The sequence below is a fragment of the Malaya genurostris genome, chromosome 2, assembly GCF_030247185.1.
Source record: "Malaya genurostris strain Urasoe2022 chromosome 2, Malgen_1.1, whole genome shotgun sequence".
Lineage (NCBI taxonomy): Eukaryota > Metazoa > Arthropoda > Insecta > Diptera > Culicidae > Malaya > Malaya genurostris.
This window is the reverse complement of record NC_080571.1, coordinates 265,060,990-265,167,859: the sequence shown is the minus strand read 5'-3', so window position 1 is coordinate 265,167,859 and position 106,870 is coordinate 265,060,990. Positions and strand designations below refer to the sequence as shown.

The 106,870-nt window shown below is 36.9% G+C and overlaps 5 protein-coding genes across 9 annotated transcripts; 3 read left to right on the top strand and 2 right to left on the bottom strand.

The window, feature by feature from the left end:
* Window positions 1–11,249: 11,249 nt before the first annotated feature.
* Window positions 11,250–20,621, top strand: LOC131429215 (uncharacterized). Its single transcript, XM_058593265.1, has 5 exons — window positions 11,250–11,371; window positions 11,437–11,615; window positions 19,248–19,349; window positions 19,409–20,334; window positions 20,399–20,621. The coding sequence occupies exons 1-5, from the start codon at window positions 11,250–11,252 to the stop codon at window positions 20,543–20,545; spliced, it is 1,476 nt and encodes a 491-aa protein (XP_058449248.1). The 3' UTR covers window positions 20,546–20,621.
* Window positions 20,622–25,761: 5,140 nt separating this feature from the next.
* Window positions 25,762–28,262, bottom strand: LOC131429854 (zinc finger protein weckle-like). 2 transcript variants are annotated; one of them, XM_058594267.1, is made up of 6 exons: window positions 28,043–28,262; window positions 27,615–27,969; window positions 27,068–27,551; window positions 26,649–26,844; window positions 26,231–26,583; window positions 25,762–26,173 (listed from the first exon to the last, which is right to left on the bottom strand). In XM_058594267.1, exons 1-6 carry the CDS (start codon window positions 28,154–28,156, stop codon window positions 25,831–25,833), a joined length of 1,845 nt encoding a protein of 614 aa, XP_058450250.1. In that variant the 5' UTR covers window positions 28,157–28,262; the 3' UTR covers window positions 25,762–25,830. The 2 variants fall into 2 exon arrangements, with proteins under 2 accessions (XP_058450250.1, XP_058450249.1); XM_058594266.1 differs by having other exon boundaries at window positions 27,068–27,969.
* An 11,583-nt stretch (window positions 28,263–39,845) lies between these two features.
* LOC131429852 (zinc finger protein 501-like) lies at window positions 39,846–43,141 on the top strand. 2 transcript variants are annotated; one of them, XM_058594262.1, is made up of 5 exons: window positions 39,846–40,038; window positions 40,102–40,422; window positions 40,480–40,912; window positions 40,975–41,170; window positions 41,232–43,141. In XM_058594262.1, the coding sequence occupies exons 2-5, from the start codon at window positions 40,197–40,199 to the stop codon at window positions 41,613–41,615; spliced, it is 1,239 nt and encodes a 412-aa protein (XP_058450245.1). In that variant the 5' UTR covers window positions 39,846–40,038; window positions 40,102–40,196; the 3' UTR covers window positions 41,616–43,141. The 2 variants fall into 2 exon arrangements, with proteins under 2 accessions (XP_058450245.1, XP_058450244.1); XM_058594261.1 differs by having other exon boundaries at window positions 40,095–40,422.
* A 499-nt stretch (window positions 43,142–43,640) lies between these two features.
* LOC131429853 (uncharacterized) lies at window positions 43,641–99,209 on the bottom strand. 3 transcript variants are annotated; one of them, XM_058594265.1, is made up of 8 exons: window positions 99,034–99,209; window positions 84,986–85,164; window positions 46,094–46,127; window positions 45,683–45,918; window positions 45,235–45,371; window positions 44,639–45,174; window positions 44,322–44,581; window positions 43,641–44,266 (listed from the first exon to the last, which is right to left on the bottom strand). In XM_058594265.1, exons 2-8 carry the CDS (start codon window positions 85,073–85,075, stop codon window positions 44,168–44,170), a joined length of 1,392 nt encoding a protein of 463 aa, XP_058450248.1. In that variant the 5' UTR covers window positions 85,076–85,164; window positions 99,034–99,209; the 3' UTR covers window positions 43,641–44,167. The 3 variants fall into 3 exon arrangements, with proteins under 3 accessions (XP_058450248.1, XP_058450247.1, XP_058450246.1); XM_058594264.1 differs by lacking the exon at window positions 99,034–99,209 and adding an exon at window positions 98,570–98,639 and having other exon boundaries at window positions 84,986–85,120; XM_058594263.1 differs by having other exon boundaries at window positions 43,642–44,266; window positions 84,986–85,120; window positions 99,034–99,208.
* Window positions 68,960–72,262, top strand: LOC131429851 (aminopeptidase N-like). Its single transcript, XM_058594260.1, has 6 exons — window positions 68,960–69,664; window positions 69,725–70,450; window positions 70,517–71,171; window positions 71,236–71,729; window positions 71,783–71,861; window positions 71,920–72,262. The coding sequence occupies exons 1-6, from the start codon at window positions 68,991–68,993 to the stop codon at window positions 71,974–71,976; spliced, it is 2,685 nt and encodes an 894-aa protein (XP_058450243.1). The 5' UTR covers window positions 68,960–68,990; the 3' UTR covers window positions 71,977–72,262.
* Window positions 99,210–106,870: the final 7,661 nt, after the last annotated feature.

The following is a 106,870-nucleotide window of genomic DNA, read 5'->3' as shown; positions in this document are numbered from 1 at the left end:
CATTTTAATCCGACTTCCGGTTCCGGAATTACAAGGGGATATGCACCAATGTGAAAATTATGCATTAAAAATGTGAAAATAATGTCACTCACTTTTCTCAGAGATGGCCAAACCGATTTTCACAAACTGAGATTCAAATGAAGGCCTCACGGTCCCATACAAAGTTTCTGAAGTTCATTTTAATCCGACTTCCCGACTTCGGAATTACAGGGTGATATGCACCAAAAATGTGAAAAGCTACCTCTTCATATTGGCTAGTGATTTTCTATAGTTTGCAGACCATGAGCCTCTGTAACCAAATAAACCATTAAGGTGAAATGTAGCGTCAAAAAATGCGCGAAATTTTATCCGCTTCAGTTGAACGAACCGTCGCACAAAGCATACCAAGAAAAACGGACACATAGAAACAAGAACTTTTTTCAATGATTGAGCGCAGTGGGTTTACCTCTCGTTATATTGGCTTGTAATGGATAATGGCTTGTAATGGACGTAATGGATTTTTGAATCCTTCACACTTTGAATATATGCTAATTCATTCGTTATTGTTAGTGATTACTCTTACACTAGAGCTATAAATCATGAGTAATTATGAATTAGTAACATGAGGTTATATCAGGCCCGTGCGCAGGAATCATCCATGGGGGGGGTTTCAAGGGGAGAGGGGGGTGTCCAAAAATGTAAAACGAATTCTGACAGGATCGTGCGCGGGGGGGGGGGGGGTTCAAATTTTGTGAGTTTATAAATGATAAAAAATTTATAAAAAAATATGAATTGTCAAGTTATTTGCACTTTAATATAATAAGTACTCCATTGTTCATGAAACTTAATTTAAAAAAAATTCTTCATGGGGGGGGTTAAAACCCCCAAACCCCCCCCCCCCCTGCGCACGGGCCTGGGTTATATGTATATGTATTGAATAACTTGCTAACCATGTATATGCCTGAGCTTAGTAGCAAGCATGGATTCTTCTTCAAAAGAACGATTGAAGACAAGAGAACATTCAAGTATTTTCGATATCTTTGTCAGTAGTTCACCAGGCCCTTCCCGCCGATGAGATAGAATTAACGTAAAAGTATTTACTTGACTCGCATGAGTTCATTTTACCATGCAGTTAAAATTATTTAGTGAATCTTTTCTCAAGCACATATTTGGGGCACGAAATTAAATATAAAGTTATTTCGTAGTTCATTACTGCAATCTAAAATAATACCTGTTATACGATATTACACAGCCAAGCTTTATTGCTTCAGCAACATCAATGCATTGAACTCAACAGAATAGGACATTATTAGCATTATAAATGACAGTTACTTAGAAAATAAACGATTTCTTACAATACCCATTTTATTGTATTCAACTCGTTTTTATTTCAATACAAAACCCAATGCTGCATAAATTCGCGTCATTATTTGATATGTAATTTTTGCTCACGATATAATGCCACCGTGCCCACCGTGCATTTCTCACACCACCTCAATACGAAACAGCAGCGCGCAAGCAATAAAAAAATGCGGAAAAGTTTATGTAAACTTTTTCAAATTTCGGTTGTTTTAGCTAATATTTTATAATTTTGAGTTGCATTTTTAGATTCTTTGTGAAATTCTGCTACAAACACTACTTTTCAGTTCTAAAATCATCCCCGTGGAACGGAACAGTAACCGTTTATACATTTCAAAAACCAATTACGGCTCGGCAAAGCAAAATTTCAAAATTCTAAGAATACTTAGTTATGATAAATTTGATTTCGAAAACTGGAAAGTGTTTTTGGTTTTTCGAAAATCGGTCTAGTTTTTGAATAATTGATTTGCTGAATTTTATCCAAGTTCGACTACCAGTACATTTTTTTCCTAAATTCAAATCGTCATAGAGAATCGTAAGAAAATATCTAGGTCATATTATTGCATGGTTGAATGAACCAAATGTCTTTTGCCGATATCCAGCTTTCGGTTCCGGGAGTACCAGCAATAATAATCAAATATGATAAAATGAAGCTCACTTCACTTTCTCACATATGATTGAATAGGTTTTCACTAGCTTAAATTCAAATGTAGTGTATCAATGCAGTAGTATTATGCAACAGAAATCTTCAAAACTATTTTCTGAACTTTTTTAAATTGTAGTATTTCGGTTAATTTCTTCTGTAATATACAAGAGAAAATGAAATCGAGAAAGGCATCATTACACCACTAGGTGGATTAAAACAGGTTTTTACCTATCAATTTATTCTATTCTCCTACGAATCGGTTCAGCAACCATTCATTAATCGATTTATGATTTATTCTGAATTCCCACAATCGGATATCGGAATACTAGGTGACCAGTCAATTGGACATCAATGCTTTGTGTTCTGATTCACCAGCGCATTTCATAACCGACCACACCAAACAACACGTAACTCAGGAACCAGAAGTCGGATCTGGATCGCAGTCTCAGGCGCATTACGATTTTTTAAAGAATCAATTCGAGCGGCTCCGCCGATGATCACAATTTCTTAATTTTAGCTTTTGACTCTGATTTCGAATAGGGAAGACCGGGGATAAACCGAACAACTTAAATATACTAACAACTAACAATTATTTCGATGTATGGATTGACTTTGTAAACGAATTTTCACGTAACAGATAGACGTCAGTTAGCTGGATGACACTAACTGAACTCTGTTTGGCGTCCATCGTATTCATGTCAAAACGTTCACGATTTTTACTGCGTTCTTTTGCAGTTTTCTGATATTTTGGTTTATTTTTGATTTCTGTACTTCGTAACGGTTAGTGCTTTTAAAAGTTCATATCGTGCTGAATTCAGTGATTATCAAGTGTTTTCGATTGCGATGAAAATAAAATTATCATTTAGTCTTGAAAATGCATTGTCTGTGTGAGACTAAACTGGACGAAAAGTGGGGCTAAACTGGTAACATAATTTACGACTTGAAAATCATAACGGATTCTTGAAAAAAGGAATGGAGAGTGTTCTGGCAAGCAGTTGTGCTTTAGAATACTTTCCCCTAATCTTTAATAAAGATTGCCCGGGTTGGCGGCTCAATGCAGAGGGCACTGGTCTTACAAACTAGTTGTGGTATGTTCGAGCCCCAGCCTGGAAGGGTTCATAGTGTTAGTAGAATCGTAGTACTAGCCATGAAATGATTCTGTACGCTAAGAATCGACTGCGAACTCTGTTGAAACAGAAAGGCCAAATTCTACAAAAGGAATGTTATGCAAAAACTTTGCTTTGCAAAAGGCTCTAAGGTCAGTTTCAGTACCAATTATTTGGTACAGTACACGGAAAAGCCAGCGACCGCAAAACAACTGAAATATTAGTTGTTTTCCTGATTTTGATTGGTTAAAATTTGGTACAACTAATCGACTGTTGTTTTAACTAATCTGTCATTGTTTATGTATCGTGCTGGCAGCTTAGCAACGACACCCACCAAGTAACAAACAAGTAATGAAACGTTTCAATTGAGCAATGCCAAACACCCTGAGCGAACAATGAAACGTTTCAATGAGATGTCGCTCGTGCAATTGAGCAAAGACACAATCCCAGCAAAGTTACTTGTATGCATGAAAGCAAAACAATGTCTCAGTTGTTTCAACCAATTATTCAGTTATTTGAACTTAAGACGTCAATTGCAATAAATATGTTTTACTGTTAGCCTCTTCGGGGGGCAGCTAATCGTTCACTGCTTGAACAACGAAATTTTACCTAATTAACTGCTTATATCTTTATCACTAAACTCACAAAGGATATAGAAATGAACCAAAAGATTACAATTCTAAAAAGGGAGCTCACCAGAAAAAAGGTCACAGGGAATTAGGAAACTTTTCCTTCACTTGCAGAATGGCTCGCTGGTAAACCTAATGCTACAGATACACTTTCAAGAAAATACAAATAATACCACTTCACTTTAGCAGCAAATTTTTAAGCATTAAGCGGTTTTAATAACATTGACATGAACTGTCCTAGAATACATAACTCTCAGATGAAATTAAAACATTTATACTGTAGGAATATCTATTTAACACATGGAAAACTTGTTTTACAATTAACTGTTATATTCTTCTGCTTTCACTGTTATATTATTCTGCTTTGTTATATTCTTCTTCTTTCACTTACATAAAACGACCACTACGTAACTAACATAAATGACGTTCATTTACCATTGAAAATTTTCAATATGAAACGTTTCTGGTGAAATGAAGAGGTTTTTTGTTCCGCGTTTTGCTGTCTTCGTTCTCCGCCAAGTGACAGTATTTGAATACAACAATTTCGGTTATCTGTCATAACCATGACAAAATCAACAGATATGTTAGTTAAATCAACAACATTTTAGTTGAAACAACCAGGGCGTGAAACAACAATTGCAATATTGAAATTTTGTGGTCTGCGGGTTCTCCGTATAGGGCATCAAGTTTCGAGACAGAACTTATATTTTCAATTAGCAGGATTATATCTTACGAAAGATTCAAATCAACATACAATTTTGTTTGTGTTCAAGGTATCTCGAAATTTGGCGCCCCATTGTGTTCGTTCTTCATTTTTTTGTGAGACTTTATAGTCCGGTTTAGCTCCACCATTACTGAAACTTTAAATTTAGCGTAGATAACTTCATAGCACGAGGTTCGAAAACTAATACACATTTTTCCAAAGCACGAATTCAGAATTGTAGCCAAAGGTTACAGCTACATAACGATATGAATTACTTGGGTAAAATCCTAAATGTATACAAGGAAAGACCTAAATCAGCATTTTGGCGAAAAAATTAGTTGATTTTCTGATTTTAGTTAGTTATTTTTTGAGCCAATTAAAATATCCTACTTTTTCTAATTTAGATTTTTAAATTCTCATTCCCCTAATAATAGTAAAATATTAGTTGAAATAACTATTTTTTTAGTTGAATTCACCTATTTAACGTGCTGTCATTTCTTAGCTAAGGCACACTCCATTTCCAATCAACTAATTTTTTAGTTGAATTAGAGAATTAAAACGTTGTTTTCAACCAACATAAAGAGTTGAATTGGCTTCTGCAATTTGCAGCTATATGGCGCACTGTCACCGAAAAAACGTTAACTCCGTAATGACTACTAGCCACTAGATGGCACACTACTACCGAAAAATTTCACTCGCGGCTGTCTTTTGTATATTGGCAGGTATAAATACGATTTTGTTCTGGAGAAAAAGACATAAACGAAACATAAACTTCTTTTTGAAAATTTTTATTCTAAACCGCTATTTTCTTCATTCGACTTCGCGAAATCGACTCTCTCACTGAAAACTCAAATGCGCACAAATTTTGAATAAATCCACTTTCTACTAAGAGTTTAGGTCATTTTTACACATCGGTTTAGAAATTTATATATAGGTATATAGTAACACATGTGAAAAACTTCAAAACAATTTGCAAGCAATTTCAAGACTGTCCCTTTTAGCTTTCTAATGGATTGCTTTGCTTTGACACTTCTCATAATTTTTTGGCTAATAAACTTGTTAATTAAACCAATTTCATTTTTGTTTTTTTTTGTGCTGTCCTTCAGTAATGATGGTGATAGATAAATATAAACAAATTTTCTGATTTTAATAACAAAATTAGTCAATGAGAATTTCGTGTTGGATTGAAATATTGCTGGTTTGTGTCCAGGATATTCCCCAACTAAACACATTCTCTAAAAATAACAGTTTTTTTCAGCAAAGTAAATTCTAAATTTTAACTAATTTCATAGTTATTTTTAAAATTTTGTTGTTAAAATCAACTAATTCAAAAACAGTAATACGAATTAGACGCAGAGCTAATTTCGGTCGTTCCGTGTAATGGATGTATTTTTCATTGTTCAGTGTCACAGGGTCCGATTTGGCCCTCATTTTCTCCAAAGCTTTCTTCATGACCAGAAAGGACAATTCGCCTTTTTAATCATGAATTTCACTTTAACCTTACTTTTGGTTTTGATACAAGCCTTACTTTTGAGAAGGATCCAAGGTCCTTGGAAAATTGATTTAGTGTGTTCGACAACGTTTAAGTTAAAAGTTTAAAAATTGAATCAAAAATAAAACAAAGCTACCACATTCCGATTAAAAACCTTTTTCGTGATAACACATAGACACCATTTTTAAAAATTTCCTAAATTTTTTTTCTTTTACCCTTCTCGAAAGCTAGAGTCGAAATTGGGTACTGATGCTACAAATTGCCCGTTTTGGTCATGAAGAATGCTTATGCAAAATTTGAGTAAATACAAAAATACAAAAACAATCGACCTTCGAATTCAAATGGAATCGCTCAGGTATGTAAAGCTCGATGCAGCCATCTTCATCATCAGTGTTTTTATGAAGAGCTATTTCTATTATTTCCTATACTTTTATTGTAGTTAAGGGGCGGGTAGGGTCTAACCATTTTTAAAAATCTTTTATTTTTTTCTTTGTGTTTTCTTATAATAAAACATTTCAAGAATATTTTGTGAAATTTTTAAGCCTGCCAGAATATAACTCAGAAAGTTATGGTACTTTTTCTTTTCTTATCTCATATTGCGAACAAGTGAAAGCCACAGGCCCAAGATTTCTGATTCGATTCACTTAAAAACTTGAAAAAATGTTGCAATGTTTCATTATAAAAAACTATAAAAGAAAATATGTGATTTTTTGAAAATGTTTGACCCTACGGGCTCCTTTAAGTAACAAATTGTTTCCATTTATTTTATAGAAAAAAAAACTTTGAACGCGTTTTTCTCGAAAGCAGATTTTGAAAGTCCGTGTTCATCGGCATTCAAAAACGACTGTACCAATTTTTTGCAAATTTTGAACACACTTTTTACATATAAAAACCAGACCCCAGCGTTTTCGTTTTCATCGTTTGTTATTTCGGGGAGGTTTTACACCTACGTAATGGCAGATTTTCCATGAAAAATCGTAGTTTTCACTTTGAATAATCAAATTCAAAAAATCATACAGAAACGTTGGGGTCTAGTAAAACATCCACTCTATCTATGCTGCTTTAATTTGTTCACTATTGATTAGTCTGCGCTGAGATACAGAGGACACAGGAAATCATTTTTGAGAAGCGTCCTCAAAAATACCTATTCACCGACTTATTTCTCAATATTTTTCCACGAAAAACTTACAAAATGTTGTTCGAATGATGTTTTTTCTCATGCAAAATATTTTAATTAATTTTGTTGAACGATAATTCCAAAAAATGATTTAATTCGTAGGCTATATTAGTTACTTACTAAACGAACCGACCTCGGCTATACTGGCTCCCAGCTCCCGGTTCTAGAAGTACCGGAAGTAGTTGTCAAAACTCTAAAACGAGACTCACTCAATTTTCTCAGAGATGATTTGATCGATTTCCACAAACTTTGGCTCAAATAAAAGTTCCTATAGTCTCATAGGTTGCTGTTTAATTTCATCCAGGTCCAACTTATATCCTATAAAAGTGTGTTTAATCATTTAGTGCGAGGATACACAATAAAGAAAAATTCTTATTAAGTTGACATAACTGTTTACAAATTGAAAGTTTCTCATTTCATTCAAGATTGAATAAAAAATTCTTGGCAGAATCTTCTAGTGATATTGTTGGAAATATTAAATTAGGGTTTTCTACTGCATTTGATTGTAGTCCTTCTTAATCACAAATGTTGGAAGCCAAATTCAACTGAAATAAATCTTTTTTAAATAACACACATATCAGTATAAAAAACCTTCAAAATCTTGACGAACTGAGTTGAGTGGTATATAACACTCCGTTAAGAAGTCAGTATTTCACAGTGATTACATATCCTTTCCTTACGAAATAGGCAACAATTCGTATACTACTCAAACAAAGAGCCTAGCTGCAACAAAACTCATTTTTACACTACCGAATGAAGATCACCAATAACTTAATCGAATGACTAATTACCGAACGATAAGCTGTTGGAGGCTTTATGAAAAAAATTACCGAATACTCGCGTGACTGAAACTATATAATCTTTTAGACACTGGATGAACTCTTTTTTGCAAATGTTGGTAAATGGCTTGAACTTAGTAGTATTATACACTTAAACACAAAATTGTAAATTTAAGTCTCCTGAACCAGATATAATCATTTACTAAAAATGATGTATTTTTACGTTGTATTTAATACATACAAAGAATATCATACTGATTTTCGTCCCTGGATCAAATGCTGGGTATGTTGGCTACAATGTGAAGTCATTTTTTGTAAAATTCAGCCATCTGACAAAATAATTGTTTAATAATTATGTCACATGTTCAAATATGTCTCCGTAATGTGTAAATTCATTTGTTTTGCGATGTAAGCACTTAACCACAACTTGCCGATTTTTGTTGTACTGTCTCGGAACGGTATTTAAAAGCAACCGTATGGTACTGTTCCGGAGAAAAAAACAGATGCACTAGCCCTAGATAAGAAGTGTGCGCTTCTACTACAAGTACATGACCATCGACCATTCCACAATCGTCACCTTAATGACATCAAATCCGAATCCGAATCTGTCTAGACAGCAATTTCCGCTGCGAAAATTGCTTTCCATATCGGAATGGACTGACTAGAACACCATCGTTGCCGTAGATAGGTGCGGAATGAAAACGTTATTCCCGTATGCAGCGCAGCCAAAATAGAATTGGTAAATTGGGAAACGAATTGACTCTACCTCATCAGCATCGCTAAGTAATGGTTTGAGCCGTCAAACGCTGCGAGATTTGAAATGACCAGGAGCGAATGTAAAGCTGTTGTTTCGTAAATATTTGAGCCCGATTTTTCTGAATTTCGCAGGTTAGGGAATGTGCTGATCTCGCAAATCAGTTGTTAAAAATTTGAGACCCGATCAAGAACGGTCCTTAATTTCACGAAACACATTTAAATGCATTTGAAAAATTTCACATTCTTGATGTAAAATAGTATTTCAAACTCTAGAATTTGATGTCAGCTGAAAGCTTGCTTTAACTAAAACTGCCTGTATTTTGAAAATGCACCAATAAATTTGTACCAAATGTGACTTTTAATGTCAACTTTTAAGTGTGTTTATGTTTATGTGTTTTTTCTCTGATGATCCTACTAAATTTACTGTAACTTATTTTAGGACTTCATTTTTGTACAATAAATAGTTTTCGAATTAAAACGATTAAAAGTAAAATGGAACAATTCTGTGAAAACTCATGATTATTAAATCGACAGTACATCTATCTGTTTTAATCTGTTCAAATAATTAAATGTATTAGTATTCAAATGTCCATTTTCAACAGAAACTTGAAGTTTTTTTAGTGTCTTTGAATTGTTTTAGGTGTAGCTTTTCCATGGTTTAAATCAAAGTTTTCATTTCTTTTTTCAGTTATTTTTCCATTTGCTGAAAAAGCATGCAACCTTCTCTTTTGTGTATGAGTTGTTTAGAGTGTCCAATCGATTTACTGTAGCTTATTTTTGAACACTCTTTTTGTACAATAAACGCTTTCCAGGTTACTACGATTTGAAGAAAGTGCAGGAAATAAAGCATTCGTTCTTGAGTCGAATCAATCTCTTTATTCGAGCAAAATTATTGGTTTGCCATACTGAAAACATGTACAACGTTTAATCTAAATGGATCCTAATTTTACTTATTTTTCTCCTGGTAATTTCAAAAATTAATCGGTATTTAGGATGTAATTTAAAAGCTTACCTGATGTATTAAAAGGAAGGGATTGGTGGAATATTCTCTAGCTTCTAAGGAAAGAACAATATTCTTACTGCCTGTTAATTTATTCAGCAATAAATAGTATAATTGGTTTTTTGATTGATTCAATTTTCTATAAATTATGCAATCAACGAGGAAAGACTCGACATGCAATTAACCTCTTGGGTAGGTGGATTCCATCCATCAACGTTGAAGGTAAGTGCAGAGTACCTGCCAAACAAGAATTTATTTATAGGATTTCAACCGTTTCTTCTGCTTTTGGTTTTCAGAACAACGACCCTGGAATTGACGACGTAAAACTTTTTCCTCAGTATCTTTCTGAGTCCATGCAGTCTAGTACGTGTGCCTTCAACAACTTTCAGCCCAGAATGCTTTCTTGCGGTTCCTGCTGCTTGATCAACTGATGCTTCTCGGATTCATTTTTTTTTGTCGTTCGTCATGATTCACTGTTGTTCTGGAAATTTTGTATAAGTTTTCATAATTTCTACAAAGATACAAGCGCATTTTGATCACAATCTTCAGTAATAATTCAATGTTCTGTAGAGTTAAATAAAAAGCTTACACCTTAACAGTTCTGGAAATCATTCTCAGAAGCCTGTTTAGATTATTCTCTGCAAAACCTGTTAGTAATAAAAAATATGCATATGACACATCTGTTCAAAGACCTAATACCAATCATACCCCTGATTGATTGAAAATAGTATCGTGGATCATTTTACTTGGATTATTTATAAAATAATTGATAGAAATTGAACAGAAACAGTGGTTTGAAGTAATCTAATATGATATTCATAGCATAGATAAGATGGATGAAAAAGTGTCTAAGTACCAAAAAATCACGATAATTATCCGCACGGTGATACTATTTTTGTATGATCTTAATTTCAAATTCTTTTAAAAGCAGAGATCGAATTCCAACGAAACACTTCCACTTTCGAAACATTAATTTTTACATCACGACAAGTCACGCCCTTGCACGCGAATCGAATACCAGCAATCTGTTTGAATAAACTTTCTAGTTAAATAAATCACGCTCGATTTACAACGTGCCCTGAACAACGTGGTCATATTCGACCGGGTGAAATGTTCTAGTTAACCAATGGTCCATTTTGTAAAGTAGTAGTAAAACTGCTAAACAGTTCATTAGCACCTATCTCATTGAAGAAGCGCCGTAGTTTCGCTTCAGATATGAATCGATTTTCTCAATTTTCGTCATTCCTTCCGTCTGTACCGTTGTTTGACCGTCGGTCTGCTGGCACCTTACACCTAATACCAGGACACATACTTACTACCAATACCTGCGACGACAAACTTTAAGTGACACGAATATCCAGCACGGCGTAGAAGTCATGCTTAACACTCTCGAACGGGGTGAAAATGAAATTTCTCTATTTATCTGGATCACCCAGATTCGGAGTCTTCTTCGTGTGTATTCTGGTGCAATCGATCATTAAAATCAAAGTTGACTAACCATACAGACGTTGTTCGGATCCCCTTCAAAGCCGCACTAGCCTGCACCGAAAACGGATTACAATGCACTACTAGTGTAGTGCCGGACATTGATTTGGGTTCGTCATCAAAGGAAGGAAAGTGAAAATGATAAGTGAATATCTTCTAGGAGCGCTTCTTGTGGTCTGTGTACAGGCAATCGAAATAAGTTCATATGCACGGGTTTCCAAAAGTGGCGATTTTCAGCAAAACTCCAATGCTACTGACAGGTGAGTGTTTCACAAAGCAATTCTACCGGATCAGTCTGCACATAAAGCGTCCTGCCCAATTTCAGCACGGCGAACCAAGAAACTGGACGATCATCAGGTGGCGGAGGCTTTCAATTCCAACATTTTCTCACAAACCCTGTCAAGTACAGAACCAGTAGTTACCAGGAGAACTACAAAACACCAAAATATATTGTTTATCCCAGCAACAGTCAGCAGATGGATTCTTCCAGCTCCTCAAGCAAAGGTAAGACTAACACTCAATAACTTTTTTAGTATCGAAATTTCGCTGCGATGAACTGCAAAAAAATATTAACTTAGTGTACTTTCCTTAACGGACCGTTTATGTAGTACGCAGACCAAAACTTTGTCATCTTTTTCCAATACCCTTTCATTGTGATCAGATTACACTTTTCAAAAACTGCCTTCTGTTCGAATTAAATCTATGAGACACTACAATTGGGTAAGAACAGTTTTACAAATTGCACATTTTCCAGTTTGATTTCTGCTGCTGGAGTATAGAAGTTTTTATTTTCACAATATAATTTCTGTTCCGAACCTTGCTATCGCCGGATATTGAACTTAAGCCTACACCTTCGGGTTATACTCCGTTACTGATCAGGATCAGCTATTTTTTTTTGTAAAGAGAATTTCTAGATGATCAGTCCTAGTAATGCAAATCATCATAGGAAGGATTGTTAGTTCAACACCTGGTCCTATCAGAGGTCGTAGAAGTTTCTGCGCCCAGGGCCATCGAGAGAAAATTTAGGCCCGGGGGCATTGGAATTTTCCCCTGTCTCGCTGAGCAGACGTAAAGTTTCTACTATTTGCAGAACATTTTTTTGTTTTGCATCGAAATGCAATGTCTATACTGACGTGCTGAACGAAAACGTGTTTTCGACTATTTCTGACCGATGCAGACCACTGATGAGTCAAAGACGAAACGTAAACATATTGAGGGTATGACTTGCAGGAAAGCTTTACTTTTTTACGGAACGTCGGAGCCTTGCACAAAATTTGGCTAATCCCTGAATGAAGCCATACCCTTTTCCAAAAAAGGCAAAACTGTATTTTCAATTGAAAAATTTACTAGGTTCTACAAAAGATCCTGCGGATATTTTGAAAAAATCTGGGGTATACAAAATCTCGTGTTCTCATTGTGATAAATTATATATATTGGACAAACAAAGAGAACTCTAGACATTCGTTTCAAAGAGCACGTCGCTGAAATAGCGAAAGTATCTAAAGAATTAGAGAAAGGACTACCACATCATTTCAAGTCAAAAGTAGCTGAACATGCCTTTTCTGAAGATCATGAACTCACTACCAACGACATAAAAATCATAAGACAAATTTCCAACCCATGGAAATTAGACACAGCCGAAAGTTTAGAAATCTTCAAAAATAACTCCATTTCTTTATTGAATCGTGACCAAGGAAATAAGCCCTCCTGGCTATTCAAGTTATTACCGACACATAAGATACGAATAGATCTAGGAAATACTTAATCTCTTAATATTCCACTTCTTCAGTTTGTTACCCTCCGCTGACAATCAAACTACCGTTCTACCCGTTTGTTACTACCTATCTCTTCCCGTTTTTATCCGTTGACAATAAGACATTTCGTATAAACGGAGCAGCATTACAGCATTCTTACAAACAAACTTATGAAACCGATACACTGAAGAAGGATGTAAATAACATTCCGAAATACGCGTATCTGTATTGTAACGTTTGTTAGGCTTCATTAAAGTATAGTGACTTTGTGAAAGCGTAATAACGTGACAGTGAAATAGTGCAATTAAATGGTACATAAATAGTGCAACTATTAAAACTGTATGTTGAAAGAAGAAATAGTTTAGAAAAAATGGGGACGGGTATAGCGTAATAAGTAAGTCGATGCCTTTCACGCAGCCCGCCTGGGTTCGATTTCCAACCCCGCACATAGGGTTAGAAAACTTTTCTAGCTCGACGCTAGGACAGGACCTGACAATTGTTAATTCACTTCGAGAAACAGTTTCGGACCAGTTCGTGATTGGTTGAAATTGACATAAGCAAGTACAAGTTGTTAAAATTGATATTACTGCAGTGTTGTCAGTATCGTCGGTAACAATGTACCTTAATATTGCATATAATATCTTCAAACAGGGTTGCAAAAGTCTGTATATCCGAAAAAAAATCTGCAGTTAGCAAGTATGTCTTTATTTCTCTATAAAGTATGTTACGCTAAACTGACTTGGCGAGCAAAAAAAAGGTCGCGGCAATTACAAAAGTCTGTAAATTGTGACGAAAATCTGTGAAAAAAAAGTCTGCAAAAGTCTGCACAACATAAAAAAGTGTCTGCAGCACTATGTACGAAATCTGCAGATCTGGCATCACTGGTCTTGTCAATGTGGAAAGTTTACGAGTACATTTCGATAGTCCCATGGCAAAAGGGCCTAACTGCAAATGAGAGCCTCTCTTTGGTTACTTTCTCTTCTGATTATTACGGAGCTATTATTGCGAATTCTCTAAAGTTTCCAATACAAATCGAAATCTTGTAGTTTTACCTTGACAGTTTTGCGAAGAGTAAAGCGTCAAATATAAAATCAGTTCGGTAAATTCTGGAAGAAAAAGTAAATAAAGAGAAACTGTCATTTGCAGTTAGGCCCTTTTGTCGTTGGACGGTCGATTTAACAATCACTGGATGATACAAAGAGAAAACCTGAAATCACAAAGTGTGATATGGATGAGAATATTGATTATGTTGGTTGTAGGCAGTGGCGTACCGTACCGGAAAGATGACGCAAAAAAAGGTCCCAAGCATTACTTTGCCGCCCCCCCTAAAATTGTTGCGCCCGGGGCGAAGTCTTTTACGGTGACCACGATTTGAACGAATAAAATAATAACATTACCAATCACACAAAAAATAATAAACTAGCTTTCCTTAAGCTTCAAACTATTCGATTCATTGATTTTCCACTTTATACGGTAAAATATTTTTCACAAACATAGCAGAATATGTTCAACGCCTTTAAATTCATTAACTTAACATTCTTACATCAATCGAAAGATAAGAGTTACATTTGTCGAGCCATTGCATTTCAACAATCGGTTAGTTCAGCGGCTCCCGACCTATTTATATCGCGGACCTCTTTAGAACCTTAACGGTTCTTTGTGGATCCTCACAATTAAAAATAACTTTGTGCACACTTTATTTCGAAAATTACATAGTATCAATGGAAAATCAAAATCAAGTTTGAGTATTACATTAAATTTGAGGCAACACGAAAATGATTCGCGGTCCCCAAAAATACACTTCTCGAATCACCAGGGGACCGCAGACCATCTGAAATTCAGAAGTGAAATATCACGTTATTTGATACCTTTTTGCACAGAAAACAGATATACAGGCTTACATAGGAACTGTATGTAAAATTTGCTCATTCAGCGTGGCGAATACTTGCAGATGTCACCACGATCGACACGAGGTACCACCACAATTTGGGTGAAGCTTTCACATGAGCCACACACAGCCAACCCAAGTGGCATGTTAAGTTACTGTCCTATATATTTCTACTGGTTGTGCGATTTATCAAGTTGGTTTATATCACTATACTAGTAACTGTTGTGTTATGGAAAAAGCGCAATTTTTCTGTGTTGTGCAACATACTTTCAAGTTCATCCGTTATTACGAACATCGATCACAACGATTGTGCAACTGATACAAAAACCCATGCGTCGATCCCATCACAAAGGCAGTAATAAAATCAGCGAAAAAACAATTGTGAAACTCGTGCAATCTACTACGTAATGTAAACAAAAAATGGAATGACGTTTACAAAAACATAACAAACATAATTTCTAATAAATAAGTTTCACATTTGATTTTCAATACAACTTCTCTCAACACGAACATGGATCTTGTAAAATAATCTGTACATGAAAAATGATAATGCTACATATTGTAGAATTATTCTTTTGTGTTTTTGTAAATGAAAAAACGACAACGAACTGCATTTTTATGGTGAAACATGTATTCGTACGCCCGAAATTTTCAAGCGTCTTAGAATTATCGTGTTTTGATGATTGTACACAAATTTCTGCGAAAATAACAGTCTATTGTTTTTAATGAGAATCTTCGGAATGTTGTTTAAAATACGTGTATTCAAACATTCTTTAAAACTCTCAGACGATTTTGATCAAACTAATGTGTAATTAAACCTGAAAAGACTCGAAATGATTTTTTCTTGAATATTTTCCAACATGGCATCGATTGTAACAGTGAGTTGAATAGAAAATGATTCACCCAACGTAATGACATATATTATCTAAACAACAGGAAACATTAACATGTTAATATTTCGGAAAGAAATTCTCTACGTGTTGTTTTTTATCACACGGAACGACCGAAATCAGCATTTTCGCGAAAAATTTAGTTGATTTGCTGATTTTAGTTAGTTATTTTTTGAGACAACTAAAAAAATCTTACTTTTGCTGATTTAGATTTTTTATTCTCATTCCCTTAATAATAATAAAATATTTGTTGAAATGACTATTTTTTTTAGTTGAATTCACAAATTAAACGTACTGTCATTTCTTAGCTAAGGCACACTTCATATCCAGTCAACTAATTTTTTAGTTGAATTAAAGAAATATAATGTTGTTTTCAACCAATATGAATGGTTGAATTGGCTTCTGCAATCTGCAGCTATATGGCGCCCTGTCACCGAAACGGTAACACCTTAATGACTACTAGCCACTAGATGGCACACTACTGCCGAAAAAAATTCAGACGCGGTTGTCTTTTCTATATTGGCAGGTATAAATACGATGTTGTGTTGGAGAAAAAGACATAAACGAAACGTAAACATCTTTTTGAATTTTTTTTCTTCTAAATCACTGTTTCTTCATTCTCACTGAAAACTTTGAGCACTCGGAAAACAAAAACCGAATACAAATAGTACACCGGACGGCGCAGCTCGGAAGGTTTGAAGATACAAAAAAACTTCATCTCAATTAGAGTGAAACATTCGAAATTCACTTCACTGTTCCGCGTAAAAACATTATTACGCACAATCGCTTCAAGTGCGCACAAATTCTGAATAAATACGATTTCCACTAACAGTTTACGACATTTTTACATATCGGTTTAGAAATTTAAATAAAGATATATCGAACACATGCGAAAAACATCAAAACAATGTTCAAGCAGTTTCAATAAGACTATCCTTTTTAGCTTTTTAATGGATTGTTTTGCTTTGACACTTCTCATGAGTTTTTGGCTAATAAACTTGTTAATAATACCCATTTCAGTTTTGGTTTTTTGTGCTGTCCTTCAGTAATGATGGTGATAGATAAATAGAAACAAATTTTCTGATTTTAATAACAAAATTAGTTGTCAATGAGAATTTCGTGTTGGATTGAAATATTGCTGGTTTGAGTCCAGGATATTCACCAACTAAACACATTCTCTAAAACTAAGAGTTTTTTCAGCAAAGTAAATTCTCAATTTTAACTAATTTTATAGTTATTTTGGAAATTTTGTTGTTAAAATCAACTAATTCAAAAGCAGTAATACGAATTAGGCGCAGAGCTAATTTCGGTCGTTCCGTGCAGTTTTAATCTTCTAGTTGAATTAAACAACAATACAGTACAGTCATTTATCTTAGAGGGCCCGACTTTTGTGATACGCACTGTAGGTATTATTTTGGCAAGTCCGTGTGCTGGAGTTGCAAAAATAAGTTGCACAAGCGGTAATATATAACTATGGGAGTAACTATGATGAAATTAACTTTTTGTTCAATATCTTTGAAAAGTGATGTCAGGTCTGCTTATTTTTTTTTCGCGAGATGAAAACCGAATACAAATTATCTCGCGTGATAAGTGTTAAAATTGTTGTAGTTGGAATATTTATGGCAGAAGGATTTTGTTATCGTTCCGGAACGTAGTGGAACGTTTTGAAAGATCGCGGCGAATAGTCGAGTAGACGGCAATAGTGTTTCCAACATATAGCTAATTTGCAATTTACACAGGATTTTGAATATTTTTGTTCGAGCCTGTATAAATGTTATCTGTGCCTTAGCTGGGTGGTTTCGTATTTCAATTTAAAAAAAATCTCTGCGAAGTACAAGCCGCTTTCCAAAACGGTATCGGTGGTGATTTAATTACCTGTTGTTTAGAAATCCAGACAGCTGTGAACGCAACTCAAATCAGCTCAGCTAATCATCTTCTGTAAAACTTTTACGGGTTCCCGTCCATCATGATATTGTTGTAGACAAACGTGCTGGAAAATTTAGAATTTAATTTTTAGAACGAACTTCGAATCATCCGATAAAATTGTGAATGTAGTATAGTGCCAACTTTTCTTTTGTTTCTCTTAAATCTAATCTCAATTGAAAGGTTCACTATTCTATACGTATATGAATATTTTTGTTGTGGTTATTACCATAGAGAAAAGTAAAATGTCATTTGGTTCAAGTTGATACGTGCAATAGTTATGGATTACGATTGACACCCAGTTAAAACTAAAAACAGTTTAAAAAACCGAACAGTTTTTATTCGCAACTAATCGTGCCTGGGCACGCACCGTTCCCTCTTTTTCTACCAACTTCTCGGTCGCGTGTATCCTCAGGACTAATTCTATATCATTTCTAAAAGTATTTTCAAGCAATTAACGATTTTTTTAAAATTGTTTGGTGAAACCTGGTCATAATATTTTGGAGTTTCACTCGATGTGAAGCAGCCCGATTTGAAGAGCTTCTCAGTAGTCATGATTCCAACTCAAACTTTCCGTATCATGTTTATTTAACATTTATTGACAATGTTGATGATGAAATCCGTAGATTTTCGTAAAAATATCTGGTTTTCAAATCCGTAGATCCTGGGCATTGCTGTGTAATACTAAAGTTCTTTGGTTTGTACGGCCAATTAGAGTGGCATTTTCAAACGAATATGTGACGAGTAAACCACCACAACGTCCTAGATATTTAGTAGGCGAAACAACACTGACACTGCTCGCTATTGAGTGAAATTTCATTCTTCTATAATAATGTATGGTAAATGGTCCTAACTAATCAATCCGATACGAAAAATATATATGTTAACCCTTAATCACATTGAGTCCCAAATATGGGACACACATTTCACAAAATTCTACAAAGCGTTGTACGCGTGGACGCATTCTCAACTCACAAAAAAAAATCATAGAACTCCCTTCATATCGAGAGAAGTTAGCGGCATCTACCTGACACAAAACGAGAATTTTGTACACAGCTAATTTCTTCTAATTTCAAAAAAATCCAGGAGCGCTCTATACTTATGAAATAACATTAAAATTTTTTGTTGTTGTTTTGAAACTTACCATACTAATAATTTAAAAAAACAAACTTGATTTTCGTGATTTTCAGAAAATTTAATGCACAGTGTCCCATATATGGGGTAGACTGTTTTTTTCACCCCTGAAGGGGTAGTTTTGTCGGGGGATTTTTTAAATATTTTTCCCGTGTTCTGGACCATTTAAACTACTAAAAATAAAATTTCCGGCTGTTTTTGAAAAATCATGCAATTAAAGGTTAAGAACAAGCAAACCCGTCATAGAAAGAAAGATGTGTCTCACATAAAATATGAACAAATTGGCACCCATTTTCCTCAGAGAAGACTTAACCGAATTTTTCAAAATTCGATTCGAACGAATTCAATTGCAAGACGTAGGCAATATATTTGTAAGCTATTTCGAAAAGTTCGCTTAATGTCAAACGTTTAATTGGTTGTATTAATAGTTCAATATATCCGCCACAAGTCTCTAGTCCAATTTATTGAGATGAAAATAATTTCAACAGCTTTTTACGGACTTCAGAGAATTTCCCTGGAACGAATAATACGCACAATACCTTTTCAGATGTTGCTATGGATCGATTTGCACCAGGGGAAGCGTATGGAGGCACGATTTATAAAATATTGAAAGCCAAACAGAAAGGCTACCAGTACCAAAAACCAAGCAGTAACTCATGAAAACTTTCTAAATCGATAAGGATAATTAAATGTTATGTCCAATTCCAGACCCTTTGGATGACTCATCACCCCCGCCACCGCCACCGCCACCGCCACCACCATCTCCAGCACCGCCACCTCCACCACCACCGCCACCAGCTCCATCACAACCATCAATGACTCCACCCTCGCCTACAATGATTATAGTAGCACCTACTCCTGTTCCTTCTAATAGTGATTCTAGTATGAACTCAGTTCCAAGCTCCCCATCATCAAACCAATACATTCCTCCTCCCGATCTTTACAATTTTCCACCGAATGTAAACTCAAACTATTTGCCTCCTCCGGTCAATGAACAACTCAAGTTTAATGGTGTATCAAGCTATCTTCCACCTCCAGCCGGGTCATCGCCATCCGATTCTGGACCACCACCACCAGATGCCGGACCACCATCAGAATCTGATGACATGATCGGAGCTATACCGGTTGGTCCCGATTATCCCAAATATCTACCACCGAATCCCTCCTACCTGCCTCCTCAATCAATGATGAATATGCAACCCGAACCAATGGACATGCCTCCAATGATGAATACCATGGCTGCGTCACCCCCAATGATGAATGACATGGGTCCTCCAATGGTCCCTGAACACCACCACTTCAGCGGATACGAACACTATCACCCTCATGACCATTTTCCAGAGTATATATACGATGAACCCCATCATCATCATCATCATCATCATCCTCATGACTATGAACATTATTTGGAACATGATCATTATCATCATCATCACGATGAAATTACAACGGTAGCTCCTCCACCACCACCTCCACCGCCGCCACCACCACCCCCGGATGCAGGTACAGCACGTGTCAAAAATTACAGCTACTACTACATTAGCCGAACGCTTTGGTACGTTCCACTGTACTTCACGCTGTATTTTTGTTTCTATGTGTTGATTTTGATTCTACGATCCATTGCTCGACACAAGGTGAGTAGATTCCACAGTGTGAGTGTTCGCAACAACTCCAACTCATTCTATATTTCCGGTACAGGTGAACATCCCTAATCAATGGGTTGGTACGAGATCGCTGGAAGCAATGCCAACTATGACGAATGCACAAGTAGCCGAGAAGGTAGACATGCTGACAAATTTCGTGATGAGACAAATTGAGGATTTTAAGGACAAATATGTTGGATAATGGTGGTTGCTAGGAATTAATGATTGTTAATGGGCCTATAGCAACCGCAACTGGGGTTTTTTCCATATTGATCTCTAGACATTGCTTCGCAACATGTCGACAAAATCGAAATTCGGTACATTTTAGCGTCGAATGTTTACTGACCAATGTGTTTCCTGACTTATTGTATCAATAAAAAACTAGACTACAAATTAGTCTTCCTAGCCGAGAAATCTTCCATGAGAAATTTCTTTTCTGTCTGAACGCTGCAAAAACAGGTTTCATGCACTCATTTTGAAACTACACTTTGCTGAAAAAACCGACACTTTTGTGAGTTTCCTGAATCAATCTGCTATCACTTAACAATACCAATTAATTGGAATTATTTTCAGCCCAATTTAGAAGATATTTTAAGTTTTTCACTTCATCTCTTGAAGTGACGACTTGAATTTGTTGTACACTCAACACCCAATAATACCGGAACCAGAAGTAATTCAATAGAAGACCATGTTAGATCAATCATTTAAATCTAGGTTTGGGAAAATCCAGTCACCTGTGGGAAAGCCTATCCACGTTAATGTTGGGACTCTTTTGTTTCTGTGTAGATTTTGAATTATTTCACGGATCGCTGAAACGTTTCATTTATATGACCACTGAAACTCTTCACTTTATTTCGTGGTACAAAATCCATACATTCTTGTTACATTAAGTAAAATGACGCTCTTGCCAAGAAACTAAAACTACCGAAAAGTACCGTGTTTTGTGTTTGCAAGACACTCGATCAGCGCTTGTAGTTGTAGTTGTCTGCAATGCTACATAATAAATCTTGCATTAAAACTACAAACTCCACGAAAGCCTACTGAAAACCTATATAAGAGCATGTTCCTGCCAAGTGGACCATTTTTCATTATGTTTATGAAGTAAAGTAAAGAATCAGCATAAACCTGCGCTAAAACTCAAAATTCAAGAAAATTTTGAAACCGGCTTTACGTTAAACATTAAATTTATTCGGATGAAATGAATTCCGCTTTGAATAAACTGTCGTTTTGATATTTTTCTTGACTATGTGTGTGTCTTGTCTGCTTTGAATGCAATCAGTAAGAATATATTAGATTTTATTTACAAGTTTGAGGCTTTCTCTGAACGTAGAACCTTCATGCGCTTTTTATCGTGAATGTATGGATAAAAATAAGAATTATAACTAATCACCATGAAATAAATGCGGTTTAAGCGAAAGTCGTCATGATTTATGAAAATTATTTATTTGTGATTCATCGTAATTTTTGTATAAAACTATTTCGTGGCGTAAAAACTTGAGCAAGCGTTCTTAAAATGAATCATAAAAGTTCATCATATTTCCTCGTTTTCGCATTTCGAAGTTTATTTGATGTCAATAAAGGCTACGGCAAATAATATCATCATATATACTATATATCAATATGGATCACTCTTGCGAATCTCGAGGGACATCACAGTAAAATAAGCTAAGCCTTGGTATTACATTCCTGTAGTGGAATTTGACCTTCTGTTTCAACAGACTTCGCAGCCGATTCAGAGTGTACAGAACCAGTGCATGGCTGGTGCTACGATTCTACTGACACTACGAATTCTTCCAGGTCGGGGCTCGAATATACGACAACTGGTTTGTAAGACCAGCGCCCTATGCATTGAACCGCCAACCCGGGATCACAGTAAAATGCGGTGGCAAAAAATTATTTAATGCACATATGATAGTTCTCCCAATCAGTACACTGAACCAAACTACTTCAAATATATGGAATATTTGTTTTTTTTTTTGTTTCGATTGTAGAGGTTTCAACCTTAAGGTCATTCGCCTCTTCGGACCAGAAAAATTTCTGACCCTATGTGCGGGGTTAGGAATCGAACCCAGGCGGGCTGCGTGAAAGGTATCGACTTACCCATCACGCTATACCCGTCCCCATGGACTATTTGTCGATATACACTGCCAGAAAAAATAAGCTGTTAATACTGTTTAGAATTGCAATCTGATACTAACTCGGATGAGATTTTGTTTTTTTTTTATAAAAATCCCTATCAATTGAAGTAAAAGTAATGAGTATAACTTGTTCTTTTGCTTGCTGTATTATACTTATCATACTATTTATTATCATTTTTTGAATGCTCAACAAACTTTCTATTTGCCGAATTTAGCAATGATTCGTCTGTTGTATGAAATTCAATTACTTTTTAGAAAATAAATATCGAAATTTCACATTTTGACTAAACGTTTAAATTATTATCAATATCGTATTATATAGTAATTCATAGACAATTTACAAAAATGACAATTTTCTTTTACATTCTAATTTTCCCTGAGAGGAAAGATAATGTGCAGTTAATTTAAATTCAATGTCATGAACGCAATGAAAAAAATATCGCAATCAAATTAACTTGTAATCAGTGCGGTAAAACTTCATCTCAATCGAATATTATTAGATGAAAATGAAATTTTTGGTCGTTGACTGTCAGCATAGCCATTCTCATTCATTTTACTTTTGTTGCCGAAGCTCCCAGAATTCATTGTCAATTGAATAACCGTCACTTGAAGTTTTGCTTCCTCAGTTTATAGTGGCAAGTAGTCTACCTGTTTCATTGTCTTCCTTGTCTTCACTGTGAATAGTGAACAAGTGGGAATGAATAGGCCTAAACATCAACTCGATAAAACAAAATTTGGGCCGCCATGTTCTTGTGACCATCATCTTTTCCGCAAAGATGAAAACAGCGAAGAAGTATGTAAACATAAATAAAAGTTGCTTATGCTAAATACCTGTGATTTGTTGAAACGAAGTTGATTTTTATATGCTTGATTATAAATAATTATATCGTTATGAAAAGTGCGGTGCCAAATTGTAATATTGACTTTCACAATCTACCAAACATTTCCTTCACAGCCTATAGATTTCGTCTTTTTAGCACTATTCATAACATTCATAATCAAAGTTAAATACTACTTCATAACTCTTGAAAGTAAAAACGATAGGTCTAAAAGAGCGTAATTCTACATTATTTATAGGCGATATTTACTTTAGTCAGAAAAAAACACATTTATATATGAAAATGGTAACACCTCTACGTAGGCATCATTCTCAATTATTTTTGACATTTCACTTCTGGTTGCACGCTAAACGCAAACTATTAACCATGACTAAACTAATAGCCTTTTCCGTCACGAGATGGTGTTACTGTGATGTCTTTTTCGATTCGTATTGGATTCGTTAAAGTGATCCATATTGATATATAATATATTTGATATCATAATGGCGGTCATGAATTTTTGTTTAATGCAAATTACACTTAATCTAAGAAGCAATAAATCAAATAGCCCACAACAAATGTGTGATAAATGTAGAACACTCAAATTTTCTCTGAGTAAAACTGTTATCCAATGAACACGCACACACACAAAACGAGATTTATGAAAGAATTTAACTGACTATAATGTTTTAAAGAAATGTTTGAAAACAGTATTTAAAGCGTTCGCATGGTTTCATTGTGGTACATTTTGTTTTATTTTATGGCGTTTTTCATTGAGAAATACTGGTGCCGTGGATTGCTCTGGTTTTGCACTTTCGAGCAGAAATGGCAATGAAACACCGCCAAAATATTGCATTTCTGCTCGAAAGTGCAAAATCAGAGCAATCCACGCCACCAGTGTTCTTCAATGAAAAACGGCATTAGTCAAGGGGAGGACGCTTAGAACAATGTGCCAATCACACATTAACACAATGCGTTGGCGCATTTATCAATATTGGCACTTTCGTTTTCATACAGTTGCACAGTTGCGGCACACAAAGGGCTCAGTTTTGACAAGTAGCTGTTTCATGGGGAACAGCGTGGCACACTGAGACTCACAGTATATCACATGGTTTTTTAGAGGCACAATATAGTTTGTGTTAAGCGACTCTCCCCTTGGCATTAGTCCAGTTGTTAGTCTAGGTAAATTGTTTTACAGAAGCTTAAAAAACTATGATATTATATGTCAAAAGAGACACTTATTATAGTTGTCATAAAACAGGTACTGATTGAAAAATCAATTACAAAACTCCTATAAATTATAATCAAAACCATAAGGCATTAGAATTGTTAAACCCCAATCCTTCGGTACAAAATGTGGCTTACAAAGATGGGATGTCAAAATCATACTTACAAATCATGCAAAGGAACGCCGTTGCCGAATATTAAAAAAAAGGTATTTCAAAACTACCGAAGAAGTGTTTGATTTATGTAGTTGTGGTCGAAAATCTAGAAGTTTCGTTTCTACCGGCACTATCATTAAAGATGTGTACGAGAAAGAATGTCTGCGAAATCGGTTACTATCCTACCATTTATCAGAAGTTACGACTCTCCAGCGCTATTTTGGCCTAATTTGGTTTCTTTTCACTATGCGAAAAACGTCCTGGAATGGTGTAAAAGTACAAGAGATCAATTATGTGCCAAAAATAGCCAATCCACCGAACTGTCCAGAACTTAGCCCAGTAGAGAAGTACTGGGCTCTACACTGAAAATCATGTTTACCTATTTTTTTGAGGAGAAATCACTCATTGTCGAGCTCTTCTATTCTGCTTTTTTATGGCATAACGCTTTGGGCAAACCTACATTTACCTTAATTTTGAGGTCATCACTCGTTACCTAAAATTTGGGGGAAGCACTTTAGTTGATTTTGACCCAAAATTAGGCAGCGGCTGGTAAGAGTGTAGTGTAGCGGGAGCTCTTCGAAACTAAGAAGAAAGCAAATGGTACCGACGATTTCAAGATGGAGAATCGTCACCGCGGGCGTATCTGAGGATACCGTACGGAACCTAATGGCGGGTATGGCACAGAAAGTTCGAGAATATTACAGTAAGGAGCATTAACATCTTATTAAACTGTTCCTAATGTACATATAACTCTGAAATAAACAACCGTAGGTTAAGTTGAATTATGGTAAATATGTTTTCTACTAAATTTTGGTGTCAAATTTTACGTTGACAGGCTTTACGACGTCCTACCAAAATATTTTCATTCGTTCGAAATACTTTATCTGGTTAATATTCCAGAGACATGACAATATGCAGCATCACAATAAATAATAAACTACAGATCAAATTGTGTGATATATTTATTGAATTTCAGTACACTGTCAGAACCTACAGAATTCCAAAACTATTGTGAATGTTCACCGTTCGTTATGTTACCGAAGTGAGGTATTTCTTTCGTTACGTATGACTTAATCGAAATATTACGTCAAACTATATTTATAAAACGTACAACAAAACCTTAAAATAAAACCAACAACGGACAGTTCACTACTTATTCGTGGTAATGAGCTGCAGCGGTGGTAGAGTAATCATTTCAGATATCGTTCCAGTGGGTGTTTCATGTGTTGGCTGCCGAGGTACTATTGTTGAGGGTTCGACACTGCCCGGTTTGCATTTGACTGCTGGGTTTATAATGTTCAATGGCGGAGGTTCACTTCGCGATTGATAAAAGGCTGTTACTAAACGAACGTTACGCGGAAGTGGCAACTCTTCTGTCGGTTCGGGGCCAAATGTTGCTTGTGGTGCAGCACCAATTATGGTCGCAGTAGGTTGCGATATGACAGTCGCGCTGGTTACAGAATCATCCGCGTTGGTACTCGACTGCAATTGCCTACGGAACATGAAATGGGTTTACATTTTTAGCTAACGGCTACTGAGCATTACTTACTTTGGCTGTAACTGTTCTAGCTTAGGTATGTTGGTGGCCCGTGATTGCTCGCCCGAGGCTTCTAACGCAGCCAGTTCCTTCGGGTGAGCTTTTTTCTTATGACTTCTACAATTAGACCCGTTGGCAAAAGTTTTCTCACAAAATGGACAATGGTAAGGGCGTAGACCCGTGTGTAATATTAAATGGCTTTTCAGTGCTTTTGAACGTTTATACTCATTACCACAGTACTGGCATTTGAACTTTTTTTGATCCGAATGTACAACCAAGTGCATTTTCAACGTTCGCTTAGTATTCAACTGCAGCCCACAGTGAGGGCAAACATACAACGTGTCGTTGTGGATATCTTCATGTGTCTATGAAATTGGTAACAAGAAAAAATTGTATTTGAATTTATTTCACTTGATACCAAAAAATGTACCTTGAGCCGCGGTAAATTTTTGAATCTTTTTGGACAATGGATACACTGAAAAGGTTTTTCATCACTATGAGTAATTTGATGTTCTTTCAGAGCTCCTTTTGTGCCGAAAGCTTTCCCACATTCTTCACAAATATATGGACGTTCTCCAATGTGTACCGCCTTAATATGAGCTTGAACATTCACTAGTTTACTAAATCTAGAAGGTATCGAAAACAGTGAATATAATCGCATTGATTCTTATGGCGTTTTTCATTGAAAAACACTGGTGGCGTGGATTGCTCAGGTTTTGCACTTACGAACATAACTGCAACGGAACATTGTCAGAATGCATTTTCTGCTCGAATGTTCAAAACCAGAGCAATCCACGCCAACAGTGTTTTTTAATGAAAAACGGCATTGTTTGTGAGCAAAAATCTTACTTTTTATCACAATAGCTGCAGGGGTGAACCATCTTTTGATCGCTCGGCAAATGCACATACTCGTGAAGTTTAGCTTTCTTCTCTGACGGAAATCGCTTCGGACAAATCGAACAGCCATGCGAAAGTTCCGCTGAATCGGGATGTTTTGACTGCAGGTGATAAACGTACATTGAACGCGTACGAAATGATGCATCGCAAGACTCACAGCTAATTAAGCCTTCTGTCTCCTTTCCAGTTTCAGCTAACTGGGACACAAATTTTTTCCTAGTTTTTCGCTTTTTTCCTGTTTTGATTTTTTTCTTTATTTCCTCTCCCGACTGACTATCCTGTTCAAAATCTTCTTCACACTGATAATCATGATCCTCGTCTTGTTCATTTTCATGCAAATCCACACATTCTTCCTCTGGTTCTTGCTTCGCTGATTTGTTATGTTTTTCTGATCCTATCGTTGACACTGTTTGCTCCTCTGAAGACTTGTCACAGTCTTCGTTATTAAACCGAAAAATATAGATTTTTATAACATAAAAATACATAAGTTCTAGCTCACCTGTAGACACTTTTTCGATTTTTAAACCAACCAATTCTTGCTCAATGAGATCACTGGTATCTACTCCTTGATCAAACGTCGTCGCATTGCCATATCCTAGTTCCGAAGTCGAAGGAATCATTTTAATCAAACCTTTCTCAAATTTCTCATCTTCGAGTACAACAATTGAGTCGCTTAGGAAGCGGAATCGCAAATCCTGGACATCGCTTTCTAGCAATTCCTCATCGTTGGTCCCACACAATTCCGCCAACATTCTACTAGTCTGCGAACAACGCTCCTTGAAACGCTCCAATTTATTCACGAAATTATAACACTCCTCACAAATGCAGTTGCACACATCGGCCATTTCTTGAAGCTGAAAACGATCATCATTGGAAAAGTAAAAATTATATTGATTTTTGCTAAGTTAAAAAGGTTTTCAAATGTACCGAAAAGTGGAAGTGTCTCATAATAATCTCATTAAGCTCCTCGAGAGACTCTAGATTGAAGATAGCACACTCGTTGGCACACAACCGGCACCAATTTCTCCAATTACCCAGCATAGTGATTATAATTTGTATTACGAATAATCAGAATTTAAAAATACTTAGCACTTAGTCTAACATTACAATTTTTTCTAATATGCAGAACAAAACACAGTTTTTATACTCCATGTCAAACAAAAACAAAACGGGCTAAGTTAGCCCACGAATTAAACAATACACAGCTCCACAAAATTATCCAAAAAATCAAATCGAGCTCACTTTTGATTACCCAAAATTGAGTTGAAAGTGATCCAATATGTTTGAGTTGAAGGTGAATATGGGTGGGCTTTTTGTAAGATCTCGGTTCACTTTTCATTAGGGCCGTTTATCACTCAACTCTTTGTATAAATAATATTATGTTAAACAGTGTTTTTAAAAAGCTCTTGATTCGATGATATTCCCAAGCTCATAATGATCTTCTAATTCTCATATTTATTGCAGTCCTCTCGGGCCCAAATTTTTTTCGGCAGCCTTGGTGTTATCGCATGAAAAAAGATATGAACACTGCTTAACACAGCGAAATAGAACCAAAGATCTTGAAATTGTGGCTTCAAGCAGAGATGTCTATCTCCTCTGTGTGACGAAGAGCAAGCAAAATTTCTCCCCTCACACTAACAACTTCAACGAGAGCTCTTCTCTTTCACATTTATACACCACTGTTGTGTAAAATGTACACGCATCATGAGTGCGTTTGTTTATTTCCTTTTACCTCTTCCACTGAATCGCACCAAAGTGCTAGAGCATTAGCTAATAAATTCTCTGAGGTGGATGCAGATACTTTCACAGAGGTGTACACGCCGGTGAGCACTCTGCTGTATGGTTTTCGTAGATGAAGCGTGGACACGCAAAATCAGCAAAATAAAACAATTTATCGTAAAATTTTCAGTTTTCCTTGCGAATTTTTCATAACAAGGCCAGATCTACTCTCTATTAATTGAAGTTCACAGAAGTGTTCGCTCACCATCACGCGCCAGTGGTCACTTGGGTGTATTTAGACGAGAGCGCGTGTGAGCGATTCATGCGAAGAGAATGTGTTTCACTCGCGCCAGCTGCTTTAACCACAAGCACACACTCAAATGCTGTCTATTCGACACTGAGAAGAAGTGCGCTTTCCTCTTTGTGCGGTGCTTCGTTTTTTGCATCCTCGGTGTGGCAAAAATCTGACTCTAGCGTGTATCTCTCTGGTGAAATGCCATCTCTGGCTTCAAGCAATGAATGATGATGACAATCGTACCGCCGGGTTGGAAATTACTCGCTTCTGTTGACATTCATAACGTGAGAGGATGACAATCGTGACATCGGAGTGGAAATTTCTCGCTTTTGTTGATACTCAGAAAATGATATAATGAATAATGAAATAGCTTGGGTCCCGGCTCATTGCTCTCCATTCCAGGCAATGAAAGAGCAGATATTTTAGCCAAACGTGGTGCTATTGAGGGTGAATTTTATGAGAGACCGATTGCTTTCAACGAATTCTATACCGCGTCTTAAAAAAACACTTGCCAGCTGGCAAGCTTCTTGGGATAGAGATGATCTGGGTCGGTGGATGCACTCAATTATTCCTGAAATATCGACGAAGGCATGGTTCAGGGGACTGGATGAGTGTAGAGATTTCATTCGTGTGAAGTCCAGACTCATGTTTAAACACTACACGTTAGATGCACACCTTCTTCGAATTGGACTTTCCGAAACTAATCATTGTGCTTGTGGCGAAGGTTATCGCGATATTGATCATGTCGTTTGGAAATGCATGGAGTATCGTGGTGTCAGATCTCAACTAATAAATTCCTTGCGTACCCAAGGTAGACTATCAAATGTCCCAGTTCGCGACATTCTTGCTTGTCGTGACCTTCCTTACATGAAACTTCTTTATCATTTCATTATGTCCATTGGAGTTCCAATTTAAATTTTATTTTATGTTAGATAATATAGCCAGCTATATTATATGAATAAAAGTGATGAACTGATACAAACAAACCTAAATAGTTGTAAGATCATGAACAAAATAAATGTATATTATTTAATGTAATTTATAATAGAAAATCGCTTGATAAAAACAGTGTTTAGATTAACTAATGAAAACCAACATACTAATATGATATTCGAAATGTATTAGGTTCAAAGTATTATATATTGTGGATACCACGGCGAAGAAAACCTTAGGGAAAAAAATAGAATGTATAGGTTGTTAAGTATCAAAACAATTCAATTCATAAAATTTTCTCATATACTTTTTCTAGGAAAACAATCAAATGTACAGTATGCACGACAACACGACCAGGGAGTCCGAAGAAAAATCGAAATAATAAGTGTTCGTGAGCGATTTACCACCAGTTATAACAAATATAGCGACCCCCTGTTAATTATTGAAACACTATTTCCAACAATATTTTTCTGGTTGCCACAAACTCGTTACCAAGAAACCTATTTTGTAACACAAATAAATAAAAACAAGGTATTATTCCATTAGATAAGAAACGTTTTCGCTTGGCATCGCTAGAAAGTCGATCCTAGATCGACGGAATCGTATATTTCGTTAACTAGGCAGTGTTTACATTATTTTAAAATGTTTAGAAATAGCAGAAAAAAAATGTTTCTCTGTATGTGGTGCTCCGGTCGGATGTGGTATCTGTTAGATGTTTACGACGGTCTGTATTGAATTCTCGGATATCTGTAGCGACCCCGCTCGCTGAACTCAAGCGAAGACGCTGCCATTCTCGTTCGGTAGAACTGTTCGTAAATGATCTGCTTCGCAAAAAGACTTGATCTATTCGAACGGAAGCATTATGGCTGCTCAATTTCAATGTTCATTCTTCCCGATTATTCACGGCAGAACATGTACGATGCTGTATAGCAGTACGATCATAACGACCGGTAGACTCTTACCAGTGACAAAAAAAACGATCGATGTATCGGTTCGGCGTGGCTCACGATTCTGAATCTGTCAAACTACCATACAATTTTTTGTGATTTTTTTCATTAAATACTCTTAATAACAAGTGACTTTCTTTTTGTGTATTGTCTTGTGTTTTTTTTTTTTTTGTTTCGATAATAGAGGTTTGAGTTATAAGGTCATTCGCCTTTTTTTACCAGAAAAACTTTCTGACCCTATGTGCTAGGTTGGAAATCGAACTCAGGTGGGCTGCATGAAAGGCATCGACTAACCCATCACGCTGCACGCGTCCCCCAGTCTTTTGTATTAATTACTGAGCCGTTTCCACGTCTACAATTAATGATTCCTGGAGCCTTCGAATTTCAATAAGAACTGGAAAATTATAGTCATTCACCCCTATTCTATATTTCGATCGAATCGGATTTTGTCGAACGAATGTAAAAATCTGCATTCTCTAATTCGATCGAGTGATGCTTTTGTAAGGAAAACTCTAACTCGATCGAGCTACAGAATGCCAAATTTCGTATTCGATCGAAACAATCTGATTCGAACATTCGTATCCGAGCAGTCGTCCGCGATACACTTGTTGTTTTTTCGCTCCGTATCGGGACGGTATCGATTACAAAACCTCGAGTGCGAAGGTGTTTCCCTAGCAAGGGCTGGAGGAAACATTTTTTTGTTCTCTTAGATCCAGTGGTTGATCGAGTGATAAACACCGGCAGCAGACAGTGGTATACACACTTGCTTGCGACCATTTCTACCTGTCGCTTCAATAGCATCGGCACCAGCAGTGAGTGACTGGATCATCAAGGTCACGCGAGAGAAATAATCCAAGCAAAGGACCAACTCACCCATCAGCTCAACAAACCATACCGGTGAAGTAGTTTTTTTCATTTTATATTTCAACTTTTTTCCTACTTCTCACTATCCTATCTATTTTTTCTATTTTCCTTGATAGTGTGGGAGACTTTGTTTCTCCTGCACAGAAAATATGTCTTCCGATGAGGGGAACCTCGGGGAAGATGATGATAAACCTAGAGATGAGGAACGTTTGGATGAATATCCTGATAGTGATACATCTGAAATGGATATTCCCGCTCCCCCTCTGGGAAAACCACCAATCCGTCAGAAGGTCTATCAGGATGACGGATCGGATGGCCCGTGGGTGGTTTACTTCCGGCCCATAGCTAAATCCCTCAGAGTCCTCAATATTTCTCGAGATCTGACTAAACACTACTCGGCAGTAAAACACATGGACAAAGTATCTCCGAACAAACTGCGCGTTGTCGTGACTGATCTAAAACAAGCAAACGACATTGCTACCAATGAGATTTTCACGAGGGAATATCGCGTCTACGTACCTTCTCGGATGGTGGAGATCGACGGTGTGGTCCACGAAGAAAGTTTAACCAAAGATAAATAATAAAGACATGTATGTGCCAACAATAATTTAAAAAAATCTGGTTCGTACCCGGTACTTTCTAAAATGATCGCACTCACCGCTTGGTGGAGCGCCATGCCATGAGTAAGGCAGAATCAAATGTCAACATTGTCACTCATTTCGATGCCATAATAAAAAAGACAATTGTTAAAAATAACCAACAAGATAAGCAAAACGAAAAAGCACGAAAAATGGGCATCCAAAACCAGGACATCATGCTCATTTTGAATTTTTAACATTTATGCAATCTACTATGACTTTTTCGTAGTACATAATGGAACGTCGGAAGTCTACTGTGTTAGCACTTGGAATTCCGAGCTTTCCGCTACCTTTACTTCCAACGCGAAAAGTATATAAGTTATCATTCTCGGTTGATTTTTCATTAGGGGGTATAAGCAAGTGACAGTTTCTCTTTAATCACTCTCTCTCTTTCGATTATTGTGATGTGATTAAAAAGATTTTCTTTGATATCACTATTCTGTTTGAAAGTCGAAAGTTTCGGGTGTCATTTCATGCAAAGAGTTGAGTGATAAACGTGGAAATAGCTTGGTAATTAATAGAAGAGAAAGTAAACAAAGAGAAACTGTCACTTGCTTATACGGCGTTGTGAAAAATTAACCGAAAATTGTGATGATGGGAACTCAACAGTGCAACCAGTTTTTCCCCATTGTTGCCAGTTTCATGGAGGACCGTGGATGTGCATCAAAAAAAGATCGTGACTGTCATGTCTGGAAATTCGTTTGTGGTTTAACTGTCGAAGATCTGATGAAGGATGGGATTGGCCGCTTCAAAAATCCCGACCTTCAACCAGTGAAGATATTGGAGTGCAAGCAATTGCACTCTAAATCGACACAAGATGGAAAGTATCATCCATCAAACTCTTTTCGTGTGACCTTCGCCGGTTCTGCACTTCCGAATTACGTTGTAGTGGGAGGGGTTCGTCTACCTGTTCGGTTGTATGTACCGAAAGTAATGCACTGCTCAAACTGCAAACAGATGGGACATACGGCTCAAGTCTGTTGTAACAAACCACGATGTGGTAAATGTGGTGAGGGACACAGAGATGACTCCTGCAGGAAGTCAATCGAAAAGTGTATTTACTGTGGTGAGAATCCGCATGCTCTTTTTGAGTGCTCTAAATATAAGCAACGCGAGGAAAAGCTCAAGCGAACCGTGAAGGAGCACTCCACTCCACGATCTTACGCGGAAATCCTCAAACGAGCTACTCCACATATCTCTGACAACCCATTCGCTTTTTTGTCGACTGACGCTGATGTTTCAAATGACCCCGACGAAGGACCTTCTTCTGTTCAGCTAGGAACAAACAGGAAACGACCAATTATGTCCTCTCCTAAGCTTCCTCGCAAAGGTCTTAAAATACTAGAAACTAAAATATTAAAACGGAACCAAAACAACAATGTCACAGAGCCGAAGCCAATACCTCCTGGATTTCGAAAATCGAATTACAACCAGGAATTTCCAGCACTTCCAGGGACACTGAAAAACCCAAGTGATCCCAAAACACAACCAGAAAACCCGACAAACGTTGGATTACTGAAACTCTCTGATATCGTGGACTGGATATTAACAGCCTTCAATATAACTGATCCTCTTAAAAGTATTCTAACGGCTTTATTACCAACAGTAAGAACATTTTTAAAACAGTTGACTGAACAATGGCCCCTCCTTACAGCGATCGTATCTATCGATGGCTGAAATACCTACAGAAATCGAGAATATGATCACTATACTCCAGTGGAATTGCAGAAGTATCATCCCAAAATTAGATTCTTTCAAATTTTTGATAAATTCGCGTAACTGCGACGTATTTTCATTGTGTGAAACATGGCTCACTTCAAATATAAACTTTGACTTCCACAATTTCAACATTATACGCCTGGATCGAGGAGACTCCTATGGAGGGGTTCTTTTAGGGATCAAAAAGTGCTATTCATTTTATCGAATTAACCTCCCCTTGATCCCGGGCATTGAAGTTGTTGCTTGCCAAATCAGAATTAGAGGCAAAGATCTTTGTATAGCTTCTAGCTACATACCTCCCAGAGTCTCGATAGGGCATCGACGACTTGCAGACATCATGGAGCTTCTTCCCACTCCGCGGTTAGTTTTAGGAGACTTTAACTCGCATGGTACGGGGTGGGGCTGCCTATATGATGATAACCGTTCTTCGTTAATTTATGATCTGTGCGACAACTTCAATATGACAATTTTAAATACGGGTGAAATGACACGCAATCCAAGACCGCCAGCCCGCTCTAGTGCGCTGGACTTATCCCTTTGCTCGACATCACTACAGCTAGATTGCAAGTGGAAGGTAATCCCTGATCCCCACGGTAGTGATCACTTGCCGATTTTGGTTTCAATATCCACTGGTGCACAAACACCGACATCAGACGATATGACATATGATCTCACGAAAAACATCGACTGGAATTCCTACTCGATCGCGGTATCCCAAGCTCTTGAAACGAAACAACCAGATTCGCTTGAAGAAGAATACAAATCCCTAGCTGACTTGATCCTCAACGCCGCGATTCAAGCCCAGACCAAACGAGTACCCAAAACTACAATCACTACGCGACCTTCAACCCCATGGTGGGATAAAGAGTGCTCGGAAATATATAAAACAAAATCATCCGCGTATAAAAAATTCGGGAACAGTGGCAAGCGCGAAGACTACGAAAAATATGCATCATTAGAAAAGACCATGAAAAATCTGATTAAAGCAAAAAAAAAAGGTTACTGGCGTCGGTTCGTCAATGGCCTATCTAGGGAAACATCGATGACCACTCTGTGGAATACAGCCCGTCGTATGAGAAATGCAACCACTAATAACGAATCCGTAGAATATTCAAACCGCTGGATATTTGACTTCGCCAAGAAAGTTTGCCCGGATTTTGTTCGGGAATCGAATACCTATTGCGTCGCGTCCTCTCGATACACTGAAAATGATACCCCCTTTACGATGACGGAGTTTTCTCTTGCCCTCTTATCGTGCAACAACAATGCCCCAGGGCGTGATAAAATTAAATTCAATTTGCTTAAAAATCTTCCCGATATCGCGAAAAAACGTCTGTTGAACTTATTCAACAAGTTCGTCGAACAGAACTTTGTTCCTCAAGACTGGAGACAAGTGAGGGTTATCGCTATTCAGAAACCGGACAAACCAGCCTCCAACCACAACTCGTATCGGCCGATTGCAATGCTTTCCTGTATTCGGAAACTGCTGGAAAAAATGATTCTGTTTCGTCTCGATGAATGGATGGAAACAAGTGGCTTGCTTTCAGATACACAATTTGGCTTCCGTAAAGGCAAAGGAACGAACGATTGCCTTGCGCTGCTTTCTACAGAAATTCAAATGGCATTCGCTCACAAGAAGCAAATGGCATCAGTATTCTTGGACATAAAGGGGGCTTTTGATTCAGTTTCCATAAAAATTCTGGAGAAGCTGCACAAGCATGGTCTTTCCCCACTTTTCAACAATTTTTTGCACAACTTATTATCGGAAAAGCACATGTTTTTTACACATGAAGACTTGACGACCTCACGAATTAGTTACATGGGCCTTCCCCAGGGCTCATGCCTCAGCCCCCTTCTTTATAACTTTTACGTCAATGACATCGATGAATGTCTTGAAAATTCTTGCACGTTAAGGCAACTTGCAGATGATGGCGTGGTGTCTATTATAGGATCCAAGTCTACCGACCTGCAAGGACCATTACAAACTACCTTAGACACTTTGTCTACATGGGCTCTAAAGCTGGGTATCGAATTCTCCACGGAGAAAACTGAGTTGGTAGTATTTTCCAGGAAGCGTGAACCTGCACAACTACAGCTTCAACTAATGGGTCAAACCATAGCTCAGGCCTTCACATTCAAATACCTCGGAGTCTGGTTCGATTCCAAAGGTACCTGGGGATGTCACATTAGGTATCTGAAACGAAAATGCCAAAAAAGAATCAACTTTCTACGTACAGTGACCGGGACTTGGTGGGGAGCTCACCCAACAGATCTTATAAGGCTGTACCAAACAACGATATTGTCAGTGATGGAGTATGGATGTTTCTGTTTCCGTTCAGCCGCGAAAATACACTTTATCAAGCTGGAGAGAGTCCAGTATCGTTGCTTGCGTATAGCCTTGGGTTGTATGCAGTCGACTCATACGGGGAGTCTCGAGGTACTGGCGGGAATTCTCCCGTTGAAAAACCGTTTGTGGGATCTCTCATATCGACAACTCATTCGATGTAGCGTCTTAAACCCGTTGGTTATCGATAACTTTGAACGGCTAGTCGAGCTTAATTCTCAGACCCGATTTATGACATTGTACTTTGATTTCATGTCACGTAACAATAATTCTTCTTTCTACAATCCTCACAGTGTTCGTTTCTATGATACTTCTAATTCTACGGTGTTTTTCGACACATCCATGAAAGAAGATATTTATGGAATCCCGGATCACGTATGCCCTCAAGTGATCCCAAATATTTTTAATGACAAATTTAGAGAAGTCGACTGTAATAAAATGTTTTACACTGACGGATCACATCTCGACGGGTCCACTGGCTTCGGTATTTTTAATGAAAATTTCACCGCCTCCTATAAACTCAGTGATCCGGCTTCAGTTTACGTCGCAGAACTAGCTGCAATTCAGTATACCCTTGAGATCATTGAAACTTTGCCCACAGACCACTACTTCATTGTATCGGACAGTCTCAGCTCTATCGAGGCTCTTCGCTCAGTGAAGCCTGGAAAGTACTCGCCGTATTTCCTGGGGAAAATACGGGAACAACTGAGTGCTTTATCTGAAAAATCATACCGGATTACCTTGGTTTGGGTCCCATCACATTGTTCCGTAAGGGGTAATGAGATGGCGGACTCACTGGCCAAGGTGGGCGCATTACAAGGTGAAACCTATGAAAGACCAATCTGCTTCAATGAATTTTTCAGTCGTTCTCGTCAAGAGGCACTCGTCAGCTGGCAAACCTCCTGGAATGATGGATATCTAGGACGGTGGTTACATTCCATTATACCGCAGGTATCGACGAAAGCTTGGTTCCGAGGGTTGGATGTGAACCGGGACTTTATTCGCACAATGTCAAGACTTATGTCCAACCACTCTTTGCTCAAAGCGCATCTTCATCGTGTTGGCCTTAGTGAGAGTAATCTTTGCGTTTGCGGAGACGGTTATCATGACATCGAGCATGTTGTTTGGGTGTGCTCCGAGTATTGCGACGTCAGACTCCAGCTAATTGATTCCCTTCGGGCCCAAGGTAGACCACCTTATGTTCCAGTCCGTGACGTTTTGGCAACCAGAGATCTCCTTTACATGACCTACCTCTATAACTTCCTCAAAGCTATAAACGTGCAAATCTAGTTCTCTCTCTTTCTCTTTCTTTCTTCTACAGTGGTCCTACCCCAAACGAACTAAACACTGGTCAAGCTGAATTGCTGGAAACCATCCATAAATGACACACCAACATCAAAGTACACCAACAAAGCATCCGAGTTTAGTATAGTCTCTTCCTCGTTACAATCTGGAGAACGTCGAGAACCCGGAAATGCAAAGTGTGTTTAAAAGATGCAAGCTATTAATGAATGATTTGTAATATCAAAATATGTTCAAAATCAATACAGTATAGGTCCCACCCTCCTGACACTCCTTTACTAACTCTAGGGGAGCAGGTCGCCCCATAATACGGCTTCCACTCTTTTCCACCTAACAACAAGACAATCGGCCACGTTAAGCTAACGCAAATGAGCCCAATAAAAATTTTATTATAAAAAAAAAAAAAAATCTGATTCGAACGAAATACAGAATGTGATTATGTCGTTTATTTAGTTCCGTTTAACCGGAAAGTTTGATACAAATCGTTATAATTTTTCCACACTAATCAGAAGTGAAAGGAAACAGAGGAACAATAGTCACTTGCTGTTAAGATCGATTGAAAAAATAATTGAGAGGCGTCCATTTTATTTTAGTTTCACTATGATCTGATTGAATCTAACAATATATATATATATATATATATATATATATATATATATATATATATATATATATATATATATATATATATATATATATATATATATATATATATATATATATGTATATATATATATATATATATATATATATATATATATATATATATATACATATATATATATATATATATATATATATATATATATATATATATATATATATATATATATATATGTATATATATATAATATATAAATAATATATATATAATATATATATATATATATATATATATATATATATATATTTATATATATATATATATATATATCTTCTCTTTATAAAATATTACACTAGAATGAAGAAACTTTTGTTTTCAAATAAACAAACAATAAAGAACGAGATAAGACCTATGTTTCCATTCGTAGCGAAGTATATGATCTACAATTGAGGTAAAAAAAGAGTTAATCTCCGTTGCAAAAATGATGATTCAAAGCCAAGGTTCATTCGATTGAATTTAATATTTTCTGCCGGCCGACTACTTGTGTCATGCACATTTCGTCTGACAACTACTCTATGCTGTGCATCTTCAGCCTTTTTGGGGTGCACTGGGTCCAGCTGTTCCGAGGAACAATGATAACCTTGAGCAGTACGTCCGAGTTCGGTAGTAACCCAACCGTACATTTATCTTCCGGTTCGCGGAAATCACATTTTGTTGCAGCTTTGAGGTTATTTATATGTTGCAATTAAACAACATTCGTAGTCATGGATAACTGTTATTTAAAATCAACAGCTTTCGACCTTTGTTGCCAGTTCAAGATTTTTTCAAGCAATTTCGTTTTGACATTACCAGTTACTGAGGGGTAGTTAAATTTGCGATACAGTTTTGATAGACGAGTGGCAGGTCGTGTCGTCGGTATGCATATTGTTTGAAACACCACGTGTACAATAAATTCAATTGTGAATATTAAAAACAATATATTGAATCGTCGCAAATGAAAAAAATCTTGTCAAGATACAATAAAATGTATTGTAACCCATAGATCTAATCGTGAATCAATTGTTTTGTAACCCATAGATCTAATCGTGAATCAATTGTTTATTCTGTAAAATCAACGGTTTTTTATTGTGGAAACGAGCATCTCCAAACGCCTCTTCATTTAATTTCAACGAAGATGTGCCCATTGCAGCTAAGTGCTTCAGCGACAATAACATTGGTAAAGCTCATTCTTTTCAGAGCTTTTCGTATAGCGAGGGTTTCGATCGACAACTTCACAAAAGTCGAATACGCTTTGACAAATTGGTTGAGGTTAGCTCTGTTATCATTTGTTATTGCTCAATGTTTTTTTTGTCCACTTGCACGTATTGTTCTACGGTTTTAGTAAATACAAAATTTTCCAGTATTATACTAATTAATTCGTTGCCGTTTTTGTTAGCAGCTAACAATGCTCACTATGTGGAAAAAATGGTGCCGATTGTGCGCTAACGAACAACCCGGCAAACCCCTCGAATCACTCGACGAGTTGAACAAAATTGTTTTGAGACATCTCAACTTTTCGGTAAATTATTTTCATGTATTTTGTAGTTTTGTTAAGTTGAATTGTTAAATTTTCAGTTACTAGAAATAGCTAATTCAAGCTGTTGCGTCTGCGATGAATGCTACGACTTTGTACACAAATTGGATAATTTCAAGGAACGTTACCAACAAACGCACAATATGTTAGCTGAATTGTATTCCTTGAACGAAAAAGATCTCATAGAAACGAAATTACAAGAAATACGATTTAAGTTACTAGGTGATTCAACAATTGTACCAGTCAAGGAAGAAATTTTTGTGCAAACTTTTAACTGGGAATACAACTCTCTGAGATCACAATCTGCTGAACGGAACGAGCAAAAAGAATGGATAAACAGTGAAAAGCCACCGCAGGATGCACGAAAAGGTGAATTACTGCTTATTTCTACTGCTCTATAAAAGTAAAGTTTTGTCAACATTCCAGACAAAAACAAAAAGCAATCAAAGGTATCTTCGCCCAAAGACAATCATTCCGATGAAGACTCAGATGAGTTCAACGTTTTGAGTATTTCTGAATATGATCATCCATCAGAATCTGACTCAATCAATGGCACGGTAAAAATCAAGAAACAAGTAAAGCGGAAACATCAGAAGCATCTCACGGTAGAAAATTCACCAGAAAAAAGGAGAAACATAAAAAGATCATGGAAATGTGAACCATGTGACTTAGACGTTCGACACAAATCAGCTTATATGGCCCATCTAGAATCTAAACATCCTCATTCGGAAGAACTTTTATTTGTTTGTTCTTCATGTCCCAGACGATTTGCTTCAGACAGACGAGCAAAGTCACACGCGGAAACTCATCTTCCGAGTGACGTTAAAAATATTCACCCCTGCCGGTATTGCAATAAAAAGTATATACGTAGAGGATTTGATTGCAAACTGCATTTTAACATGATGTTTTGTTTTCGCGCAGATTCAGCAAGGTAGCGAGTGTTGTTTTACATATAAAAGCAATCCACATCGGTGAACGGCCATATATTTGCGAGGAATGTGGTAAAGATTTTACTACTAATGGTTCACTTAAAGAGCATCAGACAACACATAGCGACGAGCGACGCTTTATGTGCACCCAATGTTCAAAAGGATTCAAGAATTTGCCAGCATTAAAGGTTTTTTTAGCGTTGGCACTCGAATAAACAATGTTACATTGCGTAATATATTTCATTACAGAACCATATCGACACACATTCGGACACGAAATACGTTTGCACTCATTGTGGGTTAAAACTCAATACGAAACGAACCCTGCGGCGTCACATGGTAGTACACTCGGATCAGAAAAAGTTCAAATGCCAGTATTGCAGCAATGAGTTCAAGCGATCCAAAACTTTGAAGAATCACCTAATGCTTCACACCGGTCATCGACCATACAAATGCCCATTCTGTGAGAAAACCTTCGCCACCGGTCCGAACTGTCGTCAACACAAGAAGATCGCACACCCACTAGAACTACACGCACTCGAAGCATCGGGCGAACAAACCTGGGCTACCGATATCCCTAAGCTGGAGCAACTGCAACCGAAACATCTGGTAGTTAATAGGGTAATCGAATAAGAAATCGATCCCTTGAACGTACTTAAAAATTGTTGGGTATTCGGGCTGCATGTTAAAATGGCTCTAACGTGAAATTGAAAAAAAAATAAACGCTTTTACATGCCAAGTATCCTAAGGGTAACATAAACAATTATTCTCTATTACGTTTCGTTTTCGGATTATCAGCCTATTGCAATTCAAGTTGGACTGGTAGTGTACTACACACTTCGAAAAACTTACATCTTTATATAGATGCACATAAAAGGAGTGTCGCGATTCACTTACATTCACAATTCAAAGCATGTGAAGATAAGTCATATCACTAACTTCACAGTTAATTTCACCGAAGCTTACATCGATGCAGACACAAAATTTATTTTTACATGTTAATAGCTGTAATATTGTGTCATCACCGAAGAAATTACGGCATGTTTGAATTTATGTCAAGTGTAAATTTCATTTTTTCATGATCACTACAACTACCCAGTCAAATTGATTTTAATCCAATTCTATTCGGAATCGATTCAGAATTCGTTTTAAAATACAAAATTCCAAATTTAATTTCTGACGATGGATATACAGCTACGAAAATCGAGCACTGCCTATCAGACTCGATACACCGTATGTGCGGAATGCCGGCAAAATAGTCTGGCTAATGCTGCCAGTCGTCTGGGAGCACCAGATCGGAAAAAAGCGGCAGTCTGCAGAAACCAGACTAGATTCCTGATGATGTCCGGCATTATTTTAGCATTGTTGCTAGCCGTTTCCCGAATGTTGACAGACGCAGTCGGCTGTCTAGGGGTAATCCGTACCAGTAAATCTGAACTAGCGTAACGGCACCCTTATTCATTTCAGCTCTATTAGTCATTTCATATATGAAAACCTTTAGCACAGACTAACAGACAGGACACTCAAATTAGATTCTTCAATCATTTTAACGGTCATTTCGAATATTTCTTTAGTTGGGACAGTACTCGCATATGGCATGATGGCGCCATATTACCCTATCAAAAACATCCTGTCTGTCATCTAGACTGTGGTTATTTTTTTCATTTACCAACAAAGTTGCCATTCATACAGAATTACCTGTAGTGTATTGATTTGTATACGTCCATGCGAATTTCATGCAGGATACAGATTTAATACATATTGCCAAAACTATACACATAATTGTGCCTACTTCTCAACCTTCAACGCAATACAAAATCGAACCCGTTTTGATACAATATCTACTTACTTGTGGTCTGCCGCCACTTAATTTCGAGTGAAAATAACCAACACAATCAAAAATAGTCTAGATGAACAACGTTGAGAAAAATATATGGTTACCTTCCAACATCGTTAAAAAATGTTAAATATATTATCAACGTGATCCAATAATTTATTGTGACGAATCATTTTCAAATATTATGATGAAATCAGGCATCCCTGTAAGCAGCTGATCGGTGTTGACAAACGAGGGGGAACCAACTAGTAAAAAAACTTTTACATAACACAAGGGGTGTATCGATAGAAAATAGTTCGCGCAGTACAATATAGGTGGAACTAGTGCATCGCGAAAAATTATTTTTATAAGAATTTACTCATACTGTCATGTCTGTTAGTCTGTGCCTGTAGTAAGAGTGAGATCTGTTATCTCTCTTCGATCAATGGACTTTAAGGGAAAATGAAAATAGATGCATTCGTTTCGAGTTTTCGCTTCGCTATAACATCAGTGTTGAACAATTTTCGAACTAGCAAAGATATTCTATTCGATTTTATCACAATTCGCTGATTGAAAGTTGAATAGTCGGACAAATAACATGGTGACTCTATTAATTGGTATAATAGCCCTACATAGTTTCAATCGCGGCGTCATTTGCAAGTGTTCGCCAAGCTTACATACGTATCTAATGCAATCCAGTAAAACTGTTTTCAATGATTCAATATTGAATTGAAATTATTCATTCAGTCTCCGTCTGAACTAGGTCGTAATCACAATAAAGGCTCGTCACATCGGCTCATATCAATCAAAAATCAATTTTTTCCAACTACGTATTTATTTAAAATCACTGTACATAGACGCCGAGTTGTAAAGTCTCCAAACGAGGAGCGTATTAATATAAATTAATTACAAAATCAATAATTTAAAATAATCTTACAATTTGCGCGTTTCATAATAAATAAAGTTAACACTAAATGCTCTTCAAAATACGCTTTGTGAACAACTTTCATATGTATCTTTCGTTTTGATTTTGTATAAAAACTAATGAAAATGCAGTCTAGGTAGCAGCCACTAGAAAAGTGGTGCCTAAAATTCGTCTTCCGGTTTGGCTCGCATTTCGTTCGGTAAGCCCAACTTTTAAAATGTTCAACTTTTTAACAAACTGAAGCTTTTCCGGCAACTTAAAAATTGGGCTTAGTACGCTATATGGTGATCGGCTAAATTCTATCTTAAGCTACAAGTATTTGTTTTGTCTAGCTTCCTAAATTTACAAATTCTGTAATTATATCTTTGACGGTTGACGGTTGATCGATGTGACATTCAACGATTCATTGAAGTCGGTTGATACACGATTTCTTTGAGCCTTGCGTTACTGGACGATTGCTCGACCAGAGTAGCCTTTCACGTTCAGTTCATCAATCGAAGATTTCTTTCCATTGCCTTGCATTCTCGATGCCAAACCGCAGGTCTAAAATAGATGGTTGATTAAATTATAAATAGTTCAATGATTGCTTTAAACTTACTATAATGGTTGATAACGCCAGTAGTCCAGCTAGCAGTCCTGATATCATAACAAAGTTTTTGCACTGATCTGGGACTTCTTGATACCTCAAATCGTCATATTGACCAGGCATCAGAACGGTATATTCGATGTTCTCATTGAACTTTGTGAACTCCGTTGTATTGAGAGTACCAGAGGACCTTCGGAATCGGTCATGCCCTATCATTGACAAGAGATTACTATAAGCAATATCCCCAACGGATCTTCGGCGCCGTCCTAATCCTAGAATAATTGATTGTTTGAAAATGACTCATTGTTTTATTTTGTAAAATATTCTACCCTTTCGTTTCGTTGGTTCGTAAAGATCGAGACAGAAATCTGGTTGGCAATCCATTGCATCCATACAGGCTTTAATTTGCGAATGAATCCACAAGGTACTGCGTTCCTTCATCGAGCTCAACAGAAAAGCTTCAAAATCTAGGAAAACTTCATTCGGTTTGTCACGGTAGCGTGCCGGTTGATGCGGTATGATTGATGCGAAGTCTCGATTGCGGCAGCCTTCGCGGACCAGAGAAACCGATCCTAAAGCATGCGGATCGTCGGGATCCGGCGAAACGGTCACCTCCAGTAGTTTGACATACTTCCAAACACTCTGCGCACTGATGCGAGCTCTCAGCTGAAGTTTCGTCCCAATCGGAACGGCTTGATCCACGGGGACTTCATTGTTCGTTAGCGCCGGTAAAGATCCCGACGATGAATGGTTCTTCATTCCTGCTATTCTAGCAATTGGAGGAGCTTCCTTATACAGGGCAACTTCGTATTCCAAACGACCGGGGGTCTCTTCTACCACACCAGAAACACGTGCTCCATGAGGGCTGGAATGAAATTGACTGTTGTGCAACTTAAGCAAAAATCATTACTCAAATTTTACTCACAAACTACCGGCAAATCCTGCCGCCTTGTTCTGAATGACAGTCGGTTCCGGCGGCTTGCACATGATAATCAGTTCCTGGTCGGATTGCATTACCACCGATGGGAACTGGGGGAACCAAATACGCACGTGGACAAAACCCTGGGATAAGTTAGTACAAAGAGTAAATTATATCAGCTATGTTCAATTCGTTAGTTTAAGAATACTTTGCAGATCGTTTGCAAAAAGTGAAACTGGTTCTGACTTATGATGAATTTTGAATGAATGAGTTTTAAGTAAACCAGAAAATACATTAAAACACTTATAAGACATAACAGTGAATCGTTGCGTGTAAACAACGCAACGATTTTAATTATGTTCTGAGCAACAGGAAACGTTTGTTGACGAAAATCGTAAACCTAAGCAGGTTCCTAAATATAGGTCTACGATGGCCAGACCATGCAAGTTCTTACATTCCTCTTCAGCACACCGCAGCGTGAGAAGTCGGTGATCTTGAGGTCAAAGCTAAGATCGCTGGGGTCTTTTCTGTCCTGCTTGATAGAGCATGCGAAATCGGCCTCCGGGTTTACAGCACGGTCGTCGGCAAACAGGGGCGCTCCCTTGAAGCCGATGGGTTTCTTCAGTTTGGCCGTTATGATGTCACCCAGGTTGGAGCCCTGTGATGCAAACGAGCACTGAATATCAGTCACTGGAACAAAGTACGGAAGTAAAAAAAAAAACAAATACATATCTATCAAACGTCTGTTGATTGTTTCATTATTTAATCCAACTAAACAGGTCGTAATTTTTTACGCTTTATTATCATGCCCCTATGGGCAGTTGGAATATTAGCTACTCATTAATAGACGTCTATTGTTGCTTACCGTCGTAATCTTGCGCCCTGACCGCTGGTAGAAGCTACGGAAAGAAAAGAGAAGGTACAAAGATAAAGAAAGATGAGAAGGGAGGCAACACATCAAATCAATTTGCTTAAGTAATAGTATAATGATGCTCAATTATCGAAGATGAATCGTTTCTAATAACAAGAATACCGATCAGTCGGCTACCGGAGCGGCTCCGCAATGTTTTAGTTATTTGATTAATAAGTATAGTTTCAACCAGCATTTCGACAAATTGAAATCAATGTTTTTAATGTTGGCCAGTCGGCAGCCGAATCGACCCTAGCCAAATGATTTTTTTCAGGTAACAAAGTCAGAATACTACATTCCGATGCGAAACTTTCGGTTCCAACAGACTTTGCAGCTGACTCATAACTATACAGGATGATCCTACGGAGACTAAGAATCCTTCAAAGTCATGACTCAAACATACGATATCTGGCTAGTTAGACCACCATCTTATTCTATGCACCGCCCACACTCAATTTTCTGGTACATTGATGAACACGAATGATACATAATGAAACAAAGATACATTAGATTCCAAGAAGTGTCAATATTGGAAACATTTTGTCGAGGGTCTGTCTAGAGAAACCCTCAATGAGCATTTTTTGGAATACGACCCGACAAATGAGGGATCGTGACGTGGTCAATAAATGGGAAGATTACTCGATCTTATAGATATTTGACTTTGAAAGGAAATTTTGTTCAGATTCTGCCCCTACTTAGAGAATGATTTGCTAGCCTTCTACAAATAATGATCTAACTGATTGCACATTTTTAATGATGACATTTCCAATAGCATTCTTGTCTTGTAACAATTGTGCTTCTGGGGTAGACGAAAGCAAATTCAGACATAAGCAAAGACACTTGTAATTATTCAACAGATTGAGGAGATGCCATACATCCCCATTGCAATGTTGTCCTGCTGTCGGAAATTGGCTATTTTAATTAACAAAAAAAATCTCAACCTGTGATATAGCAGATTCAAGCAAAATATGATTGTTTTGAACTAGAATATGGTTATTCTAAGTAAATGTTAGTTGTATAAAAAGACATTGGTTGAATCAAACCAAAATTGTTATTGTCACTATATAAACAAAAGTAATCGTTAGAATTGTTCGGCTTTTTTATATTTAAAATATTTTCTCTGTGAGGTATTCGCGTAACCTTCTATCAGAGTAGTATATGATTTTTACACATGGTAATTTCGCTATATTCAGTATTAGTTAGATGAGTCTCCCATGAGTCTCCATTATAATTTTTACGTGAATGTCTTTGCAGGGGCTTTTGTTACTGAAACCATTGCATGATATTTTTTCAAGAAAGCACGATCCCTTTATAGTTGAAAATTCTTCATAGTTTCATTCCACTTACCGCTCAAACTCCAAACATTGACGTGTATCAGGATTTTAGATAAAAGAAATTCTTGTAGTAGTTATAATTTTTTAAAGTGCAGAAGAATTCTGATAAAATGCAAAACCACCTAGTCTTTGAAATTTATTATCTCCAGTTCTACTGGTCGGATCAATTACATTTTTTACACAATCTTCCTTGTTACAATATCTTACTACAGTTATTTAGTAATTATTATGATAATTTTTAATTTGGTAATTAATTTGTTGTAATAATAATTCAATTGTTTAAACAATATTTTTTCATTAATAACTCCAATGAAAACAAAGAAGAAATATAGTCGTATAAGTTGTTTTTGCCTTTCTCATATAGAAAGGCTATGCAATCACTGTAAAAACCGACTTTTGTACGAAGGGCCGAGTGTCATATGCCATTCGACTTAGCTCGTCGAGATCACAAAATGTCTGTGTGTATGTATATCTGTGCGTATGTGACAAATAATGTCACTCGATTTTTGCAAAGATGGCTGAACCGATTTTCAGAAACTCAATGAAAGTTCTTATGGTCCCATAGCTCGCTATCGAATTTCATCATTATCCCATTTCCAATTTCGGAATTACAATTTGGCAAATCTATGAGAAAATGCACACTCAATTTTCTCAGAAATTTCTCAACCGATTTTTACAATCTAAGATGCAAATAAAAGGTCTTGAAATAAGTCCCGAAACGTTCTTCCAGATCGGACTTCCGGTTTCGGTATTACAGCGCGATAAAAGAAAAATTTTCGTTTTCGTGAGTATTTTTTCACAAGTGAAACGAAACGCTTCTAAACTTGATCTGAACCCGATGCGTTTAAAATAACAAAGCGGGCAGTAGATTTTATTTCTATTAATTTCAAAGCTACTTCCAACATTAACAAAGAGATCATTGTTCGGGACCGCCGAAAGAAAATTCGGGTCCGGGGGAACTGCAATTTTACGGACCCTTGAACATGAGAATTTTAAAACATTGTGAGCATGGGAATATCATCGTATCAAGAGTTTTCTGAATATAATATTTTAACAAAATAATTCGCAAGAAAAATTTGTTTCGATTTTTGATATTTTGTTTTGTTATGAAGAATGAAAAAACAATTTTGATTCTTCGAATTTCCGGGCCCCCTGAAAATTTCGGGCCCGGGGAGACTCCTCCCTTTCCCCTTTCCCTGTCGGCAACCCTGTCTCTGTTAAATCAAAATATCAACAAGATCAGTTCAAATCGTTTTATGGCACTTTTTGCCTTGCTGCCTAGCAACAACCTACCTCTAGCATGTTATACGTAGGACTGAAACGTTAGCTATAATTTCACTTTTATTTATAGATTTGCGTGCTTCCAACAGTTTCGAATTTACATCGATTGACCAATCAGAGCGATGCTTTCCCTTTGATATATTGCTTACTCCTTCAAAACCGTCGATTATGGCAGGGAAATCCGATATGCCGGAGATTTTTTGCAGACAAAATAGGACACTGCTAGCTATTAATCAACATTCCAATGATACATAATTAAAACTACATGGCTATGAACATTCAAATCAATTCGTAGAAATATTTCCAATCAAATGTTGACATAATATTGAGAATTGATACAAAATTGACTGAGCTGTAATTGTTCAAAACCTGACCACATATCTACATGTATTTTTCTTGAGTTTATAATTTGCACCCCTATATAGAAAACAAAAATGTGTTCCACATTAAAAGAAGAAATTTCTTCTACTTACACAGAAAAGAAAGAAATTTCTTCTACTTACACAGAAAAAAATAATGAAATTTACACGACATGTAAATCAGTATCGACATGGAATAGACATGGGTTGAATCAAATATTTCATTGGAACCCATCATCGATGCAAAAATAAATTGAATTGCATTGAATTTTAAATGAATAGAACTGTATCTTTCAATTAACGCTTAGTTTTGTGAATAAATTGTATTGAAACGTATAGAATTGTGAAGTAATTTTATGTTTAATTGGCTGCTTCAAATATGTGCATGAAAATAGATGTAAATTTACAAAATATTTTTATCTGTGTATTTCTTTTTATTGGCACTTTTCAACAATCCAAGATTTCAGTTCGATTTTAAATCTCATAAAAGTCAGTCGATAAAACAAAAACCGCTTACGCTCGGGTAGGAAGAAACCAAGTACAGTATTGTGTAATGAACAATAGAACGATCTCAAAATGAGTGAAGCAAACGAACTAAAGCTACCACCACTGCGAAAGAATATAACTATTATTGACTTCAGGCAGTGTAAAATACGACCTTTGATACGAGAACTTGAAGTTTTGCTTGATGAGCAAATGCATCTTGACATTAAACGTGTGCATTTACTGCAATGCAATAAGACAAATAATGCTGTTTACATCTAGTTTTATAAAGAGTTGGGTGCAATTCAATTCGCAAAAGACAATAACAATGTGCACTATTTGGAGCACGTAAACATTAAGTACAACATTGCAGTATATATGCAAGATAGTGCTATTGAAGTGCGTGTACATGATCTTGCCTCAAGCGTCATCGATCCTTATATTCGCCAAACTATGTCGCAATACGGAGAGATTCTCTCTATTGAATAAGAAAACAGTGGAAGAACTTTTCTCCGGTATTCTAAATGGCGTACACTTGTTACGAATGCGCTTGAAGAGAGCTATACCTTCTTATGTGACTTTCGGTCAGGATACAAGAATCACTTGTTACCTATGACAAACAGATGGCCATATGTCAATATTGCCAAAAAGCCATTCACTGCGGTAAGCTATGTGATAAGGTGAACAAGGAAAGAACTACACTAAAGGACAACGGTGCTTCCTTCACACCAACCCCAAGCAATCCCATTACACCTGTGACAGCCACTACCGACCCAATGGACGGGAGCGTGAAAAGCGAACTACTGTTCCCCCTTCATTCGCTAGATAACAGCGAAAGCGCCTCTCCTCCAAGGAAAAAATTACAAGATCCAGTAAAAAAATAAATACTTTTCATTGTAAAACGGCCGCGTTAAGCAGAGTGCAAAAGAGCCATAAAAAAAACTTAAAAAGAACAATCTAAGTTTAAGTATTTATCATTAATATTAAAATCTACATAAAATTACATAACACGTTTTCTTTCAAATTATATTTGATGTGGAAAATCTCTATCTAGGCTATCTAGGCTGAAAAGGCTGGATACGACAAAAAGTAATATACCAGGGCTTGATTGCTGTATGTAAATAATTGGAATTTTAGAAATGTGAATGATTGGAATTGCTAAAAAATATATAAATCGAAGACATCGTTTTTTTTTTCAAAAACAAAATATGTATGGTTTTTATAACAATATCGTAAATTGAAATAACTAATCATCTAAGACTCATACCTCATGAGCTTCACTTCATCGTTCGAATTTCGCCCGTCTAGCTATCCAGCCTTGCCAGACATCCGACAAAAAACCTCCGAATCACAATAAGCAATGTTTTCACACCAGCCGACACAACCGGCTTGTTGATCTGTATCAACCCGACGTATCGGTTTTTTCTTCTTCTTCTTCAGTTATCATAACCTCTTCAGACTGGAGATCAAGGCCAAACCGGGCAACAACACACAAATAGCGGAAGTGTAGACTCGCCGGATTTGGTCGTATCATAATTGCATAATCTATAATCGTACAAAGTAGGAGGCATATCGTTTGCCCCTTCCGGATCGCTACATTGAAGAAGCGGCGTCGAATAGAGATCATGTTCGCATATGCCAGTCAGTGATGTTGTCCGATAACGGGCACTATGTTTGGGTCAGCAAATTGGCATACTTTTCCGGTGAAGGTATTCGGAAAATATAGCCTCATTGGGGTGAGTGTTACCATTAGAAAGGTCTACAGTCATGTGTAAAACGCTTTTCGCGCAATGCGTATCTGACTCGAGAAGCTTTTGTATCGAGGCTAAACACTTTCAACATTTTTGCTTGTGTGGTTGCTACATTATGAACATAAGGTGATCTTTTCCCAAACTTTATCATTCATAAGAATTTCGATCCCTTGCGTGACGCTGTCTAGATATGGATAAAGTAAGATTTTTGCACTCGCAGTTTCTGAAATGCAAAAGAAGTACGCTTCCAAAGCACTCGAAAAGAGTACAAAAGTATTTAAAGTATATTATAAAGTATACACCATAGGAATTCGATGAAGTAATTTTGCACGTAATTTCAAATCGAAGTTGGATTTTGATTTTCTGCAATGAATGAAAAAGCACACAGAAAACTGACAAATTGGGTTTGCTTGCTTCACACTATTCGCTGCACTCGAGGTAATTGTTCTGATTCGTTGGTTGAGATTTTTATGTTATTGGTACTTATGCGCAATGCTACGCCGTTACACACATTGATGTTGAAAGTAGCAATCGATGCTGGAGAGAATCGTATAAAAATTTCTCCTATTTTCTGGAGCATCTGGTATGCTACCGATTGACATACTTTCACCCAACTACGAAATCGGTGGAGTAGATCAAGGTGCGTTATCGTAGTTAGCCCGGAAAGGGTAAAGGAGAGACCGAATGGAAGAACAGTTGAACAATTTCACGCATCATCACCTGTTGTTGTCCGCAATTGTATAGACAGTTATGAGCGATGAATTGCAACATAGTATCGATAAAAGAGCTGTGATTATGCTGACTGTTGGTAAATGCATTGTTATGTCTACTGTTTGGCTTGAAGCTACGGATTAAGAGTCGAAATAGCGTGCAGGTCAGATATGTACCAAAAATTTACTTGCTTTTTCGATCTAGATTGTATGATCATTATTGATCGAATCACCATTTAGGACACTCATGGTTTTATAATACTAGAAACGGAAATATTTGGATTCAGAAAAAATTTAAGTTATAAGACTATGAAGTCTTAAATTGAATCTAAGCATATTAAAATTGGTTAGGCCATTTCTGAGTTCCGCTTTGGAGTTTACGAGCACTATTTTCAGTACTTCGTTTGTCGATCAACTAACAAGACTTATATGTTATTGATGCAGTTTTTAGCACAGTTCTGAAGAATTTTTATGTGCTTTTCATAGCATCTTTGAATGATGTTCTGAAATTTTTAACTAGTACCGGAACCGATACTTCAGTCTAGATAAAATTCAACAGTCATCTATGAGACTTAAGATATTTCATTTGAATTTAAGTGCGGTAAAATTTCATTTTCAATCGAATAATATAAGATGAAATGGAAATGTATGGTCACTGACTGTCAGCATATTCCTTCTCATTTATTTTACTCAAGTGAAGCTCCAAGAAATCATCGTCAATTGAATAATCCTACCTAGTCATTTGAAGTTTTGCTTGTTCAATTTCAAGTGACAAGTATTGTCTTGGCTGTTGGCAGTGAGCAAGTTCGAATGAATAGGCATGTGCATCAACTCGAAATCAGAAATTCTTTCCGGCAGAATTATAGCCTGTTTGCACTATACCGGGACGACCGGGACGGGACAATCCACACGGAGAACCCTTCGATCATAAAATTGCGATATTGCAGTTTTTGATTTTTGCGATAGTTGATTTAACTAATTTGTTTTTGATTCAACCAATATGGTTTTTGATTTGCATATATTCAAGTAGTTGAAAAATATGTTGTTTTGAATGCTGTCAAATGCAGGAGACAGTTGAAAGCAAAACAATAATCGCAATGCAAAATCAACAACTTTTTTAGTTGAAATCTGTTCGCGTCGCTTCAAAATGTCAATGAAAACAACATCGATGATTAAAGTGTTTGGTGAAATTGTGTTCATTCGATTTGAGAAATTTATGATTCCATAACAAGTGTTTATCTAACAGCGGTGTTGTGATAAAGTTAACCTTGTTTAAGATGAAAAAGATTTGATGACAAATTAGAAAATGTTAATGTATGATCATCTCTTAATCTTTCAGGTATGCGCAAAAATTTTATGCTTCAAATTCGATCATTGATTTACTTCCAGCAGACTGTTTTACTTCCAGCTGTTTGATACCGATGATGATGTTCATGCATTAGCAATAAAACGCTTTTTGACATGAATTTAATTTATAAAAGTAACAGAAGCGAAGGGTTTCAAACACACAGAGCGCGCTGCGATTGAATGGCGCGTTTGAATTGCCATCGCAAAATTCCAATTCCCAGCGGTTGATGCACCCAAGCTCATATAAATGGACTAAAATTATCAGTGCATAACTTTAGTTCAACCGTTTGAAGGCATCATCTTTCAATACTCATTTTAGGTAAATTTAATAATTTTGCTAATTTACTCGCCCCTCCGGGCACTTTCGCTGATTAAAAACGTTTTTCTACATCAATCATTTCCGATCGAATCAGAAGTATTCGATTTGACATGATCATGATCATACAAAAATCAAAATCACTTAGAGATCAGATCAGTTCTGATTTCGTAATGATAATTTATTCCTTGGTTAAGATCACTTGAAATCAGCAGTGATCGATGGTTTTCCCAGCCCTAATGATATTACATGTCAATATAAAATACTGTTTATATTTTAACAACGATATTTATTTCATGAATCTCCATACCGAACTTATTTCAAATAGATCATGACGTGTATCAGTAAGTATATTTTGATTATTTTCGCCCATCAATAACATTGTTCGAGTTGATTCAATTATTTGCAATGTCTAAAAAACCGATTTATTTTTCAACTAACAGAATTTTGTTTCAATAACAACACCAGTTATTTCAACTAAAATATTTGTTGAAATTGAAAGGTTTGTGTCCTCACTAATTGACAGCATTTTTTTTCAAACAGTTAAATTAGTTGTTTCAACCATCGTTTCTGCTAATCGAAAAATAAAAATGACAGTTTAGTTAAAACAACAATCAATTAGTTGTACCAAATTTTGACCAATCGAATTCAGAAAATCAACTACACGCAGAGAAATTGAGCTTGTTTAAAATAACAAAACAGTCAGTAGATTTCAAAATATGATTTCTGTTGATTTCAAGCTAGAATATGATTATTTTGAACCAATTTCTTCCTTCTACATCAACAATTATATCTATTTGATTCTCATCCTGGCTAACGAAAAACTGGTTTGTTCCGGCAGATTTTATCGTTGAAATAAATCAGTCATTTATTAAATGTCAACTAAAGTTGAGTTGAAGTTATTGGTATTTGTTGATTAAATCGTGTTATACATTTGTATCAAGAAAAAAATTGGTTCATTTTATCTATGATCTTATTTGTGTAATGACAACTAAGTTTATTGTTTGAATTACCCGTATCAGTTTTGTTTCTTATAAACCAGAGAATTCTTCCCCCGTGGATAATCAAAAAAATTTGCACGTGTTTTAGAAGGAAAAGTTGAGTGTTTTTTTCGTTTCCTTGGGGTCTTTTAATAGTTCAAGTGTATGTGATAAGTGTACGATAATTTAAAATACTACTAGACTTGCATTACATTACATAACACGTTTTTTACAGAAAATATTTGATGCAGTAATTCTATCTTGACCAGATTAATGGAGCACCGAATAATTGATTATGACATGCGAAAAATTTGATCGTGCCGCGACAAACGGGCCCAACAGCTCGCTTGATAAGCTATTATAAATTACATTAAATAAAATACATTCATTTTGTACACGATCTTATACCTAGTTCAAGTTTGTTTGTATCAGTTCATCACTTTTTTTCAATATAAGATAGCTGGCTATTGGTTGAACGCATGGAAGGGAAAACAGTCTAACATAAAATAAAATTTAAATTGGAACTCCAATGGACTTCATGAAATGATAAAAAAGTTTCATGAAAGGAAGGTCACGACTTTACCATAATATTGTTTGTCAAGAAATTGACAGGAACGCGCAAATAAAATATTTGTTATTTTTAACAAAATATTTCTTGAAACAAACAAATGCACTGATCAAAATCAAATATCTTATTTTGTAATTTCAAATCAGATTTTCTTTTGTCATTATTTCAACAAAATAAATCGTTGCGTGAAACCAAAATTTAGTTATTTCTACAATATTTTTCTCTGTGTGTAATATTCTGGTTGAAATGGGATCGCGGGTGGTTCCGTGCGGGACTATCCGGGACATTTTTTTTCCTCATCAGCGATGACTGAGCTGCCGGCGAGTTTCTCGCACCGTCGGCGCTGGAAAAAACTTGGCGAGGAATATCGGTGGCAACCAAATGGATTTTATCCCGGATCCGGGATTTTAATACATACACACGCCGGCAGCTCAGTCATCGCCGATGAGGAAAACAACGTCCCGGATAGTCCCGGACGGTTCCGTCCCGTTACGGTATAGTGCGAACAGGCTATTATAAATATAAGGTGGCGATTTATATTTCAGTTTTGGATTATCACCAGTAAGTTTAAATCGAACTCGAAGCTATCGGGGGAACCTTTTTGTGTTTCTTTTTGAACCGTTTTTTTTTTGTTCGTCAAACCGATTCCCCCTTACGATGAGGGGACCGGCAAATTATATTTTGCCCCGGGTACTAATTATGAACTACGCCACTGAACCCAGTAGTCACCTCACATATTCGAATCCTAACATGATAGGATTATTAGTCGAAGTAGGTCAAGTTTCACTTTATATTTAGCTCAGACTTTTTTATGTTGAAATTCCTTATTAATTTAACGGCCTATTAATAGTCAAAAGCGAGTTTTCAAACTAGAACATATTTTTAAAACAATTTCATTTCTTGTGAATGTCTAATCCTGCAGTAAGTGAAAAATTTCAAAAAACACTTTGAAACAATTTCGTTTCTGGACAATTTTTAATCCTGCAGCAAATGTAAGATATCAACTGTTATCGTAACAAGCTTCTTTGTATTTCGGCTCCAGTATCACTGGAGTCCGAGGCAAGCTCATCGCGGTAAGTTGCAAGAAAATCGCTGTGTTAAGTATCTAATCTTTTTGTGTGTTGTTGGTTAGCTAGAAATGGTTTCACGGACAAGTAAATACACGAAGAATAGACTCTTTAAATAATGAATAACATTGGCAGAGAGTCCCAAAGCTTGCGGCAACCTTTTGAAAAAAAGAAAGATGAGAAATGTGCTCGAGTGACTGGATTGGTTATCCAGTGGGAAACAAGTAAAGCACCCTTCATTTAAGTTTTTTTTTTGCTCTGCTTACAAATAGCGCCAAGTTTATGCAACGATTTAGGCGATCACTTGCATTAGAAACTGTTTTACTAGCATCTATTGTTATAGTCATTACATTTGCTATTTTAACACCGTAACGGTTATAACAATAGGTTTTACTGTTTTACTTGTTTAGAGATGATACTTTCAGCAAAAGCTGTCAAATCGTCAGGAAAATTCCTAATTACTCCACCTTTTCAACGATTTTTTATGAAAACGGGCAAATTCATTTGAAAAATCATAGTAGAAGTTGAAGAAAAAGTTTTTACTCTGAGGTGGTAATGTTGATCTTAGTTCATTGTGCGAAATCTACCGTTTATTCAGAATAGAGCATTAAACTTGGTTTGACACCATTTTTCAAATGCCTGGAAATAACAAAAAAAAGTATCCAAAATAAATAGTACTCGATCGCTATACATTCTAGTACTCGAGAAATCAACATTACACTGGTTTCTGTTTAAAAAAATGTTGATCCGAAAAAACCTAACCTTACCCAATTGCACACATTTCTAAAGATTTTCCATGTTTAATCGTAGTTTACACTAAAAAAAAGTAGTAGTAATCACTTGAAATCGATTTTCTTCTACTCCGAGTGTATTTTTATTGCTGATAATTGTACTATTGAATAAACGATAAAAATGTTGCAAATCACTACTGCCGATATGAAAATTTCCGAAAGAAGCCTCCTTTTCTAGGTTCCAGTTTTTATTGGCAGGTGTCGCTACCGGTAAATCAGCTTTGCGACAATGTGCCAATTGTGTCCGGTTCTGACTTTCGGCTCCAGAGTAACTAATATATTAAAAAAATAGAAATAAAATAAAGTACTCTCGATTGATTAAAATGTAAGATTGTATGGGGACATAACAATTCCACCGCAGATGGCAGATTTTTTTTTTTTGAAATTTTATTTTTGTATTTTTTTTATTTGGCTCAAATTTTGAATAGGCGTTATTCATGGCCAAACGAAACGATTTGCATAATCCATTTCCCCTTTTTATTCTAGCCTTACTTTTGAGAAGGGACTAAGAAAAAATCCCATGAAAATTTTCAATAATATATGTTTCAGAAACTGTGAGTTCGATCGGTTTGGTGTCTTCTGCAATGTTTTAGGACTATGTACAAAATTTTGAATTTTATTTCAAAAGAACACTTAAAATTTAAATATCTCATAAACGGATTCTTGATTTTCTTTTTATTTTTTGACATGTAGTAGCTTATGTTCAAAGTAAAATACTGTCAAATTTCTAGAATGGAGAAATAATATTTGATACAGTTGCATATTTACTAAATAATGAAAATTTTTGAAAATCATGACAAACATTTTTTTTATCATTTAGGGGTTAGCCAAATTTTGTGCTAGGGCACATAACCGTTTTCATTATTTTTACGTTTCGTCTTTGACTCATCAGTGCAGAGCAGTTCAAATTGAACTGCTTAGTGCTAAACTCGGCAGTTCAATTTGAACCGCTAAGCAGACGTAAAGTTTCTGCTACTTACAGAACACTTTTCGTTTTGCAACGAAGTGCAATATCTTTTCTGACGTGCCGAACGAAAACGTGTTTTCGACTTTTCTGGCCGATGCAGGTATGGTCATTTAGGGGTTAGCCAAATTTTGTGCTAGGGCACATAACCGTTTTCATTATTTTTACGTTTCGTCTTTGACTCATCAGTGCAGAGCAGTTCAAATTGAACTGCTTAGTGCTAAACTCGGCAGTTCAATTTGAACCGCTAAGCAGACGTAAAGTTTCTGCTACTTACAGAACACTTTTTGTTTTGCAACGAAGTGCAATATCTTTTCTGACGTGCCGAACGAAAACGTGTTTTCGACTTTTCTGGCCGATGCAGATTTTTTTTATATTTTCAAGCAGGTTTTATGAAAGAATGCTAAATTTCTTATGAAAAAGATTTTAATCAAAATTTTGATCATAAAGAATGCATATGCAAAATTTGAGCCATATCATAGAATACAAGAAAAAAATGACTTTTGATTTCGTATGGAATTGCTCCTCGGTGAAACTTTTTTTGAATTCGACTTCCGGTTGCGGAAATATAAGGCAAAAAGCATATTAAATAAATTTATTTTTGTTTCGGTTATTGAGGTTTAGGCCTTAAGATCATTTGCCTCTTTTGAACCTATGTGCGGGGTTGGGAAACAAATCCAGGTAGGTTGAATGAAAAACATTGACTTACTCCTCACACTATAGCCGTGACGATGCGCAAACTCTACAAAACTCTTCCAATATGTAGATCTAGTTGGTAGATGGCTGAACAAATCAGCTTGGCAACCTCAGTTCCAAATTCCGGATGTACCGGAAGATTAAAAAACAGAACTTACATCGAATTTTATGGAATAGTTAAACTGATTATAAATCTTATAGCCTAATACGAAATCTTATCAAACTTCTGGTTTCGGCATTATGGCGTGGTAAGCACTTAAAATTTCAAACCTTGGTTGAAAATTGCGACGCAAAATGTATTAAAAATCATTTCAATTGATCTTGTTAGCTTAAGGCCATACAAATTTACACGTACAATTCGATTCTTTGTAATTCATTGAAATAAAATCAATTTTACATTTCTATGATTAATGTAAAGAGGCCTATATTTTCGTGTCGGAATGTATATAAGTCTTTGAAATGCACTTCTATTATATTTATTTGTGCTACTGAAAACTCTGCATATCACTCTTTCGCCATTTGCACTCATCTGTTAATAAGCTACTGGATTCCTGCGTATTCTATAATTCTTCTTCTTTTAATAATATAAATTTAACTATTTATTTAATAATAATAATTTAACAATCCCTAATCTCTATGATACCGAGGGCATATTCTATAAAATATTGCGGAACTTTCACTTTCATTTTACTTATATAGGGATGTTATCAAATTATTTAATTATCGTTAGTGAAAATTTAAGGGGCGGATACGGTCTAACACATTTAAAAAATCATTTATTTATTTATTTATTTATTTCTTTATATTTTCTTATAGTAAAACATTTCAAGAATATTCTGTGAAATTTTCGAGCCTATCGAAACAAAACGAAAGTTATGGACCTTTATCTTTGCTTGTCTCATACTACGAATAATTACGAGCTCGGCGCACAGGCCCAAGATTTCTGCTTCGATTGACTTAAAAACTTGACCAAATGAAATGTTTCATTTTAACAAATTATAAAAGAAAAAATATGATTTTTTGAAAATGTTAGATCCTACGGGCTCGCTTGAGTAATAAATTGTTTCCACTGATTGTATAGACAACAAACTTCAAACGCGTTTTTCCCGTAAGCAGATTTTGATTCAAATTGATTCCCTCAAAATTCATATGTAGTAAACGTATTTTTCAAAGTATTTTCTTTAAAAGAGTGGTCGAATTGATGCAATAACAACAATCGCTTCCATTATCTTCCCCATCTGAAAAATCGTCATGGACTAATAAGAACAGCGCCCCGTATTGGGCCAGTCAGCTAAACTGACCATAAATTGAATGCATTGCATATATAAATACATCCTCACGTACGAGTGCGCAAACGACAAAAAAAAACTCATCTTTTTTTTTCCTAAACGGCTTGAACATTTCGAATTCATACATACAGTGAGCCATGCCAGTTCTCCTACATGTTCCTGTCATAAATTCTCTTTTGCTTTGCTTTGTCATGTATGGATACTGGCTTTGGTTTGACACAATTATGCTACTTCACTGCACATGTTTGCATACAACAATAAACGATAAATGGAGCGTTTTTTTTCTCCGCCTCGCGTTTAACAGACACCAGTCGAGAAATATGATACATTGTGATTTTAGTGCCTTGTCCAAGTTGATTTCAAATGTTCGTGAGTCTTTTTTATGTTCTCCAAAATTGAAAAAGAAATACAAGCTTGCAAAAGCTTTAAAATTTAAGCACATGAAAAAGATAAAAAAGAAGACACTCTGATTAGGCTTTTATCTTCGTTTTTTGCCTTTCTCATACAGAAAGGCTATACAACCGCTGCGAAAACCGACTTTTGAACCGAGGCCCTGAAGGATAAATGTCATATACCATCCAACTCAGCTCGACGAACTGAGCAAATGTCTATGTGTTTATGTGTATGTATGTGTGTGCATGTACGTATATATGTGTGTATGAGACAAATAATGTCACTCGATTTTCTCAGAGATGGCTGAACTGATTTTCACAAACTCAGATTCAAATGAAAAGCCTTATGGTCCCATAGGTCGCTATTGAATTTTATCTCGATCCGACTTCCGGTTCCGGAATTACAAGACAATATGTGCAAATCTATGAAAAAATGAATTCAATTTACTTGGAAACTTCTCAATCGACTTTCACAAACTAAGATGCAAATGAAAGGTCTTGAAATGCTTCAAAAAGTTATCGAAAAGTTGATCCAAGTCCGACTTCCAGTTCCGGAATTACAGTTGGATTAGAAATTTTTTTCGATTTTATGAGTATTTTTTCACAAGCGATGGCGAAACGAGGTGTAAACTTTTATAAAAATTACTGGTAAATTCATCTGGTTGGCCGACCTTGTTAGTTGGTGGATATATAAATCTACTTCAGGACTACTAGTGCGCAGTTTCTCTTCCGAACGCACCGATACTTGTGAAGAAAAACTCGGAAACGGAACTCACTTCGATTTTTCAGCAACGGTTGAGCCGATTTTCACAAATCATAATTCAAATTAAAGCTCTCATTGTCTTAAAAGATACTGTGCGATTTTATCCAGATCTGACCTCCAGTTCCGAAATTATAGGGAAATCAGTATCAAAACTTTTAAACTGTCATACAAAATGATGCAAAATCGATACGTGCTGGTACGAAAGAAGAAGAAAACGCACCCGCCTAGCACACAGCGTGCTTTGTTCAATTTCGTATAGCGTGCAGGGTAGCCACATTTAAATCTCTATTAACTTGACATAACTGTTTACAAATTGGAAAGGTGAAGTATACCGAAGAAAGTTTTTGATTTTATTCAAGTTTGAAAAAAAGAAACTTTACAGAATCTTCTAGTGATGTTTTTGAAAATGTAAGTAATATGAGAAAGGCATCGTTGCACCGCTAGGTGTTTTAGAAAAGGTTTTGTTTTACTTTTTATTCAACCATAGAAATACAACAACTGGTGTTTAGACATTCAGACTATTTTTGGGGAGCAACTTTATTAGGGGCTGGGGTCCACTAGGAGATTGATAGTACCTATAATCTCTCTCCGGACAATACCAGCCTAAATGCCTTGTGGAATCCGGCGAAAAAAAAACTAAACCAAGAATAGATCCACTGGGTTCCTGCTTCCATGTCGTAGAAGGCGACAATTCCAGGAGCTTCTTTTCCCTCCAGTTATCAGATTTTTTCAACGTTTCACATCCGATTACTCTATTTCATTAAATTATCTCTGCATTCCTTATTGATTTCTTCTGAGAAAATTTTGATGTGGTATTTTTTTTCTTCCATGTTATTGCTTATCTTTCAAGATTATAAATTGAATGATAGAAATCCACTGTTGCGAAGATCCGTTAATAATACAATTTTTTTTAAAGATATTTTTTATTCAGGCCTTTTTGCGTACAAGCTTTACGTGGCCGATTGAGCTGAGTTTTTACCTAAAAAGTTTTTAGTATTGGATCTCGTTGTCACCCTTTATCTAGGGGGAGAGGAACTTCCATTTCCCTCCAGCGAGGATTGAGGGGCAGTTTGTTCGTGGTTCGTCTCGTTATCCATTGCCGTGGTATTGTTGTTGATTACGTTGCTAATTGCTTTAGATGCACCTTGTTGTACATTGTTTGCAGTTGCTGGTTGGTTGGAGGGTAAGTTGTTAACTGCGGCTGGTGTAATTTGCTCTATAGGGGATACGTTGGATGGTTTCGTTGAAGGGGATGCTTCACTGTTGTTGGTGACTGTCACAGGTGTACTGGGGTTGCTTGGGATTGGTGTGAAGGAAGCACCGTTGTCCTTTGGTGTGGTTGTCTCCTTGTCCAGTTTATCACATGGCTTACCGTAGTGAACAGCTTTTTGGCAATATTGACATGTGGCCATCTGATTGTCATAGGTAACAAGTGATTTGCGCGGGATTCTTGCATGTCACATAAGAAGGTATAGGCCTCTTCCACTTTTCTTTTTCGCTAGAGAGAATCTCTCCGTATTGGGACATAGTTTTACGAGTATAAGGATCGATGACGCTTGAGGGAAGATCATGCACACGCACTTCTATAGCACTATCTTCCATATATAGTGGAATGTTGTACTTAATATTTTCGTGCTCCACATAGTGAACATTATTTTTTTTGCGAATTGAATTGCATCCAACTCTTTATAAAACTGGCTGTAAACAACATTATTGGTCTTATTGAAGTAAATGCACACGTTTAATGTCAAAATGTATTTGCTCCTTAAGCAAACCTTCAAGTTCTCGTATCGAAGATCGAATTTTGCACTGCCTGAATTCAACAACAATTGTATTCTTTCGTGTCGGAGGTAGCTTTTGTTCGTTTGGTTCACTCATTTTCGAGGTCGTTCTATTGTTCACTACACAATACTGCACTTGGTTTCTTTCGTCCCGAACGTAAGCGGTTTTGTTTTATGGACTAACTTGGATGAGATGTGAAAGCGAACTGATAATACAATGTTAATAACAGGGATAATATAGATCGGTATATTGAATAAATAGTAGGAAAATGTTTGTTTGATGGATAAATTAATAAATTTTCTCGGTAGCCGGCTACCCAGATCAACCACCAATTAATCACTTTTCGCTGCAAATAATAAAGTAAACAATCAATACGAGCGTGAAATCTGTTGACCTTTGTTTGGTGATTTAAAATTAGTTGATATAATTTATAGAATATGTCACTACAACGAATCAACTATTTTGTCTAAATCCTAATAACTCGTTTATGTTATAGCAGGAAATTCCATTTAGAGAAAAATATGGGAGTTTTTATTCGTTACGCAACAGTATTTCAAATTTTCCTTCAGTTTCCACGAATAAGAACTGTGAATCCCGGGACTTCAGTATCGAATATCGTCGAAAAGTTCACTCGGGAAGTCTGTAAATTTAGTGGTGCATCCGAGTATCTTGAAATCGGAACATACTAAGACGCACGCGAATACTACCATTACTGAAATTTATAATAACAAATATTCTTCTCCCGTAACACTTGTGGAGTGTGCAGTAGTATATATGGCCTCTAGTAACAAGTGTTGGACTAACATCCCTTTCCAGTCCTTAGTCGATCGGGCCTGGCCGACACCGGTACTGATCAAAGAACTCTGGGGCTACCAGAAGATGTACATTGAAGGATGATTTGTCAGTCCCAGGTCTGATCATCTAGAAATTCTCTGTACAATTTCAGCTTATTCCAATCAATCACGGAGTAGCAAACAGGGGTGGTCGCTCCAGATCAAGCTCGGACTATTTTTGGGAAGCAACTTTACGTCTGCTCAGCGATTCATGCTGGACTGCTAGGTGGCATAACAGTTCAACATAAACTGGTACGTACTGGAGAGTTCAAGACGAAACGTTAAAAAAACTTAAAATTGTACATTGATGGTATCTAAGAAAAAGTTGTGAGAAAGAAGTCAACAGAAAAAAAACTAAGTAAAAAGTCTTTGAATATTTTAAGTAATTTTAGTTTGCATATATCAACCCATTTTAAGAATCAGTCTTAAGGTGAAATGTAGTCTCAAAAAAGTCGCGCAAAATTGGCTTGTAAAGAAAACTCATTGATTCGTAATGGATTTTTGAATCCTTTACACTTTGAGTATATCCTAATTCAATCGTTATTGTTAGTGATCACTATTACTTGAACTATGAATCATAAGTAATTACGATTGACTAACATGAGGTTATATGTATGTATTGACTAACTTGTTTACCTGAGTTTAGTAGCAAGCATGGATTCTTCTTCAAATGAACGATTGAAGACATTCAAGTATTTTCGGTATCTTTGAAAGTTCACCAGATCCTTCACGCCGTTGAGTATTCACTTGACACGCATGCTAGAGCGCGGTCGAATTTCCTTATCGAATAGAACACTGTTAAAATAAATTACTGGACTGGAATTATTCCATTCTAATTGACTTCCATAGTCATCTTCGAATAAGTAGAAAGTGGTTATATTATTTTTTTGTGTCAATAGGATCGTAGCACTAGCTATGTAATCGAAGCTATGCTATGAATCGACTGCGAATTCTTTTGAAACCAAAATAAACGTAATACCAAAACTTTGTTTTACTTGACGATGTTCATTCGAGTTTTCTAATTATCTAATATAATTATATGGAGATTGTACCAAATAAATTATGTTCTGATCCACTATTCAGTATAATATATTTTTAAATGTTCTAGATGAACGATAATACTTGGCTTGTATTCATTTCATTCAGCAGCCTGTCAAAATTGAATTTTTAGTTTTGCAATAATGAGTTGCTACAATCTGAAGTAATACCTTTTTTTTTATTTTTTTAAATAACTATTTATTGGTATATGAGTTAAAATTAAAATTATTAAGATTTAAATTGGGTGTTCAGCCACAAGTGGTGACTTTTCAGCCCTATTATATATATATATATATATATATATATATATATATATATATATATATATATATATATATATATATATATATATATATATATATATATATATATATATATGATTTGGTTATTACCATGAAGACATCATTTGCTTCCGCAATTCTGAGATTTTTGTGTAGGGAAAATTCTAAACCTACTTGTATTGTGTAATGGGGAAAAGGAACTTATATACTAACTTACTAACTAATACAGAGAGCGAATCGATTCAATTGAAGATTGCATCGATTTTTGTCGGAATTTGCCTATAATATTATGTGACATTACATCTAATGGTTCTATATTTGTGAGTCTGTGTAACTCATTTGTACTAAACCAGGGAGGACGCTTCCGAATCATTTTCAGAATTTTATTCTGAATCCTTTGAAGCGTTTTCTTCCTGGTGGAACAACAGCTTGACCAAATTGGTACCGCATAAAGCATGGCTGGTCTGAGAATTTGTTTATAAATTAACAATTTGTTTTTTAGACAGAGCTTAGAATTTCTGTTTATAAGAGGATATAAACATTTAATATATTTATTACACTTTGCCTGGATTCCTTCAATGTGATCCTTGAAAGTGAGTTTTTTGTCATACGTTAAACCTAAGTATTTAGCTTGATCAGACCATGTCAATTCCAAGCCATTTAATTTGAGAATGTGATTATTGTTTGGTTCAAGAAAAGAAGCTCTTGGCTTGTGAGGAAAGATAATTAATTGCGTTTTTGCTGCATTTGGTTTAATTTTCCATTTTGACAGATAATCACTGAAAATATTTAAACTTCTTTGTAGGCGACTGCAGATCACTCTTAGATTTCTACCTGTGGCTAACAGACTTGTGTCGTCACAGAATAACGATTTCTGACAACCAACGGGTAGATTTGGAAGATCAGAAGTGAAAATATTATACAAGATTGGAGCTACGCTCGAACCCTGCGGAACACCGGCTCGTACGGGTAGCAATTCAGATTTATAATTCTGATAGCTAACCTGAAGAGTACGATCAATTAAATAATTTTGAATCATTTTGATGAAATATATAGGAAACTGGAAATCAGACATTTTTGCTATTAATCCTTTGTGCCAAACACTGTCGAATGCTTTTTCTATGTCTAGAAGAGCAACTCCAGTGGATAACCCAGAAGATTTATTTGATTTTATCATGTTCGTTACTCTGACAAGTTGATGAGTAGTTGAATGTTCATGACGAAATCCAAACTGCTCTGGTAAAAAATTGAATTCTCATTTATATGAGTCATCATTCTCAACAAGATAATTTTTTCAAAAAGTTTACTGATAGAAGAAAGTAAGCTAATTGGGCGATAACTTGATGTTTCTGCTGGGTTTTTATCAGGTTTTAGGATAGGAATTACTTTAGCGTTTTTCCATCTTTTTGGGAAGTAAGCTAATGAAAAACACTTGTTGAAAATTTTAACCAGGAGTCTCAAGGCAACATCGGGAAGATTTTTAATAAGAATATTAAAAATTCCATCATTACCAGGAGCCTTCATGTTTTTGAGTTTCCTAATAATTGATTTAATTTCATCAAAATTCGTCTCAATAATGTCATCGTGTGATAACACTTGGGTTGAAATATGATCATATTTCAGTGAGACTTCATTTTCAATAGGACTCACAACGTTTAAATTAAAATTGTGGACACTCTCGAACTGCTGAGCAAGTTTTTGAGCTTTTTCACCATTTGTAAGAAGTATTTGATTTCCTTCCTTGAGAGCAGGAATTGGTTTCTGAGGTTTCTTAAGAACCTTAGAAAGTTTCCAGAAAGGTTTAGAATATGGTTTAATTTGTTCAACTTCTTTAGCGAAATTTTCATTTCGCAAAAGAGTAAATCTATGTTTAATTTCTTTTTGTAAATCCTTAACTATGTTTTTCATAGCAGGATCACGAGAATGTTGATATTGTCGTCGACGAACATTCTTCAACCGAATGAGCAGTTGAAGATTGTCATCGATGATAGGAGAATTTAATTTAGTTTGAGCTTTGGGAACTGAAAGATTTCTAGCTTCGATAATGTAATGATTCAAATTATCAATTGCTGTGTCGATGTCCGCAGAATTTTCTAAAATAGTTTCATGATCCACATGATTTTCAATGTGAGATCTGTAATCCAATCAATTAGCTCTATGATAGTTGAAAATAGAACTAATTGGATTAATTATAGCTTCGTTGGAAAGTCTGAATGTTACTGGAAGATGATCTGAGTCAAAGTCAGCATGAGTAATCGATTCACTACAAATGTGACTTTGATCTGTTAGAACCAGATCAATTGTAGACGGGTTTTTCACGGAAGAGAAACAAGTAGGATTACTGGGATGAAGAACTGTGAAGTAACCAGCTGAGAGTTGATTATGAAGTATTTTACCATTACTGTTATTTTGCCTACAATTCCACTGGACATGCTTAGCATTTAAGTCCCCTATTACGAAAAATTTCGATCGATATCTTGTAAGTTTTTGCAAATCGCCTTTAAAGAAATTTAATTGTTCGCCGGTGCATTGGAATGGCAAATATGCTCCAGCGATGAAATAAATTCCATGAATGGTTTCAACTTCGATTCCCAAGCTTTCAATAACTTTAGTATTGAAAGAAGGTAAAATTCGATGTTTAATTTGCCGTTGGACAAAAATGGCAACTCCACCACCCATTCCAGTAAACCTGTCAAATCGATGAACCACATAATGTGGATTACTTTTCAATTTTACATTTGGTTTAAGAAAAGTTTCTGTCACAATGGCAATATGAATTTTGTGAACTTTGAGAAAATTATAAAATTCATCTTCACTGAAGTAATACCTAATCTATGATATTACACAGCCACAGCCAATTGCTTCAGCAACATCAATGCATTGAACTCACCAGACTTGGACATTACTAGCATTATAAAAGACAGTTACTTAGAAAATAAACGATTTCTTACAATAACCATTTTACCATTTTTTTTTTCATTATTTGATATGTAATTTTTGCTCACGATATAATGCCACCGAGCCCACCGTGCATTTCTCACACCATCTCAATACGAAACAGCAGCGCGCAAGCAATAAAAAAATGCGGAATATTTTATGTAAACTTTTCCAATTTTCGGTTGTTTTGACTAAAGTTTTATAATTTTGAGTTGCATTTTTTTGTGAAATTCTGTTACAATCACTACTTTTCAGTTCTGAAACCATTCCCGTGGAACGGAAAAGTAACCGTTTATACATTTCGAAAACCAATTACGACTCGGCAAAGCAAAATTTCTAAATTCTAAGAATACTTAGTTGTGATAAATTTAATTTCGAAAATTTGAGTGTTTTGAGTTTTTTGAAAATCGGTCTAGTTTTAGAATAATTGATCAAAAACGCGACGCGCGCATTCCGCTACATTTTACCTTAAGTCCCTACATCCAACAAAACGAAATTACTGTATGTTTCAACATGTTAAGTGGTATAAATATTAAATTTTTCAACTTTGATATTTCGGTAAATTGTGATGCTAGAGATTTTGATTTGATTTGTTTTTAATAGTTTAACTGGGACATAGTTTGATTTGAAGAAATTCTGAAAACGTGGGCAAGTGAAGTTTTTTTGGATTTGCTCAGTATCAGTGATTTAGATGCAATTCTGTTGGTATATTACTCAAGTATAACAAATACGAATTTTATTTTTCATTCGATAAGATAGGCGCTTCCTAATCGGATAATGATAAAGGGACCAATTCTTTGATATTACTTAATTTTTCTCATTATCACTCCACCGGGACCAGTCGTTCTTCCTTCGTTCATGTGCGCAAAAGTGTTTAATAAGGTGTCAAAATGGTTAATAAGCTTATCATAGTTGTACTAGTTTATCACGTGTTTACTATTAATGCCCAGCGGTTAAAATTAGATATACTAAATTTGCCAATGTCTGAACTATGGAATGAAGCTACCACTCGAACAGCGATTAGAAACTTTGAATCATATAGACTACCAAATACGTCGGTGCCGATTCATTATAATTTACTTCTGGACACAAACGTTCATCTCGATAACTTCACCTTCATTGGAAAAGTTCAAATTCAGTTAACTACTTTGGAAAATACGAAACAATTGGTGCTGCACAGTTCTGGCAATGAAATCACCAATGTTCAGCTCTATAACTCTAATCAACTAACACTTCCTTTGAAAAATTTTGAGTTGGATATTGAGAAGGAATTTCTCGTTATAAACCTCAAAGAAACACTACCGGCCGGGTCAAGATATCAACTTGTGGTAGATTTTTTCGGAGAACTGCGTGACGACTTACTTGGTTTCTATCGTTCATATTACGTTGGTACGGACGGAACTACAAAACATATCGCAGTAACTCAATTCGAAACAAATTATGCACGAAGAGCTTTTCCATGCTTTGATGAACCAGGAATCAGAGCTACATTCTCTATAAGCATCAGCTGTGGGTTAAGTTACAGAGCAACATCCAATATGCCGATTGCAGGAATAACGATTCAGTTAGAGTTCAGCTACTGGTAATTTATGCAGACTCGTTTTCAGTTATATTTCCCTTCTAGGTCAAACCAGAAGAAATTGACTCGTTTCCGTGTGACACCACGTATGTCAACCTATCTGGTGGCTTTCATGGTAACAGATTTTGTCAGCAAGAGAGTTATCCTGAAAGAACCAACGAGACTTACGATGGAATCGTACGCGCGGCCCAGTGCATCCGATCAACTCAATCTCGGTCTACAGAAGGGCGAAGAAGCCATCCGGTCCTTGGAACAATATTGCAACCAGACTTACGATTTACCGAAGCTGGATCAGGTAGCTGTGCCGGACTTCTTTTTCGGTGCCATGGAAAATTGGGGATTGGTTAAGTATGGCGAGCAGTATCTTTTGTATGACGAAAATAAGTCGACCAATCGAGATAAGGAAAATATCATCAACATCATAGTTCACGAGTTTGCTCACCAGTTTTTTGGCAATCTGGTTACTCCTAAGTGGTGGACAGATATTTTCCTTAGTGAAGGGTTCGCTACTTTTTATTCTTATTACATTGGGGCAGAAATTGCACCGGACATTCGTTTTCGAGAATTTTTTACCATCGAAGCCCTACAGCTGGCATTATATGCGGATAGCATGAAATCCACCAGACCTCTATCGTATTTTGTGGAGTCCAATCCAATATCATTGTTCGATGTTATTGCCTACGAGAAAGGTGGAAGCATTTTCCGTATGTTGAATTACGCATTGAAGGAACAAACATTTCAAAAAGGTATTAGACGATACTTGCAAACCAAGTAAGTGACATTTTTTTTTGTTCATAACTGGACTATACTGATTACTGTTTTTTTTCGTGTAACTAGCAAAGACAGTGCAGTGGACGTTTACGATTTATTTGAGAGTCTTCAATCTGCAGCGAAAGAGGACGATGTTCTACCACTCGGCACAACGATCGAAACAATTATGAGCCCTTGGATTTTTCAATCGGGATATCCGTTAGTCACGGTCAGTCGCATGGCAAGTACCAATGAGCTTGTATTTGAACAAGAACATTTCTCGGAAGATGTAGCTTTTCTTCGTACCTGGTGGATACCAATCAACTACCATGTGGGTAGTCAAATTATACCAAATGAAAACGAAAATCTATTCTGGTTGCCTCAAGGTGTTTCCCAGATTTCTGTTCAAATAGATATTCCAACCGAAGCATACGTCTTGGTGAATCCACATCAGACCGGATTTTATCGAGTCAACTACGATACCGAACTGTGGCAACGGTTGATAAGTCAATTAAATCTTGATCACACCAAAATTCCTCCAGTTTCCAGAGCACAACTGATTGACGATTCGATCAAACTGGTTCGAGCAAATAAACTGGAGATTGTCATAAGTTTCGAAATTATCAAATATCTGCAGTATGAGACTGATTACATACCGTGGTATGCTGCGTTCGCTTCCTACAACTTGCAATCCATAAATAATGGTCTGGTAGTTGACGAGGAGGCTTATCAGGCGTTTCAGGTAATAAAAATTTTATTTCAACAATGCTCCCACTGAACGATACATCTATCCGTATTGTACGTAGATATTCCTAAACTCATTGACTACAACTCTGTTGCAAACGGTAGGATTTGTGGCACTTCCGAATGAGCCCCCCGAACATCAACGCCTAAGAACTTGGGCTATCGAATGGAACTGTCGTATGGGTTCAACTACATGTCGTTCCTCCGCAAATCAACTAATGACAACTGAACTTCAAAACACTCAACGCCTTCCATTGTACATAAGGCATAGTATCTATTGTGGTGGGCTTATGGAGTCTTCCGAAGAGCAATTGGACACTGTTTTGAAAACCTTCCAAGAATCAAATGATCCGACTGAAAGATCAATGCTTATCTCAGCTCTTGGGTGTAATGAGAACAATAATTTTTTGTTAAATTATTTAAGCCTAACATTGAATGGAAATCTACAAGTCGGAGAATGGCAGAGGATATTCAGGTCCGTTTACTCCAGGAACAACATTGGATTCCGCTCGTTTTTATCATGGCTGGAGCTTCATTCTCCCGAAATTATCGAAAAGTACGTATGATTTTTTTTTGGAAAATCTGCTCTTCATTGTTATATTCCTGCAGATTTGGAGCTTACCCGGATTTTGTACAGATCCTGGCCGACATTCAATCAAGAACTGAAAAACTAACCGAATTCAGTGCGGTAAGGTGAAGTGTATAGACAAAAACCGCGTAATCGAAACATTATTTTTACATTCCAGCTCATTGATCTATTGAAAGCTGATATGAACGCAAAACTCATTACTAGTCCAATATGAGGTTAGATAACCGCAGATTACTAATTGCATACCGGACAATCGAAACCTTTCTACTCGATAAGCTATAATCAATATAGAAACAATAAATTCAGCGTGAAAATACTCATATGAATTATGGCACAAAAACAGATGGAACCGATATATGTTGTCATCTAATGATTTCAATTACCGGGGTGGAATTATACAACCAAGTTGAATCGACGTCGTTAATCAACATAACCACACTGATCCTCGAATGAAGATTCCGAAAGTCAAGTAAATAGTGTTCAATGCTTCCTAAATAGAACTTACCCCAATTTTTCGATAATTAATAAACCAAGTTATATACGAGGTCTGTTCAAAAAGTTCCCGGAATTTTTTAATTGCGCGCGTCTGGAGAGTCCGGTGGTCAATTTTTTTTTATTGTGTTGGTACATATGTCCCTAATGTATGGTAAGATTTTCAGCTGTATTCATTGTTTACATTCTGGTGTAGACGTGTTTTTTTGAGCTCGGCGATTTTTGGCTTGGTGACGTTGGGTGCTTCCACGTGGACGATTGTGCTTTTGTTTCGACATCATAACCATACACCCATGTTTCATCACCAGTTATGACCCTTTCAAGTAAATTTGGATCGTCGTTGACGTCGTTTAACAGCTCCTGAGCGATGGGAATGCGTTTGTTTTTTTGATCAAAATTCAGCAGTTTTGGAACGAATTTTGCTGTCACTCGTTTCATGCCCAAAACATTTGAAAAAATATGATGGCATGAGCCAACTGATATGCCAACTTCATCAGCAACTTCTCTAATAGTGATTCGGCGATGATCCATAATCATTTTTTCCACTTTTCCCACATTTTCATCGATTATTGACGTGCTGGGTCGACCGGAGCGTTCGTCGTCTTCAACGTCTTCGCGGCCATCTTGGAAACGCGTATACCACTCGTAAACACTTGTTTTTTCATAGCAGACTCACCGTAGGCTCTCTGTAACATTTCGCACACTTGGTTACACTTTATTTCATTTTTCACGCAAAATTTAATACAAATTCTTCAATTCTTCCATTGTTTAAACTAACAAAAATCGCCGAGCTCAAAAAAACACGTCTACACCAGCCGCTACAAGACAGAATGTAAACAATGAATACAGCTGAAAATTTCACCATACATTAGGGACATATGTACCAACACAATAAAAAAATTTTTTTTGACCACCGGACTCTCCAGACGCGCGCAATTAATAAATTGAGCGGATAGATAAAAAAAATCGGTTTTTTTTCGTCACTATCGGTGCCATCATTGTCAAATGCATTTGACGTTTATGAAGTACCAACTTTCTAATGACTATGTGTGAAGTTTCATGATATTTCGATTAGTCTCAAAATAAAATGACAGCCATTCAAGTGAAGCTTCTGTTGTCATTTTCAAAACAATAAATTCAATTTCGTGTGTTAATTTACCATTACTTCTTGGTGAAAAAATACTGTGCCAGCTCAGTACTGGCTTCAAAAGCGTTATCCATCGAGAAGAACCAAACGTGATCATACAGACACCGATGATGGTTAACATTCTGGTCGTCAAATAGAGGTTTTTCTTAGTTAATCACACGACTTATTGAATGAATTACGGAACCGAAAATGTCAGTAATTTGATCATCAAACCCTATCAATAAACCAAAAATTGCTTTCGAACGAGCTTAATATTGTTGAAATCGGCACTGCGCTCCCCAAAAAATTTCAGCGGATGGGAAAAAATCGGTTTTCCGGTTACGTCAATTATACCATTACATATCAGGAACAGTAAGTTCGGTTGAACTTGATTAAAGATCAAAAAGTAACTCTCAAACAAGCCTTAGGTTGCTGTCAGAGTGAACGAGGAAAGCGAAACAAGACAAAGCGTTTTGATGCGATGCACTGTTATCGCATTGCGTTCACTGTGACATGCTTGCTTTGATTGAATGTAAGGTTAATGTCAAAATGAGCGCGGAACGCCATGCGAAGCGAAGCGATTCAATGCAATGTACTGTTATCGCATCGCGTTCACTCTGACAGGCTTGCTTTGATCAAATACACCTAGCTCGCTCGCATACCTCGACGCATCGCCGTACGCTATCACTCTGACAGCAACCTATAGTTGATGTCAGAGTGAGCGCGGAACGTGGACCGAAGCGAAGCGATTCAATGCGATGTACTGTTTTCGCATCGCATTCACTCTGACAGGTTTGCTTTGATCAAATACTACACCTAGCTTGCACGCGCGCCTAGACGCTACGCGTGAAACTTTCACTCTGACAGCAATCTAACAAACTTGCACGCGCGTGTAGACGCTTCGCAAATCGCGTTCACTCTGACAGCAATCTAAGGTTGATGTCAGAGTGAGCGCGGAACGTAGACCGAAGCGAAGCGATTCAATGCGATGTACTGTTTTCGCACTCTGACAGGTTTGCTTTGATCAAATGTAACTAGCTCACACGTGCGTCCAGACTCCTCCTAATCGATGGAGGCGGCAAATCTCTTATTTTGCCCCGGGCGCTAAATTTCCTCGGTACGCCACTGTCAAAATCAGCTGATTACAATGTAAATAAACAATCAGTAATGTAATCGTTTTGCGGTTTAGAGATTTTTGTGTCAATTCTCTCGCAATAACTTGTCGGTTTAACTAAATCACAGCAGATACTGTTTTGGGACATGAAGTAAAAGTAATTTTCACATTTTTAAAGTCGCGATGAGTATCAAAACATCGCAGTGTTTGGGGCTCAAAATGCGAGGGGCCCAACGTAATCGGTGCACTTTCAAATGGCTGGTGCTAACATAACCTGACAACTAATGGCTGGTTTTGTTCCAATTTTATGTCAGAATGTTCCATTTCCTGGTTGGCTAATTTTAATAACTTCGTTCAGACAATGAGGACATTAAAAGTTCCAGGTGGGCTTTTGGGCAGTGTTGCTGAGTATAAGGGAAATCAAAGCCGTGTTGAATAAAATACATACTTTCAATTCGTTATAAGATAGTTGCGTTCCAAGGTGAATTATATTTAATATCTTGTAATTTTATTATTACTGCTACTGCTATATATTTAAAGTATCCCCCTATAGATAGAATTCACTTTTAAATTCTTATTGCTTACACTTGATTTTAGAAACCCAGATTTAATTTATTTTCATTGCAAGATTAATAAAGGGATTTATAAAGGGATGAATTGAAAAAGTACAGTCTGGACAAAATAAACAAATCGGGGCCAGGGTCATTTCGCCACAAGCCAAGTCGAATGAATTTTCGCCGAATGACGTTTCGTCGAATGACATTTCATCGAATGGGCCACTTTGCCGAATGCCATTTTACCGAAATCCATTTCACCGAATCTTGCAATTGTCTTTCTTGGGGTAGCAATCATTAATTTTATTTCCTAATATTTACATGAAGCACGAAACGAGTTTGATAGAATTACAAAGTTGCATTTCCAATAAAAGATCAAATAGACAAATAAACAAGAGTTACACGTGTGACATATACATTTTCAAAAAAAGGTGGCTTTTTAAAATTGTACAGGGGGACGGGTGTAGCGTAATGGGCAAGTCGATGCCTTTCACGCAGCCCACCTGGGTTCGATTCCCAACCCCGCACATAGGGTCAGAGTTTTTCTGGCCCGAAGAGGCGAATGACCCTAAGGTTAAAACCTCTATAACCGAAACAAAAAAAAAACAAAAAAAAAAAAAATTGTACACAATAAATGTAAATAAAAATTCAAATTTTACTCATACATTTTTTAGCCTCTTGAGCTATGAAAATAACTTTCATTCATTCTAACGAGTATAGAAATGGCCATCCAATTTATTTAAACCCAAACTATACATCCAACCAATTTGAAAAAAAAATAAAAATGGAGCACAATTTTTTAATTTTAACCGGCGGCTCGGCCATCCATGGAAGTTGACCATCAATGTAAACTTTCCTCTCTGAGCAGCCTAGATAGCCGTGTAGCGTCGGAAGCGGTTTCTCAACTGACTAAGAATAATGCTACAGTCCACCTGTACCGGTGGTATAAGTCCACCAAACAGGTAAGCCGTGTGGCATCCGGCGGAATTATGTTTTACCAAGAATTGATCCACTGGTTTCCTGTTCCATGTCGTAAAAGGCCACAAAAATAGGAACTCCTAAGTCAAGGTGTATTTCCGTGCCGATGGCTGAATGGCTGCAGGAGGTTAAACAATGCAGTCGTGAACGGAATATCTTGGGGTTTTCCCTTACTGTGTTAAGCGAAGCTCTGGTGCAGTGGACGATTTCTTTCTTCGGAACTCGTGGGATTTAAATGATTAAAACATTTAAAAAAATCCTTACATGGTACGCTATAGGCGATTATAAGCCAATACACTTGGTTTCTTTTAGTTGTTGTGCGGTTAGTGCTGGAAGTGGAATGTTCGTTACTCTAATTGATAATGGTTAGAGTGGCACAAATCAATCTTCAGCATAAACGTACAGCAACTATGAATCTATCCAGACTTCTGCAAGAAGGTAAAGCTTCTATCGCTTTGGTTCAAGAACCATATTTCCAAAAGGGAAACTTCTACGTTGGAAAATTGTTAAACCCAGTCTTTGTTGCCTTCAACAAGAACGGTATGACTAATCCACGTGAAATGCCTCGAGCATGCATACTTGCAAATAGTGCTCTCGATGTTTCTCTCATATCGGAACTCACAACTCGGGATATTTGTGCTGTCACAGTTGGTATGACTATTGATGGCATAGACAGGAAATATGTCTATTGTTCGGCATATTTACCGTATAACCAACCTTCGCCAAGCGATGACTTCAAAAAAGTTATATCATACTGCTGCAAGAGTGATTTACCGCTTGTAATCGGCAGTGACATAAATGCTCACCATATCATTTGGGGCAGCACAGCTATAAATTCGAGAGGCTCTGATATGATGGAATTTGTGAGCAGTACAAACCTGCACATAGTCAATGCAGGAAACCGTCCAACTTTTGCGAGATCTGGAAGAGAGGAGGTTTTGGACGTAACTCTCTGCTCTGACAGTATTGCGCATGAATTGGTGAATTGGCTCGTCTCCGATGAGCTCGAACTTTCGTTGTCTGATCATAAGTACATATTCTTTGATCATTCAAATGGTTAATTTGATTTTACCATATATCGTAATCCCAAATCTACAAACTGGGACCTCTATGAAGAGGGCTTGGCGACTAGATTTCACGGGTACCAACCAACAATTGAAACCCCAATTGATTTGGAAAATGTTGTCGACGAGACAAATTCACTCATAGTTGCAGCATATGAAGAGGTTTGTCCACTTCGGATTGTGCGAGCTACTAGAGGAACTCCTTGGTGGAATGCTGAGCTTGCTAGACTAAGGAAACTATGCAGAAGAGCTTGGAACCACCGACTCAGAGATGGGTCGGAGGCATTCGTGTCGGCTCGAAGGGCTTATAAAAATGCTCTTCGATCGTCTGAGCGAAGTGGTTGGAAAAGGCCCTGCACAAATGTCTCTAGTCTCAACGAGGCTAGCAGATTAAATAAGTTACTTTCGAAGTCCAAGGACTTTAATGTCAGTTTCTTAAGAACTTCAGATGGTGAACACTTGTCTGATGAAGGTGATGTACTTCATTATCTTTTTAACACTCACTTTCCAGGATGTATGGATCCATCACCGACAGCTCTTCCCGAGACTTTTTCAGGTGGTCACGATTCTTTGGCCCTTGCTCGAAGCGTTGTGACGATTGAATCGGTCAAATGGGCAGTTGAGAGTTTTGCTCCGTACAAGTCTCCTGGAAAGGATGGAGTTTTCCCAGTGTTACTGCAGAAAGGGTATGAACATTTCAAACATGTTTTGAAGAAAATACTTACTTTTAGTCTTGCGACAGGATATATTCCAAGAGCCTGGCAGGAAACAATTGTCAAATTTATTCCCAAAGGCGGTCGCGACACTTATGAGGAAGCGAAGAGTTTCAGGCCTATCAGTCTTAGCTCATTTCTTCTTAAAACTGTGGAACGCATAGTCGATCACTATATCAGGAATGTTAGTTTGGGCGTGCATCCGCTACATGGAATGCAACATGCTTACCAGCGTGGAAAGTCCACTACAACCCTGTTACATGATGTTGTGTACAACATTGAAAAAGCTTTCTCACTAAAGCAATCTTGCTTGGGAGTTTTCCTAGATATTGAAGGTGCCTTTGATAACGTGTCTTTCAATTCTATTCTGGAAGCAGCCCGTGGTCATGGCATACCTTCAAGTATCACAAATTGGATACACGCAATGCTTAGCAATCAACTTCTTTGTTCATCGCTTCGGCAAACAGAGATTAGAAAGCTGAGTGTCTGTGGGTGTCCTCAAGGTGGTGTACTATCCCCACTTTTATGGAATCTAGTCGCTGATGGTTTGTTAAGGAAACTTAATAACCTTGGATTTCCGACTTATGGTTTTGCCGACGATTATCATATATTGATGACCGGTATAAGCATTGACACTCTCTTTGATTTAATGCAGCAAGCCCTGCGATCTGTTGAACAATGGTGTTGTCAGGTTTGATTATCTGTAAATCCGGGCAAAACATCAATGGTACTTTTCACTCATAGTAGGATAATCACAGGAGCTCGTCCGTTGCAGTTCTTTGGTTCAGAGGTCACGTGGTCGAACAAGTTAAATACGTCGGGGTTATTCTTGACTCAAAACTGAATTGGTCTGCTCACATTGACTTCAGGATTCAAAGAGCTTGCATGGCTTTCGACCAATGCAGACGAGCTTTTGGAAAATCATGGGAACTCAAACCCAGATATATTCATTGGATCTACACAACTATTGTTAGACCAATTTTAGCATATGGATGTCTTGTATGGTGGCAGAAAGGAGAAGTCGCGACAGTTCAGTCAAAGCTAAATCTTCTCCAAAGGATGGTCCTAATGGCGATGACAGGAGCATTCACGACAACTCCTACTGCTGCTCTAGAGGCGCTACTGTGCATTAAACCACTACATGTGTTCCTAAAACAAGAAGCACAATTTGTGCATACTGTCTTAAGGTTACAGGGCTTTGGAACAGTAATTCATTAGATTATGCTACCAGCCACACTCGCTTGTGGTCTCAAATGGTTACGTGGGATGAGTATTTACTCGCTCCTAGTGACCTAACTCTCACATGCAGTTTTCCTTTCATAACATTTAATGTGAGCTATCCTCTTCATGAGGAATGGTTATTTGGAACGACAACTTGACGAACATATAGTTTGTTATACGGACGGTTCTCTGTTGAATGATCGTGCTGGTGCTGGTGTCTACTGTCGTGAAATGAGTCTGGAGCAGTCTCATTCGCTTGGTAGATACTGTACTGTGTTCCAAGCACGCAATTCTGTGTGGAGTACAATCGGCAGTTCAGCAGAGGATCTGTGGTAAACGAATTTATTTTTGTTCCGACAGTCAGGCAGCCTTAAAAGCACTCAGTTCGAATGACTCACGGTCGAATCTTGTGATCGCATGTCGAACTCAAATTGAAGACCTCAGCATTTCAAATGCTGTTTACTTCTTATGGGTACCCGGCCATTCTGGTATTACTGGAAATAAATGGGCTGATGAGTTGGCTAGAGCTGGTGCAACGAATGAATTCGTTGGTCCTGAACCAGCTTTACCACTTTCAACTAGTAGGATAAAGCACAAGATTCGTTCTTGGGCTGCATCCAAACATGCCAGCTACTGGCGCAGCTTGCAAACTTGCGCTCAGACAAAAGCATTTCTACCAGATTTAAATCTGGAAATGTCAAAGTGTCTACTGCATTTCTCCAAGCATCATTGCAGTATTCTGGTCAGAGCTCTGACTGGACATTGCAAACTCAATTATCACATGGCTACTATTCAACGTGCTGAGTATTATTCGTGTGATTTGTGTAAATGCGATTATGGTACTTCATATCATCTGATATGTAACTGTCCCACATTGACGCAGCTACGTATCCGGGTTTTTGGTTCTTCATACAAGGTTGAGTCTGTGTATGCGGAGCTAAAATTGAAGGATATTCTCTCGTTTCTCACCCAATGTGGTAAGGAGCTATAGTCAGAAGGGTTCATCGTTCTTCCTGGAGTGAATGAATCCCTTCTGTATTCACCTTAAATAGGGTTTAGCAGATTGTTTGGCATCCTTTAGGTGGTACGAATTTACTTCTGCTCGTACATACTGCGAATCGTTCTGCATTCTTCCGGGAGTGCAGAATGGTGTCACTTTTGTAAGATCTTCAAATCCTCTCGGAGGTTGGAGGTTTTATTAACAGCAGGCTGTTCGGGACCTCGTAGAGGTTCAGAATTTACTTCTGCTTCCACTAAATGTGATCCTCAGCAGATTGTTTAGCATCCTTTAGGGGTGTAGAATTTACTTCTGCTTTTATGTATTTTTGTGTCGTCAATTTTTCCCATCCTCCTAGTCCAACCCTTACCATTTCCTTTTAATCCTTCCCTCTTATATATCGGGAAAATGATGCTAAAAACAAATTGATGGCAAGGCACAAATCTCCAAATATCAAGGGGAACGTACCATTTGAGCCAATTTGTTCTGATTCCTGATTCCTGATACATCCAACCAATTTAAAAAAAAATAAAAATGGAGCACAAATTTTTACTTTGACACTTTGATGGGTTCCCATTTATTTTCACATAAAAATTTATGCTACTTAGTGAATTTCCGTCAGAAGATTTAATAACTAAGTGCTCACAAGTTGAAATATCACGCCTTCTCGTGTTGCTATGATAAGATTTGTTCAATATAACGTTGCCGTCTGTGTGTGTGTTTGTCGCTAAATGAAAGGCAACGGACATTTTTCCAGACACTTCAGCACATCAATTTTCTGGTTGATGGTTCCTGTCATGATATGAATGTTGCTCTTCATACCCCAGAAACAAATCGCCAGCCATACGAGATATTTCGTGATAATCTTCAACAGCTTACTGTGTTTGATATTCCTGCCAAGGATGCTTCTGGGAAGTCTTACTTGATTCACTACCTTTTTTTTATGTCAACAGTACGGTTTGGTTTCAAGTTCGATGCACTGTTGTAGACGACACTCCAAATTTCCTTGCGCTCGCGGACGCAGAGATAGGTATTCCACTTGAAACTGTGGAAAACTCTTTTAGATGTTTTCGAGCTTTCGGCTTTCGTTATCTCTGCCATCCAGTCTTCTTGACAGTCGTTTTGAACACTCTCATTCCGTTGGTTATGTTACAGTTGGTTTGCCCACATTAGTCAATTCCGCCTAACTGCTGTACGAGTAGTTAGAATTTTCGCGATGTTGGAGCAAAATTTTGTCGCGTTACTTCTTTTACTGCATTAGCTAGCCGAGTGAAAACTACACTCGAAGCTTGTTAAATTTATTCATCTGCAACACAAAATCAATGCTCATAGAATATTATGACATATATGGATTTCCATCTTCTTAATTTGAGTCATATTCTGAAATTCTAATAATTACTTAAATGCCCTGGTTGATGGTTCAATGCAGAGGGCGCTGGTCTTACAAGCCAGCTGTCATATGTTCGAGCCTTGACCGTGATTGTTTCTAAGTATCAGTAAGATCGTAGCACCATGCCATGCAATGTTTCTGTACGCTATGGATCGTCTGCGAAGTCTGTTGAAACAGATCGGTCAAATTCCACAAAAGGAATGTAATACCAAGGCTTTGCTACACGGAACGACCGCAATTAGCTCTGCGCCTAATTCGTATTACTGTTTTTGAATTAGTTGATTTTAACAACAAAATAACTATGAAATTAGTTAAAATTCAGAATTTACTTTGCCGAAAAAAACTCCTATTTTTAGAGAATGTGTTTAGTTGGCGAATATCCAGGACACAAACCAGCAATATTTCAATCCAACACGAAATTCTCATTGACAACTAATTTAGTTATTAATATCAGAAAATTTGTTTATATTTATCTATCACCATCATGGCTGAAGGATAGCACAAAGATGAAATTGGTTAAAGCAAAACAATCCATTAAAAAGCTAAAAAGGACAGTCTTGTTGAAACTTCTTGCAAATTGTTTTGATGTTTTTCGCATGTGTTACGATATATCCATATATAAATTTCTTAACCGATATGTAAAAATGCCGTAAACTCTTAGTGGAAAGTGTATTTATTCAGAATTTGTGCGCATTTGAAGCGATTGTGCGTAATAATGTTTTTACGAGGAACAGTGAAGTGAGTTTCGAATGTTGCACTCTAATTGTATATGTCAAATGATGTTTTTTGTATCTTTCAACCTTCCGGGCTACGCCGTCCGATGTACTACATGTATTCGGTTTTTGTTTTCCGAGTGCTCAAAGTTTTCAGTGAGAGAATCGATTTCATGAAGTCGAATGAAGAAAACAGCGATTTAGAAGAAAAATTTTCAAAAAAAAGTTTATGTTTCATTTATGTCTTTTTCTCCTATAAATTATCGTATTTGTACCTGCCAATATAGAAAAGACAACCGCGACTGAAAAAAATTTTTCGATTGTAGTGTGCCATCTAGTGGCTAGTAGTCATTACAGTGTTTACGTTTTTTCGGTGACAGTGCGCCATATAGCTGCAAATGGCAGAAACCATTTATGTTGGTTGAAAACAACGTTTTATTTCTCTAATTCAACTAAAAAATTAGTTGAATGGAAATGAAGTATGCCTTAGCTAAGGAATGACAGCACGTTTAATTGGTGAATTCCACTAAAAAATAGCCTTTTTAACAAATATATTATTATTATTAAGGAAATGAGAATTAAAAAATCTAAATCAGCAAAAGTAAGGTTTTTTTAGTTGTCTCAAAAAATAACTAACTAAAATCAAAAATCAACTAAGTTTTTCGCCAAAATGCTGGTGTCGGTCTTTCTGTGTATAATTAGGATAACAGAGGTATTTTGGCCACTTCATATATTTTGGCCCACCTAACAAACTTTATGGAGTTAATCGATGTTAAGTAACCCATGTTGCATCAATTTGAAGCTAATCACTTTAAATTACCTATTACGAAGGGTTTTTCAAAGATATTACAACATTTGGTGGATATTTTTACAAAGTGGGCCAACATAAAATCAATCCTAAAGTGGACCAAAATACCTCTGTTACCCTACTTAAATCGAACCATTTCTTTGTTATTTCAGATGCGCATTCAACTCATATTTTCTTTGATAAAGTTGTTGTATGATGAATTTAGGTAAAAGAATGAGCTAAATTGTTGAATTGATCTACAACTTCAACTGATCAAGTCTACTTCTTAAAAATAGCAATACCGACATACAGTTTTGATATAATTTTATACAAGTATGTACTGTAAGGTGGGACTAAAATATATATTCAGTGAAACAATTAAATAAAACTAATTGTTTGTAATAATTTTAAGTCTTCAACAGTATGGTTCTCGATGAAACTTTCTCTAAGGCATTTTGCAAATTACATAAACATAGAAAAAATTTAAACAAAATTGTGCGAAAGTATATTTTTTACAATCTTTAACTAATCCGAAAACTTTACAGCATAGAATTCGATACATTTATCTCACCTTCTCCAGTCAAGCTTTTGCTATTTCGCAGACGATAATTACAGTTTCGAATGCTGTTAAAACGGAAGAACACCATTACATGGAATGCATAGATGATAAACATTAATTTTAAAATTATCCGCTTATTGCCAATTCCGCTTGCGAAAGGCAACGTTCGGTCCAATAAGACATTCCTACACCCGATTGCCGGTAGATACCGAACAAATATCAATTCGTTCATTCCGTGTGCCAGAATCGAACTGAGCATCATAATTATAATTTCAGCTGATGAGAACACGCTTCTGGTTCATTTAAATTAACGGCCAAACGGGTGATTCCATAGCAGAACTGTTCCACCTATTTGCACACTTCTCATTTTTTTTTCATCCCAGCACCTTGAATGCGGTGGAAAAATTATCGGACCAAGTGGGTGCTACATCCAGAAAGAAAAACGTACTGCAAAAGAAGGGCAAACGAAAATCAGACCTGGAAATGAAGACGAATCACGCCAGCAGTAAGTGAGAGTGAATTTTACGTGCTGCTTGAGGCAGATCAAATAGAAAGAAGAAAAATGCATATTTTATTCTATTGAGTTTCACTTTGCTGGCAGCACCCTGTCCGCTTGAACAATTGGAATTCATACATTGCACTTTTCTCTCTGCCTTGTGCAATGCGCGATTGTAGGATTGAGTCATTCATTAATTAGTATAAATTTTATGCTCCTAAATGAGTATTAGATATTTACCGCTCAATTGCATAATTACAGCGAGCGGTTGAACGGGAATGAGGGACTCGCTGAGAAAAAGTGCATCTTGCTTTGTACAAGAGTCTGTACCACGGACCCCTTATCAAATTATGCCTTTTCGCAGATTGTTGAATCCGATGTTCAACGATGTGTTGCTAACGAATCTAAATAGACTCTAAGTCGGCTACTGGAGCACAATTCTGCTTGCAGTCGGAGTAAAACTGTCAAACTGTTACGCGAACTCTCCCCCGAGGCACAGAAATCGAACCATTGCAAAGACATTAGGCTCAAGTTCCAGTCGTGAACTTCGGGACGGATTTCCGCATCAGAGATCCAAGGGCTACTATCCCTAGGCATTGCCGATGTGATGCACTTGGTGACATGATTCTCCCGTTTTGTCGAGTGCCTGCTGTCAGGCACTATCAATTTACTTAACGGAAATGGTGGAGCTGAAAACAGAGTAAAACAGAGCATTGCAGAGGTATCACCAGGCTGTTATTACAGCCACAAGATTCAATTGTTGAGCAAGCGATGACTTGCAATCGCAGGTGATTTCGTTCTATTGGACTAAACGTTGATAATATCTACAAAGCATCGTATCAGATAGATTTTATGCAGTTTTTCAAAGTGAAATCAACAATTTTTTTTATGAATTTTTTTTTATTTGAAAATCACAGTTCGTTAACTACGAAGCATCGAGGTCTCTAGCATATTCCGTTCGACTGACTGTATTTTGACGAGTACTAAATTTTCGCTTATTATGTTTTGTAAGTACTTACCATCACTAAAGCTACCGCAATCAGTTGGGCACATCTACTTTTCGCCAGACTGGACAAAAGAAGCTTCATTTTCAGTTTCGATATCACCATTCACGCTGGGATGGGTACTGGGTGGTCCCGGCAGTCTCTCATTCACTGAATAGAAGGAAGATTAATTGGTTTCACTTTTTCTTTGATTACTGAAAAAACACAATATTTAAGTATGGTGGGTGGAAGTCAGAACGCGCCTGAAATATTTTCAAGCTACGAATGGCGCGACTCATGCACGTAACTGAAAACATGTTCCATCTTTGCTTTGCTGAACAACGGGGCACTTTACAAACATAATTTAATTCCGACACAAAAGTTCTTTCCGCTTATTATAGGCTCCAGTTGCGGCGATAATTACGTTTTATGACGATCTTTCGGGTTGCTGTTGGATAATTTGGAAGTTTTCACTCGGTACTCGTCCGTAGCAGCCCTGCGCTCTATTCGACAGCGCGCGACTTGCTGTCAATCATAGTTTTGAGTAGAAAATCAATCTTCAGTTCGATATCCATGCCAATATCTATTTTGTGATCAACGATCGAATGCCGCCAAGTCGGCGAGCTTCAATAAGTCTTTTTTGATTTACGTTTGTGTTGAACTTTTCTGCTCCGATAGTTTTGTTGTGCGGTTAACCCTTGAAAGGTAACAGAATCGCAGAATTGAGTTACCATAAAATAAAATTTACGAAAGCGAGGCTTGAAGAATTTGGTTTCTCACGGCTAATTATTGGATACTGGTCATTTTTGTACTCGTTTCATGTTTAAGGCACAATTTCACCAATTGAGTATTTATTGAGTATTCCGTGTTTATTCAAAAATCTCTTAAATTATTAAACAGCTTCGTTTTATGAAGTTATTCTGGAGTGAAGGTCTGATTGGCTTTACACGAACTTGATATACACCCCTATTCTGTACGTCGATCGATTCGAATTATTCCGATCGAATGTGCAATTTCCATTCTGTATTCCGTTCGAGTTAGGCATGAACTCGAATATCATTCTTTCGAGTTGTTCAATTTTCGAACATTACGCGATCGACTTGCGCACGTATTAATTCTGTTCGGTTTAGAATCGTGTAAACCGATTCATGACGGTTTCGTTTGCTAAGGAATGACTAATATAAAAAGAACGTTCATGTAGTGTTGACAGCTTTGATGATTAGTGTTCGAAATTTCAAGTGTTCCCGAACGAGAGTCGATCGAATCATACATGTCGAACGGAATAAAGAATGCCAAATTCGAACTCGAACGAAAATGTAGATTCGTTCGTATCACAAATCCGTCGGATTACAGAATCAAGGTGATAATCTCACCATATAAATTGAGAACAAATCTCCAAATGATCGGGAGAGTTAAACTAAAGAGTTTTGAATCACAAACTTTTTGACAATTCACTGGCACTATTTTCAAGTAATCAGTATTTTTCTGACTTCAACTGAACACGTTATATTTTAGCAAATACAATTTATTATAACTAATCTTTTTGAGACGGTAAAACATTGGGAAACTTCAAGTGCCTAAAAGTTGGTTTTGGAACTGCTAGTAACCTAAAAGTACAGTAGAAGCACCGAGTGGTTCCTTTTCATTATGAAATTGCCCTAATACATATATCTTAAAAACTTATTTATGTCTTCCGCTATTGCTATTATACGCTCAAGTGCTATTATTACTACACTTGAGCGTTCGACTCTCGCTACTAGCTTTTAAGAGGGAAAAGGAAAACTTTCTCTCTTTTCAATAAAAAGAAGAAAATGAAAATAAAGTTCTTCGAACGCACCGAAAGATTTATGTAGTGGAATTCGACCAATCTGTTTTAACAGACTTCGCAGCCGATTCTTAGCGTACAGGATCATTGCACGGCTAATACTACGATCCTATTGACACTAACAATCCTTCAAGGTCGGAGCTCGAACAATAATTGGCTTGTAAGATCAGTGACCTATGCATTGAACCGCCAAGTCGGGTAAGGAGGGAAGAATTATGTATGGCCTTAGAATTACAGACAAGTTGGGAAGTCGTTATAACCATAAAGTCAAGACTATTTTTTTAGATTAGTGTGCGAAATAATCCAAAAATTTATCAACCAACTCCAATGACACTAAAGTTATACCTGGAAAACCTATTTTAATCCACCTAGTGGTGCAATGATGCCTTTCTCAAATCAATCATGCTATCATATATAATACTGTGGTATTCTTCAAAACAATTTTCTTCGATTCTTAAAAGAATAACAGAAATCGGTTTGTTCGACCGTCTACTGATAAAAAACTATCAATTGGAGAAGATTTGAGGTCGATTTAGAAATTTTTTAAGGTTTTTCCCCATTTTTAGTGATGGTATACAATTTTTAACACACTTTACCCTATATTACTGGATCCAGAAGTGGGATCCGCATAAAATTCAGGAATTACGCTTGGGACCACAGGACCTTTCATTTGAACCTAAGTTTGTGAAAATCGGTCGCGCCATCTATGAGAAAAGTTAAAACACATATTTTCTTTTTTTTTGCACATTTTACCCCATAACTCCCGAACCGGAAGTCGGATCCAAATAATATTCAGGATTTTTTTATGGGACCTCACGACCTTTCATTGGATTCTAAGTTTGTGAAAATCGGTTCAGCCATCTCTGAGAAAAGTTGGATCCGACTTCCGGTTCCGGAATTATGGGGTAAAATGTGCAAAAAAAAGAAAATAAGTGCACTAACATTTCTTTTTTCTTTTTTTCTTTCTTTAGCTAAATCGACCTCAAATCTTTTCCAATTGATAGTTTCTATCAGTAGACGGTCAAACAAACCGATTTCGGTTATTCTTCTAAGAATCGAAGAAAATTGTTTTGAAAAATACCACAGTATTATATATGATAATACGATTGATATGAGAAAGGCATCATTACACCACTAGGTGGATCAAAACAGGTTTTTTTGTTGTATTTTTCAAAGTTCAACTGAAAGATACATCAATTTGTGTTTTAGTCTTTGTTAAGACGTAGAGCCGTCTTGAGCTAGTTTTAAATATGATCAGTATCTTACGGGGAAAACAGATTGGAAAACTGACATGCAAATGCAATAATGTAATGAGAACCGCAAAAATGTTACCGCAGATACGGGACTCGAACCCGTAGCTAACTCCTAACGGGCTCAAGTCCCGTCTCTGCCGTTACACTTTTGCGGTTTGGTTCGGTCAAGTTGCTGTTCAACCAGGAACAAAACACTTCAAAGGATTCAAAATAAAATTCTGACAATGATTTTGAAGCCTCCTCCTTGGTTTAGTTACGCTGTCTCCCAAATATAGAACCATTAGATGTTATGTCCCATAATATTATAAGCAAATTCCGACCAAAATCGATGCAATCTTCACTTGAAACGATTCGCTTTCTGCATTAGTTAGTAAGTTAGTAAATGAGTACCTCTTTCCCCATTACACATTACAAGTAGGTTACAAATTTCCATACAAAAAGTCACAGAATTGTGGAAGTAAATTATGTGACAATTTAAATTGAACTGATAATGCAATAAATAATACATGGAAAAAAGTATTACTTTACATGTAGTTCCCTTTTGTTTCTCAAATAATAAACACAAACAATTTCTACCGCTCGGCAGCATTAAATAATAGTTCTTTTTGATTCAACCAAAATGGTTTTTGGTTTGCATTTATTCAAGTAGTTGAAAAATATGTTGTTTTGAATGCTGTCAAATGCCGGAGACAGTTGAAAGCAAAACAATAACCGCAATGCAAAATCAACAACTTTTTTAGTTGAAATCTTCAAAATGTCAATGAAAACAACATCGATGGTTAAAGCGTTTGGAGAAATTGTGTTCATTCGATTTGAGATTTTTATGATAACAAGTGTTTACCTAACAGCGGTGTTGTGATAAAGTTAACCTTGTTTGAGATGAAAAAGATTTGGTGAAAAATTAGAAATGTTTATGAATGATCATCTCGTAATCTTTCAGGTATGCGCAAAAATTTTATGCTTCAAATTCGATGCTGTTTGATACCGAAGATGATGTTCATGCATTAGCAATAAAACGCTTTTTAACATGAATTTAAATCATAAAAGTAACAGGAGCGAAGGGTTTCAAACACACAGAACGCGCTGCGATTGAATGGCGCGTTTGAATTGCCGTCGCAAAATTCCAATTCCCAGCGGTTGATGCACCCAAGCTCATATAAATTGACTAAAATTATCAGTGCATAACTTTTGTTCGACCGTTTGAAGGCATCATTTTAGGTAAATTTAATAATTACGCTAATTTACTCGCCCCTCCGGGCACTTTTGCTGATTAAAACGTTTTTCTACATCAATCATTTCCGATCGAATCAGAAGTATTTTTTTAGAATTTAGATCTTTACTGATCTCAAAACAAACAAACAAATAAAACCGATTTATTTTTCAACTAACAGAGTTTTGTTTCAATAACAACACCAGTTATTTCAACTAAAATATTTGTTGAAATTGAAAGGTATGTGTCCTCAGTAAATGAAAGCATTTTTTTCAAAAAGTTGAATTAGTTGTTTCAACCATCGTTTCTGCTAATAGAAAAACAAAAATGACAGTTTAGTTAAAATAACAATCGATTAGTTGTACCAAATTTTAACCAATCGAATTCAGAAAATCAACTAATATTCTGGTTGAAATGGGATCGCGGGTGGTTCCGTGCACGTCTTTCTAGATTACTAACCTTTGCTTGAAACGGGTCAAAATTTTAAGTCGATCCGACCAGAAACAGCTGAGCTATCGAGGTTGGAGTAAAGTCGTTTTGTAGTTTGTTTAAAAAATGGAAAAAAAACGAGTTTCGTGTTTTGATAAAACATTGTTTTTTAATGGGTAGAAACACCGTGCAAGCGAAACAATGGATTGAAAAATGTTATCCGGACTCTTGTCCATCAAAAGCAACGATTTGTCGGTGGTTCGCCGAGTTTAAACGTGGTCGTACCGACACAAATAACGCGGAACGCTCGGGTAGACCTGTGGAAGCCGTTACACCGGAAGATGTGAGTGAAGTGACAAAAATTATAATGAAAGATCGTAAAGTGAAGCTCCGTGAGATTGCTGAGATGACACAGATATCATATGGAAGTGTATTCACTATCCTTCATGAAAAATTGAGCATGAAAAAGGTTTTTTCCAAGTGGGTGCAGCGATTGTTTTCGATGGAACAAAATGCACCCTGCCACAAGTCGATGAAAACAATGGCACAATTGAACAAATTGGGCTTTGATCTGCTTCTCCACCCTCCATACTCGCCATATTTAGCCCCAGTGACTACTGGTTCTTTGCTGATCTTAAAAAAATGCTCCAGGGAAAAAGATTTGGCTCAAATGAGGAGGTCATCGCTGAAACTGAAGCTTATTTTGAAGCGAAAGATAATTTTTTTTATAAACATGGTATTGAAAAATTGGAAAAACGTTGGAACCATTGTATCATTATAAAAGGTGATTATGTTGATGAATCAAAAAATTTTTGCAAAACAAATGTTGTTTCCATTGTTAGTCTCGGGACTTATTGACCCATGTGTTATGTTAACAAAAAAATCGATTTTTAGAGGTGTTAAAAGTTAAAAAAAGTTCATCCAAACGAAAATTCTCATATGAAAAAGGTACAGTTCAAGTAGACAAGCATGTAAATACGAACAATTTAAAATGTAAATACGAACAATTTAAATTTATGAAAATCAGTTGAAAAGTTTTGAAGATATCACATTCATCGCAACGGTATTTTTCAAAAAATGCTTTCCCGAGTTATTCACGTTTAAAGTTTTGCTAACCATATGCGTATGGATAAAGCCAGCGCGCTACAAATTGCTGTCATTTGAAATTCAGCGCTCTGATCAAATTGAAATTTCTCACTGTTAACTTCGAGAGAACGTACTTTCAGAATATGACATAAAATCTTTTGAAACACAAAAAAAAAACAGTTTTATCTTCAACTTAATACACCCCTTAATCAAGAGCCATGAAATGTGAACAAGCGTAAGGTTCGGAATGGTTCAATTTACATTTATTTCAATCTTATTTTAACGTTTCGGCGAATTGCTAAGAGATGTATCAGCTTGAAATAGAACCCAAAAACGTTGACACGTGTTTGGGTTTTGTCGCGATCTGAACATGACGATTTCATTTGGATTTTCTTCTTGGTAAAGTCAAAACCAAACATCTACCAATCGGAACTCATCAGTTGCGATATGCCACATCAAATACCCCCATCGGATTTAATTGCTCCGACCATAATGCAAATACTACGCACAACGAGAAAGTTCGCGTGCTACGGGTAGTTTGTCACGACCCCGTGCAGCTTTATCTACCTTGGTTGGTGCATGAAATAAGCTACAAAAACTGTTGGCAGATGATTGGATGGAGAAAACTGTGCTACCGCCGCAGCACTAGCTTGTGGTATCTTCCAGGAATGCACCCGTGCCGTGTGTGTCTCTCTACCTTGAAAAGCTGGACCAGTACCAGTTGTTCGATCTGTAATTTCATGTTCTGCAAATGCTCCACCTGATTTGAGTCTTGTTTACTTTATGGCGCTCTACAACCGGTGGAGTTGCAATTCCGAATCAACTGTTTGTGCGGATGCGGGTTGCATTTACCATGGAGAAAGGTGTTCGGCTGCAGGCTTAACCTAAATCGTTTGTTACCGGGACGCCTATGGGGCAAGTTTTTCTTTGCTCAACTTGCCAGGCAACGAACTTTCGATTTTACCCGAGAACGTCAGCGCTAGACACCAGCAAAAACTGAACGTGCTGTGGAGGCGTGTGTTTCGATTACTAAAGTTCATACAGTATCTAGTGTTATTAGAAAGTGGCAGTAATTCAAGAGGCGGGTGAAATTTACTCATTCATAACTTATACATTAACGAACACATCCCACATCAATCAACAACACTTAAGAGTACCATCAAGTTTGTTTACCTCGATAAGTTCATTCGTTTTGAATGTTGCCCATATGAGAGAATTTCCCTAACAAATCATTTGCAAACGACCGGTATTTGCATAACGCTTTTAAATGAAATATTCACACAATTCATACCAAACCAATGTTCATGAGAACATTTGAAGAAAAAAAAACTTGCAATTTTACTCCAATTCATTTCTCAAGCTTGCATTCGATTCGTGAATGATAAACAAACAATACTCGAATGATAGCAGCAAAAAAAAACAACGATCATGTTTCTCACTTTCGGTCTCACTACCATAGAAACTACACCTAATATGTCGTGATGATTACCCTTGCGCATAAATGTGACTACCCGAAACAAACAACAATTATTCGATTATGTCTTGCTTGCGAGATGAAGATACTTTCCATTCGGACCCCTCAAGTGACAGCAGTAAAGTTTTCACCACAATGAAATGTATGTATAACGACCTTGATCGCTATGTTGATTTCAACTACCGAAAAAAGTGTCGATCATTAACCACTGCGTTGAAACGGAAAAAATACTTTCTAAACAATCCTTTGATCATAGTTTCGGAGCTGCGTAGTAGATGAAAGTATTTTCATCTCATCAGGTTGATCACATATTCAACAGAAGTCGTTGTTAATAATACGACGAAGAGGTAGTTTAAGTGTCATTAAATCTAAGAAGGTAGACACTGATGCGAATTAATGAAAACAATCGAGTTTCATCTATCGCACATTATCCCGCTACCGGAGTCTACTTTGGATTGACACATTTCTTCTGCGCTGTGCAAAAACTGGTTTTCCTTTCTTAAAGTACGTTTCCAACGAGAGTATGCTCTCGATTTTTCTCTATTAGATATCTGTAATGACGGACCACTCCAGACATTTTTCCCATTTCATGCACCGAGTTCGTTTCAGTGTTTCTATCCGGTAATCTTTCCGAGAAATCATCACACCAGAAGCGATTAAACGTGCTACATAATATGCCAGTCAATTCAGTTTAGCAGTGGGGGGGGGGGGGGGGTGCCAGATTTAGAGACATTTTCACATAATTTTTGAAATTGTTGATTATCGGGTGCAGATAATCCTTCTAACATACTCTAGAAAAACTTAACGAGATTAGTAAAGTAATAAGATACAATTTCATAATATATTATGGTATACACTTATAAAAAATCATGTCAATTTACGTCTCTATATACGCACATAAAAGGAGCGACGCTACTCTCTTGAATGTAAAAAAGTTCTCGGCAACTTAGAGCTAAGGCAGTGTGCCCTATTAAATACATCGTTGAAAATTAAATGAATCATATCATTAACTTCACAACTAGTTTAACTGAAGCTGAAAACGAAACAGACACAACATTAATTTTTACATGTTAAAAGATATAATACTTTGCCTACACCCACCAAATTACGGCATGCTTGAATTTACGTCAATTGTAAGTTTCTTTTTTATAAGAGTGTAGAGTTCACAAAATTTGTGTTTGGCAGGCTTTAGCGTTTCATTGTCCATATTCGGACATCACAATGATCCAAACAAGACAATCCGATAAATATCATTGGCGCTAGATTAAAATGAATGCGATATATGGAAGGCTGTCCAAAAAATTGGTTCATTGGAGTGATTGGAACAAGTTTGTTTTTAATATTTAAAGCCTATGAAAGGATGATATACCTCCCGGATCGAGAAAAAAAATCTTCCGATTGATTTAGAAAGTATGAAAACGATTTCATTTGAATTAAATACAAAGCTTTGAAAGGTACATATTTTGTTCTGCTTGTGAATATGTTTTCTTGCTAATATATGAAAAATTTTAGATGACGCATAACAAAACAGTTCGAAGAAATCTTGTGATTTTACATTTTATAAGATGATCATAAATGGAGCGACGTATTACACACAAATTTATATTCAAGAAAATGTAAAATTGTGTGATTTGAAAATTACTTAAGTTGAAATCGAATGAAATATAAAACAAAAGATCAAAAACAACAACGCGACTTGAACCTAGAAACATTAGAACATAAAGCATATCATCAATACAGCGGCACTTGGTAGCCGAGTGTAAATTACATTCGGAGCCTGTAAAATTATGTTTGAGTAGAATATTGCGTCATTAAGGACACAGATAAAAATATTTTGTGAATTTACATTTATTTTCATGCACATATTTGGAGCAGGTAATTGAATGGAAAATTACATTACAAAACTAAGCGATTTGTAAATATACAGCCTTGTTCAATGAAAAAGTAAATGCATTTCAATGTAATTTTACATCAATCATGGTTTTAAATCAGATTTTCGTTTCAACTGACGTCTGTTTAATAGTACTATTGGTTTACATGTCGTGTAAGTTTCATCTTTTCTTTCTGTGGACTATTAGAAAAAAATAAATTTTGCGCTTGACGTATGTAAGTGTGTATATGTGTTTATGTATGTATGTATGTATGTATGTATGTATGTATGTATGTATGTATGTATGTATGTATGTATGTATGTAAGGAGTGTATCGAAAATAAGCTATCCACATACATTGGTGTTACACATACGCATGTATTCGTGATGGTTTTTTACGCTCAGATCACAGCGTGCTGTGCGTTTTGCTGTCAGATTTCGTTTGTTTACTTGTTTGTGCGGTTGAAATTCTACGTTTTCAAAATGTCGCCTATTGAAAAGGAAGTGAAAATTAAGGTTCTGGACACATGGCTAAGTGAGAAGGGTATTACTATGCAAAAATTGTCGAAACGGTTTGGAATTCATCATGTCAGAGTTGAAATCATCATTAATAAATTTGGGGAACATTATTCTTACGATAAACTACCAGGAAGAAGCAGAAAACCTGGACCAGAAAGTGCTGTCTCTAATCATGAAAAACAAATCAATGTCAATACGTAATTTGGCAAAAAAGCAGGAACGAGTGTCGGAATGATCCAGCGTATCAAGAGACGAAATCGTCCGAAGACCTACAAGAAGCAGAAAATCTCGAAACAAAGTGTAAAACAGAAAAAGCGAGCAGCAACAAGGGCCCGGAAATTGTATTCGCGTGCTTTTCAGTGTCCAGATGCATGCGTGTTAAAGAACGATGAGACTTATGTAAAGGAGGACTCAAAAATCCTTCCAGGACCACAATACTTTACTGTCGTCGTTGGATAGAATGTGAGCGATGTAACTTAAATTTCATCTGGTTTTCATTATGTTCAAGTTTAACCTCGTACAATAAAGGATTAGTTTTTAGTTTGAATAAAATATCGTTTTTTATTATAATTTGAAAGAAAAAGTATGTATGTATGTGTGAATGTATGTATGTATGTATGTATGTATGTATGTATGTATGTATGTATGTATGTATGTATGTATGTATGTATGTATGTATGTATGTATGTATGTATGTATGTATGTATGTATGTATGTATGTAGGTATGTATGTATGTATGTATGTATGTATGTATGTATGTATGTATGTATGTATGTGTGTATGTATGTATGTATGTATGTATGTATGTATGTATGTATGTATGTATGTATGAATGTATGTATGTATGTATGTATGTATGTATGTATGTATGTATGTATGTATGTATGTATGTATGCATGTATGTATGAATGTATGTCTGTGTATGAATGTGTATGAATTTGCACTCGATTTTCTCGGAAATGACTGAACTGATTTTCACATACTTTGAATAGCCTGCTATTGAATTTTATTCGGATCGAACTTCCGATAAGTAACGAAAATAACGGGGTGAAATGTGCACAAAAATAAAAAAGTGCACTCGATTTTTCCAGAGACCGCTTAACCGATTCTCTTCAACTTAGATTTTAAATTAAAGGCATTATATTTGCTATTGAATGTCATCCGAATCCGAACCACTAGGTGAATTAAAACAGTTTTTTTTTTCAATTGAGCACAAACTATCAAAAGTTCTTTTTCTTTGTTGAAAACAGATGGAAATGACAAAAGTTTAGCAAGCTATAAAATTTAGCTGTTCTAGAGATAAGTTGCAAGCTATAAATTTAATATAAGATACTAATAAAAATACAATTGAAGCCCTAAATTTGAATATTCATCGAGTATGATAAAAATACTGTATGAATGACAACAATATACAAAATTACACATCAGCTGAGATCAACTGACGGCAAAGCAGAAAGTGAAGACAGGCTTACGATGCGTTGTTTGTTGTTTTCTGTTGGATTCCATAGAGATAGGACTATAATTGAATGTTGTGGGGGCCAAGTAAAGCGGAGCATGCTTGGTTCATCTATTCAATTAGGCTGCCTCTTCATGTATTGATTGACTGAGCAATTCCCCCGGTAAGGAACTAGCTAGCTAGGTACGAGAACCTTCTCTACGGTAACATTTTCGCGATTTTCATTGCATAGTTGCATTAGCATGTCATTTCTCCAATCTTATTTCCTTGTTAAATACAGATCAAATTTGAAACTAGTTCAAGACGGTTCTACGTGTTAGAAAGACTAATAAACAAATCAATGAACTAATTTCCAATTACCGAGCTTCGGTAAAATCGAAAATCAATGACCATTAACTCAACTCGAAAGGCGGAGAATCAATACAAAAGAGTAATGTCTCCCGAGTTCGGTTCAATAGAACAGGTGATTAAGCAATTACAAGGAAAAGATAAGTATATCATTGATATTTCCAATAAATATGATTTAGTATACAATATATCCCGGCTATGTCTCGACACGTTTCGGCGAAAAATATATTGTTTGACTGAATATCTCAAGAACGACTTCTTCTAGAAGAAAACTTACTTTTAGCGAATTTATTGCTTTTGATCACAAAAATCATATTTCTTTTTTTTAAATGACTATTTTCCATGAAAATGAAAATGTTAAGGCAGTAACTTTTTCATTTTCAGAAAGCACTAATGGCATCAACATAAAGTGTTGGTTTGCATAGCAACACTAGTGTGAAAATATAGACCATCAAATTGAAGAGACCCTTTATCGTTTAAATTATTTTTTTTCGGTTAGTTTTCTTATACCGTTTTATCAATGTATACTTATAAGAGGGCCCCATTGATTTCTTACAATGGCAAAGACGCTAAGAATTTAACAAAAGTTCATACGAAAATATATCCGCCATACTGATGACACATTTCAAAAATTACGCAGGGATTGAATTAACACCAGATAATGAATATTGATTAAATAATTGCATCAATAATCTCGAGTGATTTCGAGACCTTAAACTTGTCACAATCACTAAGTCCATGACACCTATAGAAGAGTCTGATAAGTCGTCGTACTTCCATTAGGTAGGTGAATCATCAACATTTCCTTTCTTCCTTATTCATTATTCTTCCCTGCGAACAATGAAGATTGGGCGGCCGACAATGATGGTGGAAATGTGCGATGAGAATTGAAATGATACTGATTCCAAAGCGCCATAAAGGGGTTATATACCTTCCTGCGTGAGGAAAGAAGCCCATATATTTCGATTAATCTAGGGAAAAATCAAAAATCATCGAATAGTACATACTTTGTGTTTTTTTTAAGTGTGTAGTGTGTGTAAATTATTCGAATATCAATTTTTCTAAAAAAAAACATTGCCAATCACGCAAAACGACTTATTTTACAAAGTCCTTTATTCACGAACTAGCTATAGCAATTAGGAACCTCAGCTTAAGCATTGGAATTAGCCGAATCATTTATTTTTGAGATATCGTGCTCACCGCAAATGACCACATAAGAATATGTGAAGTCTGATGACATGTTACCCATTCCAAACATTATGATTAAAAGTGATTCCGAGACTTATCACTGGCCCCAAGCACTAACTCCGTGACACCTTCAGAAGAGTCTGATAAGACGTCGTTCTTCCTACATGTAGCATTACCAATGCATCTTCGTTTTTTCCTTATTCTTTCATGTGAAGAATGGAGATGAGAAGGCCGGCAATGATGGTCATCGCAATCATTATGTTAATGTAAATTAATGTAACGATAACAAAACTAACAAGAAATTGTGTAAAACTTGACATTCTGTTTCAATAGACTTCGTGGACGATGACGAGTCCAACGATCCTATTGACACTAAGATTCCGTTTTGATTGGAGTTCGAACATACGACACCTGACATGCGCGTTCAATGTCTTATGATCTGAACCGCTCAATATAGGCCGGGTGTAAATATGAGGAGGTTTTCTTTAAAATTATCTGAATGTGTTACATATGATATCATCAGTGACTAAAATCAACAGAAACCATTTCAATGAGAAATAAAGGAAAAATGTTTCCATACCTAGATATTGTAAAGATGAACGTATAACATGCTTGAATTTTTGGTTGTTTATCAACTATTCATAGTCGGACTGGAGCCACAAAAGTATACTAAGTTCCTTTAAATAAAATCTTATGGGTAATTGTGGGAGTAAAAAATAAAGGTCACAACAATTTAACTGGAACAAACATACCAAATGTCCATAATAAACAAACCATAAACGAGAGCAAACTTTCCAATAACGCGGTTCAAGAATCTAAATCTAGTCGGATTTCCTTTTTCTAATAATCTTCATCAAAAACCATTATTCGTATCAATTTAATACAAATGCTTTACTTTCAATGGGCGTGAGATGGAAAACAGGTACAATTACAACTGACAGCATCTCGTTTTAGCAATTACCAGTAAAATAAAACGTATGTCGATCCGGTTTGGAACTGATACTTGGCAACTTGTTATAACAAATCGGATTGTAAGAAACCAATAACGGTTTCAATCGACCATTAGACGGAAAAAACACTCCTGTTCAGAGAATAAATTTTCACTAATAGCTAATATTCCGCAACGAAACGCAACTTCAAACTACAAACAGCACCCAAAGACCGAAATAATTCACCACTAATTCATGTCACTGAGCCCTTCAAGCGTCTCGCGGAGCAAAACAAAAACAGTTTTCCGCATTCACGAGAAGCCGCACTGGATCACTTTCAAGTACACTTCCAACGTTAATCCAGCGAAAACAGTTCAACAAGCAGCCTGTCTGTGCCATATTCGGCATGATTTCAACACTCAAAGTACACTGCTTCTTCTGATCCAGATGAGCAATAACGACACCGAGTTCTACTTTTGAGCAACATTCAAATTACCGGCTTGACGTAGTTTCGTAAATATATCCGCTGGGAAATGCTTCGACTTGCTTTCCCGATGTGATACGACCGTTTCGAGCGAGATCCAAACACGGAATGAACTTGAAAACACTGAGACCCCGGGATCTGCACTTGCCGCGGTGCACAGTTTTGCGAATAACTGTGGGGAATCAAGGCACACGAAGAAATAAGTAATTTACCACTATGCACCATGCCAGCCAGAAGAGGCAGAGCGGCATGCGATAGATGCCTGCCTACCCACTTACTAACAGCGTGTAGTAGGTTTTGACTGCTCGCGCATTGCTGCAGATGCGGTTGCCTGCTACCGTACCAAACCGATCGACACTGTAAATTTTATTGGTAGAAAGTTACAGCTTTTCTGGTAAAAACCAAACCTGGGTGCTCTACGGAATTGATATATCGATTATTATTACTTTTATTTTATAATAAGTAAGTTAATAGGGCAAGGTGAACAAAAATATTTTTTATTCTGAATAATTATAAAAATGAAAATTTTATACAGAGACAAGCCAATAACATGCTAACTTTCTTCAATCAAAAGCAACCCTGCACTCCGTACGTGTTCAGACTTTGCTCGGCCTGATCGAGGTTCTATTTTGAGTCTCATCCTTCATTTTAGGGCAACTTCGTAAATTCCCTCTAAAAAGTCTTGGTCCATGTTGGTGAAAACCTCTAATATTTTCGATTTCTTATCATTAATAAAGTTATGCAATCAAAGAAAAAGAATCTAATCGCTTAATGCCAAGTGCCAATGTATACATACCAATACTCCAACAAAGCTCCAGAGGATTCTGACGAGTCACAATAGACGAGTTTCGCTTAACGTTTTCCAGATGGAACGCGACATCCCTTCTGTTTACTATTTCGGAATCAGTAACTTTAAACTGTCCAGTTGTTGACAGTAGGAATCCGACAGTATAAAGTGTTAGGCCAATTGAAAGCAGCTAATAATAAATGATCCCTTTCGAGTCCCATTAAAAGCATAGCAGAAGCTTCCTGTCACCATCCACTTAAGAGATATCATTCCGTCCAGCCATGGCTTAGCAGATGGAAATTTGATCCGCAAAGTTTTTTTGTGTTAATCTAAATTTCTTTTTTTAATCTCAATTTCTACAAATGATTTAAAACTGGTTCATGATCTATCTTTAAATTCTTGACGATGCTACTAACTAACGGTTCATAACATGTCGATCGAAGTTGATCATTTCTGTGACTTTAGCGTCATTTATCACGACGAACCAGCCTGCGCAAGGTGCATCTTTGGCATTAGGAAATAGCAAAACGGAATCGATGAAATCAAAATTGTACATAATTTTTCAGTTACAGTATCAAGACAATACATAAATACTTCACAACTGAATGCACAAATGAAATATTGTTTATTGTGAAATGTCACCTTGACAACAAGCATTAACCTGAAATTGTTTGAAAGCTGCTTTTGGTAACCTAGTCAAAAAATAGACTTATTTTTGTTCAACATGACATGAAGAGTGGTGTTGTGACGATTCTTTTCTCTTAATCGTTAAGTGATTCTTACCCTACTCTAGAAATGTGTCCACTACTTTCGTTAATTCCGTAACGATATAAGTGTAATAAATCTCTGTGGACATCAACTAACAATGGGTTTTATAAGCGAAGGTTTCCTAGAAATAATACTTGAACAGAAAGTCGGATCCAGATACAGTTTAGCAGTCACCTGTGAGACTTTAAACCTTTAATTGGATTCTAACTTTATGGAAATAGGATAGGTCATATTCGAAAATATCAAAATGATTTTCGTTTTCATCTACAATTTCCGGTACCTTAGGAACCAACAACTTAGACATGTATAGCAAAAGTTCAATTGGTCATCAACTATCAAATTCTGCGTTTGGCTTTAGCACAGTTTCGAAGAGTTTTTATGATCTTTGTCTTGTCACCTTGAAAAATGATTTTCAAGTTTTAACTCGGACCTCCGTGCCTTAGCTCGAAAATCGAAAATTACAATATTACATAGCTACATTTTGCACTGAATCGTACGGGACATTGTAAACTTGAGTTTATTGCTGGTTCAATTAGGTACAACCAAAGTCATCATATTAACAAGATAGCCAGTTCTCACATTTCCCGAACAAATTATTGGTAATTTCTTTTTTGCGAGCATGGCGCCCTCAGGCGAGTCCGCATCGAATCTCGTACATAGAAGTAGGGAAGACGACTGCGCACCCATACAATTGACATGATATGTTGAATGTGATGCCGTGCGATGGCGCTGCTGAAAAGTGGGCATCGAGCGGCTACCTTCTAGCAGAGCTGTGACACAACCAACGTTCTAGGAACGAAATTTGTAGTGTTGGGCAAGATGGGCCATCGCGTGATTGGGTGGCAGCCAATCAGTGATAGAATGTGCGTATTGAAGATCAAGGGCCGTTTCTTCAATTACAGCATCATCAACGTGCACTGCCAACATGAGACGATACCCGATGACGAGAAGGAAGCATTCTACGCGCAGCTAGAACAAACCTACGACAGCTGTCCACAGCGGGATGTAAAACTCGTCATCGGTGACATGAATGCTCAGGTAGGCCGGGAGGCAGTGTACAGGCCCGTGATTGGACTGGAGAGCCTGCACGCGGTAACAAACGACAACGGTCAACGATGCGTAAACTTTGCAGCCTCCCGAGGAATGGTAGTTCGAAGCACCTTCTTCCCCCGCAAAGATATCCACAAAGCCACCTGGAGATCACCTGATCAACATACGGAAAATCAAATCGACCACGTTCTCATCGACGGTCGATTCTTCTCCGACGTCATCAATGTCCGCACGTACCGCAGTGCCAATATTGATTCTGACCACTACCTTGTCGCGGTTTGTATGCGCTCAAAACTATCGACGGTGCACAACACTCGTCGCACAGGAAGACCGGGACTCAATCTCGAGCAGCTACGTAGCATTAGTACTGCAGAGGAATACGCGCAACAACTGGAGCTAGTGCTACCAACGGAAGAGCAGCTTGGCGAGGCGACTCTTGAAGACGGCTGGAGGAACATAAGGTCCGCCGCGAGTAGCACTGCTGCAACCGTTCTAGGTACGAGGTTATCGAATCGAGGAAATGACTGGTTTGACGGCGAATGTCAGCAGTTGGTCGAAGAGAAGAATGCAGCAACGGCGAGGATGCTGCAACACCGCACTAGAGCGAACGAGGAACGATACAGACAGGCACGGAACAGACAGAACACGGTTTTCCAAAGGAAAAAGCGCTACCATGAAGACCAAGATCGCGAAGCGATGGAACAGCTGTACCGCGTTAAAGGTAACAGGGAAATTCAATGAGAAGGTGAACCGCTCACGTAGAGGCTTCACGCCACAGGCCGAAATGTGCAAAGATACCAGTGGTAACCTTCTCACGAACGAACGTGAGGTGATCGACAGGTGGAAGTAGTACTATGACGAGCATCTGAATGGCGAAGCACAAGATACAGAGAACGGTACAGGAATCAATCTGGGTGCACGCTCAGCCGACGACAGATTCCCTGATCTGTCAGAGATAATTAAGGAGATTGGCAAGCTGAGGAACAACAAAGCCGCGGGCAATGACCAGTTGCCAGGCGAGCTGCTCAAACATGGAGGAGAGGCACTGGCGCTGCACTGGATGATTTCTAGGATTTGGGAGGAGGAGATTCTACCGCAGGAATGGATGGATGGAGTGGTATGTCCCGTCTACAAAAAGGGCGATAAGCTAGATTTTTGCAATTACCGCGCAATCACATTGCTGAACGCCGCCTACAAGGTACTCTCCCAAATCCTTTGCCGTCGTCTATCACCAATAGCTAAGGAATTCGTAGGGCCGTACCAAGCGGGATTTACTGGAGCCCGCGCCACTACGGATCACATATTCGCGATAAGACAAGTACTCCAGAAGTGTCGTGAATACAACGTACCCACGCATCACCTATTCATTGACTTCAAAGCGGCATACGACACAATCGATCGAGAACAGCTATGGCAGATATTGTACGAATACGGTTTCCCGTATAAACTGGCGCGATTGGTCAAAGCAACGATGGATAGAGTGATGTGCTACGTCCGAGTATCTGGGACACTCTCGAGTCCTTTCGAATCTCGGAGAGGGCTACGTCAAGGTGATGGGCTTTCTTGTATCTTGTTCAATATTGCCCTGGAAGGTGTGATTCGAAGAGCGAGGATCGACACGATTGGCACGATATTCCGAAAGTCCGTACAACTTTTTGGCTTCGCTGACGATATTGATATTGTGACACGTAACCTTGAGAAGATGACGGAAACTTACATCGGACTGAAAGCTGAAGCTAGGCGTATCGGACTGGCCATAAATGCGTCGAAAACAAAATACATGAGAGGAAGAGGCTCTAGAGAAGAAACACTACGCCTCCCACCACGAATATTGATAGACGGTGACGATATTGAGGTGGTTGACGAGTACTGTATTTGGGCTCACTGGTGACCGCCGATAATGACACCAGCAGAGAAATTCATAGACGTATTTTGGCAGGGAATCGTGCGTACTTTGGACTCAGAGAAACCCTCCGATCGAGAAAGCCACTGCACGAAATTAACCATCTACGTCATTTGACCGGTTGTTCTCTATGGCCACGAGACCTTAACTATGTTGGCAGAGGACCAACGCGCCCTCAGTGTTTTCGAAAGAAAGGTACTGAGGACCATCTATGGCGGAGTGCAGATGGAAGACGGAACGTGAAGACGGCGTATGAATCACGAATTGCAACAGCTGCTAGGAGAACCACCCATTGTACGGACAGCTAAAATCGGACGTCTACGGTGGACTGGGCATGTCATAAGGATGTCGGACGACAGCCCAGTGAAAATGGTTCTTGAATCTAGTCCGACTGGTACAAGAAGAAGAGGAGCGCAGCGAGCAAGGTGGATCGATCAAGAGGAGGGTGATCTCAGAAGCATCCGTGCCTTGAGTGGCTGGCGACGAGCAGCCATGGACCGAGTTATGTGGAGACGTATGCTTGATACAGCAAAGGACACCCCAGGCCTATAGCTGTTAGGTAAGGTAAGGTAACACAAATACAAATGCATTTTTGTTATGTTTATCTCGTTGACAGATCTACGATTTTTCTCTCTGCTGATTTCTGGGTTTAGGTTTAGGATCTCTAGTACAATGGTAATTTTTATTTCGAATTGATGAATAAAATTTTTAGCATGTTCAACTAAAAAATTTTCAGCATTCAAACTCGGCTCGTTTTTTCGGCTCCGGCAAACCATTTTTATTGATTTCAAGGTGGTCTACGATGCAGTTGACCACGAACAGTCGTTGGTTTTTTCGTAGATAAAATAAAATATATTATATTTTTATATTTATTATATTTTATTTTATCTAGGGAAAATAAAGATTACTGAATAACAGCAACAGTGTTAATTGTCAGAAATGCATTTATGAAATATTCCATGTATGTATGTCCTTTTTAAGCATTTATTTTTGTTTTCAGGTATTATTTTTTTCTTTTTTTTCTTAGTGCATCTGAATCTCGACGACGCGCACGTTGCAAAGGCCAAACGTCGGTAACCGAAGATAGTTATTCATCTCTATTTTCGCTACATATACCTTCTACTGTTGGCTCTTATATTCGTTTTTATGTTGTTTTGTCATGTGTAATAGTGGTGCACCCCATGCGATGTGATATCACATCGAATACTATACCCGATGACGTTAAAGTTATCCAATTATTTGTTACTAAGAATTGTCCAATTTATCTTCACGAGAAAAAAATCGTAAGTTCTACTATATTGATAATTATGCCAGTGTAGAAATCGAAGCAGATATTGATATTCCCAAAACACAAATCGGAATCAAAGCATAATTTTCAATTATTATATGGGTTGTAATTCTATGAATCATGAAACATGAAAAACACCAAGTGAAAGAAATACATGCAGCATGTCATAGATCACAGCAAGAATAATTGGAAATCTCAAGACAAGCACGAATCAATGTCTTTATGTCAAGATGAGCAGTTCCAATACTGTTCCAATTCTTATTACACTACTGACTGGAACAATAATAATAATAATTATTATTATTATCACCGTTTATTGAGCTTTAAGAGTTTTTTTTTTGTTTTTGGATCATATTACATTTTACACTCCGCTGGTCATCATCGTCACAAGTTTAATTGATCCGGGGCACAGTGATACACAGTAGATCAAAATTTTCAAATTTCCTCATAATTAGGTTTACAATTGAAAGATAAATAATCTGTTGGTAGCTGAAAACAGAAACATCCAAGAAGAAAAAGTAGGAATATTCAGCATTTTCATTGTATTGAACATTATGGACATGGCACAAAAAGCCATTTTACTGCACCTAAAAGCATTGGGATCTTAGGTAACCAATAAGAACGGACTAATGCCATATTATGACAGCATGAAATACATAAATGCCGACTTTGGCAGAATATTCAGCTAATCATTGATAGTGCTAATTAACACCTAGTTGACGATTCAATGCATAGTACACTGGTCTTACAAGTCTTACTAGAACGATCGTATCACCAGCCATACAATCGGCTGCGAAGTCTGTCAAATTCCACAAAAAGAATGTAATACCGAGGCTTTGGGTTTGTGCATTCACAATTATAAATACTGGTCGATTTATAGCATATAAGCTGCCATTTTGCTGATTTATAGCTTGAAGAATGTTCGGTGTTCCGGTGACCGAGGTATCGAAATGAGCACTTTACATCGATCGAAGTCCCTCTTTCCTGAATTAACCCGACCAACTTTTCTGGTAATCTACACATGCAGATTGAAGTTGGTAGTGGATATTTTCTGCTCTCTAGACTAACTAGACAACTCGGTGTAAAACCAGTGACGTAGACAGAAACAAAGTATGGTGCGAAGAGAATTGTGGAACAGGAAATGGTCCGGTACAGTTTATGACATAAATTTTGATTTTCATTTCTATTAGTTTTTTTGCAAAAATGACCTCTTCACTCTTATTCTGTCTATATAGTATTTTATATTTTCTACTATCACACTGAACTGACACATGTCCGACTCGCGTATTCGTCCGATGCAAAAAAGTTTAAAGACCTTTGAAACATAAGTTACTAGCTGACCCGTCCAACTTCGTCTCGCCCAAAAAATATTTATGTTTTCGGACAGCAGAACTGTCAACCGGCTAAGTGGTTAACGTTTCTCTCCATTAATTTTCTGATTACTTAACCTACAATCAACGAAATTCGACACACATTCGCTTTAGCTCAAAACGAAATATCACCAAAAATTAATGTGAAAATGTGAAATACTTCTGTTAAGCAAAAATTAAACAAATGTACAGATTATCATCTCATCCTTTGAATCAAAGCACTGAACAGAGATTTCTCTCTAATGGCTTCGACATAAAGGATATAAGATGCAACGTTTTCTCTTCCAGATATGATTCTTGCTTTCGATAATCGATAAAAAAGCTCACTAACCAGAATTTTGTATTGATAAACCTAACACAATGTTGAAGAGTTCTCTTCAAAAGTTATTCATTCGGTAGATTGAGATATGTTTACAGATAGTATTTAGCCCAAGTAAGTAAAAGTTCGTAAAAATAAGATTTGGTTTAAACAGCATTCTGAACAATCCGTTTTAAAGGAATTACTCATATTTTAATGTCCACCCGACGCATCAGAAAAAAAACTATGAAGCAATTCATTGTACAGATTTTATGCAGCGAGAAAGTTTTCTCAGAACTTGTTCTGTATGTTCAAGTTGCCATAAAGTGCCACGCGTACCTGAGAGCTGTAATAAAGTGAATATTTTCCAGATAATGTGGAACTT

Coding starts and splice junctions, on each gene's coding strand:
- LOC131429215 (XM_058593265.1), top strand. CDS start 11,250: ATGATAAGTGAATATCTTCTAGGAGCGCTTCTTGTGGTCTGTGTACAG. Junction 11,372..11,436: donor AACTCCAATGCTACTGACAG/GTGAGTGTTTCA, acceptor GCCCAATTTCAG/CACGGCGAACCAAGAAACTG. Junction 20,335..20,398: donor GATCCATTGCTCGACACAAG/GTGAGTAGATTC, acceptor TTTCCGGTACAG/GTGAACATCCCTAATCAATG.
- LOC131429854 (XM_058594266.1), bottom strand. CDS start 28,156: ATGCTGGGTAATTGGAGAAATTGGTGCCGGTTGTGTGCCAACGAGTGT. Junction 27,970..28,042: donor TGAGACACTTCCACTTTTCG/GTACATTTGAAA, acceptor GATCGTTTTCAG/CTTCAAGAAATGGCCGATGT. Junction 26,584..26,648: donor AAAATTTACCGCGGCTCAAG/GTACATTTTTTG, acceptor CCAATTTCATAG/ACACATGAAGATATCCACAA.
- LOC131429852 (XM_058594261.1), top strand. CDS start 39,925: ATGCTCACTATGTGGAAAAAATGGTGCCGATTGTGCGCTAACGAACAA. Junction 40,423..40,479: donor ACCGCAGGATGCACGAAAAG/GTGAATTACTGC, acceptor TCAACATTCCAG/ACAAAAACAAAAAGCAATCA. Junction 41,171..41,231: donor AGAATTTGCCAGCATTAAAG/GTTTTTTTAGCG, acceptor ATTTCATTACAG/AACCATATCGACACACATTC.
- LOC131429851 (XM_058594260.1), top strand. CDS start 68,991: ATGGTTAATAAGCTTATCATAGTTGTACTAGTTTATCACGTGTTTACT. Junction 69,665..69,724: donor ATTGCAGGAATAACGATTCA/GTTAGAGTTCAG, acceptor TTTCCCTTCTAG/GTCAAACCAGAAGAAATTGA. Junction 71,730..71,782: donor TCTCCCGAAATTATCGAAAA/GTACGTATGATT, acceptor ATATTCCTGCAG/ATTTGGAGCTTACCCGGATT.
- LOC131429853 (XM_058594265.1), bottom strand. CDS start 85,075: ATGGTGATATCGAAACTGAAAATGAAGCTTCTTTTGTCCAGTCTGGCG. Junction 46,128..84,985: donor TTGCGGTAGCTTTAGTGATG/GTAAGTACTTAC, acceptor TTCTTTCCGTAG/CTTCTACCAGCGGTCAGGGC. Junction 45,919..46,093: donor CAGGGCGCAAGATTACGACG/GTAAGCAACAAT, acceptor ACTTTGTTCCAG/TGACTGATATTCAGTGCTCG.